Source organism: Trichoderma reesei (genome assembly GCF_000167675.1).
Source record: "Trichoderma reesei QM6a unplaced genomic scaffold TRIREscaffold_6, whole genome shotgun sequence".
Taxonomy (NCBI): domain Eukaryota; kingdom Fungi; phylum Ascomycota; class Sordariomycetes; order Hypocreales; family Hypocreaceae; genus Trichoderma; species Trichoderma reesei.
Window position 1 is genome coordinate 627,020 of NW_006711153.1, and position 104,588 is coordinate 731,607.

Below are 104,588 nucleotides of genomic sequence, written 5' to 3' on the forward strand. Positions count from 1 at the left end.
GCAGAATTTTTGTGTTCACAGACGATGGCATCTAGTAGACGATAGATTCATGGCCGCTGGCTCTACTGGTGGATTAGGTGTGATTAAATATTAGCCTCACACGCATCCAGCCCCTCGGTGTACCGCAAGCTACTTTGACAAGAGTGGGATCCCGATATGCCGTGCTACCGCCATATCGACATCACCCAGTGGATACAGTGAACGACTCGCCGTGGAGACGAGGCTCACTTTGCAATGATACGCACACACACACAGGGTCATCCAATGTAGGTGGTGGTACATGAGTAGGTATCTCCATTCAAGCAACGAGAACAATAGCATCATTGCGAGGGCTAATGAAGTCAACATATTGGCAGGTTCAATTAGCCACAGTAGGCAAATGAAGCGGCGTAGTATATCCCTGAAGTCCCCAGCTTTGTTGAATACGAGGAGCTTTTGACCAGCCGCCCCGTCTCGATCCGTAAGCTACAGGGAATTGCTTACCACATCACGGAACCGTTTGCCGACTTCGTCGAGCTCGCTTAGAGTAGCTCCGATGCTATGGCGACGTCTGATAGATGTAGTCTCTCTAGAAATTATACCAATACACCGCCAGCACTTGATGTCTACAGGCTCTGTTTGGCTAGAGGCAAGATTCTTTAAGAGAGTACTAGGTAGTTGGGGAGAAACGTGCTTCCCAACGCTTGCCATCTTCGACGGCCCACCAGCATGCGAAGAGCGACCCAGTCAAGGAGCTCTTATTGATGTAAAGGCTCTGTTCGTTCCCGAGGATAGTCGGTTACAAATCCTGAGTAATGGTTGCGTAAGTGTCAAGGAATCATCGCTTGTGCAGTTGGATGGCCCCGCCGTTCCATGAAGCCCTTGGATGAGTTCCCTCCGTACCAATGGAAGAAACTACGCGGCTGTGAATGGATTGTCTAGTACTACCAGACCACGAGAGTCTCGATCATACCGTCAGTCAGAGGCGTTGATACGACGTGTAGAGGCGATCGCTATACTTTACGGTGACTACACCTTGAGAAGCCTCACTATAAATCTCAGCATTGGCTCACTTTCACATTGATACTGAAGCTCCGTATGTCACGTTCGTATAGCTGACTGAAGCAACACCTGAAATTCTTGAGGTCGTAAATGAAACCGTTGCTGGTCTTTGCAGCTTCTCTTTACCTCCTAGCACTGCAAATCCACCTGCAAACGTGACAAATCCGCGTCGGATAACCGGTCCTTGCAGCAACCCGTCGTCAGAAACAATCACACAATTGGGCACCAGCCTAAAGGAAGAACCGGGAGACCACACGAGGCAAGGCCCAAGGGGAAGACGGGTTCAAGCAAGCTCGCATAAGGAGGTAGCAGCAAATACAAATAGGAGCCACGCGCTCCTCTGGTATCTCTCAACAACAACATATGCTACAACCAATCCAACCCCCCTCCTTGGCCGAATATCTACATCTTATATCCGTTTGCCTTAGATCTTGGCCGCTGCAATGATGGGCCCTCCAACGCCTCCCTCCGTGATGATGACCGCGGCGCCCTGATCGGGAGCCAAGGCACTTCTCGGCGTGGGAAGACTCCAAATCGCATTACCACCATACCAATCCCCAATCTTGGTCACAGACGTGACGACGTTGCGGTGGTTAATCTTCTTGCCCTTGTTGACGCCCTTGCCGACCTTGACCGTCTGGTCAGTATTGGCGTAGACAATGAGCGAAATCTCGTGGGGAGGCGCCTCCTGCTTGTCCGTGTCGACGCGGACCTCGGTATCGTTGGCGTCCAGGTAGATGTGCCAGTCGCGGGCCTTGGCAATGTCTCTGCCCTGCTGGATGATCTGCTGAATCTCCTCCTTGGTTCGACCGCTGCCATCCGCCACGCCGTTGACGACAATCTGGGGCGTGAACAAGCTCGTGCGAGCCCACCGTTTGGCATAGGCACGCTGCCGGGCGTCGTTGGCGAGGCTCGAGAAGGTGTCCTTCCAGCCCGTGTGGTCAAAGAGGGTCACGGGATACGTCAGGATAAGCACGTTGGGGTCTGCGGTGGCGGCGTGGATGCCGGGCAGGGCTGGAGGGCACGACTGGCACGACTGCGACTGGAAGAGCTCCGCAACGGCGAGAGGCTCGAAGTTGATGAAGCATGCATCCGTATGCACATGGTCCGGATGCTCGCCCACAGGGTTCCCGTCGGCATCCAGGTTGACGGCACAGACCAGCGGGGGCTGCTTCTTCCGTCGGAAGAGTTTGCGGAGAATGGAAGCCATTGGTGCAGCGTATCGCGAGGGGATATTGTGTCTTGTGTCGATGATGATGATGATGATGGCGTATAACAGACTGAGCGCTTCTTCTTCTGCGCAGAGAAATCTATGAGTTGAGATGGTTTGCAAGAGCCAGTCAGTCAATAGGAGATCTCTATGCTGTCTACGTCCCTCTTCCCGATCAAGCGGCGGAAGCGCTCCTCCTATTTATGCTCTGAATCCCAGTTTGCCGGCACCGTTTCCTTGGCGCGACTCATAGCTGAATTCGTGGACTGTTCCTTCAAGAACATATGGCAACTACTTCAACTCCTTGCAAGTCTTGATTCCAGAATATAGTGCCATGCTCCCTCAGCACAAGAACCCTGCGCCACAAACCCCCCCCGTCTGAGTTGGTTGCGAGGTGCAAGGATAAGCAGGCGGATACTCTAACATGGGTGGGCACGCCGGGAATCGCATATGATAGGAGGCATAATTGGGTTCTGATTTCAGATGCTCGCGGGTAATATCTGCAGGCCCGTGGGGCCTGCTTCAGCTGTAAGCACTTGGTGTTCCTGACTTTGGAATCATGCACACTATCTTGCTTGGTGGAGCCCGTGACGCCGAACTGAATAGTTCTCAATCTCTCATTCGCGGTAGACAACCCAAGACATCCATACTTTGATTCACGATGCATGTAATCGGCATGCTTCGTCGAGTCTGGAGGGGGTTGAGGGCCACGGGCCTGCCTGCGCTCATGCAGCCTGTCTCCCCCACAAGGCTGAATATGAATCCCGTTGAAAGCCCTAGACACAGTCAAAGATGTGTAATCAGCACAAAAGAAACAAGGGCTCGAAGAAGCCTATGCATGAGGTCCCCATATGGCCTCCTGATGCAGCCACTCAACCACTTCTCCGTCGCCAAGTTCATTGTTGCTGGTTATCAGGCCCTTTGCGGGATCTCGATCGGGGCCCTCGTCGTTGAAAACTTTGACAGTCCTCGTATTTCCCGCGCCAACCTCCAGAATCGTCCCTCCAACGTTCACGCTGTCCTCAACGCACTGCAGCATTACCTGAGCTACCTCTTGGGGAGTGACCCACGCGTCCTGGGCATCATTCACGTTGATCAGCTTTTCTGGATGCTCCATCCATAAAGGCGTGCGGACTATTCCAGGCGCGACACCGTTCACTCTCACGCCGAATCGAGGCTCCAACGGTGCCAGGCAGCGGATGAAGCCTTGGAGGCCGAATTTGGATGCTCCGTATAGAGGGGCTCTAAAGGTAGGGATCTGGGCGGCTACTGAGGTGATGTTGACCACTCTCTTGGGGTTGTCGAACGACACTTTGGCAGGAGCCTTATCGAACTTGGAACCTTGTGCCGGAGGACGGGGATATAGCCAGTGGGATATGGCTATCTGGGTTGCGCGAATGGGATGCGTCAGATTGATATCGAGAAGCGCATAGTGATTTCCGTCGACTGCGTCTCTGCTTTGGCTCGATCCAGGAGGATGCCAGAAGTTGGACCAGTTGGGCTCGTATACTCCCGCCCCTGGACAGAGGATGTCGAAGTCTCCGAAAGTTTCGAGGGCAAAATCGAACATTTTGGAAAGGTCGGACCACGAGGTCACGTCTGTGCGGATGTATGCAGCCCGACCCCCGTCTTCACTCTGATGTTTCGAAACAACATCCTTTGCCTCTGGCCGCAGCTCCAGATCGGCGAAGACGACGTTGCAATTGCGGGCGAGAAGAAGCTCCGCAAAGGCGAGATTGATGCCTGGACCAGGTCATATGTAAGTTGACTGAGCTTTTCACCACAGACTCCTCTCATAGTCAGGGATACACACCAGAGCCGGCGCCAGTTATTATGGCGGTCTTCCCGGAAACAGAAAAGGACGTGGTCGATGCCATTGATGGAATGACTTTAATATTAGCACGCAAGTATCGCTTAAACCTTGTTGTCTGATGCTATGAATCCTTCGTCTTTCTTGTAGACGACAGAATGTAAGGAAAGCCGGCCGAAGTCGTTCATGCTCGGCTGATATCGAAATCGAGTGAGGAGAAGCATCATGTGGCACCAGATGATGTGGGTTATTGTAACCCCAAACTGTCCCCCCACATATAGTTGGATGACATTATAGGTGCGGATAAACTGGCTGAAAATATCCAATGTGCAGCGGTGGGTTCATTGTCGTATCTGCAATTCAGTCGTTCGGAAATAACGGGACGAGAGGTATAGGAATTCGGCTAGCAGTTGGGAAATCCCGGCAGAGGAAATCCCGCCTCGTCCCAGACGTCCATCTCGACGGATAGGTCGAACGGATCGGTCCCAATCTGTGGGAGGATTAGTACATGCAGCATTATTAGCAAGCCTTTGGACATACATCGGGATAGCTGTTTTCAAGCCACACCGAGGTGGGAAGGACGCTTCCGTCTGAAGGAGCTGGAGCACAGGCAGCGGGAGCCTAGGATAGACGTAAAAGTAAGCTTAGATTGATCCCCGAAGGCTGTGCCAGAAGAAATAGCGTAATCCTGAACGGTTATCATAGAACTCACACTTGTTTGGTTGGCGATATCCCGAGAAATTGCCTGCTGTTGAGCGAGGTCAGAGGGGTGATGCATCCAAACACTCTTGTAGTACAGATCCAGAAATCTGCGTGCACAAGCCGCCTTGGCAGTTTGGCGAGTCTCTTTTCCGAGGTGTATTTTGATCAACATAATGGCTGTACACATCATGAAAAAGCTCCAAGGGTCGGCGAACCGCAGATATTTATCCTCAATGGCCGGGAGGCACTGCTCCAGCAGGTCGACAGTCGACAAGGCATTGACCATGATGATGCTGTTGGAACCTTCTACAAGTCAGAAGACCTCCTTAGATATACAAAAGAAGAAAGAAGAGCCCACCTTGGTGTTGCATGAGTGTAAGGCGAGTCATGTGCAGCGAAGCAATTGCAAGGTCTTCGCGGAGTTGTGTCAGACTTTGAACTCCCAAGGCTGCGAGCTGTATGTTGGAAAGCAGTATTTCTCGCGCTGTCTGGTAACAGATCGTTTCCGAGATGGGGTATTTGCCGCCTTCCCTGTCCACATATGGCCGATGGATGGCCAGGAGACACTCCTTGAGCTGAAACTCCAGCATCGAGTACGACAGGAGCACCCGTCCATCAGTTTTGCTGTCAGTCCTGTCATTGCTCCACGGAGGGAGATCGTTCAATGCTCGTGTGATCTCGTGTGTGTACCGCAAAACGTCGTCATAATCGAGAGGCCTGAAAACTCCGGAACCAAACTGACGTCGTGACAGCTCGAGACGCAACTCCCAGCTTCGGAAGCTGTGGAACTGGTACGAAGACTCCGTGTAGGAATTGGACGGCCTCGACATGGGCGTCAGCTTCGTTGTGTCGTCAAAATCTTCATCAGCAAGGTTGAGCGGCGCTGTGACATTCGACTCAATCGTATGAAGAAGAGTGGGCAAGCCGCATTCAAACGAGTTCTGAAGCTCCAGCTCTCGGACGGTGTACCACAGCCGTCGCTTCATCTCCCTGATGAAGAAGGTATCTGCCAGTGAAGGATCGCGATTTAAGCCATCCATGATTGCGTCCTGGATCATGGAGCCCGTATCTTTCCAGAACCTCTTCTTCCCTACCAGGTTCATCCGCTTGGCAATGTACATCAAGCTGGCCACCTGGTAGTGCACGAGCTTGCGGTGCTTTGTGCTTTGCAGTCGCAGCCAGTCATCGATGGCGGAAATCCACGTCTCAGCCATTTTTCGATAGCTGGCAGGGACTGGCGAAGAGCCAACAAGGTGGACGGAGGCACAGACCGACACGGAGATCATGGCGAGTATCATTGCTGCCATTGTCGGGTACCGCGGTCGGCCGGGCGTCCAGAAGTTGATATACTCCCTGTTGAAGGTCGGGATGTGGACAATGCGATGCAGTTGCTCGAAATGATCAAGGTATATCGCAATCAGAACGTCCGTGTCATGCTTTGGCGGCAAGAGGCCTTCAATCAGAGGCTGCTCGTTGGCTGCCATCTTCATCCTCCAGCTCTCATCTTTGGCGACCTTGTTCTTCTTGATGTAGATTCCATAGGGCTTCAGCCACTGGTCGGCAATCTCCTTGATGAATGGAAACAGCTGTGGAATCTGTTGCGCCGGGTTAAAACAATCAACGGTAAGCACGGTAGAGTCAGGCGCGAGATTACCTCTGAAAAGAACCTCAGCAGGGCGTGCCGTCTGTAGTATCCTCGTGGCGATTTTTCCCTGGGATCAGGCGGGCCGTCACTAAAGCTGTTGGGAATCCGGCTGATGGTCACAATGTCCTTGGATTCCATCTCACTGCTTCTTTTGGAGGAGAAGTCGCTGACGCGCGAGTCTTCCGTGAGGGAGCCTCTGCCATGGTGAGGATGTAGCTGGGGCTGGGGCTGAGGCTGAGGCTGAGGGTGACTTGGAGGCGGAGGAGGCGCCAGAGGCCGTGAGAGCAGCTCCTTGAGCTGGAAGATCTCAGCCCGCAGGCTCTGAAGTTCGGCCTGGTCGGACTTGATCTGTTCCAGCTGCGCACCCTGGTCGATGGGCAGCAGCGCTGAACGCGGGTTGGTCTCAAACTCGCATTGGTCTGCTCTGCCCGTCCTGACGCATCTGCGGCACGGCCGGCCTCTGTCGCAGGAGAGCTGGCGATGGGTTGCTGGTTAGAACACGAACTTGCCAGACGCGATCTCTCATCGGTTTGCTCTTCTCCTCTGCCGCGTTACCGTTACCTTTTTCCTGCGACACTCGCCGCAGCTCAGCTGCAGCCGCTTCTTCCTGGAGCGCGCTTCCTGAGGCTCGGCACTGGTGCCCTCAGCTAGAGCTGGAGCCGGTGTTGGAGCTGATGCCGCATTTGGAGCCGTAGTTGGAGCTGTAGGAGCTGTGGGAGCTGTAGGAGCTGTAGGAGCTGTAGGAGCTGTAGGAGCTGTAGGAGCTGTAGCTGGAGCTGTAGCTGGAGCTGGAGCTGGAACCTCGACGCCGGCCGCCTGCGTGATCGCGCTCTTCGCAACCGCGTCCTCGGCGATTGTCGGAGCCGGACACGCGCGATCCGGGTCGTCTGTCATTCTAGAAGAACTCCTCGGTCTCAGGCTCGCGTCTCGATCGTCATATCAAGGGTTGCAGAGGATCGTCCCTGGAACTGCAAGGAGATGTTCGTCTATATAATGCCGGGGTGCTATGATTGGGTGGCTTGCGAAATGACCGACCATCTCCGTCATCCGCTTCTTCTCCACCCTCTCAGCTGCGGAAAATTCTTTCCACTTTCTCCGAGACCATTCCTACCTTGGAGCAGCGTCTACTGGTATCGTCGCCCACAGCTTCAGCTCGCTCTTTTACACCAAGAATCACCGCCTGGAATCACCTCGTAGATCGAGCACGGGAGAGTGGGGGCATATCCATCAGATGGAACTATCTCTCTATATCATACTTTTCACCCAGCTCATCGTGGATTGTCGGCTCGGTGAATACGGAGATGGAAAGCTTCATGTGTAAGGCCTAACGGCCATATATAAGTTACACACCCATACAGCCAGTAGAGCATGGATAGAAATAGACGGTTGCAGAGTGATCTACATATACGCTCGGCTATCTTGATAGTGTGACAGCCCTTCTGTGATCAAGGACCCTTCATTTGTGTGCCAGGCCCCATCGTTTGCTACCATGTCGCCGGGTAGCACTACCGAGATCGAATCGGCAATTTTTCCAGGGGGTGAAGAGGCTGTGGTTGTTGAGGGATCTGACGAAGTAAAGGGCCACTCAGTTCCGCATGAGTTTCCAGAAGGAGGTCTACGGGCCTGGCTGGTTGTCTTGGGATGCTGGTGCATATTGTTCACATCGTTCGGTTACGTGAATTCCTTCGGGTTCGTACCTACTTGGCCAGTCACCACATTCTTTATAACAAGATCATCGCTAACACAAATCATGACAAATTCTCGCTTTCCAGGGTCTACGAAACATATTATCTCAAGACGTTCTTGTCCGACCACTCACCATCAGATGTGGCCTGGATCGGGGCTATCCAGTCCTTTGCCCAGTTCTCAGCAGCGTTGGTCGCCGGTCCGCTGGCAGATCGATACGGAGCAATGGTAAGATGGGCCCGAGGTTCCCCTTCTTTGGATCACTACTGACACTGAGCGATACAGGTCATTGTTAGGCCGTTTTCTCTACTCCTCGTTGTCGCCATGATGCTCACAAGCCTTTGCACAAAGCTCTACCAGTTCATTCTCTGCCAGGGCATCTTCATCGGCATCGCGTCTGGCCTCATATTCACTCCTTCAATATCCATCATAGGTCATTATTTCTTCAAAAGGCGACCCATAGCCATGGCTTTTGCCACTACTGGCTCTCCCATTGGAGGAATCATCTATCCGGTAGTCATGACCAACCTGCTCCAAGACAACAGCATCGGATTCGCCTGGGGCCAGCGGGTCTGTGGCTTCTTGACTCTGTTTCTGCTGGCAATTGCAGTCGTGACCATTCGTCCGACGTCTCTGCGGAGGACTGGCGCGTTCATTCTGCCAGAGGCATTCAAGATTCCCGCCTTCTCTCTCCAGGTTGCGGCATTTTTCATGGTCATATTGGGACTCTGGACCCCGTACTTTTACCTCGCCGACTACGGCACATTACATGGAATGTCTCCCGGCCTTGCATCCTACCTGTTCGCCTTGATCAACGCGGGTTCTTTCTTGGGCCGAGTATTTGCTGGTGCCGTTGCCAGGCGTCTCGGTCAGTTCAACGTCATTACTGTGGCCTGCTACGCATCTGGAATCCTCATGTTCTGCTGGCTCAAAATCACCTCGACAGGAGGCCTCATAGTATTGTCCATCTTGTTTGGCGCGACCAGCGGCATCATCATTGCCCTCATGTTCACCACCATTGCTCACACGGCTGATCACCCTAGCAAGGTAAGCGCCCAGTCATATCGTCAAAAAACTAAAGGGATCGCAGCCTGACCCAACTACAGATTGGAACATACCTGGGCATGTCCACATTTCTCATCGGTTTTGGCGCTCTGGGTGGCACTCCGATTACTGGTGCCCTCATCGATACGTATGGCGGCTACTCTCAGGGCATCATCTTCAGTGGTGCTGTTCTTATGGCCGGAGCTGTGCTCTTTACCGCAGCCCGATTTGCCTTTTCGAAAGATAAACTTGTCGTATAGAGCGACAAGTCCGAAGTGACTGGATTCTTAGGGCCCATGTCGAGTTTCCGATCCGTATGTTGACGTCCTAACGACCTCCCGTGAAGATGATGGATGCAAGTACTAACGAATGGCTCAGGCACAAGTGACGAGCGTTTCTGTTGGCGCCTTAGCCTACACCTTCGAAGCCTCTTGCTTAATTCATGAGTTGTCATTTGACGTTTCCTCTGCAGTGACCCCGGATAGCGGCTTCTGGCAGCATGCAAATAGCCGCCGACCCTCGACTCTCGCGGGCTACAGCGGGGCCGCGGCAGACGCATCAAGCGGTATCACCGAATCCTTCGCCGGTAGTAGCCTAAAAGGTGCTAAACACCATCTGCCGCGCTTATTGGGGGGGTATCTAGTGGCGTGTATGGAGTCGGCAGTGAAATATGGCGGAATCTTTTGGTTGAAAGCGTCCTACAGCATACGCATTAGCCCTGCATCTCATCGGCCGAAACACCACCTCGCTTCTCACTAGTACGAAACATAGATGGTCGTAAATCCCTATGATATAACGCTAGACCTACATTGTGATAGAGTATAGAGACTTAGAAAAGGTGTATATAAAGTCAGAGCATTGAGTGCCTCACCATGAAATCTATCAATCGCGAAGGCTTCTCTCAGTCTACTTTCAAAACTTCACCATGTCATTATCCATCAAGAACGAAACCGCCTCCATACCTGAGCCTCGACGAGGACCAAAGGGAGGTTCTACATACCGTATACGAGGTGTGCCCCTCGATTGGGGCAAAGATCAGTTGCAACGCCATCTCGAGCTCCATGAGCCTGACACTCAGCCAACTGTCAAGTCTCTAGCAGATGAGATAGACGGAAACTTCAAAACGGCCACAGTAAACTTTCTGAATCCTCCATCATCGGAGAAGACTGTGAGGCCATGGTATATTCCACTGCCTGAAACAGAAGAGAGTGAATTCGCCGTGTCTAGCCTCCCACTGAGGCTAGATAGTGGCTTCATCGGCATGACGACTCTATTCGCACCTCCTGTAGAAGACCATGAGATTGAGTATGCACGCCGTTCCAAAGATTTGCCCCGTACTAAGACAATGCATCAGTGTCATTGCTGTTTCTGGGCTTGGGGGACACGCTTACGGGTCCTTCAAAGATAAGAATGGAAATTACATGTGGCTTCAGGACGCTCTTTCGTCCGACCTCATCAATGTTCAAACTGGTCGTTCAATGGCACGAATCATGATATACGGCCATAAGTCGACGGTGCCTGGAAGTAGAAGCGTTCAGGATATTGATGATCTGGCGACTGCGCTTCATTCAAACCTTCTGGCTCTAGTTGAAGGCCAACGAACAAGACCAATCATTCTCATGGGCCATAGCTTGGGCGGATTGATCGTCAAGAAAGTAAGTGAGGTGTGCCACCACATGATGGACTTCAATTTGACATCATACTTCACAGACGTTGATCACGCTGTCCAAATCTCGCAGTCAAGAAGACCAGAAGCTTTTTCGGGCGATTTACGGGATCGTCTTCTTTGGTGTTCCTCACAGGGGCATGGATATTGCTTCGCTTATTCCAATGGTGGGCGATGGCCCTAACCTTCCCTTGATCAAGTCAATTGGAGAGTCGTCTCCGGCCTTGGACCTGCTTCAGGAGAACTTCCACCCTGCTCTGGGCGATCAAGGACAAGCGGAAATCATCTGCTTCTACGAAACAGCAGAATCACCTACCGCACAGCAGGTATTACGAACAATCGTCCTTTCAAATGTTGCTTGGGATGTTGACAGCCGGTTCAAACAGGATAAAGAGGGCAGATGGCGCATGAACGGTCCCCCGACAGTCCTCGTAACGAAGGCTTCAGCCGTTCATTGTCGTTCTTGGGAGCTTGACGATATCCATGTTTGCCCTATTGCGCGATCTCATTCCGAGATAGTCAAATTTAGTCCCGCCGACAGCTTGTACAACGATGTCCAGGATAGGCTCCTCGGACTCGCTCAGCGAGCGATAGGAATCCAGCAGAGGATATGAAATGACGACACAGATCAGTTCTCGGAGAAATAGCATTTCAAGCCTTGTACACAGCCTAATAATCTAGAAAGACAAACCATGTCTATACGCATGGCCATGTCTCATATCATGTAAGAAGAAAGGAACCTAATCAAAAGATAGCCGTCATGTAGAAACTCCCACCCTCAGCTTGTTCAGAGCATCCTCGTACTTTGCCGGGCTGTGATCCGTCAACATACTCGTACCAAACCGCACCTCTCCGAAGCGGCCCTCGACATCTTTAATGTACTTTAGCACAATCCTCTGCGCAGGCCGTCCAATATGCTCTTCGTCCAACAAAAGGAACGCATCTCTGCGAAGGACTCGCTGCGTCTCAATGGTAAAGACCTCGCCTGGTGGGAGCAGCTTTTTTCCCTTCATGGCCGCCCTCAGGTTCTCCAGGGCCGGTAGCATCCATCTCTCCTCATCACTGACGCCCCCGCTACTCGCAACCTTGCTCGCGCTGCGATAAGAATACCATCGCTCCGAGACATTATCTTGAAGAGCATTCCAGATCTGTTGCCGGATCTCGGATTTGGTATTGTTCTCGTCTTGTTTAAACGCAAGCGCAACGCCCTGGAAGTCATGGAGTAGGCCCAAGGACAGGTGAGGCACCAAGTCATTGCCATGAACAACTGTGGTAATGAGGCCTCGAGTAATCTTGCGGAGGGAAGACGACATGACGGCGGGTGGACCGTACGCATACACATGTATGCGGCGGCCTGACGGAGGCCGGATGTCGCTCAGCCTGACGTTGACGAGAGCCTCGTGTGGTGGAGGCCTGAGGGTATATGGCTCGGCAGAAGTGACAAATCCGGGGCCTAGAGGATTGGGTTCGGACAGCATGATCCCCAGTAGAGATGTGACACCGGCTCCCAGAGAATGCCCGCATAGAACAAGCCCATAGTCGGGAAACTCGCGCAGAGCCTCTTTGAGCGTCATCAGCACGCGACCATCGCCACCGTAAAGCAGCCTCCTGGCAGAGGCGTGGATACCCTTGTGCACTCTGTAGCCCTTGCCTCTCCAAACGAGCCTGTCGTAGTCGCAAGTCAGATCAGCCAGGACGTCTTCGAATCCTAGCGTCCCTCGGCAAGCAAGCACGACTGCTTTGGCTGCGTGATCGAGCGAGATATAATGGACAAGGGGAACACCTGACCCGGTGGCACCAGAAGAGTCACTGCCTCCATTGGGATCAACAAAGGAAGCTAGCAGTATGTTGTCGGCTTGTGACTCGGTGTGGTGAAGAAAATGCTGTATATCGTGGTGGGTGCCGTCCCAAGCGCCAACTTTAGGTATTTCGTTGGATATCCCGGTAAGTTTCAGGAAGTTGGAGCCGTAGCACGCCGATGAGAAACGCATATATCGAGTGATGTTGGGGAGCAAGTGGCCCTCGGGAAAGGTGCCGTCGACGAATCCTTCCTCGCGGAGAGCCCGGAGAGCGTCTGCTGTGTTATAGGCACTCTTTTGATAGTACGACGACAGCATCAGAGACGACTGCGAGTCGTTGGTTCCCACGCTATAGATGCTGGTGGCATACGATCGATTTCGTCGGTGGCCAACAGAAGGTGGCACCAGGTAGATGTTGTGGTGCTCGGGAGGCGAGCGTATTGCCAAGTCGCTGTTTGGAGATCCTGGTCGTCCATCTTTCGAGTCCCTATGAGAGGACTTGAGGTGAAGCTTTGACTTGTCTTTAGCGGTGACATAGTCCATCGGGCCGGACTCCTTTGTCCAGATGGATGAGATGGACGGACCGCTTCCTCGAAGGACATGCCGCAAGCCTGTCTTCTTGTCCGATGATCTGGAAGAAGCTCCTCCTTCAGTTCGGCTCCCCGAGTGAGCTTGCCTATGTGATTTATCTTGAGATTTTGCGCTGTGAACCGGCGTGCGTTGCCTCTTTTGATTGGCCAAGGCCTCCAGATCTTCGAGATATATCGGCTCTTTTGAGACAGCCGTGGATGTTCGAGAAGCAACTGCCTTGGCTGAGTCGCTATTGTTTTTGCGAGAGCTCGACTGCGTCGGCTTCGAGAAATCATGAGAATGTGACTTATGGCGCCGCTTGGTTTCGGTAGATGTAGATGGCCGTAAGTGCAACGCAAACGTCGAGGACGGCAGCAAGTTTGGCGAAACGGGGGGAGATTGGTACTCAGGAAGAGTAATCGTAGGCGTCCCTGGAGCAAGAGTTTCTTCGCTGCTGCAGCTCTGGTTGTCAGACATGATCTCGAGCGCGTCGTCTTTGATTTCTTCGTCGCCTGGAAATGACGAGGTCTCCTTCTTCTGACGGTGCAACTTATAGACGACTCGGTAGGATGTTGTGGAGGTTTGGTCTCTCTGATTCGATGATGTGTATGGTAGCTGGCTTCCGGAGGCCAGAAGAGTTTTCGTCTCAACAATTTCAGCTCCTGGCGGTGTTGGTAAGGAGAGAAGCCGGGGCCCATGGACGTCGACAGTGATTGTTTGCACTGAAGATACAGAGTTGGACACAGACACCGTTGTACCCGGGGTGAGGGAGGCCATGATCTGGCTCTTAAGGCGCGATACAACAGCCTCATCGTCTTCGGTGCCGGTCCATGAACTGCCAATGGGCGACGAAGGAATCTCGTCCTTGTCCCCGGGGCCGTAGCCGCCGCGAATCTCGCTCAACACCTTTTCATCAATATCCACTCTGTCTCCGTCTTCCAGGACCACCACATCCCAGATGACTTCTTCGCATGACTGTCTCCGGCGCTCTTCTTCGACCGTCTTACGGCATGCTCGTTGCAGATAGGCCAGCGTGCTGAGGGCAAGAGTCAGGTCAATGACACCAACTCTTTCTCCTTGCAGACCCGTTGCGGGATTCTCAAACTCGCGGCGGATAAGCGTGACAATGCTGGCAACAGCTCGGGAAGAATCGGTCGAGCCGAAGAGCTGGTCGAAGGACGACAAGAGCAGCTGCGAGCCTGCGGAAGCAGTCGATATGGTTGTCCCTGTGAGTCGAAAGCTGACAGACGTCCAGAAGACGGCCTGAGTGACGGCGTAATGCAGGCTCTCGAGGCTGCGCTCCAGGACCGTCTCTGCATCCTGAACGGCGAGATCGGTTCTCGATTGTTCAATGGTGTCTTTGGCGGCGCGGCTCATTACGCCTTCGATCAAGCCCCGGGCCAGCCCGAGGCCACCCAGGGTTGTCAGTCTGGCAGCATCGAGGCTGGCATTGCTGACCACCGACCCAATGCGTATGGCAAGCGACGTCGATCGAGCAGCAAGGCTAACGGCCTGGGCAACGGGCGACGGGAGTAGCGTTGGTCCTTGCTTCTGCTGGGCCTGCTTTGAGGCTACGACAGCATCATCTGTCGGCATGATGTTTTTTCTTTCTTTTTCTTCTATTTTTTCTTTTGTTGTTCCTTCAGAAGCGATCGCAGAGTCGACTCAGCTGGTGGGACAATGCAGAGTGCTGGACATCAGCATTTCGAGGGGCCGCAGCGGCGGAGGTCGGTCGTCAAAGAGCCTGCAGGGAGAATCGGGTCGGTTATTAGACAGCACATGAAGACCCAACATCGCCATCCATGGTGACGAGGCCAGTGTTGTTCTCCTGCTTGCTGCCCATCGAGTTTCACATGTGATTACCGGGCTCTTCAGGCCCCCTTGGCCGGTCCATATCAACCACCAATAGGAGCAACACACGTCCAATCCGACGGCTCCATCGCGAAGCTAGATCGAATCGACGGTTGCTATCCTATCGTATCAAGCAGGGGGCGACACGCCATCGAGTGTGCGTTTTCTTTGCAGTGCTGTTCATGCATGACATGCTGGCCGAGGCAGCTGGAATGGAGCGAAATGAGGTGTCGAAGAATAGCTTGCAGATGCGATAACGTCGGTGGTCGAGACGGAGGCTCGGAAAATGCAAACGATTGATGGTGAGACATAAACAAAGATGATCGTTGAATTCCAGTCGAGAGGAAGCCAAGGACAGGTAAGGTATAGATGCAGACATGACGTTTTCGCTGTAAACCATGGGTAGGAAGGCGAACTGTCAGCCTCTACTATAGGTACCTCCACATCCATACCTTGGGTGGTTGAGGCGCTCAATGGCCCGGGTCTCTCAGCGAACTGCCTCAGCGCCCAGCCTCCACTGAGGGCTCGCCTACAGAGGCTTGAGGTCAGCCGTGATGCCCCAGCTGCGCTGAAACTGCCTCTAATAGACTCCCGTCGAGTCAGCGTCCAGTACCTGAGGTAGTGGCAACATGCTGACCAAAGAGGCAATGAGCTGGAACCTCGACTTTTCGGCTTCGGCCTGTCTGTCAGCACACTAAAGAGACACGAAGATGATTTATCCACAGAGGGCGACGTAGTTGCATGGCATCTCACATAAGTACTAGGTAGTGGCCCGTAGTAGTTGAGCGTAATATTCAAAATCAATCAACTCTTGTTTGTCTTTTTGAGACTGTCGATGCTCCTAGAATACAGACTGGTGGAAGCAAAGCGTGGAGTGCTTTCTGCAGCAGACCTCCCAGAAGGAAGTCCTAAGGACACCACCCGAAAAAAAAGAATCAAAGAATCCATGATGAATCCGACTTCCTACAGTGTCGAGTCTCTCTTTCGAGTTGATGGCCTCGTTGCCGTCATTACTGGGGGAGGCTCTGGCCTGGGTAGAATCACAGCCCACGCCCTCGCCGTCAACGGGGCCAAGGCAGTCTACGTGCTCGGACGACGAGAAGATGCCCTGATAGCCACACGAGATAGCTCTCCAAAGCCAGAGGCCATACGACCTGTTGTCTGCGACGTGACGAGCAAGGACGCGCTCAAGGCAGCTGCTGACCGAGTCCAGGCAGAGCTGGGCTACTGCAATGTCGTGTTCGCAAACAGCGGCATCATCACGGCTGATAATTCGGACTTGGTCAAGAACATTGACAGCCTCGATCTCAAGGCTATCCAGGAGAGTCTCTGGACGTACAGCATGGAGGAGTTTACGCAGTCGTTTCACGTTAATGCCACGGCTGTCTTCTACACTGCCCTTGCGTTTCTGCAACTGCTCGACGAGGGAAACAAGAGAGCCGTTATTCCACAAAAGTCTCAGATTATCGTTACGGGTTCTGTCGCGACCTTTGCTCGTCTCCCTAAGGCTGGTTTTGCTCACGGCAGCAGCAAGGCAGCAGCAGTACAGTTGGCCAAGCAGCTCGCGACGCTGCTGGCACCGCACAAGATCAGAGTCAACTCGATCGCGCCTGGGCTGTATCCGAGCCAAATAACCGAGCGAGACATCAAAGCTTCCACCTCGGAAATTCGCGTGGAGGGCAGCTTGCCAGGATCCTTTATCCCTCTGGCGAGGATGGGCACCGAGGAAGAGTTCGCTGGGGCGATGCTATTCTTGACGAGCAAGGCGGGAGGATACGTGGACGGGAGTGTGCTGCTGACGGATGGAGGCCGCTTGAGCATCGCGACTTCGACATACTGAGAAGAGAGAGGTATTCTGTAGAGGTAAATAAGGTATATAGTAGTTGCTGGTTTGAGCATCATAATGAGCGTGTATGCGGAAGGCAGACGCGTTGTCTCCCTCTGGGTGCATCTTGTCGCATCATCGCGAGTGCAGGGCCATAGCTTCATGGTCCTTCTTTTCACCTCTGCAGGTTTTGGTGCTACTCAGTGATTGCTTCACTCTGTAAGGTGGTACCTGTAGTACCACAACACTACAACACCACATCAACTCTAGAGCAGCTCAGTCAAGACTCTTCTTCACTGCTTGGGCTTGCCCAAGCAACAATGAAAAGGGTCGCGTCGCCTGGAGGCAGTGTAATACCAGGGACACAGTGAGCAGGATCATGCGCAAGCGCAGAGGAAACTGCTCGAGGTGCAAAAATAAGAATAATCACGATTGGTCCCCTTGGGGACCTTTCAGAGATTAAACTGAAAAGAACAGATACTACACTTGATCTAAGCCAAAAGGCAAAGAGAGCTAAAGAAGAAAAGAAGAAGAGAAAGCTTCGCTTTTGCGGGAGCGGGCGAAGAATATATAGGGGGGTGAAAGCGGTGAGGGCCAGCGGGCCGGCAGAATCGCCCGGAAGGCGGCGAAGCTCGACTTCCGGGTGAGGGCATCGCGTTTTGTATGGGAGAACCGCGACGCGGTTCGGCGTGTGGGGAGGAGATGGAGCCAGTTGGGCGCGCTGGACGGCTGTCTGTTTGGTTTGGGAGGCGGGAAGCTGGCTCGATCTTGGGGTCGACTCGATGATGGAGGGTTTGTGGCTGTATATCTGTGTAGATGCAATAGTAACACGAGGCTGCTGAGTCTCGTGGTGAAGCCCCTGAGAGTCACATGTATCGTTATTGATATTTGGCTGTTTGCTTTTTCGTGACAAGCTCAAACTGGTGCTGCTGTGTTCCTTGATGTGCCTACGTCTAGAAAATTACAGAGAGAACCACCCCGTTGCGTCCACGATCCAGTCATGTAGCAATACAGTAGACGTCGAGGCGACGATCTCGGAATCAACGAGCGGCTCCAGAGCCAATGAAGCACAAAGATGGATAGTATTGATATAGCAGAGAGTATTACAGTAGCATCACTTCGGTCATGCTGAATCTCAAGCGTCTGTTTCGTAATTCTACTGCCGTTCCTCTCTGAACATGGCTGGTCAAAATCACAGCACCAATCCCGCCAACTCTGGCCACCATTTCCTGCCCAAGCAAATCGCCAGAGTGCCCAAAATCACCACTCTTCATCGAAAGACGCAAAGAGGTCTTCTCTAGAAGCTCTCGGAACATTTCGTACACTTAAAATCCATCGCTCGTACGGAATCCCGCTTCCCACAGGTCGTGTCCTTCTCCAGATGATCGACTGACGGCTACCCGGTAAGCCCATCATGCTAAACTTGACCCCTGCTAGCTCGCCGAAATCCGAAGAATGCGATGAGTACGAGAGCTCCAAGTGGCGCTGCCGCCTGCTCTATAGTCAAGCTGAGCTTCTTTGACGCTGTGCCCCAGCTATCATGAAACAATCGAGTATGTCCAGCCTCAGCTACGGCATGGCATACATAAAGAGCAATCCGCCTCGAAGCGGTTCATCTCCCCAACGATCAAGCTTCCTGAAGCCTTCAATAGAGAGGAGAAGAAAGAAAAAATGACCCGACTCTTCCAAATCGTCCGCCCAGCTTTCAAGTGCTCCTACCAGATAATCCCAGACGGCGAGGAGCCTCTCTACAAGGTCAAAAACTTGCCGTACCACAAGGGCGGCAAACCTGATCTCGCGCTACTCGACGGCCCCGACGAGACGGCGCCCGTCCTCATCGTGTGCCATATGCCAAAATTATCACGACACTTCAAGATTGGATTCGGCGATCCCACAGGCCCCGAGCCCATCGTATGGGAAGACTTCATCAAGCCCAAACTGGGCAGCCTCGAGCGGAAAATCTCCGTATCCTTCTCAGGCGACGGGCACATTGTCGAGACGGGCCAAGGTGAGCGAGAAGAGTTCACATGGAAGCGCACCCGTCATGTCAGCGTCCTAGGGAAGAAGTCTCGCGCCGCCAGCCTACACAACAGAAAGCTCGTCGACGAACAAGGCAACATTCTCGCAATCTTCACTCACGCGACAGCCATTGGAGTCGCGGGATGGCTCCAGATCGAAGTCGACAGAGGGCGCGACTTTGACCTCATGGTCATGATGACGGCGTTGTCCATCCATGAGTGGATGAGGCGGCAATAATGATGGTGATACCCTGGTCCAAGAACTTTTCGCTTCTCCCTCATGTTTGGAGCACTTGACTTTCTTTGTTTATGGTCTATCCTATGCTCGCGTAGCGTCTAGGCATGCAATGTCCAATTTTGCATGCAACACGGATGATTTTTGTCGGACTTTTTCTTTCTGGAGCTCATGGGGAGCTCATGGGGAGCACAATATATGGGTGGGAGAGCAGACTTCAGACCGCAGCATGGCCATTACATGTACCGAGTCTCATGATGATAGCTGGTAGCTGAGGATCGATTACTCTCCACGCAATAAGCAAACCTGGAGATGGTTAGGTGCGCGATGACATGTTGCTTCTCATCTCGCAAGGAAAGCGTATGTGAAAAGGCTCATACATGCATACTGGGGCCAGCAATTGCTGGTTCTTGAATTACCCCAAGACCTACGCGCACCCGATGTTGTTCGACCCCGGTCGTGGTTCTTTGGCCGCTACAAATGTCGTGGTTTTTTGGCCGCTACAAATGAGCTAGACCATGCTCGAGTGTTTGACTAAAGACGCTGGATATCTTGTCGATTCTTCGCGCGGGAGTCTTTTTTCATCCTGGTGTCGCAATCTCTGAGTCTATTCATGGTCAGCGTAGCTGTTGACGGCAGTAGGAAGCCAGCCGAGGCCATCCTCGAGCACACCAGGCTTGTTTGAACAGCCCCAAGACAATTCACAAAGGATTGTCCCATGGAAGACGATGTGTGTCGAGATGTGTGTCGAGATGTGTGTTGAGATGTGTGTCGAGCTGATTGGGATGTTGGCGCGGGATGATTCGTGGGAGGTGAGCAACGCAGAGTAACTTGGGATGGCTGTCGTTGTCTCAGTGTACCGGCGCTCAGTTGCGAGACGGAGGCTCAAAGAGATGAACTGATGGGTAACCAATCTTAAGTGGAAGTGTTCATTATCAGGTCTGAAATTGGTCGCTTTTGCCGTCACCTTCAGGTTGTTGGTTTGGTCGTGGGCGTTGTGTCACTTTGTGTGGTCCGCTACCACCAATTTTGAACATTGTCACAACGCCTTGCAAAACTTGAAAAAGAAAAAGAAGATTGTCAAACAAGGATCATGTCCCTGCACCCCGAAATGCACAGCTAGAGCCAGTGTTCTGAACAAAGGAAAAAAAGTAAGACGTTCACATGCCCAAAAAAAGGTTCCAGAGGGAGTCGAACCCTCGCTGGCGGAATCAGAATCCGCAGTCATAACCGTTAGACCATGGAACCGGGTTGTTGAAGTGGTTATCCACTTCCCATGGCATGCCGCCTTGCCTCGTTCAGAGCATCTAAGAACTTACTGGATTGAGAGACGTTTGTTGCCCTCTATGAAACCCGTGATGATACATTGTATTTAGCTATTTTTTGCATAGAAATGGTCACAAGATGTTCAAATATACGCAGAATCAGGCTGAGCTCTGCAGAAACCGATGCCTGGCTCATCTGCCATGTTCAGTATCCGTCTTGGCTTCAATATGACTTTTCGTGGTCTCGGAATCGATGCATACCTGTTCATCTCTCTTCTTTACCTCTGTCTCGGAGCTGTTCATCAGCGACACACTTCGCGACCTCTAGTAGGTTCAATGAGAACCTCACGGCTCTGGCTATATAGACCGTAATGTGATTCTTCTGAGCAGCGAAGAATAAGAGGATCAAATTCACATCAAGCTCTACTTTCATTCACTTCACCCTCAGACTTCCGACCAGCCCCCCAGCATGCCTCTCGGAAATCTACCCGCCGAGCTCTGGCTCATGATCATGGACAATTTGGAGAGCCAAGATCAACTCAAGTCCTTGTCGTCCCTGTCTCAAACATGCTGGTCTCTCTATGCATTGGGAAACCCCATGCTCTACAAAGCGAGCTTCAACGACGAAAGCAAGATCTGTGCTGCTCTCAATTGGGCAATTTCGAGAAACTCCACCGGTACCTCGACAAAGCTCATAGAATATGGCATGCCGGTCAACGAGTTATTTCAAGAGCTTGCTAGTAGGTGTAATCGTATGCTAACTCCCTTGGCTATGGCAGCAGAACAGGGACGCGCCGAGATTGTGCGCCAATTCCTCAATGTTCCTGGAATCGACGTCAACGTGAGATGCGCATACCAGGAGACGGCATTGCATCACGCAATCATGTCCAGGAGCCTGGAAACAATCAGCCTGCTTCTGGCTCAAGAGAGCATCCTGGCTGATGCTCGATCTGATACCGGACTGACGCCTCTCGGCCTCGCCGTCAGCGGAGGACATGCAGAAATTGTGCGGCTCCTGCTAGCCCAAGGTCCATTGGTCGACCCGGATTCTCGAACCGACCGCGGCTGGTCGCTCCTCTACATTGCGGTTGATCATCAAGTCGACGCCGAAGTCGTCAAGCTGCTCATCGATACCGGAAGAGTTAATGTCAACTTCATCGATCCCACCTCTCGTTTCACGCCCCTCATCGCTGCCGTCACGAAGAACCTCCCAAACATTGCCCGGCTCCTTGTGTCGCACCCTGACATTGATCCGAATCTTGGGGCGTACAACAACCAGATTGTGCCCATCGCCACAGCCGCCATCCGAGGACACACCGAAATCGTACGCATCTTGCTTTCTCACCCACAGACTGACCCCGACAGGGCTATACTGCCTAGATCTAGAGCTCTTCTTCAAGCTGACATATGGAGACGCGAGGAGATTGTTGAAATGCTGCTCGCTGATGGAAGAGTAGGGGAGGAGAGTCGGGCATTGCTGAAGGGGCAGCGAATCCTCACCCGAAAGCCTGCGCTTGGTTCTGAAGTTGAGACTGGCCTTTGGTGGAGCAAGATGTTCAAGAGCATTTGGTAGAAGGAGTAGATTGTCAATGATGACTTCCAGTTCACACGCATTTTGTGGACTGTGCGATACGCATGGCGGTGATGGTTGAACTTTTGTCGTATACTCGTGATGGCCTTGATTCGAGAGTGGCATAATCAGTTGCCTAACACTTTTGATTCAATGCCGTGATGAAAGCAAACGCCGACTAGCTCATGATGTTTATATTACCATCTAATTGCGCTGGGTATCTGCTCGACAAAACTTGCGTTGCGGCAGAGGCTGGCTAAACGTCCTTCTACATAAAAGCAATCACCAAAGCTTCGACAGAATGATAGGCCACTATGGGGGAGTAGATCAAGTTAGTAGAGAATCTCGGCCACTCTTCTCATTATACGAGAGAAACCCAACTCACCACTGAGGCCAGCAGAATAGCTAGTGGAAAGTGCGTGGCCGCAACGATCATTTCCATCCATCTTGCAGCAACATCACGGCCAAGCAAACCTGCTGCCTGGTGTGCTATTGGCAACGTCCACTTTGTCCCCCACCAGGCATTTCCCACCTCGGTCATCATCGTTGCCCAGATGGTTGTGCAGCCCCAGTATATCGCATGTTCCTGCCACCGGCTAAGGCTGTCAGCCAACTGAGGCCTCTGCCGAGAAGCCTTTTCGCCTGAGCTGCTGGAGCTTCCCAAGAGATCCGATTGGAGAACTAGGCCAGTGACTAGAACCATGCAGCCCTGAACGCCGAACTGAATGTGTGCTGTGAGGCCAAGGCGTGGATATGGCACCAGAGGAACGAGAAAGCCGAAGAGCATACCGCAGGCGACGAGGCCACCGCCGTGCCGAATGAGAGAGAGCGGAAGCTTACTGCGGCGGTATGGGCTTGAATCGAGCCCTTGGGAGCTGGCAGTCGGCATTTTGGAAGCTATTCTGGTGGCCAGGGAGAGACAAGAGACTCCCAAGCGATGATGCTATCAGCCAGGCGGCAGCTTTCCTATATAGCCAGTACTTCTGGCTTCCCGGTAATGGTCATTATGATTCTACATCTAGCTCATCTATAGATGGATCAACATACCGGGTATCGTTGCTGATTGCGTGGGCCCATATCACCCGATAGCCTATTGCTCGGCCTGTCGCCCGCCAGGTAAGCCGACCTAAAGTGTCATGACTGAGTTTGTCATTCTGAGCTGAGAATTGGTAATACATATTGTGAGATTTGGGTGCAGGGAGTCGCTCCCTTGACTGAGCCGATGATTGAACATTGGCTCCCATCTCATTGACTTCCTCCCTTCGTGAAGCAGTGAAAGCAGTCGTCCGAGGATCCGTGCAGATCCGAAGCCATGACTCTGGGGTTGAGGGATCTCTGTGATGCCATCTTCGTCTCAAGTTTGACACATGCCCCTCGATCGTGCCGTTCAGGAGCAAATGGCAATCAAACGGGTCATTTCACAGGCTGCAGAACAGCGTTGGTGCTGGCTGTTGTCAAGGGCAATCAAGTCTATCGGAAAACGATCACAAGCTTGGACGGAATCAGCGGTAATGACTCGCCTCACCCAGCTTTTGAGTGTCACAGACTGTGCTGACGCCTTTTGAAGAGACAGCTTTGACAGCAAAAGTACTGCTCACTTATTGTCATCCGTTTCGACACAATTGTCAAGGTGCCTATGTGACCCTGTTGGTAATGGCCAAGGAGATCTGAACGACTGGCAAATGTGAACCGATCATAATCGTCCGAGACTTTGCGGTAGCGAAACCGTTTGAGAGGACAGTCGAAGAGAAACAGGATCAAGTTGTTGCGGGGCTTCCCAGCAGCTCACCATTGGGCCCCCTGGGTATGTGCAATCGTAGACATCTTTGTTGATCATGCAGCAACGGTCGGCTGGTGATGAAACAAAGGCTCAATTTGCTCTAATCAATGTAATGTACACTGGGACGTTTGGCACCAAGCGACAGACGTCCAGATCTATGCTTCTTCGTTCACAGGCCATCGCTCACTCCCAGGAGAGGCTCACCCCGAGCTCAACCACCTGTTGTTGTTCAGCTCTCTTCCTTGAGCTCAAACATCTTCCGTATGGTTTCACCAAACCGCTTCACGGCTTCTTCAATCTTGGGTAGCGGGGCCGCCGCAAAAGTGGTTCGATAGAAGACTTCGTCATGGGCCACATCCGATGACGCGCGGAACCAGCAGCCGCGGCCAACCAAGGCTCCTGTAGAGATGCTTTCCAGCCAGATTTCCCCCTCCAGGGCGTCGGCCGTCTTATTTTTCGCATTGGGGTGTTGTCTCCAGTCGACTTTGAGCCATTACTGTGGAATGACTTGTGAGGATAATGAGGTCCAACCGTTGAAAGGGCGTAGAATTACACTTACAATCATGCCAGCCTCGGTTGGCTCCCAACTAACAACTTGCTTCGGCAAATGGCGCTCACATGCCGAGATAAGGAAATCCCTTCTCATAGTGTACTCGCTGCGCAGGTGCTTCAGCCACTTGATGTAGCCCTCGTGGCCCCAGTGCTCATCAACGAGCTTGAAGATTGCCAGCTGGCTCAGGCCTGCAGGGCTTTGGGTTGACACGTCGGTATGGTGCTTGTACCGCTCAATCAGCTGCTCTGGTGCCGTGATCCAGCCCAAGCGGGCTCCAGGGCCGATGACTTTGCTGAAGGAGTCCATGAGAATGACTCGCCCGTCGATATCCATCCGGAGATATGAAGGAATGAGCCTCTTGAGAAACTCCGTAGGTGACTGGATCTCGAAAGCAATCGGACCGTCCTGATCAGGGGAAGTGTAGGCGTCCATCTGCAGGAAATAGTAGGGGTCGTCCTCCAGTATAATCAAGTCGTGCTTTTGGGCTACTCGGTAGGTTGCCCTGCGGCGTTGAAGGCTCTGAGTGGTGCCAGTGAGTTTCTGGCCAGTCGAAATCGCGTACAGAACCGATGGCTTCCTGGCGCCCTTGTGCGCCGCAGGATCCCAGTTGTCGAGTATGTCGTCGAGGCTGTCGGGAAGCATGCCCTCATGGTCCATGTCAACCCCAACAAACTTGATTCCTATCGGCACAGCGGTCTCAATAGCGGTAGAAAAGGTGTACTTGTCGGCCAGGACGTAGTCCCCGGGCTCTGTCAGCATCCTCAGGCACATGTCCAGAGCCGATGTGTTGCCAATGGTCGTGGAACATTGCCAGTCAGCGTGAGGCGGGTCGTGGATCATTTCCGTGTGCTCCGTGATCCATCGCATGAACTGGGCCGAGCCGTAGCCCTGGCCATAACTCAACGCAACGGAGAGGTCGTAAACGCTGGTTCCATCGGCTATATCATGCTTGGTAGCATGCAGAGTTGTCCGAGAAGTCGAGGACACCTTTTGCCTTGCCGGAGGTTATCAAGAGAAGGAGGCCTCAAGATGACTTCATCAAATGGTATAGAGTCACTCAGGGGAATGCCACCTCCCAGGGAGATGACGTTTGGATTGGAGAGATGCTTCACAGAGGCTTTGAGGGATGATCCAGTTCGATTGGCCGATTCGGTGCTCATATAAGCTGTCGAAACAGAACAGCAAATGGTTAGCTTTGAGAGTAAAGAAATCTTGGGTTATGCGGGCATCTAATGGCAGTTATAAAAGCAATATGTCTCTGGGAACTCACGGTGCCATCGTCGGGTCTTTGGCTTGTACTTGACGCTCTTGGTCTTGAACTGATCGCTGCTGCTGGCTGCTGCCACTCCTCGTTGAGCAGCAGTGAGTGGCCTTCTCTTGGGGTGGAGGTTGGGTTCCTGAATGCAGTCGTCGACTTCTCTGGAGAGGCTACCCATCTTGTCGGATTCTGTCTGGAGATTCTGCCTGCTCTTCTGGAAGAACGTTGATGATGCTGCTGATTGTTGCTGTTTACGGACCGTTTAGGCTACCCAGGAGGGCTCAGCGTTTTATAACCTGCCAAGTGGCCCATGGTACTGATCAATGTGGCCACCATCGTGCTGGCTTCTGCTCCAAAAGAGCTCTGCTTGGATCAACGAGGCGTCTTGGCAAATAGCCCAACAGCGAGCGGCTACAACTATGCCGGAAACTGGTCGCAGGTCACCAACGAGGCCTGTGAATAGGACAATGCGCCTTTGCCACTCTCGCCCGCGAGTTCTAGTGCAACATCATGGAGCGGCCAACGGTTGCGAGTTGGCAGTTGGAACAAAGCACAGATGTTGGCTAGTGAGGAGAGTCTTGCTTCTCCACAGATGCTGCAGAAGAAGTGCTCGGATGCTACTGGAGTTGCTGATGATGAATCTAAAATCCAGCCAACCGCTGAGCCAGTGACAATCAAATCAAACCCGTAATGAGCCAAGTAGTGTGATATCCAGTGTCTCGAGTTGTGATGAGTTGAAAGCCTTTATCAAACAGAGATGATTAAACAAATCTCCAAATAACAAGTCGGCGTATGGTGGGGGCTCTCCGGAGAAATCGGGGCTCCGGTCTATCGGAGAGAAACGCTCCGATCCGCCCGTTCATGTATAGTAGTAGTTGTATGTCGTTCAAGGTGCCTCCTAAAGTACTACTACACGGACCGGAGTAAACTCATCCCTTCTCCCCATCTGCTTCTCTCCATCTCATGAGCCTCCTCTCCCGACCAAGTACCAAAACGCCACTACAAGCTCTCTGGATCATGAGCATCCGACACGCTGCGTGTGAACCATGTCGACGAGCCAAGCTGGCTTGCGGCCACGAACGGCCCACTTGTGCCCGATGCCGCATCCGCGACCAGATCGACCTCTGCGTCTATCGAGCTCGGCCATTTCGGAGAAGAAGCCCCAGTGATCGTTTGAGAGAGCAGAGGTGAGTAGCGTTGAAGAGTCTCTGGAGAACTGGGCTTGCCGATCTACAGCTGCTGACCAGGGCTTGCTCGGGTGCTCTGCTTCGCGGCTCCAGTGCAAGACAATCGATCCGTGTAAACGCCCTGACCACTCCCCCGTTGGAGACTTCGCCAATCGCAGAGGTTCTCGGCACTTCTTCATCTCGTCTCCGTCGATACCCCAATCCTGGCTATCTTGGCGACGTGAGTCATGCCAACATCTTCAATCAAGTGTCTTCACGGGCCCCTTCGGGGGTGGCCGCTGCCCAGCAAGACGAGTCCGTGCAGCAGCCGATTCCCAGCCCTCCAGCCGATACGTTTATCGATCAGGCAACTTTTGACAGAGCCAACCATGCCTTGAGTCTGCTTGACCAGCTGCAGGTCTCGGGGCTGGCGTCTCTGATCCGGTTCTGGCTCAAGAAGGGAGTGAACCTGGCGCTGGCAGAGCCCTTTGTCGAGACTTGTGCCGAAGCTGCCGTTGATTGGAGAGAGCTGTCAACCCCTCATGGAGCCAAAGTCCATGATGCCAGCGTTGGGATTGCCCAGAGAGCGAGGGTTTTACTGGAAAACACCCACAGACCACTTGTGGTGCATAGACACTCGACCGCATCCGAATATTTGTCGCAGATGTCTGGTAGGAACTTGCGGTGGGAGAGCTTGGGGATCTTTCTCGCTGCGGCAAGTCGGGCAGCCCTAGACACCTCTTCGTTTGCTCCGCTCTACAACAGCGACGAGGGGAGGCGAGGGCTGATCAAAGCTCTGACATACATTGGAGACTGCTGCTTGGAGACGTGCCTTGCCCTGGACTGTCTCAACGATCTGCAGCTCGTCCTGCAGTATGAGAACCTCATCGTCCACTCTCAGGTTGACGGCGACCAGAGTAAGTCGATAGCGTGTTGATCTTGGATGACTCTCGATTACATCGTTCGGACCCGCCCGCCACTGACAGTCGTATAACTCCAGGCTACCACTCATGGCGGCGCATGGGCGACGTTGCTAGCTCGCTGTTTGCCCTTGGGTATCATGAAAAGATTGATGAAGACACTTCTGACATCCCGCTGTTCGTTGCCGAGCTGCGGAGATCTTGCTTTGCCCGCATCTACGCAGCCGACAAGAGCCTGGCCATCTTCCTTGGACGACCCCCGCGTATCATGAAGGAATTTTGCTACTTCCAGCTGCCCACTAAGTTTACGAGCCTCTGGGAAAACGATGGTGGCAATGGGAAGTCGAACAACGCCCCCTTATCGTCTCCCATGGTGACAGGCGTAGACGGTGAGATGTGTAACAATGAACAGGTCTTGAACTACACTTCCGACACGTTTTGCTCTGCCCTCTTTGCGGTCATCAAGGAGGAGATACTCCAGCTATTCCGCAAGCGCCATGTTTCCAGCGAGACGAGTATCATCAGGTCAGTTGCTGCCATATTCCCCCGGAAAAGACTCCCTTGCTTGTACTAAAGCAGCCGGCGCTGCAGCGAGCTTCGTCTGAAAATCGACCGACAATGGCAAGACTTGCCTCCCCATTACCGCCTCACCACCAGCCTGAAAGATTGCCCACTCGGGCCTTTTGCACGAGACTTCCTCGCCGGAGCTCGTCTGGAATATCTTCATACGCACTTTCTCCTCGGTTTTCTATCCCAGCGCAAAGTGGCCGAACCCGATGAAGCATTGTTGAGGACTGCGAGCGAAATGCTCTCCATTGTGGTTGAGACGATCATCCTGCGGGATCGAATGGCAAATTCGGGAACGTGCCTCATCTGGAAGGTAAGAAGAACATGTATCTGTATTTGTCTGCTGTTGTAACCCAAATTTCTAACTATATAATTGTGCGTATTAGGTGGCTCAATACGGACTGCCAGCCGCGGGTATCATCTCCCTGGCCCTTCTCAACTCGACAGCCCCCGACTCACGGCAATTCTCCCGTTCCAAAATGATTCAAGCCCTCAGCGTCCTCGTTGCTGAAATCACCATCGGATCGTGGATCCAGCCTGGCGAGCCCAACTTTGCGCTCTTCTCGCAGGCAACAAGGACGATCCAGAGCTTGCTTGACTCGCTCACAGCGTTGAAGGTGCCCTCGGGGCCCAATGACTCCCAGCAGCTTCTCGGTTCCGAAGTCGCCGATAACTGGGATCCATACATCAATTCGCAGTCTTGGGAGCTTGAAATGGACTTCTGGGCTAGCTTGGCCGAGCATCCAACTCTGGCGAACTGATTACGTTCTTGGGATTATACACTGCAGTCAATTGGAACGCAGTAATCAATAGTCAACCACAACAAATCATGTTGCATTATGCATGGTATGGGGGGATTATATAGTCATTGAACTACTGTCTTTCAACCAAAGAAGCCGGGCACAATCACTCCCAACTTGCATACCCTGTGGCGATACTGGCCAGCCTCTCTTAATTCCCTCGTCAGCTCCCCTTAGACGGCCATCCTCGCCTCGTTCGCCTTGTTTTTTTCGGCGAAATAGGCTGCAAGCTTCTTGAGCAACCTTGGAGCATCAGCATAATGCATAAAGACCTCGATCAAGGTCAACCCTTTGCCCGCCTGGACATCCTTGCGCCCCCAAACACTCCGCAGCTCTCCCCAGTTCCTGGCCTGTGCTGTTATCATGGGGTACTCGGGATCATCTTCTGGCGCGCCGAAAAAGCTCGGGGCCAGAGTGTTCCTCCACGGCTGGATTTCGTTGTAGCTTTTCTTGAAGCCGTGAAGGACTCGCTCCACTGTGTAGCCGTCGTTGTTGATGACAATAATGGTGGCATCAAGCCTGTTCCTGATAATGTCGCCAATGGCCTGGACGGACATTTGCAGGCTTCCGTCCCCTATGAAGAGAATGGCCCTACCCGATGTGCGAGCGCCCTCCCTATGGCCCTCTTGACGCTGTTCTCGTTGAGCCAGAGCGGCTCCTTGCAGAGCGGGAAGCGTAAAGCCGATGGAAAGCCACAGACAGGAGTTGATCAGGATGGTATTTTCCGGGAGAATGAGCGTGTTGCCGCCCGCAAAGGGCGTCCCGGCCTCCGTCACGAGCAGGTCTCCGGGCTTGAGGTACTCGGACATCCGGAGCCAGAACTCGTCCTGCTTTATGGCATCGCCATCGGCAGCTGGCTTGAGGCTCTGCAGCTGAGTAGGCGAGAAAGAAGGACCCCTGGTGAATGGTTGAATTCTCGGCAGCTCCGTGGCCTTGAGGCGCTTGATCAGCTTCGTCATGAAGGACTGAATGTGGAGAGCACGGCCTTGGGGATCGGCCGCCTCTGTTCCAAATCTGACAGAATGACTCTCAAAGGTGACTGTAACCTCCGGCCGGGGCACAGAACTGAAGCCCATCGAATTGACGTCCGAGTACAACGGTCCGAAGCTCAGTACAAGGTCCGAGTCATCGATTTGCTGCTTGGTGGACTCGTCTCCAACGGCTCCTTCATAGCTGCCGTAATAGTTGGGCAGGTTCTCATTGACGACGCCTTTTCCGAAGGGGTGGGAAAGAGTAGGAAAGCCCGTCAAGCGTACAAACTCGTTGATTTCCTCATTGATGTGGAAGCGGGCGGTCAGTCCGTCCATGAGGATCACTGGCTTCTTGGAGCTCTGCATCTTCTCAACAAGCGTGTCCAGCACCTTGTTCTCGTACCCTTCGTCGTATGCGGGATGCGAAAGATCCATGGGTACCGTTGGAGGATGTACTTGAGCGTGGACCAGGTTGGTCGGAAGCAGGATGTAGACGGGCTGGCTGTTCAAGACACATGCCTTGAGGGCTGCGTCGACCAGGGCCGGGGCCGTCTCAGCGTCAGTGAGACTTGCCTGGGCCACAGTCAGGTACTTGTTCATCTCTGAAAAGGCCCTGTAGTCGCCGTTGCCCAGGGTGTGATGCATACACACCCTGGCCTTTTGGGCTGCCAAGGGGGGCGTTCCGACAATGTGCACGACGGGAGACCTTTCAGCAAAGGCGCCTCCAATGGCATTGATGGCAGAGAGCTCTCCCACGCCAAAGGCTGTGATGACGGCTGCTATTCCCTTGATTCTCCCATAGCCGTCGGCGGCGTATCCAGAGTTGAGCTCGTTTCCATTGCCGGCCCACGTAAGGCCCAGAGGCTTGATGTAGTCGAGGGCGGTGAGGTTGTAATCTCCAGGAACTCCGTGAATGGTCCCAACACCAAGCTGGATCAGCCGTCTGTAGATGTATTCTGCAAGGTCAATGGTGCCTTGGACTTCTAAGTCTGGATTGGCCATTCTGGTGATGATGGGAGTAATGCGCGGAGAAGTAGGTGGCGACCAAATCTAATCGAAGAAGCGGTTCAATTTCTGGATTTGTACGTAGCGATTCAAGAGTATCATATTCAACACTTCTCTGGTATCCGTCGTAGCCTTCACTTATATACTGTTTGATGCTCCTGTCATCAACGGCTGTCCGGGTCAGCCAGATCCTCCAAACTCCGCAACGTACCGACACAGGGCCATGAGACCGATCACTCCGGCGGTCCTAATTGGGCGGTTTTCAAGGGCAAAAGCTTGAAGCCGCGTGCTGATGTTTTTGGCGCAGACATCTTACACAAATTCAGGCGGAAGCTTGTTTGATTTGAGTATCAACTAAACCTCCCGTCAGATCACCGTATGCGATGACTGGCTAATGTTCCTCGGCAGAGGTAAGCCGACCTGTCAGACATGACCAAAGCGACAATCTTTCATGGATATGACAACCCCAAGCAAGATCTCATCCGAGTAAGATTACGTACCTTGGCTCCTATCTCAAAAAAGTATATCAGACGTGGCTTGTTCATATCGATTCTTCGATCCGAGGGAGCCAAGTCAGGACGACGGCATATAAGGATTCGCGTTCCACGCCGACACGATGCTTGACCTGCTTACCACCCAAAGTAGGTCTGAAACTTATAATACAGACAGCTGCTGTCAACTTTCAGCCACCCATTCAAGCCAGTGTTAAGCGATGTGCCGAATCCGGATGATTTGTTGACCAAAGCTCTTCCACGACAAAACAAGTTCAAGAAAGTGAAGCAAACGGACCGGTTGTCACGATGTAGATCATCGACACTGCTTATATCAGACATAGAGACAATTCTTCATATCAGTCTACACTTTGGCAAGATCAACACCGGTCAGCACTTGACTAGAGCTGTCCGTTCGGTGACCGGTCTTTGCCCTACTCTCCTACTCCGAAATCTCCGACATGCCATCTTCACTTCTCGTCAACAAGCACCCACACTCCAGTTGGTGTAAGACATGATCAGAATAAATGAGGCTGTTTCACTATCCGAGGAACTCGGAACCTCGCTTCATGTATTCCTGCCCATCCGCAACCACCGAGAACTCATCGCTCACGGCAAACTGGGATTTCAGCCGATTGCAAAACGTTGCCTTGTCTGGAGCCAGTCGTGCCTCATAGTCTGGATCTGCAAACGACCCGATGAGAGATTGCATATCCGGGAAGATGAACGTCGTGATGGCATCACAGTCGATGAAAGCGGCGTTTTCTCCAAAGGCAGAGCGAGTAGTTTCCTTCTCCGCCTATGTGTTGAAGTGCTAGCGAGGGAGAGTCAGCCGCCGCTCTTCACCTTCGACAACTCTACTTTGGCTCTATACGATCAATGAAAGGATTTGAACACAGAAGGCTTACAATTGAGTAAGCAAGAACTCCGTGTCGCCTGCAGACTTCAAGAGCCATGGGGGCGTGAATGTCGGTGTAATGCTGCCGAAACTCCTCGTCGCTGAGTCCCTCCTTCTTGGAGACGAGGAATGTCGCCTTGACGACGTTTCGAAATGTGCTAGCCATGATGTGTGTAAGATTCAATCAATGATGATAAGACCAGATGTATGAGCAACCGGAAACAATCTGGGTTGTATTTATACAACGCTCTGTCGGCTTGTTCAGATGATCTTTCGAAGCAGGTCAACAAGATCTATAGCACGACTCGAGCCCAAGATGTCTAGACTACCGAGATGGTCGTCATAGGGCAAGGAACTCCATATTCCTTCAGCACCTTTTCGTCAAGAAACAACTGTGTCAAACCTCTTCACCTTGCAGCGCTAACTTGTCAATCCCGCAATCGCCAAGCCAGTGCTTGATCAGATCAATCTGATGGGGAATTCCTCCACACCTTGGCTCCCGAGTCTGCGGATCTGGCTAACCTTCAAAAGGCTAGAATACCGAATCGTGACAGGGGACTCTCTGCTCCGTGGTCAGGAGGTTGAGCTCACAAAGGCTTAGACAGATCCATCAATAGGCTACCTAAGATGACCCAGGCCGGCCGCTTCCACGAGACTCGTGAGACGACACGAAATTTTCTTCGCGGCTGGATACATCTCCCGCGTTCCTGATCTCTCACGAAAACAACTTCCACACACGCTCGTTTCTAACAACCGTCGCAGAAGTCGGATTCGGAAGATTGACAGCTTGTTCAGCATCAGCATCAGCTCCCGCGCCTATCACTCTCTACTTCACTCTTTAAGAACATCACACCTAGATATCCCCCTTATACCCACAGCCGCAAATGGCCTCCATCGCCAAGACCCTCGCCGTCCTCGTCCTCGGGCTTGGCCTCGGCGCCTCCGCGACCGGCTCTCGCGGCGGAAGCCTCGACTTCTTCTCCGACGACAAGTGCCAGGACCTCATCAAGGCCGAGACGGCGCCCATCCCCCTCGACGTCTGCATGGTGGCGTCGCCGCTCGGCCGGCTGACGAGGAGCTTCCGCGTCGACCAGAAGCCGTACTGCCCCGACGGCAGCAGGCCCTCGCTGCTCTTCTACCAGGACTGCGCCTGCACCGACGGCGTCGCCAACTGGATCCCCAACGCAAACTACGGCGACTACGGCAACGGCTCGTGCCAGGCGGGCTGGGGCGGCGACTTTCTCATGTTTGTGCTGTCCTGCGGCGAGTTCAAGGAGCCCGTGCGGAGCGTCATCTCCTTTGCCGCAACGTTTCCGTCGCCGTCTACCTCGACGAAGCCCGTTGGCTGTCCTCCGCTCACCGGCGACGCTTCGGCAACAACTGCTTCCGGCTCTGCTGCTTCTGATACTGCTGCTTCTGCTACCTTTGGCAGCGCCGAGGCAACCTCCACGACGGACTCCAACTCCGATTCCAGCTCCTCTTCACGCCAAGACGGTGACGACTCTTCTTCTTCATCATATTCCATCCCCTCTACGGCGACAGGAACAAGGACAAAAGGTGCCTCGGCAACAGGCACACATTCTCAAGCGGCTGCAACGACGACGTCGGCCGCGATTGGGAGATACCACGAGATGGGGGCTCTGTACTTTATGGGCTACGCTGGAATCTTTGGTCTTGTTTCGTACTTTACACTCTAGACGCAAGGGTGTGACTGTTGATGAATGATAACTAAGAAAATATAAATGGTATAATGTCATGATAGGATTACTATAGTGTATTGAGTGATCAAGTCTAGTCGTGTCTTGGAGAGATGCTGCCTGATAACATGCATGCCCGGATTTTCCCATGTAGTCCCATAATTTCCGTTGAGGTCGTGATTTGCCCGTGTATGTCTTTCGCAGGACTCATTTGCAAAAGAGCAAGTTTATTCGTTCACAGTCGTGGTTCCGTGATTCTGCTTCTCTCCGTTGCGATGCTCCCGGCCATGCCTCCTGCTCTCGTCGAGGATGAAGAGCGTCGCTACCACCACGCCTAGGCTGCTGAGGCCAATGCCCACATAAAAGGCGCTTCTGCAGCCCCTCAGAATCTCTTGCTCCGACTTTCCGGGGCTTATCTGTGATTGCACGGTGCCTGCGATGCCGAGGCCTATGGAGATGGAGTAGTTGATGACGGTGTTGACGAGAGAGGCGGCAAGGCCTTGGTGTTCCTTCGGCAGAGCTTCGCTGAGGATGATGGTCGCGGCTGGGAAAGACATGTCCCTAAAATCATATGGTTAGCAAGGTGATATGCAGGCAGGCGTTTCGACGAAGAGGCACAAGAAAAAAACGTACATTCCCCAGGGCATGACGACGACGGATACAAACGTCTGAGCCCAGTATATCTGATGGGCAGGCACCGTCGCGACCAGGATACCCCCGACAGTGAACGCCGTCATCGCCATAAACATGACAAAACTTGGCCGCAGCTTTCCGAGAATAAGACCGGTCGTGAAAGCAGCGCAAGCCCCCGAAACTGCTGCGGCGCTGAACTGTGCGCTCCCCTGGAGAGGACTATAGCCTCTAATCTCTTCAACAATTTGCCACAGATAGAGCAGCCAGATGCCGAAGCTGGACCATCCAGCAGCTATGCAAGCAAGCACGAAGCCCAAATGGCCGCTGAATACTTTTGTCGGTAGTAGAGGATATGCCGCGCGGGTTTCGAGCCATGCAAAAAGGCCTAGGAACAGGAAGCCGATGATGAGAAGTACATAGACGTACGGAGTGCTCCAGCCAGCCACGGGGGCCTGATTCCAAGCAAAGTTGACCAGAACCAGTCCCGTGACGCCTGCAGCAGCCCCGGGGACGTCGATAATCTTCCACAGCGGTGCATGCGACCGCACGCCTGCGGCACCAGGAGTCCGTGGAATGATGATGATGCCAGCAATTGCCACAAGGGCGCAGACCATGGCCATGACAAAGTATGCCCAAGGCCACCAGACGAACTGGGCAAAGAGCGACGAGAATACGGCCCCCAGGACGAATCCTCCGGGGGCAGTGGCACCGAACAAGCTGAAGATCATGGACTTTCTCCTGCCGGGAGGGTATGTGCGGCCGATGATGGCCACCGCCGAGGGCACAGCAAAGGCAGGGCCCATGCCCTGGAAGGCTCTGCACACGTCGAAGAAGACAATGGACCTGGACCAGACGCTGACGCCGGCCACCAAGCTCCAGAGACCGTACCAGCTGAAGCCGACGACAAAGATGGTCTTGTGGCCAAAGAGGTCACCCAGCCGGCCGGCAATGAGGATAAAGGTGCCCACGGTGAGACTGTAGGCCGCGGGCATCCAGCTTAGCTGCCCTGCATCTTGCGTGCCGAAGCTGTTGCCGATGATGTGCAACGGGGCAATGCACTGGGCCAGTCCGGCCTGGGCCAGCAGCTGAGCCAGGCATAGAGTGATGATGAACGGAATCTCGACGGCCAGAGACTGGGGATGCGGGACGCTGCTGGGAGTGAGCTCGAGTGCGAGTTCGTGGGATGCGGCCGTCTGCGAGGTTGACAGCTGCGATTCCAGGTCGGGGTCTCTGCCCGTCTCCTCGTCACGCCGCGATTCTACGGAGATTTTGTCCATGTCGTCGAGCGGTCCCGGCTGATGGCGACCCGGGTCCTCGTCCTGCACATAGTCGGAGGAGGCTAGAACGCCATCATCGCCGCCGGCGCGTCTAATACCATCGGAAGCCATTCCGGCAGTCTCGTCCGTCAATGAAGCCGGGGGATGATGAGACAGGGCGAATCCGAGGCAGTTGCTGCAGTTTCAGACATTGCAAAGCAGACAGAATTGCGCTGTTCAGGGTTTTAGGAGAAGCAAAACTCACGAGTGGAGGATCCATGCAGTGTTATACCATCGGACCCTTTTCGTCATGCATGCTGAGAAATCGCTGACCAAACAGATGAAATCAGTGGAAATCCATCTGCTCTGCTGGTTTTTGGCCCACTTCATGATCGCCTCCTGAGTAATGCTTCCGCACGAACCGCACTAGCCGCAGCGCCCGCAGCAGCCGCACTACCCGTTTCGCAGGACTGCCACATGGAGGCCTTTGGCACGACGGCTTCATCGCCTTTGCCTCTGGTGACTGTCGGTTCTCTTTTGATCATTGAGTGCTTCTGGCGGATATCGGCCGTGACGAGGATGATGGAGGATGGATGGATGGATGGACTAATGAATAAATAGAGCGGGTGTCTTCGGGAGCTATTGCAAGCCATCAGTCGCATCCGAGATCTAAACTAGGAAGTTGACCGCGAGTCAGCTTATACTGGCTTTGACCTGTTTCTGAAGGGTACGGGGAGAAACCTCTTCACGAAGAACAGGTAGGGAGAGAAGCCAAGAAACCATCAAGTTCATCACGTACCTCGACCACAATGAAAGCTCTACAACTGCTCCGCGAGACCGTCAGCGAGACCCCTCGCCTGATCTTGAGCGACCTGCCAAAGCCAGCCATCATACCCAACCACGTTCTCATCAAAATCCACGCCTCAGCAATTCACCCGAGCGACGTTGGGAACGCTTCAGGTTTCTTCCCATACACGCAATATCCTCGTGTTGTCGGGAGGGACTATGCAGGAGTTGTCGAAGAAGGGCCTCGCGAGCTTGTTGGACAAGAGGTATATGGCACTAGCGGTCACTCGTACGCCTTTACCAAGGACGGTTTCCAGGCGGAATACTGCCTGATACACGAGGACGAGATTGCTTTGAAGCCGGAAACCCTGACGTTTGCCGAGGCAGCCACAGTGGGCGTTCCTTTCACGACAGCCTCGCAAATGGTCGAGAGGGCAGCAGTCACAGAGTCCGACACGGTTCTTGTTCTAGGCGCCAGCGGAGCCGTTGGATCTGCTGCCAGCCAGCTCGTCGAGAATATCGGCGCGAGAGTCATCAGGGCGACCCGAGACGAGTCGGGCCAAGTGAATACTGACAAGGACCCCGAGCTGAACACCCTGGATGCTCTGACGGATGGCAAGGGGGTGGACGTCGTCTTCGATACTGTTGGATCTCCTGCCCTGACGGTTAACGGACTGAAGAAGCTGGCCACAAGCGGCCGTCTTGTCTTTATCTCAGCGCCCAAGTCGGGCGTTCGAGATCTCAACATCGATATGCGCGACTTTTACCGCTCAGACTTGAGTCTTTTTGGTTGCAACTCGCTGAACCCTTCGGCAAAGGAAATGGCACGGCGGTTGAACGCCATCACGAAGCTGTTTGAATCTGGAAAGCTGAAGCCCGATGGCAGATGGACGCCGGTGCACCTTGACCAAGCGGTGGAGGCGTACGACAAGTTGCGGAAGAAGGCAACGAGGGAAAAGTACGTCATTGTCATGGAGTAGGAGGAGTGCTATAGTATCGATCTGGGAGGATGAGTGATGAATCACGAAGGGCGAAATTCTCTACCTGCGAGAGGCAGCAGCAGAGTACAAAGATGAATGAATGAGAGTATATCGATTAGCAAGCGAAATTTCGACCAGCACTTTTTGCCTCGAGGTGCAGGCACGTCCATGAATCACTGATGTCTTTGTCCTGCTTTCAAGAGTCTAGCCTGTGTTGAAAACTACCTTAGATTGAACAAAATCGTATGAAACGCTGCATTTGCATTCTGCATCGTCTACCCTTGTCCCAATGTTCAATGCATTGATTCAGCAGTAACTGATGTTCAAGGACCTATCACACCCCATAGCACAGGAGTGCAGGGGTGATCCACCCTAGCAGTGGTGGGATAATGCCTCCATGTCCATCAGTTTCAGCTCCGGCTGTGAACAAAGCTGTGGTTCAACTTATGTCGCCAGTCAGTGAGAATTCTTTCTGCCTCTTTGTTCCCCACGCTTGGTACCTGATCTATGGACTAGGTAGGTATATCAGAAATCATGTCTCCTTCGGGTCCATCATATACTTGTACTTTCCAGGTATCGAGGTCAAGCGGGATCGCTACGTCAGCTCCAGAGCTGCAGATTGATAAGGCTCAAGCCAATCGCTAAACCTCCGACTTCTGCGGGCGGCAATCCTACCTGAGTCAAGTCAAGCGCTGGTCGAGAAAGCCCACAGCTCCCGATACACACCCCCAAACACCATCGCGGAAACACAACCACATCCCTTTATTACCTTCTCCTTATGGTTATTGTCCGGTAGCGGCAGGCTAGCAGTGCAGTGCTGGGACGATCGGACAGCCAGCAACCCGCAAATGGCACCCAATGATAGCGAAAGGCCATCCCCCATGGCCTTCCCGATGTGAAACAGCTGAGATGAGCGGCTTTTGTCGAGGCACCAAAAGCCTCTCTCCCCCATTGGGCCGGGTCTTTTGCAATCTCAAAAGCAGGCAGGGACTTGTGTCACCATCAACATTACAGACGGAGAGCTCCGTACAGTTGCCGGCAACTACCGATTGACGGACTCCAGGCGGTTGTCGCACTTTGCGCGTTGTTGAGATACTAGTAGCAGCATGCGAGCAGTCTCTACTGTATGATAGCCCCTCTCCATCATTGCGACAAGGGAGCAAAATAAACTGGAACCCTCACGATGCCGGAATTCCGTCCACAGAGCAGACCGCCTTCCCGGCTCGGCCTATCAAGACTGTCGGTACCGAATAAGGGCACCGAGCTCAATCAAGAAGGTCCCCTGGCATCGAGGGGACGTTTGTTCCAACCAGTGAAGTCTTCACGTGGAGGGAGAGCGATGGGCTGGTCAAACGTGGCGTCGAGGCCACGGGGGCCAGTCGCCGAGCGTGATTGTGTGCCGAGAGGGTGCCGGTATGTACGTGTGGAGAGGAGCTGTGGAGGATAGCCGTGGCCGACGGGCTGCGGAGGATCGTCTTTTAGGACGAGGGGCCGTGGAGGAGCGCCCGGGAAGAGATTGAGAGCTTGGACCTGCCCAACAGGGGAAGACAAAGCTTGGGATCTGGATCTGGAGGGGTGCCGTTGTTGAAACGGAACGGGCGATCAAAGGCGAGATCGACGGATATATAAAGATGGAGACATGTCCGTGCGGTCCCTGACATATCGTGCTTCTTCGTTCTCGTCTTGTCCTACAACTTAGCCCGACCCTCGTTCTTCAGCTTCCTATTTTCCCTCCAGACTCCCCTCCCCTTTCCAAAATGGTCAGCTTCAAGGTGTGTAATGTCCCATCTCGAGAGAATCAGGGTCCAACCGTCCACACACAGCTTGCTAAACTGACTGGCTGATAACACAGTCTGTTGCCTTCGTCTTCGGCCTTGCCGCCAGCGCCTCTGCCGCGGCCATCGACAGCAGCCTGGTCGACAAGCGCGCTTCTTGCGTGTACACCTGCGGCTCCGTCTGCTACTGGCAGTCCGATATCGACGATGCCCTCGCCAAGGGATACAGCCTGTACAAGTCTGGTGACGACGAAGGTCCGTTCTACTATACCTACTCTCTTGCACAAGCCATGGGGCAGTGCCGGTGGTGCTGTGGACAGTTACCCCCGACGTAAAGTACGGTATGTGCTAATGGAAAAAAAAAACATTCAGACTCCTACCCTCACCAGTACAACGACTATGAGGGCTTCAAGTTCCCTACCGCTTCCCCCTGGTACGAGTTCCCGATTCTGTCCTCCTTCAAGGTCTACACCGGCGGCAGCCCCGGACCCGACCGAGTCATTTTCGACTCCAAGGGCAACTTTGACTCCGTCATCACCCACACCGGTGCCAGCGGCGACGACTTTGTTGCTTGCAAGAAGGATTAAGGAGACGAGTGCCTAGATCTGGGCTTGGTCCAATGTAGGAGGGAAAGAAAAGCCAAAAGGAGGAGTCACTGACACTGTGCCTCTATGTGTGTACTGGCAGAATTGTACATTTGCATTGCACAGACACACTATGTACTTATGTATGTACTGCAATTTAGCAAGCCTGCCTTGTTTCTCATCAAAATATACCATTCTTCTTTCATCTAAACATCTTCAAAACATCCTAGGGCATGGTTATGACCTTGTCTTACAGACAGAGATCTGTTCGGCTTGTTCAGATTCGTCTGCGTGTGTTCCGTCGCCCGTGTCAAAACTCAATGACTATCTTCCCGACAGCACCTCCATTTCTCATGTATTCAAAGGCTTCTAATGACTTGTCGAAGCTAAACACTCGGTCGATGCATGGCTCGAGCTTGAAATGCGGCTGTTTGACAAAGTCGAGCAAATCTTCCAGATCGCCTTTTGACCCAACCTGAATGCCCCTGTCGAGGAGAGTAGAAAATGTTAGCTTCACGTCGCAGTCAAGCAAGGAATATTGCACCGCTTTCGACTTACACAATGCTGCACTTCCTGATGATGAGCAGCTGGACCAGACGAAACATGTCTCCGTGACCGTGTCCCGATAGAAATCCGACTTGAGAAATCTGGCCCTCTCGCTTCACTGACTGTACGCTCTGCAGCAGCGTTTGAGCCCCCCCTTGTTCGACGACAATGTCGACTCCGAGGCCATATGTGAGGTCCAACACTTGCTGTTCCCAGTTGGGATTCTGCTTGTAGTTGATGACGTGGGAAGCACCGAGCTCTCGCGCGCGCTCTAGCTTGGCATCGGATGAAGATGTGGCAATAACAGTGGCACCGGCTTTGGCAGCAAGGCTGAGCGCTATGATGCTCACGCCTCCGGTCCCTGTAATCAGAGTCAGCAATCAATATACCTACTAGGTAGCTCTGTCAGGCTCACTCTACCTTGAACAAGCACCTTCTTTCCCCACAGATTGTTTGTCTTGATATTCAGGGCTGACCAAGCAGTGACACCAGAGCAGGGCAGAATGCTGGCCTGGACGCACAAGAAGTGTCAGTACAGTATTGATCTTCTCAGAGGAGACAACGAGAAGCCTACCTCAGCCCATGACAAATTGTCGGGAAACTTGACCAGTTCGACCTCTGAGAAGACAACGTAGGTAGCCAGGGTTCCGTCGACACCCTGGCCCGGGGCTGCCATGTGTCGTTAGGGAATCAGCATTCGTCCTAGCAATAGCAAGCTAAAGGTGGCTGGCTGATAGTACCCATACCTCTGGCTGTTGATTCGCGTCCAGTGATGTTATCCAAGTTGTGAATAGCAACGACTCCGTCGCCGATCTGGGTGAGCGCAGGGAGTATAAGCGGTGGTCAAGAATCGAGTATTTCCTCTAGGCCATGTACCTTGAACTTGGCAACCTTTTCTCCAACCCAAGCAACCTCGCCTGCAACATCCGCGCCCATGATGATGTTAGATGGCACTGGCCAGGGGAACTTATCATCCAGCATAGCCAAGTCCTTGTAGTTGAGCGAAACAGCGCGAACCCTGATCAACACATCGGATGAGCCCCGAGAAGGTATGGCCTCGTCGACAAACTTGGCTTCTCGGGGGCCGATTCTTCGGAGGGCTTTTCGCGTCTGTGGTATAATGAAAGCGGGCATGGTTCTTTCCATGAGAGTTGAGAGACACTACGGCAGTTGTACAGCGAAGGCTCCTGAGCAGATGGGTATATGTAGGTTGTCGAGGTTCTGGAGTGATAATCGAGTAGTTAGCAGAGAGAGAGAGATCATTCATAGAACAGGCAGACTAGATGTGTCTATACCTACATTTGGGACCTCCTCGGCAGGTAAGCATCGATGCCAACCACCAGCACCGCACCTACTCATCGTCGTTTGCCTGCTTATTCCGTAATTGGTGTGGGAGCGTTTGTCATTTGTCAAGTTATTTGCAGTCTACATAGACGTCGACTGGAGACTAAGCCCGCTGATAGAGTGAGAACTGGTCCGCAGAAACTGCACTGGACTCCAGACGACTCCGCGAGCTTGCTTTGAAATCGCCGGTGGCAGAGAGCATTACTAATGGCTTCGTCCATGTCCGGGCACCAGTGAAAGGGAACTTGACGCTTCTAATTTGTCTTTGGATCTTGTCCAACTCCCCAGAATAGCACCAGCCGGGGCCTTTAGAGTGCTCTCCACCAGCAACTCCGCCGCTGTGGAGAGGCTTGAATAGTGGCCGACGGATCTCGACAGGGGTGCGGCCGCACCCCCCACATGTCTGAATTGCCCGAATCAGAGCGCGAGGAAGGGAGCTCATGAAGCTCGATGGAGTAATTGCGAAAGGGGGCGCATGGTGGCAGCGTGCAGAAGCTTTTGGTCGAAGCGCCGGTCGATGGGATAGATGATGGGAGGTGTTGGCTATTTAGGAGTTGAATTCGCGTCCAGTTCCCATAGGTTCCATACCTAAGCCTGAGAGTGTCTGCAGCCTTATAGGGGGACCGGCAGCTGTTACAGCGGGTGCAGGTGCTATAATTCAATGAGGTGGTTGAACGCCCTGTTACCTTAGGTACCTTAGTTTTCAACGTGGTCCAACGTATGGGCAGGGCATGTAGGAAGCATCCATATCGATTCACGATGACTCCGTGTCTACCTATTTGGCATATGCCTGGTCAAGACACCAAGAACGTGAACCACTCGCAACGATTTACATCAATCAGAACCTCGATACAATCTGTTTCGACAAGTCTACACATTTCCCCCCGTGCATTTACGGCCATCCGATCAGACCCATCGTCAGCTGCGGACCACTTCCAAACTCCTTTGCCTTGTCCTTGAGCTCCTCAACGTCCCAGTTTGCCCACAGAAATCGGCCTCGAAGGCCCTCTGACTCGGAGCTGGCACACCAGACTGCAAAATTGCCAGGGAGAAAAGCTGTTGAAAGTGGTCAGTCATCCAGGTCAGCCTGTTCATTCTGCAGTGGCCGTGACACTCACCATCGTCCATTGTAGGCCTTGGGATGCCCGAATCAAACGACTTCTGCGACATGCTGCTCTGCACCACGCCGGGGTGGAACTGCAACACCCTCAGCTCCGGGTTCTCGAAATGCAGATAGTCAAAGAGCTTGACCGCAGCCAGCTTGGAGCCGTGGTAGCTGCTGGAGCCCGGAACAAAGGGGAGCTGGGCAACCGAGCTTGTCACGTTGATGAGCGTCGCGTTATTCTCGGCCAGAGGCACAAAGGCTCGGACGAGGTTGAACTGCCCTCTCACGTTGACCTCGAACCCGGACCACCACTGAGACGCATCAGATGCCAGCACCGTCCCAGCGTCAGGCAGGACACCGGCGTTGGCAACGAGAATGTCGAGCTTCTTCCCCGCGACGGACGCAAACTTCTCCAGCGCGGTTCGCACAGATGCTTCGTCGGCAACGTCAGCTTTGACGACGTACACGTCTGTTGTAGGATATGTAGCGTTCACAGCCTGCTTGCTTTTCAGCAGGGCGGCTTCTGTGCGTCCCAGGAGAGCGATGCTCGAGGCACCTGACTGGGCAAAGCTCAGAGCCATGGCGGTTCCGATTGCGCCGCCGCCACCAGTGATGACAACATTCTTCCCCTGGGTAGACAGCTCGGGACGTGTAGGGGCGATTGCCGCATAGGGCTCGTGGTGATACTGCTTGGTATAAGTGGGAAAGCCTCCGAACTCTGGCATTGTGGGCGTCTTGGAATCAAAAGATTTCTTGTAGCTGGAATATATAAGCGTAAAGGAGGTTTTGCCTACTCCTTTTCTCGTCTGACAATAAAAAAGACTATGGCATCGGGTACCATGGTGCCCTTATATACCCAGGTAGTAAGCTGCAAATCATTGAGACTGTTCTCAGCGTCCCTCCGGCCAGCTGCCTACTGCACCATTGTCCCTGCGGACAATATTAGAAATCAAAGAAGCAATACTAATCACACCGGACCCTTGCTGCATTCGAATGCTGCGTCAGTCGGCGCCCCGATGCCACAAAGCTCCCAAGAGTGGCTACAAGAAGAGCACGAAGCCGCCTAACAGTTACTGTTTCTGCACCTGATGCCGTGGACAAGCTGCAAGGGGGTCGGCCAATGGTCTACCTACCTATGCATGCATTGAAGGGAGCGGCGCAGCCTCTTCTGCACTCTGCCGTGGACAGCAGCCAATCCGCAGTGGCCACTCCTCCTACATCAGGCATAGTCGTACAGCAGACAAGCAGGGGGGGGGGGGGGGGGGGGGGGGCAGCCGCAGCTTCTCAACTCCAAGTCAGTTGAAGCTGAGCAATCGGGGAAGAACGATCTGAGGCTTCTCGTCGTTCCTACCTTACCGTACGCCATCCGACATAGGGCAGAAACCCTCTCCTTCCAAATTACAAACCCATTCCTCGTCGCCCACATACCTACCTCTACCTACCTTACCTTACCTACCTACTAACCTACTTACCTGCTCACACACTAGACATGCAGACGGCCTCAACATTACCAACCATTCACTGAACCTACTCCGCACTGCAAGAACCATCCAAGATGCCGCCAGAGGCATCCCCCGAGCCCAAGGCGTCCAGGGCTTGCCGCCACTGTCGTCTTTACAAGCGGGAGTGCGACCAGAAATTGCCCGGTTGCTCGACATGCTCCTCGTAAGTGCCCAACAAAGTGAATCATGGACAGGCCATCGTCGTGTTCGTGTATATGCAGGGGAGTAGATGGGATGCTGATTCTTGGTTTGTGTGATCCATCAAAGCAAATGGACCATTTGCGAATATGACGACGACTACGTCCCCATCGAGACGGGCGAGGCTGACACGGAGCTCCTGTGGAGCGAGCCCCTTGCCGTCGAGCGCTCTTTGTGCGGCCTCGAACTCACTCCGGCAGGCGAGGAGCAGCTTGTGTGGTCTGTGACTGCTGCCACAGGGCCATTCGAACCTGCGCCCGATTCCAACTTTTTGATGGAAATCGTCAAGGACATCTTCTCCTACGGCGGAACTTCCGTGGATCAGGTCATCGCTGATTACTTTACCAATGTACACGAATGGATGCCCATTGTTGACAAGCCAATGGTCGTCTCCGCGCTGCAGTCCATTCGTTCCACGGGCCGCACGGGAACCAAGGACGACGCCATGGCATTGCTTCTCTTGTGCATGGACATGATGAACCATCACTGCCACCACTCGGAGCATGGCGCGAACAGTATGCTCTATCGGGCAACGAGGCGGCTGTTTTCTCTCGTGGAGACTTTGGGCCGTTCAGGCCTGCTCGCAAAACTTCATGCTGGCCTGCTGCTGACGGCGTATGAGTGTGGACACGGGATGGCTGCCGAGGCTTGTTTGACTTTGGCAACGTGCGTTGGCCTCGTGCGGCAGCTGGACATGTCTGCTTCGCGGAACCCTAGCACGGGCGTGGTTTCTTTCGATGCCAGACGAAACATGTGCTGGGCCGCTATTGTCTATTTAGATCGGTTGGTTCCCCTCCCCCCTTTGCATCATGTTCATTCTCTACTTCTTGATCACTTGTCAAGTGCTCTGCTAATACGATGGTAGAGCCATCGCCCTCTCCTGCCCGAACGGCACTGCGACCCTGCTCATTCCGACGAGGGCATCCCTGCCGAAAGATGTCGTTCCCTACGTGGCCGAAGTGCATCATGCTGCCGGTAACGACATCGAGATCAAGTTCAAGGCAAGAGTTTCAGCAGCGCTCTGCATCGGCGAAGCTATAGCATCCAACCATGTTGTTCCCGATGCTCGAGACTGCGCGATACTCGAGAGGCTCATCCACGATTTCGTTCTTCGACATGGACCGAGCTCTGACAACAAGGACGACGAGGACGACAAGGACCTGTATCCGGTGTCCGAAGTCATAGCCATGGGATTGAGGTGTGTCTTCATGCGTCTTCAACGTCTTCCGACGAGAGTCATCCTACTAACGAAGATCCAGCGCTGTCGTGTCACTGTACAAGAGAATGGTCCAAAAGCTTGGGTCGACTCCCGACGCGAAGCTCAGCGTCGACTTCAAGTTCGCCTATGACATAGTGTTCGAGATGTGTCGAGTCGAAGGCGCCCTCATCCAGACGAGGAAGGAGACGCACGGCCGCCGGCTGTGCTTCTCTGGACTCAGCTGCCTGTACCGTGCAGCCATAGGCCTGGATGAGATTTCTCCTGATGGGGCCTTGCCCCAGGATGCCAGGCAGTTGCGAGATAACCTCAAGTGGTTTTCTCAGCACTGGTCCATTGCTAGTAAGTCTGAACCTCACCTCTGTGCGAACTCAACGAGTTGTTGGAGAGACAATGCTGATCTATAACGATGGCAGACCAGTTGCTTTGGCAACACACTTGCAACATGCGACAGAGGGCTCCCTATCATCCCTTCTAAGAGGGGTCCCAGTGTCGGGTTCCTGTCATTATCGGGGCCGTTTATTCTTTTTGGGAGAAATGAGAAAGAAACAAGGCTTTCGAAGCCGTTAATGAATCAGCCATTGTTGGACCATGTTTGTCACGAGCGGGAAAACGCCAGGCTTCTTACGACCAAGTCGTGCCCGAGAATGTACCAGCAGAAGCTGTCTTCCCCCCGTCACTTGCGAACGAAGTATGTCCAAATGTCTATTACAGATGTACCTTATGGTATGTAGGTAGCTTTCAATAGACTTGGACTTGAGATCCTAGAAGATGCTGCAAATCATCCAAGTGCATCATGCTGCTGTAGTCCTCGGTACCTTATCTTCTCACTCGGCCGTCTGCAAAACAAAGGCCTGACGGCGCCATCTACCACCCTCCAGTCACCATATAGGACAGCCCAGGCCTCGCATCAAAAATCACCCAGTCGGTTTCTCCCACCAGAGCCACCCATACAGGTCCATAACCTACTAGTATTCAACAGCATTTGCGCCTCTCCTCGTCATGCTGCTTCTGTGCACATTCCACGCCTCTTGCTTCACCGTCACTTCGCTACAAATCAAAGGCAGGCATGAGCAGCTTCTTTCCCTTCTTTCACCGCCGCGCCACAGCAATCAATTCCGATTCGCCCTCGTCACTGCCGCAACTGCCAGAAGTCTTTCCTTCCCCAAAGCTAACGACGAGAAAAGTGGGGTGATGCGCTGTGGCAGGAGCTGTCAAAGCTGAAAAGGTCCCTGGAAAGACTGGCAGGAGCAGCCCAGCGGCAGTGACTTGCTGACGAAGGAATCCTGAGCTGCCCCCCCGACCTCATTCTCCTTTATCCCGTTTCTCGGACCTCTCAGGATTCCCTCACTCTGCCCCAAACCCTCTGCAGTTGATGGGGCTTCTCGTCAGCATCCTCATTGCCCTATCAGCACATTCATCCATGGTGTATCTTTCTAGCACTGCCCTAGTTCCCTAGCCCTTTTCTCAGCATCCTCAGCATTCGCCGCCATGGCGCAACTCCAAGATCCTGACCAGGACCAGGACCAAGACTCGCTGACCCCGGCTCCTGAGTCTCAGCCGGCGGCCCAGCCTCAGCAAGCGCAGCCGCAGGCGCAGAAAGGTCGCATACGTGCCAAGAAAGCGTGCATAGAATGCCGCAGACGCAAGCGCAAGTGTGACGGCGTCTTCCCTTGCTCCATGTGCACCCACTATCAATACAACTGCGGATTTGACGGCGAAATCGTCACCAGTGGCCTGCAGCAGAAGAGACCCCATGATGCGCTCCTCGAGCCTGGTGAGGGTTCCCAAAACGCCTCGGAGACGCCCGAGGAGACCGGCCGCCCATCCCCCCTCGTCCGCGGCATCATTGAGCCGGCCAAGCGGCGTTATATGAACCAGAACTCAGCAGTGGCCTTTCCAAACCAACTCGGCGTCGAGCTTGAGTCGGCTCATCCCCCACGACTTCATTCATTTGCCTGGAACTGCGGCATTCGTCCGGAGGAGCCTGGCTCGATTCATGCCCCCCTGACGGACTACGTTACCTGGGAGGAGTGCAGACACTACACGGACATCTACTTCGCGACGGTGGGTGTGCCCTTTCACCTGTTCGACAAGGACGAGTTTCTGCAGCAATGCGACACCTACTTCAACAGGCGCAATCAGGATCTGATTCTCGGTGCCTTGATCGGAGCCGTTGTGTCTCTTGGCTCTCTTTTTGCCTTTCGTGACGGCCATCATCTGGAGCCCCAGATCGTCAAGCATGTCAAGGACGTCCTGGAAGACTCGACTTTTAGTCGTCGCCCCTCCATTGACCAGGTCAACGCGTGGATCTTGCGGACTCTCTATCTCCGCTCGACAACCCGACCTCATCTCACCTGGCTTGCATCCTGCACCGTCATGCACCTGGTAGAGGCTGTTGGTCTTCACCGGGACCTTGAGTCCGACCTTGTCACCCAAAGCGGCGAGACGCGGGCCCGGGAGGACGAAGGGAGCAAGAGGACCTTTTGGCTTGCTTGGTGCATCAATACCATTATCGCGTACGAGTACGGCCGTACAAAGATTCATTTTGATGGCGAAGACTCTAGGCCAACCCCCTTCAACGACACGAGCGAGACTGGCCTCCAGATACGCATGGCCAGAATCTTGCCTAGTGAGAACGCCAACGCCGACGCCATGGCTGTCAGCAAGTCACTTGAGGGTGCCATTCAGAAGCTTGTTGACTTGGGAGACGTCAGGGGCTTTCCCGCTCTTACCCGAGGAGATCTCTGCTTCTGCCTCTACCGTCGCCTGCGCCTCCTCAAAATCAGCATCAGCAAAGACACCTTGTCCCACATTCTCCAGATAGGACAACACGCTGTCGATGCAGCCTACGATCTGGCACAGCGAGGCGTCCCGTGGTGGAATGTCTTGGGCACCACTTTCCAGTTCTTCTGCGTTCTGCTCGCCATCGACAACCGTGACAGCCTCACCCAGGTCTCGTGGGTCCTCTCCAGACTTGACGGCATCGTGCAGATACTCAACACACACATGGCCTTTGAAGCATTCGAGACGGCCAAGACGCTGATGAGAGACTTGCTCGTCAAGAAGAGGCAAGAGGTTGCCTTGCTAGAGATGTCGGAAGGTAGTGACATACCGTTCTCTAACAGGGAGCTCACGCCTGACTGGGACATGATGTTGAATCCGTTTTACACGACTGGGGGCTTCAACTTTAAGGATTTCGGAGTCTGACCTTGAGCCGGACGTCATGTACAGTGTGAGTCAAGTATGGCGGCCTGAAGTGCGAAATTTGTTGGTTGTGATACGGACTATGAGGCAGGTATGAAGCATGGATTATGAAATTCTTCGGTGGAAGCATGGAATATGAAGCAGGTATGAAGCATGGGGCACGAAATCTGTGGACATGAAGAAAGCAATCATCATCAAAGACTGCATTTGGGGCGAATCGGAATATGGAGTACGAGAATTTGCTGCGATTTTACTCCACGGGTCATGTTTGTAACGAGGTTAATGGTGCACAAGAAGAGCAGAGATTAAATTGACACGAGCGTTATAACTTTCCATGTATGGTCTCTCCGCTGCTTTCTCCAGGCAGACAGGTGTCGATGCAGAAAACTTTGGTCTCGTACTTCCAGCCTTCTTACCCAGCTCCGATGGTCGCCTAAGCTTGACAGGCAACATCGAGGCCGCATGCTTCTTCAACGGCGCTTTGTTACGAGTTCAGTCCATGCTGCATCTTCAAGGTCAGCAGCATCAGGCAAGCCACATTATAGCAAGCTTTGATGATTGAGGGAGACGGACCTCCCGATCTGTCAGTCAGCAGCGTAGGCTCCAATCCTCCCCAACAGCATACCTTGCTAAAAGATCCAGACCAGGTTCCAAGTCAGCGAGCCCTCTTCTACGAACTCAAGTTACTCGGTGACTATTCGACGATACGCTCTCTTTTCGATCGGAAGCGGCGAATGCCGGCTCAATGTCCTCAGCGAAACAAGCATTCTCCTCGCAGGACCCTCTTTACGGTCCTCGCCCGTATGCCGTCTATCGAAGGAGTCATCGATTATGACTATTACCTATTACTACGGATTAGTTGAAGAAGAAAAGAGGAATGTGGCAGCATGCAAGACGCTCGAAGCAGTCTCTAGGCTTCCATCCCCAGGAGCCTTTTGACGAGATACGTGTAGGACTGCCGTCTAACCAACGACCATCCTCGTCCGAGACGCTCCATCTACACTTTACTATCCAGACCATACCATTGTGGCAGTTGTCAAGCGGCTACAAAAGGGAAATTGCAAAACAACAGGTCTGTCAACACAACCCTTCTAAGCCATCAACCACTCTGTGTGCTTACGGTGACAGGGGTCCTGACTGCCGATGCCATCCATGCCCACACAGAAGATTGAGGCTCTGTCGACTGCCTGCCACTAGCCCCAATTCCCACCCCCCCGGCACAATCCTGCTGGTTTTACGATCCGATTGATTACACGATCTGGTTGGTTGCAATCGAGTCAACACCATTACCTTTTAAGTATCCGAAATGCATCCAAACCCGACAAGTCTTCAACCTTCCCATGATACCCACCGCAATCCATTGGCCAGTCTCGGATCGTCGTTCTTATACCCCCCCTCCCTCCCCCCACGGCAGGCCATTTGTTATCGTCACCCCTTGACCAGACCAAACAAAGAGAAAAGATTGAGAGAACGAAACCTCCTGATTCGTCCTTCAGGACACAGGCGAATCTCTCAAGCGGCTTCTCGGTTCAGGCAAGCATCTACCTGTGAGTAATATCGCCCAATTGGGGTCACCGGCCTCGGGTCATGTGTAGCCTAAACCCTCGGGGAGTGATATACCTACCGTGAACAGTCTCACAATTCAACGAGTCAAATCTGCCTAGAACGATTTCCTCACCTCTAGCGTTACGCACACGACCGTGTTACTCATGCAAGGCAACGAACCACTCTTGGCCGTTTTTGCCTGGTAGGGCGTCCAATGGTTGTTTAAGGATATCTATCTGGTTGTCACATGTCGAGAGAATGAAGCATGGGTCATGTGTGAATCTATTCAGTCTGTAGAAGTGTCTGTAGTAATTGGTCTGAAGAAAGACAAAGAAAGACAAGGAAATAAGAGTGTAGTGCGTTGACTCAAAGCCAGTGAAGCCGCCAGTCTAATGGTCTAAGTGGTGCTGATTCTAATGCTGACAATGCGAAACGAGATGCAAAGGGAAGGTTCTCACTATCCAACGCATGCTTAGCCAAAATGCGACAAATCCCAAAACTCCTCCCATGCTCTGTATCATAGTGGTGGAATGTGAATTCCGCTCAAGTGTTGGTCTAGGTGGCCTAGATAGGCAATTCAAAAAGGCCGCGAATGCAAGTCGTAGTACAGCAACGGGTTTGCCAGCACAGTACCGTGATGGCTAGCCGCTACATTCGAAGACGATGGAGGTCGTGGGCGAAATCTAGCTCATGGAGTATTCGCAGTTGGGGCAACGCCACGCCTGGCACATGGGGCAAGAGTCGTTGATCTGGTAGCTGTACCAGCCGCCAGAGCACTTGCACTGCAACCCAAGCAATGTCAGTTTCTATCACGGTAGACAACGGAGAGGAGGGCGAAGATGTAAATCGGAAGTGTTTCACGTACGCATCGCCAGTAGTTGGGCCTCTGTGATCCATTAGAGGTAGGTCTGGATGAAGAGGCATATGAGCTTCGTCCAGAACCTGAGGAGCGACTGCCGGAGCAGTAGTTGGAAACATCGACGCTGGAAACACCAAGTCAGCTCGGGTCTTCAGACGTGGGGAACCATTTCGGCAAGCTTTACCATTGACCGCAAGCCATGGTGATAAAATGTAGTTTTCGAGGATGGAACTGTATATGTGTGTGGGAAAGGTGGGTAGAAGAGACTTTTCTTCAGAGTATGTGTAGGTGCTTGTGAAGCGTTGAGTTGACAAGTGAAGATGATAGTTTCAACTTACATCAAACTCGCCGGTTTCATGTCCAACATATATACCTGAGGAATCTCTCCCGGGGCCTCCTCCCATGACGCAGGCGAGCGATGCCACAGACCGAAACCCCAAAACATAGCATGGCTTTGAGTCACAGGTCCTAGGGGGAGTGGACTTGGCGCCTCATGTCGAAAGATGCCTGGGGAAACAGCCTGCCGAAGGCTGCCCACCAGCAACGGCCCCAGGCCCTTGGCTAACAGAGGTGAGGATGGCCCCGTTTTCCAACGGCGGCCATGATGTCTTTTTGGTCGAAAGACAAATATGACGCGCAGCGTTGATTCACAGAGCCAGACGGCAAGGTGACCGGCCCGCTGATAGGGCCAACGCCATGACAAGAAAGCCTTCAAGGTGACCCATCGGTAGGGCGAGCAAGCGTCGAGGGCCTGCAAGGCATAGACAAAGGGCGCCAGGGCTCCAGGCAAGCATTCCTGCGAGCTTCCACAAAGCTTCGATGCTAAGCCTGATGGGCTGTCAGCAGACCGGAACGGTGCTGCGGCGCACACTACATGTGTTGGCTGCGAACTCACGATTCTCTGCCTGTTGGCAATATTCACCAGCTCGCTGAACGACTCCGAGCAAGGCTGCACCTCTTCATTTTGCTTTTTTCCTCCCTCAGGTCATCTTCTCCTACGTCTGCATCCCACACCCGGGGGAGTCGGTCGGTGCGATCCCGCCGCACTCAGGGAAGCCCAGAACCATCTTCGAATCCTGTATTGCATCCTCCGGAGTCCATCCCCGGTAGTCCTCCTGTAGAGCGAGCGTCGGCAGGCAGCCGGGCGAGCATCGGCAAGCGGGCTTGGTCGTTGGTTGTGGCGAGTTGTTCGAATTGCCTGTCACAGGGTCTCCCGTATTGTTGATCGTCAAGAGCCCGGCGACGAAACTGGAACGACTAGACGGACCCCTGTAGGATCAGGTCCCATGTTGCCATATTAGCGTTCAAGGGCCTCGCTGACTTTGAGCCGCAAAGAAATGCTCCATCTTATCGTCAGGGTCAAGGAAGTTGGGAGACGGGCAAAAACCAACAAAGGGGGGCTCGGCAGCCGAAACCCTCTCTATGTCCAACAAGCAGAGCAAATCAAAGAGATCTCAACTCACGTCACGAGTTTGAAGCGCGGCGGAGATGGCAGTGCATCGCCCAAAACATGGACCCAGCATCAGACCGAGGCCAGGCTCCCAAAAGGCAGCAGCCTAGAATGAGGCAAAGTGTGGACCCAGGGCGGAGGTGGCCGTCATTGTCAGAAGGAAGACTGGGAAAAGAAAGGGAAGAATAATGATCGTGAAGTGGGAGAAATGAGGCTGTTCCTCCTAGTCGACGCTACAATGGATTCCAGCCTCAATTTTTTTTTCGGGCTCTTATTCTGTTCCCTCCCATCCTTTCTTCCACTTGTGCGTTGCCGCCCCTGCAAAGTCCTACCTTGAACAGGGTGAGAAAAACATCAAAGAGGTCGATGGGACAAGGCAGATCGCGGCAATAGTCTCGTTAGTTTTGGCGTTTTGACGTAGTGCGGGCAGCTTCGAGACCAGGCGAAGCAAAATCGAGTTTAGAGAGACAATCTACTAGAAGAAGCAACAGCAGCTGAGGGATGGATCAGACCAGAGGCATCACGTGCAACGGCCTGCCAATACCGGCCTGGGCACTTGGGTTGGCATTCCAAGATTTGTTTACTGTTTACTTGACGTCATCATCTGCCCCTGGATATGATGCGAATGTAACTATACAGACGATGGATAGGCTTGAACCGTGAGGTGTGATGTAGCTTTCGGTTGGTAGAAAAAACAGGGAGCAGCTGTACCTGCACCATCGTGAGCCTAAAAAAGAGGCGATCAGGATGCTGCAGAGCAAGAGAGAGATTATTTCTCTTTCCTTCCTGCTCCCTCTTTCTCTCTTCTTTCCTCTCTCTCGCCATCGTCAAGTGCCCTAGACTGAGGCTGAGAACAAGGGATAGAAAGCCGCCATTTCGCCCTCTGATTCCTGACCGACCCAAGCCCGTTGAGGCTGCGAACAATAATCAATCGCCCTGATATTCTCTACTGCAATCACTGACTTTTACCCCTCGTCGCCTCTGACCTCGGTATCGGAGCTGAACACACGGCTGAATCTCGCCCTTTTCTGCTCACCCGGAAGGATTTCGTCTCGCTCCCAGTTCAGCTGAATCCAGCGACCGAGCGGCTCAAGATAGGCGCGCAAACAGACCGAAAACAAGAGCAGCCAAAATGGCAAGGTCCAGCCTCTCCATCAGCTACTACGCCTTCACGGCGCTTCACTTCGCCTGCTTTGCCCTCGCCATCACCGTCTGCGGTCTTTACGGCGCCGACTTGCAGCGGACGAAGAACTTTGACAATTACACAAAGTCCAAATGGGTAAGATACCGATACTTGATTCTCGTGTCGCACGGAGATGGAGTCATCGAGTGGTGGTCTGATGATGATGGGGTGATGGAGCAAAACAACATGTACTGTGTGCTACATGTACTCTCATCACGCTCATTAGGAGTGCTCCAACAGTCACTCGGCATACTTGCCTTGTCTCCTTCTTTAAGGAATAGCTCAAAAAGAAACTGGCCCCAGCTGACACTACTCTCGCCCAGGTCTATGCCGTCGTGGTAGGCGCTTTGACAGCGGCTACGTGCGCTCTCTACTTCATCCCATTCATCATCGAAGCGGGCGGCATCTTCATCGCCTCCTGGGATACCATTCTGTTTGTCCTCTGGATCGCCCTTTTTGGCGTCTTCGGCAAGGTACGTTGCCTCTCGATCACACTCGCGTTGCACGACACAGCCAGGGGAAGAGGGAATGGATTGAGGGGGTTTGGGAGGCTGGGATGCAATGCAGAAGCAACCCGAACCGTGCTGTGATTGCTGTTGTTACTGTCGATGTGCTATACTCGTGGACCGCGACCATCACGTCGGATACTGACTCGTCAACTCGCACCAGTTGTACATCCACGAAAACGCCCATGGCAACGGAGATGTTGAGCGCATGAAGCACGCCGTATGGGTAGACTTGACCAGCGCACTGCTCTGGCTGATTGCAAGTGTTGCCGCCTTTGCATACTGGTGGAAGCATCGAAACACCCGCACACGCTTTACTGGTCGAGCAAAGGTCTAGCTAGTTAGTATGCTGTGCTCACTGCACTTCTCATTATCATGCTTCTCAAGCGAGAGTGAGAAATGAAGAAGCGAGGATGGGGGGAAAGGTGACGATCGGTGATTGGGGTAATACAGCCAAGAAACAAAGACAGGACAGGCGAATATGCAGCGTCAGGCGCGTCTAAGCGAGCATGAGATGGGAGGACGACGTGCCTATTCCACATACGGCATGAGCGGCGTCCATCTGCGGCAATTTGGCCTCTGGCTGAGATATCTGATGGGTGCTGGGAGACTGGTGCGGGTAAATGGGAGGGACGGGGACTGAGGCGGAGTTGGATGATATGTACTGCTAATGATATGATACCCCTCTGGTTCGTTCGAATACTGTGTAGGTAGCTTGCGTGGGGACAATGGCTCACAACGGTTCACTTATTATCCATGGCTTTCGCCATGACAGCGAGAGGAGGCCTGGCTTTGTATTCAAGTTCAATCTCTGTTTTTGGCTCTTTGCTCCGTTGATGGCTAGTAGGTGAAGCCTGTCATCATGGTCATCAATTGGCAGTGACGCCCAACATGTGTCCCCCATGTCTGTGTGATATGCTCCGTCCTGTGCTTTGGGTGTTCCGTAGTGGGTACATGAGGAGGTTGGAGAGAGACGCAAGGCACGTAGGTATGGACATATGGAATACTCCAGAGCCGTATGTAAGAGTCCATTCGCGAGTGGATTGTGTAATACGTGGACACATACGACACGCCGCCAAGACTCAAGTCGGCAAGGAGATGCCATGCCAGGCTGAGTCCTCTTTGGCCCGGTCGTCGGTGGCCCATGGACACGGCTGCCGGAACATCTTGTCTGTTCTCTTCCCCAGACAAATGAGGGGAAACAATCTCTCGCCTTTCCACCCAGCACGAGGGCCGGTATTGGCGTTGCACCCAAAGTGGTGCCCGACGATATCCCTCAGATTAACATTGCATTATGCAAGCCGAGGGGGGCCAACAGAGGACAAGAGGGGAAAGCAGGAGGGATGAGGGCAGAGCTGATCGGCGCGGAGAGGAAGCGTGGGAAAGAGATGGATGGCAGTAGATGAAGCCATGGTAAGAGGTATTAGAGAGAGATGCTTCGTTGACCGGGGGGCTTATTCCCCTTTGGGCTTTGATGATAGCCGCCGATCGGCAATGGCACAGCACTGTTGCGGCGGTTGAACAGAAGAGCGTGGGAGGAAAAGGAACGGACAAGGCGGACTCCAGGACTCCAAGCCAATATTCGGTGGCCGTGTGACGTCAAGTTTGAGTGCCCATTATTCGACCAGAATCTCTCGGGGGCGCACGTGTTGACAGAGCACAGAGCAGCCCGTTTAAAATCAACATCTCCATCTCATGTCTTGTTGTATATGTATATCCCAAAAGGTTGCAATCTTCCCTCCAATCCCGCACCCTCCCGACTCGCAGCAGATGGAAAATCAGAATTCACAAACAGGGGTTGGGGGAAGAGTCGCCATCAGTCTCAGGAAACCCGAGTCTTCATAGACGTCTAGCCGTCACCACGCTTTTCATGTGGCATGACGTGGTTGGCGTCACTGGTGCAGCTGCTGGCGTCCTTCACAGCATTTGATCCGTTCAGAGCCTCGCGCTTTTCACTCGTGCAGAGGCGTCCAGTTTCGCATCCTCTGGGGCCAGAATTCGAGGTACGGAGCCCAACAACTGCCAGGGCCCGACCCCCGTTTCGTCGGTCTTGAGGCGAGGCGAAAGATACGAGTATGTACAGTGATACGGGTGTTCCTGTGTGGAAAAGTGTAGGGCATGATGTAGGACAGACAAGGGCCTGAGGGGGGCGTAAAATCGACCTCTAGCATCCATGATCCTTGCAATTGCCCTGGGGGTAGACGCGCGAAAGCCCGTCAAATCCACTGCTGGACAAGGGGGAGATACCACTGGAATATCTGCCCCGAATAACATGGGTGGCATGATGCAGCAGTCCTAGTACTCTCAAGGTGTTCAACGCCTCGCTCTCGGATTGTCAGCAGGCTGTGATGGGTGAGGTGTTGCATCTCGTCTTTGTCACGCCACCCATGAGGAGAGACAAACACGGCCAAAATGTGCATCTTCTCGTATTCTTCATCGGCAGTCTGGAACAGAGAAAGGAAATGGCAAAGATGAGCGCGACTAAAGAGGAGAATGGGATGCTTGGGGGGCAGAAAAGACGCGGATGCACACCTGAGACATGGAGCTTATCACTTCCTCATAGCAATCCTTCTTTCCCATCTCTTCTTCTTGAACGCAAATGGTGTTGCAATGGCTGCAATGTCTCATCCTACATATCTCTGACCTACCGGATCTCTCAGACTTGTGTGCGTCCCCCATGGCTAAATGCCATCCACATCAGTTGATCAACGACCGAGACGCTCGCGTCTGCTTCAGACAGAAGCACACCACCTCACTGCCCGCATGGCACACACTCTCCCTCACGTTGACACACGCCATTGGCCCGAGCCAGTACATCAGACTCAACAAGAGGAAGGTCAGATAGGGGAATGGGACGGCAACATGCAGAGGCAATAAAGAAGGCAACGACAGAGACAAGATCCCAAGCCGGCAGCCGGAAAGTCGCATAGACCGTCTGTCTTGGCACCATCACCACCTCAAGCTCCCAGGACAACCACTCTCTGGTTACGCTGCCTACGGGCCCGGCTTTCAGCAAGGGCCTCGAGTGGGAAACATAACGTGCATGAGCCCGCGTTTGTATGTGCTTGGCCCTCCGTGCTCCGTGCTCCGAACGTGGGCCTTGGGATTTAGGTAGTGCGCCGTAATTCTGCATGCAACAGGTCCCCTTTTCAACGGGCGGGACGATGGCACAGCTTGCAGCCAGGCCGCAGCAGGCCATGCCGTCGTGTCGCCACTAGCAATCGACCACGAGATGAGATGCAATCCGGCCCTCGATGCGATATTGTGGGGAGCAGGGGGGGAGGTTGATGCGAAGACGGGAAGAGACGAAGCCTAACCATGAGTGCGAGTTTCCTCAGGGAGGTACTGTGCTTTGTTGCAGTCGTTTGTTTGTCACGAGGACCCCCAGTGGAAAAGCAGTGGGCAGACAGCAACGTGTCTGCAGTGGTGAGGCGAGAAATGAAAAGGGGGAATAAGGACGGGCAGATGGCTCGACGGGCGTGCAAGCCCGTAGGGTATCATATCAACATCAAGTGTTACCTTGAGTACGGAGTGGTTGGTACATCCTGGTCTGTCTGCACGACGAGTAAGCTGATGGCTGGTACGCACGAGTAGATACGTTGGTTATGGAAGAGTAGCAAACAACCAACGTGTGTGAACCCGCTGACGAATGCTACAACATCAGATAAAGGTCCAACGACAGTGATAGAAGCAGAGAGACTTGAACCAAAGTCAGGCATGGTATTGTACTTCGTACGTTCACTGACTTAGCAGCAGGATATGCAGATAAGCCGAAGAACAACATAATCATGGCCTCATCTTGCTGCCGTGCTCTCAGCATTTCTTCGCAGCTCCAACTCCACACCAGACGCGGGATTGTGCCCCGAAGCAAACAGCCACTCGCCAGGTTGACCCTTGCTCCTAGGTACTAGGCAGGGCTTCGGTACCGCTCGCTCGCCCATATCCATGTGTATCCCCCATGTTTCAATCTAGGATTTCTGCAGCGCCCTGACCTCCTCAGCCAAACAGCCTCAATCCTGCCCACAGGGCCTCGTCCCTACAGCCCAAGGCAGGGCATGGCGATTCGCTTCACTCGAAGAAAGAATGGGATCTGAATTTTCATCGTTTGGACTTCGAGATAGGCAACTTGCCTAGGTATTTGCTTCGCCTGGGTACCTTGTCTACATCTACCCACTGGTCGGTGGTGCGATAAGGCTGTTGGTACAGGCACGGCTTGCAAGCACCAGGATGGTACAGAAGGCGTAATACGGAGCCTACAGGCACAGGGGCATCACCACCATGCATGGCGCATGTATGTACATGCCATGTAATGTATAACACTGATCCAATCCTTCTCAGGAGACAGACCGTCCCTTGGCGCCTCGTCCATCCTCTGACGGGAACTCAATCCGATTGACTTTTTTTTCCCCTCTGATCGCGTTCGGGGGCCTCGTCCCCCGATTGCTCGGCCTGCTTCATCGCCCCGTAGAACGAGGGACGCCGCCCCTTGTTGGCAAGCTTTTGCTTAGGCCGTCAGCTCAAGGGTCCAAAGTCTCCGGCGTCATCTAGCCCTGCCGCCCTAACGATGTTTGCAACTACTACGAGTTCTGCATTTTATCACACGTCAATGGCTGTTGGTAAACAGGCAAGGTAGAGTAGAAACAAGGGCAAGTAAACTTTTCGGTCTGCAGCGCTCTAGTAAAGAGCCTGAACAAAGAAAGACCAGACAGCAAATCAAGAAGCAATGATGGGCTGGACGGGGAATCTTATATTACATCGGCTCTGGCCGCGCCCAATGACGACGAGGCCAAGCCACGCCCATCAGAGGCGGAAACAAGGTGAACTTGCACTGTACGCTACGAGTGCAAACGGTACTTTCTGCAGCAGACACGAGAGAGAAGACGAGTGAGAACCTAAGGTTCCTTACTGTGCCCCGGAGTTTCATGCAAACCCGTACCTACGCAGTAAGCACCTGCTGGTACGTGGACACAAACAGCTCGTTGTCCGTCAGTCAGGTCACTTCATGCAGAGAGGAGAGTTGGGAGCAATATCAACAGATGCGGGGCCCGGCTTTGCTTGACGATCCCCAGCACCCGCGCTCCCTCTCCCCCCGGTTCGGCATGAGTCCTCCGGCCATCCGCACTGCAAGCAGAGCAAACAAACAAGGCCCCTGGACTCGCCAAAACAAGTCCCCCCCAAGGGTCAGCATCTTGTGGTAACCCATAGAACTTCCAAGATGCCACAGACGAGATCCAAGTCGAACTGCCCTCCCTTTCCACATCCACCAAAAGCTTGCACCGTCCAGCTCCCCAGCCAGCACCATGGAAGAGGCCTTGGAGCCACCTACGGCTAGCTCTTTAGCCACCGACATGTGCATATCAACCTTTGGACACGCTAATAAGGTACTGCTGGGCGAACTCTGTAATCTGCCCACCATGGCAAGACGCCAAGCGGAAGTCAAAGACCCAGCGCGAAGCCCAAAAGTACTCCCCCCCAAAGCCCAAGAGCAAGCAAACGCAAAAAGCTAAAACCCTCTTTTTTCTCTTCCCGAGCTCCCTACCTGATCGGCGCCGGTGCGATAGGCTCATGGCCCACGTCTGAAGCTGCAACAGAGTCCAATGGCTCCACGCAAACCTGGCGAGGAACGTCTGTTAGTGGTCCATCTCACGCATCGAATGGTACCTTGAGGGAGCCATTTGTGTGTTTCACAACAGCAAGCCCCCTGTCAAGGTCTTTTCTCGCTCTCTCGCTCTCTCTCAGTATGTGTGTGTCTCTCTCTCTCTCTCTCTTGTGGCTACCCGAAAAGCTAGGTACCTTCACATCAGAGATGCGTACGAAGTACAAGGCCTGCTATGTACCGTACAGTGCCGGAGGAGGAGGAGGAGGGGGGCTGCCGTTGGAAACTCAGCAGAAGCAATAAGCGCTGCCCACCCACCTATTGTACGAAAGCCGCGGGGGGGAAAGAGGCGTCGTTGTGCTTGTACTTTGCTGCCTTTTGTCTGCGTCCCAGTACGGGTGTGAGTGTGTGGCTGTATGTCGTGCTGGCTGCTCGCTCAATGCTGTTCAAAGTCGATTCTACCTACACACGAAAGTTCTCTCTGTGTCGTTTACCATGAGCGGTGGGCTCACTTATTTACGCCTGGTCGAGTGTCCCTACCGTGCCTTATTCTTCCCCTTCCCTGTGGCTTTTCGATTTCCTCTATTTATCCCCGGCCCCAGAACCTTTTTCTTCCCTTTTGGTGTGCAGCAAACAAACCCGGGATCCCTTTTTTCTTAACTCAAAGCAATCTTAGCCCAGGGCCTTCTCGTCGTCTCCTGCGTATACAAAGGCACAAAAACCCCCCCGTATCCCAAAAGCTCACTTGATACCTGCGTCTTGTCGCTTGTGCCTTAGCCTTTGTCCTCGCCACTTGTCACCACACGAAGGCGCTTTCAAGCTCTTTCCAGCCTCAAACTCTCTTCCAGCCAAACACTCACCCCTTCTTGTTCACATCAGATACCCTTCCCTTTAAAGAATAAAAACTTCCCTTCTTCTCTCTTCCTATTCTTCTTCTTCGACATTGCCTGCGTTCAATTCAATTCTTCGTTCTTGTTCAACTGCATCGCCGCCTCAAAGCAGAACGAACAGCCGATTGCCAGAGCCATCCGTCGCACGTCAAGCCGGCTTTTCCTCCTACGTCTTGCCGGCAACTCATCCATTCGCGCGCGCCATCATTCAAAACCTGAATGGGCAGTCTCGACAACTGGAGTTTCGACGAGGGAGACGGCATCATGGATAGATCTTCCCGCTCTCGCAGATCCAGGGGCAAGTCGCCGTCTCGCACCCTGGGTCGTTCAGTGTCCATCCTGTCCAACCTTTCTGAAATGCCCGAGTCCGTCGTTTTCGGTACTCGCTGGCATCTCGATGAACGCGCAACCAGGCACGGCTTCTCGTCTCGACACATTGACGACGACTGGTTTGACGAGCCGTCCGACGATTTCGGGGCCTCTGCCAGGTCCTCGCCCAAATCGTCGACCGTCGGCGGAAGCAGAGCGTCCGGGTCTGACGAGAGCGAGCGGCCTCCGCGGCGACGATCCATTAGTAAGTTACCAACTTTGCGTTCCTGTTCAATGGCTTCAATGGTTCAAAGACTTTCCATATGATCCGACTTTCTCACTATCGTCCCCTTTACCCTGTTTCTCCGCAGTCACCGATTCTTCCGTCCCATGCGTCAATCTTCGTCTCTGCATCTTCATCCCACTCTGTACTCCTAGTCTGCATTCGGTTTCCCCCCCTTTCCCGCATCGTCTGGCCGTCTTCCTCCATTTTCCTCCTGTGTTGCCGTACAGTACGACGGACGGGTCGGAGATTTTCTTGCCTCTTCCCTAGTCATGTCTCGGCCTGTCGAACCCGCCAGCAACCAGCACCTTTGAAGATGACGCCAGCTCCCCAAATCCACAAAAATCCCATACCATGGTAGGTCGCCAGCCGCCTAGGCCCGGCTATCGAAACCCCACAGGCGAGGAGAGCCATCGCGGGGTATCCGGAGCACCGAGTCCATCATCTTGCATGAGGGCTCCAGCAAAATAGTGTCCAGGCACGCGACCGGCGGGATGTGGATTCTGCTTGCCGCCATACCCTTCATCAAGGCAGATCATCTCTTCTCTTCTGTCAACTTCTCCCAACTATCCATGTTTTCATGAGGACAGTTCTCCGCCAGTCGATCAAGTGTCGATCCCTATTCCTCGCCCTCTTCTTCTACTTTAAAACTCCCCCCATTTCCCGACTCCGACTTTTGTCCCTGTCATCATTCCCAGCGTTTTCGTTCCGGCTTCGGACTCGTTTCTTTCTTTTATATTCTCCTCTTGCCTCCCATATTCTAAAGCTGATTCAACAGGAGCCGACGCAGATACAGGGGCTGGATCTAGCTCTTCCGCATCGACTGGCAGCCGTCCCATTGCCATCCCCCGATCGAGACAAAACAGCGCTGCATCTGCCAGCACGCTTCCAGAGGCTCTGTCCGCCAGGGGCGAAAGACAAGGGTGAGGCCGCAAACATATTCAACGCCATCTATCGCTTCATACTGATCCTCTGGCTGCAGTGGTTACTTTCCCCTTCACGAAGACCCCAAGACTCGCGTGCGCCACACGCACCCCTTTTATCGTGAGATGAAGAGTTACGACATGGATCACTCAGTCGAGGAGGTGGACACCGGCGCTGATGCCGACGTCGATATGCCCAAGCCCCGGTCCCAGTACCACCTGTCAAACTCCACGAGGGACAGCGATGCTTACTGGATCCCGAGCGATGATGATGAAGACAGCGAGCCCTTTCGCTCCGCCTCCATGGGCAAGTATTATCCCGGGGTCTACGAACGGCGGCAGGCCCAGAAACGGAGCGGCCGGCCCGTTGATCCCATACCAAGCAGCAGCAGGACTACCGCCACCCAGTCCAGGACTCCAAGGACCCCGAAATACCGGCCAAGGCCCAGGACTCCCGTCATTGTTCCACGGTCAACAGCGACAACGGAGCCTATTCCACCACTGAAGCTGTCCGCTGTGGAATAGGATGCAGCCATGACATGGGAGCCGGTTGGATGGTAGACAATCCGTGGAGTCTGCTTCACCATTCAGCACCCGCCAATAACGGATATAGATTTCTTTTCTTCCTTTTGTCCTTTTGTTTAACGAATTAGAACACAACTGGGTCGTGGAATGATATACGACAACGGGATTTGGGCATTTGGGCATTTGGCTATTAGCGAGAGCATGGCCATGATCAATACGGCCGCTCATTACACTTGGGATTCGGAATATTGGGATTACAGCGGAAGGCAACATGCCGAGCGATGACGGCTTTTCTTGCGAGACCTTTGGAAAAGGGAAAAAGCCACAAAAAAAAATGCAGACTTGGGAATACAGCCCCGGGCAGTTTGCCTAGCTATGATAGTATCGGCGACAATGCATCCGGTGTTGTCCAATGGAACAAACATTCAATCACGTACAGGACTCTTCCTTGGCTTCTACCGTAAATATTCAATAACCGAAACTATGCCACTTCCTGCGGCGCTCTAGACTATGTGCTTGGTGTTTCCAGATGGTCATGTTTCCCTTGCTTCTCATGGATGAGGCTACAATGACGTGTGAGCTGAAGACGGTCAACTCCCACCCACCCACTCGCTCATGGCCTCACCTCACCTTACCCAGTAGTTCTTCGTACACCTCGAGCCATCATTTGTGTAGGTAGGTAGGTTAGATGGCATGTACAGGTCCGTCTACTTCGATCTCACAGAGCAACAATAATTCAATCAGGCTGTGTTCCCCCAACTTGGGTAACCTTGGTGTTCAATTTGGCGGTTACTTTTCTTTCCACCTTCTGCTGCTCATCTCACGAGTCGGTGTTCTCACACTGTGTATTCTTTGGTCCGCCCAATCAATTTCCCACTCTTCCTTCCTCGAGCTACCAACTACTACGTCTGTACTCACCTACCTACTACCTACCTACTAGGTAGTAGTACTCTATCGATGTGATGCCAAGCCCCATTGAGTGGATGGACGGCTCTTTCTTCAAGAGGCCGGTGTGGAGTTTCTCCTGTTTTGAGTTTAAGCGAAGCTTCGACAGCACCTTCCTCATGAAATTCAAACTCAAGCTCCAGTCTTCTACAAAGCACATCGCGGTGGCACGTGATTTGGCGTCGCGTCATTTGCTGGGCTTTTTCGCTTACTCGTCACTCTCGCCCAAGTCGCGTCTCGCTACTATTGACCACCTCGTCTTTTATCCTGCCTTTCCTTATTGGGCCTTGATGAGAAAGGCATCTGCAGCTTTCTTTACATGTCAGCATGTCAGCCCTTCTTTTCAATCACAAACAGCCTTGAGCCTTCTGTTTAAGATCATATCATTACTTCCAGGCACCTCCCTGTGTGAACCATCTTATGTGTGCACCTTGGAGAGGACGACACATTCGCATGTCGTTCGCCGGGTTACTCTATGACCTCAAACCTCCATTCACATCCGTCTACACTTCTCTGGCTACATGTGTATCCACCTCTTCATCGCTTCCAGAATTCAGCCTCTTTACCAAAATTACGGAGCGGTCTTGAAAGCTCTTTTTCCAGCTCCCGACTTACGTTTTCTCACCACCGTCAGACCCTGAGAACTCACCAACCGCCGTGTACAATACATCGCTCTTGACCATCCCCCATTTCAAAGAGTGCCGCCTCGACGTATCAAAACACCCTGCCGACCATGTTTCGTCCTGCGAGGGATGCCGGCCCATCTACCGCCACTCCCGCCACCTCAAGCTCTCGGTCTGAACACCCCCCGGTGCCAGAACCTGGGTGTCAAACAACGAGCAATGCCTTCGCAAGCCACACGTCTGCTGCGCCGACATATCAGAGGCCTCGGCGTTTCCTATTGTTAGCGAGAGAGAAACTTGAGCCAGCAACCACTCCTACCACACCGGCAGCTCATGCTCCTTCTCGCCCCAGGCTTAGACTCGTTGATAGCATTGAATCAGATTCTACGCCTCCTGAATCAAGATCCCGCGATACCCAGCAAGTGGTGCCACAGTCTAGGAAGAATTCGAACCCTGGTCTTGACAATCGACCCGTTGCACCAGCATCATCTTCATTTTCCTCCTCCTCCTCCTCCTCCTCCTCCTCCTCCTCCCGTATCGTCCAGCGACCCAATCCACAGCCTCAGCGAGATCCACATGTCGCCGCGTCGTTCTCTTCTAGACTCGCTCAGCGGACCATAATTCAACCCGAGAGAACTGCCGGCCTATCAGATGTGGTATCTAGTGGTATTCCCTTCGCGTCGGCGAACCGCGGCTTTAGGCCTGTTCCTTTGCCAGGGGTGCGAAATACTGGATCAACCACGACCTCAACGATACCATCATCCTATGCTGCCCATCAATCCGTACCTCAACCTGCAAGACACACTGGGCCAACTCGCACGTCAGTTGCGTTAGTTCCTCAAGTAGCTCAGCAATCCATGCATCAACCGACGACAGATGCTTTACCAAATCATACGTCCACTTCTTCAGCGCCAAGGATAGCTCAACGTCCAACAACTCAACCTCTCAGGACGCTACCAAGTTACGGCCCCCCTCTCTCTTTGTCTCGCACTACTCAGCAATCTACATCCCGCTCTGTGAAAGGTTCCGCAGCGCCGTTGAATGCTCCCAGTTCATTAGCATCAGCGTCTATTCTCGAGTTCATTTGCCTATATACGCATGACCTGCGCCGCAAGAAAAAGAGATGGCAAGACGGCAAGCTCAAGTTCCACACCTTTAACAAGAAATACATGGTATATGATGACGGCGGAGGCTTCGTCGGCGACGGGCACTGGCAGGGAGACGAGAGCGAGGTTGCAGAGGGCCTCGAAATGAACCTTGACCGGGGCATGGCTATTGTACAACTATTGGAGTGCACGGGATCCAGGGAGCAGGACCTCGGGGAGGTTCTGGGCAAGCGGGTGAGGGAGGTGGAGGAGAGGCGTGTCAGTGCTGCCGCCAAGGTCTCGTCATCAGCAGCTCCGTCGAATCCAGCAAAGAGGAGCAGAGGGGTCGAATCGGTGGTCGAAACACCGCCGGCTACGACTCCAGCTAATGCTCTCCCCCTGCCTCCAAGAAACGAGGGATCAGGGGTCGCAGCAGTGGTCGAAACATCGCCGCCTACGGGTGTGACCACTGCGGCCACTCTACCTTCGAGAAATGAGGGACCAGCGGCCTCAGTCGTGGTCGAAACACGGCCGCCTACGACTGTGACCACTCTACCTCCCAGAAAGGCAAGGCCAGGGAACACAATTATGGCTAAGAAACCGCCGCCTACAACGGGCACCACTACGATCCTTCTGCCTCCCAGGAATGGAGGTGCATGGAGCACGCATGCCATGGACCTGTTGGGGATGACCCGACCAAGGCGCGGGTGACTCTGTGGCCTATCTTTCTTGAGATTGTTGAATCTCATATTGTATATAGAGATCATGACCCAGGCTGGTTTGATATTAGTTTTCTGCATGATGCAGTGATCCACTGTACTCAACGAGACAATGAGATATGAACGAATGTTACGCGAACCGAAGAGATACAGCATGAAGCCCGTAGCTCCTGTCCCTATTCCAAGGTGACTGATTCGGCATATCACTCAGTAGACTGATACTGCAACGATTGTCGGCATTTTGAGAGAGGCTTCACCCACCTAATGGCCGTCACTCAGACGTGGATCGTAGCTTCAATCTGTAGATCGCCAAAAATCGAATGCTCGTTGAAATGATCGACCGACTGTTCTGCTGGCGGGCAGCAAAGCAGCTTCGGGAGAGCCCCGCACAAACCTCTGTTCGGGCCAGCTGGATGTGAAGTTGATGGCTCCGCCAGGCTATTGCCGGCCCGTGGGTTTTCGTGCTTAAGATTTCGGTCATTGAAGCGCAAGAGCATTGTCTCGGTAGCGTTATGGTAACAGAGCTGCCTGATGTTGCTGCAAAGATCGGCCAATGCTGCCAAACATCTCTTAGAACTCGTCATTTGGCTTCCATTCGACTACACTCAAAGATCAACGTCCCAGCCTCTCGATCCATCTCGTCTCGTCCGGCCACGGGCTTCGGTCTCGGCTTCGGAGTGCTGCAGATGCGCTACTAGGTAGTATCGAGATGCCTGGTTCAGCCCAGGATCGTCAGTGGGGGTGACCTAAGCCTTCTCGAGCTCGCCGAAAAGCTCGAACCACGCTTGAGCCGGTTTGATTGCGGCGGCTTGCTAGGGCGATATTGACGAGCCGGACATGGCTGCTGACTGTCCGAGATGCACGGGGGGGGGGGGGGGGGGGGGGGGGGGGCGTATACAGTAATGCTTTGTGCGGCTATCAGTTTTGGCAGCGAATAGCGATGAGGTCAATCGATCCGGCATATTGCTCCAGGAGACGATATTCTTCCCTTTGGTTGTTGTCAGACTGTCTCCTGCGCCAGGGCTGTGTAGCGATTGGGCTCCGACACCGCGACACCGTGGTGGCCCTCAATACCACCGTTGCTGACATTGGCGTGGACGGAAGGATTCGTACAGCTCGTATTGACTATATGTGACGAAGCAGTGAGGAGGACGATCGTCGGAACCATGCTCGGATAGCCTTGGATGGCGAAAAGACTGTTGGGAGCGCCGCTGAGCTATCGAGTCCAGTTCGTTAACGGTGAGACTTTCAACAATCGATGTTGCCTACATACTAGGTAGCCGTGAAGGGCTCGACTGGCTGCAGGGTAGGAACAACAGAGACGACGGCGTCAGCAACCCATCATAGGATTTCGCGACACAAGTTCGAGCGGGATCACTGCCCGACTCGGCATAAATCCCTGAGGCCTTCGGCACGTGTCCCACCACAAGAGCCGCTTGTTGATAAGTTTACAAAGAGCCATCAAGCAGAAAAGCTTTAAAGAGCAAAGACGGGTTTAGACGAGGGGCAGCACATGAAGCTTATGTAGTCACTCGAGTGGTTGGTTGGTAATATGTTCCGATAGCCATCTCTCGCTTCATCCTTTGGCCTTTGAATCTACAGACTAGTATTCTTCGTCCAGATCTTGGTACTAGATGGGAACATATCTGATAGGCCCTGCTCCCGTCAATTCGTCCTCGCTTGGAGATTCTGGGGTATGTTCGCCTCACTAACACGCATGGAGGAGCGGGTGAGCTGACGAGGAGGGAAATGGCACTACTAGGTCTCATCAATTTACGCCCAGTACCTGCACGTCTTGCGCACTTCAGGTATTGGCATCGTCACGAATACCGTCCTGAAGCGCCGAGACAGCCGCAATCTAGCACGTATCTGCAGTTCCATCTGTACCTGTACAAGCGTGCCGTTGCCCGTACTCGTCCCTGTGCCTGAGCGGACACCCCCCCAATAACCTCAAGCAGAAGCTCTCCAGAAAAGGGAACTTTTTCACCAGCCCAAGGTTGAGTCACTCGCATGTGGCCCGAGCGCAGACGGTGCCATTGGCCAATCATCTGCGCTAAGCTCTCGCCGAAGGCCCACTCAAGGCGGCGCATCAGGTGGGGGATTTGGACCAATCAGCGCTCATGCAAGCGGGGCTCGGGATCGCACAGCACAGCCCTATTGGCCGGCTGAGCCCCCGAGGGAGCCTCGCGCTAGTCCTTTCTCAGCACGCCGAAAGAGTCAGGATTGCGACTATCCCGCAAGGGCCTCCTTCCCCAGGGCCGCTCCTTCTCAACGCCTGGCCGGACAGTGAAATACCGTCATGACTCCCAACCGGCGGCGCCTGAGGAACTCGGTTTCTCCTGCTCTCCATTTTCCGTCTTTGCTCGCGACTCTCCTGGTCGACCAGTGATACCTTCTCTGTCTATTCGTTCGATACCCTGTCGAATAGCCTCCTCCCTCCTCCCTCAAGGCTTGATACTCAAGTTCAGCCAGCAGCCTACAAGCTACCTATCGTTGAGCTTGTCTGGTGCTTTGTTCTTGTTTCTCTTGCTTCCAGCGCGCCAAGATCCCCCCCCCTCTTCGCTCACACACTTGGCGCTGCTGCGAATATCATACCTACTCATACTCTTCTACCTACCAAACAATTTCTCTATTAATTCATTCGTTGATTTTAATTGGGATCCAAAGTATAAAAAAAAAAAAAGAGAAAAAGAAAAAGAAAAGAAGGAAAAAAGTTGAACCCTGAAGAATCGGATCAGTACTAAAGTTTCAATTGTGTAAGTATCCCGATGAAGTTGAAGCCTGGGCTCAAGCGTATTGTGGGCTTACACTCCTATGGCCGGCCCAACAACGCCGAATCCTCGCGAAATAATACCAGCCCGGCCATCTTCGATTCGACCTTGCTGAGACTCCGTATCTCATGATTTCTTACCCTTCGACTTTATCGAATCAGCATCTTTCCACCTCAGCAATGGCTTCTCAGTACTCTTCCACTGCCCCTCTCCCTCAGGGCTTCTCAGTCTATCAGCCTCAGCTCGGCGCTCAGCTTCAGTTCTTCCCTGCGCTCGGCACGCAAGAACTCGATGACATGATCAACGCCTACATCCCCGGCTCGGCTCCTCTCAAGGAGAAGCGGGCGACCATCTCGCTCGACTTCTTGGAGCACTCACAGCTCACTGGCCAGACATTCAAGTTCTACCCGGTCTACTACTCTTCTAGCCCGGTGGCAGCCTCGCCAGTCAACTCAATCGCCGCCTCCTCCTCCTTCAGCAACGCTTCTCCAGCCAACTCGGCCTTGGACTGGAGCCAGGCGTCTGCATCGCCATCAGTGTCCTCTCGCTCTTCCGTTTCCAAGAGCCGCAAGGCCTCCAAGTCCGGCAGCCTCGTCGCACGCTATCCCGCTGTCGATCTTTCACACCTGCCAGGCATGAAGATCATGACCAAGGATGGCCAAGACATCACAGACTCTGCCTCTCGAGGCTCCAAGACAAAGGAGCAACGAGACCACGCACATCTGATGCGCATCATCAAGGCCTGCGATAGCTGCCGGCGGAAGAAGATTCGCTGCGACCCCGACCACAAGAAGCGCCCGGCCTCTCAAGCCCAGCCTCAATCTGCTGCGAAGTCGGCAAAGAAGGCGCGCACAACACCACCGGCAGCGGCGTCGCCAGCACCAGCAGCCTCATCAACGCCGCCGCCTCAAAAGACGGCGCCTGCTTCTGTGGCGATCTCGACTTTAGACGATAATCCCCCTATACCAACGTCGCTGTTGGGTCTTGATCCCACCTTTACCTTTACCGGCTTGGACGGCCTTCAATCCAATGACCAGATGTTCGAGTCCTGGGAGGAATTTGTCCAGTACCCCCCTGCGGATGTCGACGACAGCTACGACTTCTTCCTCGACCCCGAGGGATACTTTTCTTCCCAATCCTCCGCCACCTCCTCGTCTGCCTCTCCCCCCAAGGCGCTTACGCCGGCATCACAGCAAGATGTTCAGGCCGCCGCTGGCCCTGAGGAGCGTGAGGGACTCTCATCACAATCCGCCTCACCCCAGCTACCGTTCATGCAAGACAAATCCACCACCGCGAGCGGCAGCTACACCGACTTCAACCTGTTCTCCCCCTCATCAAGCTTCTCCGAGGATGACCGCATGGTCCCGATCTCATCCACGCGGCTGCTCAGTCCGGCTCAAACATCCGCCTCCGGATCCGACCCCTTCGCCTTCGATGGTTTCGCTGCCGATGGCAACATGCTCAACTCTCCCTGGGATGGCACAACTGCGTCGGTATCTCCTCTGGACACTGCTAGCCTCGTTGCGGCTGCCCACACGGACCTGTCGTGGTATGATCCGGGTCACAATGGAACCGAGTCTGGTGAACCAGGAGACTTGCGGGGTGGCATAAGTAGGACGCCATCCACGGACTGGGCAAGCGAAGTTCGCATAGCCTATCCATCGGGTGGCTCCGTCCTTGTTACTGCGGCCTCTGGAAGCGGCGATGTGGAAGTGATTGCGAATAGCGTATGTCTTTTGTTTCTCCCCATCCTATTCCTGCATATCGTCTGCCGTTGGATGAACAATGACTGACCTCCTTGGAAGGCACCACCTGGACGCTCAGATGCTTCTGGATCTGGATCTGGATCTGGATCCGTCTCAGTTTCAATCCTGGGAAGTGTACGTGTCAACGCCCGTCAGCTTTTTTGCAGAACCGCGACTGACTTTTCAAAAAAGGGCCCATCAGCTGAGCTTGTTTCGAGCGCATCGACCGGCACCGCGCTTCAGTTCTACTCCGTACGTTCTTTGTCTTCTTGCGTGCGGCTAGTTTGCTCAACGGCGACTAACTTTGAAAAAAGGACATACAAGATGAAGCCCCATCACGCGAATCATCGCCCACCGAGCGTGGCAGATTCCCAAGTGTACGTTTCCCTTGCTGGATGGACCGTCAACTATCTTGCAAGACAGCGACTGACTTTTTAAAAAAGGAACCACCAGTTGATCATTCGTCTTGGTTGTCCTCGGGCCAAGTCGACTCTCCAACTGTATGTCATGCCGAACCCACAGCTGCTTCCGCCCTGTCGACGACTAACACGCGGAAACAGGACATCACGAGCCAATTCACGAGCCAACGCAGGACCACGTCCGTTACGCTGGCGACCACCGCGGACGATCCAATCCAGCTCTCAAGGAGCCCGGAAAAGCCACCGTCAAGGGTATGCGATGCCACAGCACCTGCACAGCATCACCGAGTCAGACTAACTCGTCTCAAGGTCCAAACCCAGCTTGCCGCCAACCGCAACGTAACCTCCGAGGACTTTACTGGCGGCTTACAAGCTTCATACGGCGATGCGCTCCACGCTGTACCTGGTTCGACCGCACACGCAACTGCCGGCGAGGATACTTTGAGCCCACACACCTCGTCTGGCCCTACCGCTCTCGTCTGGTCTGACAGGGCTGGCGTCGAGGCTTTCCTGAACCTCACCGGCCTACCTGCCCAGCAACTCAACGGCGGCCTCGATGTGCACCAGCAGGCAATTGACCCTATGGTTGACAGTGGTCTGCAGACCCTGTCACCGCCCCTCCTGCAAGCGACGTCGCCCAAGGAGGGCTTGCCCGCTGCTGGTGGATCTGCGTACTTTGGCGCTGGCCAAAGGTCGAGCCAGTTGGTTGTCCGCCAAGTCCTCTCTATGCAAGCCATCGTGGCGATTCTCGCCGCTACATTGCTCGGCGCCGCGTTTGCAAGCATGGCTGGAGCCCCTCTCGTGCCTTCTCTCCTCTCAGTGGCTCTTGCTACGACGGCCATCTTCCGACGATTGGGAGAAGCCAAGGCTTTCTTTGAGACGACACCATCGACAATGTCAAGTTCAAGATTCAAGCAGGGCACTCAGCCGTGGGCAAAGAAACCCCACGGACAGAAAGCCCAGCAACCTTCGGTACTACGACATGAGGTATCTCGTCTATCCTCTCGTTTCTCTTCTTTCCTCGAGGAAACCAGGCCGTTGGCCTTGATTGCTCCCTTGATGGGCTAGAACCTACCTCGCATACATGGGTATGCAGTGGTGTTCTTAGTGGGCAACGGGCATTTAGACCACGCTCTGTTATTTCGGGCCTATTGGCCAATGATACCCCTTTGCGTGGCTTGTGTTGGCATCTGGTACGAGGCTTTGTGGGATTTGGTTTCTCGTCTGCCCATCTGGAGTTTTATAGAACATTATAGCGTGGGAATAGAATTCGCCATTTGGCGACTTTGTGTGAATTAAATCTTATGAAGACTGGGCTGATGGCTCAAAATTTCTCCCTTGACTCCTTGTCCCTCCTTGCTACTTTACCTAAATCTGTATACGAATCCATCCAAGCTGTCGTTCCTCCCTAACACAATTTTTCGCAGGTCTTCGGCTTTGTATTGTGATTGTAAGTCAATGACACTCAAATGCTAGGTGTAGAGATGACAAGGAACACCTGTGTACATGGCTGGAGATATCTTTGAATCACAGCAAAGGGGACATTCTCGCTGTGATAAGCAGCATTTAGGCGGCGGAGGAGGAGGAGCGGATGGAGCGAATGCTGACTCATCCAATCTGTTAGGCGTAAGCCGTTTTTCAGTGAAAACGTGTGACAGAATTTCAAACGCCATTTAAAAGGTTGGCTAATCCTCTCCAATCTCACCGCGAAGGAAGGTCGAAAAATCACAAACAAAACGCACAACCAAAGACCTTTATTCTTTCTTTAACAGAGTCTCGCCCAAAGCAACCCCCGCGCCTATTCTCGAGGCCATATCCTATCGCTTTCGGCATTTCAGCAGGCATCCGGCCTACTGTCCGGCCGCTACTAGGCAAGCCTCCAGAGAGGCCTGCTCTCCCACACTCACTTTTTCCTTCTCGAAAGTTTCCCTTTGCAGGGCTAAACTGCGGAAAGAAACTTGATAGCTGTTGTGTGCATCCTGATGCATGCTTTGAACGGTCAACACAAGGTGTGAAGAAATCCCCTTTGCAGCTACCTGCCCTGTTTCTCTCTGTTATTGAGCAATGAACATGGCAGAAGCACTGGCTGACATGCGCAAAAGGCATTTCTCTCCTCCATGATAGGCCTGTAGGAGCATTCACCTCTCCTTCAACAGGCTCATCTGGCCTTCCCCAAGCCTACCTAGCCAGGGAGGATACACATCGCGCCTGGCCTCAATCTCCATCTCGAGGCTCTCTTTCCGCAGAAAGACGGCGAGCACCTGTCGTCATACTCACGCCAGGGCCATCTCGAGGAAGACAGCTCCTTCCGTGGCCTGAGAAGGCAAGTGGCCGTCATCGTGAGGGGCTACAGGCCTGTGAGGAAGGAGCAGCGGTCGAGCCCCCCCCTCGCCAAAGGCAAATCAGGCACACAAATCTTTTAACCCCAATATATTTCCTCCCACACCTGGACAACTCAATCCTAAACCCAACACACGCTCGAATTCACCCTCAACGAGAGCCGAGAGAGGCTGAAGCGCAACTCCGGAGCCTGCAGCCGCCATTCACCCAGGAGCACCGCCCCCCCACGGCCCAATCATGGCGGCCGCTGCAATCAGGTTAATCACCCTGGCAGGTGCCAGACGGGCCATGCGCAGATGGTTCCGTCGCGGCTCCCCACCTGGCGGCAGCTCGGACGACGAGGCCGATGGCGCCGACGACGGAGCGGCAGTTCCTCCGTGCCCCCCCAACACTCCTGCTGAAACCTCGCTGGTCGAAGAGGAGAGCGACGAGGACTCTGGTCGTGACGACGAAGCCCCGGACATCAGCGACTCGGACCCCAGCCTGGGCCACGACGACAGCTACGACCAGGACTTCTACAACGACGACTCCACCATGAGCCTCAATCTGTTTGTGCCCACGGTCAACGGCATGCACCAGCTGACCTCTGCCGACGCCGCTGCGGCTGTGGCTGCGGCTACGGCTGCGGCTACGGGCGACCAAGAGCAGCACCAGGACGATGAGATGCAACAGCAGGATGAGAGCGCGAACCTTGCCTCTACCTCTGCCACCACCGTTGCCTCTGCCTCTGCCCCTGGTGATGGCAACGATGTTCGTACCCTCACCGAGAAGCTCAGCAACGTCGACCTCGCTGGCTCTGGCGCTGGCTCTGGCTCTGGCACTGGCACTGCGGCCTCTGTCGACAACGTCACTGCCGCGGTCAAGCAGCAGCTTTCTGCTCCGGGCGACATCAACGCCAACGTTGTCCGCTTGGATGACCCCGCCGTGGTTGCTGAGCGTGCTGTGCACCTCAGGTTCATCAACGAGGCCTTGGACATGGTGAGTGTGCCCTTCCCTGCCGTCTAGTATCTCTTTGCTCAATCATCTCGCTAACTTTTTGCATGATGCAGGCCAAACTCGCCCTTCGCACCAATGAGACTCCTGTCGGATGCGTCATCGTCCACAATGGCGAGATCATTGCTCGTGGCATGAACGCGACCAACGTCACTCGCAATGGCACCCGTCACGCTGAGTTCATGGCCATCTCTGCCCTGCTCTCTGTCGCCCGCAAGGACGGCCCCAAGACCACCTCTCTCAAGCCCACTGTGCCACCCAAGAGGCCCATCAAGGGAGACAGCTCGTCCGATATCTCTTCCGTGGAGTGGCGTTCTCCCGATGAGGGCAATGAAGATGGCAGCAAGAGCCACCTGTACCCCTATGGTCAAAAGATGATCCCCAAGGAGCGTGTCAACGGTGCCATCTTCCGTGAGTGCACTCTTTATGTCACCGTCGAACCCTGCGTCATGTGCGCTTCGCTCCTTCGCCAGGTTGGCATCAAGAAGGTCTATTTTGGTGCTGTCAACGACAAGTTTGGAGGCACCGGCGGAGTCTTTAGCATCCATGCCAACTCCAACCCCATCCGCGAGGATGGCCAAACGGCCAGCGCTCATCCTCAGCCCGTCCCCGTCCAGCATCCTGATGGAGGAGGCAGCCTTGGTGTCTCGTACCCCCCCGGTGGCGGCGATGGTGGCAACATTGAGCCAGGCTACGAGATTGAGGGAGGCTGGGGCCGTGACGAGGCCGTGGCTCTTCTCCGTCGCTTTTACGTTCAGGAAAACGGCAGAGGTAAATATGATCCTCCCCTGTTATTATACATGACTGCAGTATCCTGTATTCTATGATGGCTTGCTAACGTCGATGTGCTTCAGCTCCTGTTCCACGCAAGAAGGAAGGCCGAGCCGCACGCTTGGCTGCCATGATGGAGCAGGATGGACTCTCGCTGCCCGGCCCGGATGGCGCTGGCAAACCTGCTGTGGCGTCCGCTGTTGCTGATGACAAGAAGGAGAATGTTGAGCCGCCAAAGGCTCAAGAATCTCTCAAAGGCAAGGAAGTCATGACCGAAGCGGCTGCCGAAGAGGTGTCCAACGAGGCTACCGAAGCGGCCACCGACTAGAGCAGACAGCTCTGCCCGACACGAACCACTTGTTGAAGGCTGCTCTTGATTGAGCTGGCCTGGCACAGGGTCTTCGTCTTTCATTTCTTATGTCAACATTATCGAAAGCATTCCGACGCCCATACCCATTCACCACGATGATTCCTAATCCGCAGCAATGCAACCTTGCTTCACGTGCGTTGATTGGGAAAGGGGTCGAGCCTTGGCGTTTTATCATTACAATCACGGCAGCGATGCCGCTGAAGGAGGGAGGTACTTGACATTGTTTGTTTTTTTTTTTTTTTTTTGGCGCCGCGAGTTAGAAAACTGCGAGCATAGTGGGACTATTTTTACTGTCCATCTGAGGATTCTACCATCGTCATTATTTGCTATTCCGCGGGCTTCATGCAGAGAGTATGTGGCCTCGCTCGTTCGTAGCCTTGCATCTCATTTAGCCTCGCACCCTACTTAGAAGGTAGACATAAGAGACGAATTAGCATTACCTGCTTCAAGCGACATTGTGACTGCACGTAATGACGGGGAAAAGGATGAAGAAGGCCGGTTGATTCTAGATGGCCATCACGTATGATGAGAAGCAAAATAAAAAGTATAGAAAAAGGCAAAAAGAAAATCTAATGCGTAATCTGGGAATCGAACCCAGGGCTCCCCGACGTTGCTCGGATGGCAACGGAGAATTTTACCACTAAACCAATTACGCTTGTGATTCATGTTCGAAGGCTTCCCATTTTGGCATCATGATTGTTTCGACGCAGATGAGATCGTGATGATGATTTCATGGCCTCTAGGAGGCTCGACGAGAAGATGGTTACCGGCAGATGGCATGGTATGCTCTGAATCCCATTGGGATGGCATTAGGGGTTGACGAAGCCATTCGGCTGACGGTGCTTGCTTGCATACCTAAGAAACGCACCCCAATGCCTAGTATTCCACTTGTGAGTGTCGAAGTCGATCTTCAGCTCTGGCAATCATACTGAGCGAACACGACTGATTCAACACGCTGGGCCTACGCACATGCATTGTCAAGAATCTGAATCTTCTTCCCACCTGTCTACTACGCGTTAGAGGCGGTTCTCAAGGTCAGTCACTCACCCACGCGTCTCTTATGCCGAGGAACCATTTCTGTTCTGATTTCAGCCGTAGGGCGCTAATGACACGCCGGGCTCCTCTCGACTCGAGATGGGCTCCAGTTTCTCTCGGCGCTCAAGGCGTTTTCGTCGTGTAGCTGAACTGCTATCAGCCTCGGCTGCTATCTTGCTCCATTGAAACGACGGTCTTGCGAGGCGACAGGGAGGCGGAATCAAGCACGAGCTGAAGGGGCTACCCTTCTTTCGTTTGTTGAAGCGGCAGTATAAAGACGTTGAACGAGGACGCGTGAGGAGGATGCATTCTCTCTATTCAGAATTCATCAGCTTTGCTTCATTCCTTCTTCATTCGGACTATATTCCCGTTGTTTGGCGTCCTTTAAAGAAGATAGACATAGAGAAGCCAGTAATTGACATAGACGCTATGAGTCGGCTCCCTCCCATCGAGAAGTTCTCGCTCGCAGTCCGCAAGAACAGTAACTTCTCCCCCAAGCAGCCTTTTGAGCTTCTCCTGTTTAATCAGCATCATCAACTCAACGGAGTGCTGACTATTGATCATCTTAGTCCGTGACGAGTGGGAGAAAAAAAAGTCTGACTATGAGCAGAGACTCTCCGAAGTGCTCGGCGAGCCATGGAAGATCGACATTGACCTCCGCCAAGTCTGCGCATATGCCCAAGACGGATATGCCGCTGAATCACCTGGCTCGATGACTTCTGCGTATGCTGATACCCCACGCCTTTATCAAGATGACGAACCAAACAGAAAAGCTGATCGTCCTCGGGTTGACATTGAGTTCAGGTACATTGACGGCGTGTTGTACCAGCTAAACCGCTTCATCGAAAAACATGGAGCAGCGGGCAAGTCAGAGCTCAACACCATCGCCTCGGCCCGGACCATCACCATGGACCTAGACCAAGACAAGAAATTCACCTATTGCGGCTGCACAATCTCTCCCGACGGACAGCTGGTCATTCTCTTCAGAGAGGGCTATCTGGGCGTCAACATCGACTACGCATGCTCCCTCGAGAATCTCGAAGCCGCTCTCAACGAAGCTCCGAAATCCGCTTCGACTGGCGGCCTGCCCATGAGCTTTGCCGCCCGCGCAGCCGTCAAATCTGACTGGGACAGCGAGGTGCAAGCCATCGAGGCAAAACTGAAGGACATCCTGAAGAAGGACATTGCCGTGGTGCCGCAGTTTGAGCAAGTCTTTGACAAGCTGAGCGCCGCAAAGGACGCACCGGAAAGCTGGCAGCAGAACCTGGGTCTCTTTCTCAAATTGTATTTCGAGGGCCTTGTGCACTACCTCGAGCACCAGAAGTTTGGCGAGGACGACATGCTGTACGAGGCTTTCAACGAGACGATTGACAAGGCGACTGTCGCCTTTCGCATCGTTGACAAGGGCCAACTGAAGCACTCCACCTATAACGAGTGTGTCATAGAGGACGGCACCCTGATTCTCCAGGTATTTGTTCTCTCCCTCTTGCCCTCTCTATGCATCATGTTTGGTATGGATGCTCTGCTTCGACGCATGCTAACCAGGAGAACACGGGCTAGACGATCCCCGAGTATTTCGGCACCAACGTCGACCAAGTCGCCAGCAACCTGATGGATTTGCTGTAAGTCTGAGCGCTGGATGGGTTTGTGGGGTCAAACATTGCCTGTACGAAATCGCAGCATCTGCATACATGATGCAACATAGATACCAAATAACACCCAGTAAGAGTCATACATCGTACCTTGTTCCAAGTACACACGGAGGAGAGGCTCCCCCCCCTCGAAAGCCCCGTAACAGCACGGCAATCCGCTGGCAAAGAGACCAAGTGGAGGCGTTTGGGCGAGGATTCTCTTCACCTACAGCTTCGTTACACGTGTTGATGCAGGGTGAAGGGGAAGCCTGGCGCCTCTGGTTGGCTGGTGCCGGGACAGGCTTGCAGGCATTGGGAGTGCGTGCGGCCCACCCATGGAGGCATGAGATGCGTGACCGGCTGCATGTAGGGAGTTTGCATGCATGTATAAAGACGATGGGGACTTGGTAAAGAGAGTGAGGCGACAAAGGCCCAGTCGCTTGGACGAGCAGCAGTTTCCAGTCATCCATCAACGAACCAGATATATTGATCAATTTCTTCTGCAGGCCAAAGCCCAATCGGTGCCGGACTTGTCTTGTGTGACCCTGGAACGACCAGAAAAGCAGCACTCCAGAGGGTGAAATCATTCTGGCGGTGGGCAGTAATACCCCGCGGAACGGAAGCGATTCGACGCGGCATCTTCTCTCTATTTTCATCCGTGTCTCTGGAGAGGTTGCAGCATTCTCTCATTCAGTTTGATTGATATTCCTCCGAAGATTCTCTTCTCTGTCTTTCTTCTTTTCCTGGCAAAGTACACAATGTATGGCGAGGCATTATCTCATGCATCATCTTGTGGCCTTGCTGACCTCTCTCACCAGAGCCAGTGATGCCAGTACCTAATCCGACGACGCCTCTGGCCGAAAATAGGGCCGCTGCAAAGCGCCAGGCCGTCACTACTGTGTCTATCGTGGCCCTCATCCTCATCCTGTGGCCAGAACGCTTCATCATACTGAGAAACCTTTGTCTGGTCCCCGTGGTGGCCTGGGCGACGGCACTGGTGTTTGATCTGAAGCATGGAGCGCTGGATGCGTGGGACGGAGTGCCAGCATGGCTGAAGAGAATCATCGGTGCAGACGACAATAACAGCGGCAGCAACAACAACAACTACAGCAACAACTACAGCAGAAGAAATGAGTCTATTCACATGAGAAACCGACAGCATGCATCGCCGATGAAACTGTCTGACTATGTGTTGACGCATCTCGGTAACTCGGTTTCTCTCATCATGAGCGAGGCGGTGAGGCTCTGGGAGCTCGCTCGCCCGATCCTGGCGGAATGGGCGCGTCAAGCCATCCAATGGCTCAACTCTCAAAGTTTGTGAACCTTGCACCATCTCCCATCCATTCCTCCACGGTGTATGCAGGATCAGGCCGTTAATTGCAATCATCTCACTCAGCATCGATAAGCCAGGCTTCGTCATCTGCCTCGTCTAAGAAGCCGGCTCCCAAGTTCACTCAGTACTATGGCATCTTGGTCAAAGCACCCCGGGGCCCCGACATTCCTCCTCCTTTCGCGCCTCTCTTTCAGATGCGAGACGTCCCGGGCAGTTTCGACTCGAGGGAAAGCAAGCATGGGGCAACTGTTCCCTCAGTGCTGAGCTCTTGGGACGCCGAATGTCGGTTGTCTCTGGTCCTAGTGGAAAAGACAGTATGGGACGATGGGCACCTAACGCTGCGCCGCAAACTGTCGACCGGGACGAATTGGAGCCTGTCGCCGCCAGGACGTGGGAAATTCGACAAGCAGATGGAGAAGCCAGAGTTTGGCCAGATCAAAGGCATCGACGTGGTTGGGCTCGGCGACGGAGAGTACGATGCTCTGCATAAATGTCGCCAATGTAAGTCATGGACATCTCAACCGGCAAACCACTTGGTAATAGGTAGCGAGTGGCTAATCCATCCCAGGTTTCCAGCTCCTGTCTCAGGACTGGAAGTACACGAGGATGCTCTGGGACGACGTCGACTTTGCCGTCATCCTCGGCCTGTTAGTCCTTGGACCAGCTGCGGCCGCCAAATGCGTCGAGCTCTACCGATCGCTTTGCCAGCTCAGAGAGAAGCAGGCTGGCGCCGGGACGCGAGGCGCTCCTGGGCTGAGTCCCTTGCTCGTCGCGGCAGCAACGGGAAGCCTGGCGGCACCTTTTGCGTTGCCATTGATGGCTGCTGCCGCGGCTGCGGCTGCGATGAAGAAGGGCGGCAAGAACGGTATGCCGGAGCAGAGAAGAAAGGCATATCGAAGCCTGACGGTTCAGTTCCCAGAGCTAAAGGTGCTGTTTGAGGAGGAGGAGGGGGAGCAGAGGGAGGAGGAGGAGTGGAAGGAGGAGGAGGAAGATTACTACAACGAGGCCTTTAGCCCGTTTGACTGGTGAAGCAAATATCTTGTGAAGAAGAAGACACAGCACGCCATAAGACTGAGGCTATACAGATAGTACCAGCAAATAGATCTTATCAGACCCCCCTTTCAAAGGGATCTTCAAGTTTAAATGAGGGCGCTCCTCGGCATCTCCCAGCAGGCTCCAAGCCATCACTCGTATCGCCCCATTGAATCCCGGTTGTGATAAATGCAAGATCCAGTTGCGTGTTTCCAAGAATAAACACGAGGCGCCACACCATCTCTCGGTCGTCTTGCTAGTGCTGCCCGGGCAGTAGTAAACAGCTTGGCCCAGCCCTAGCCAATGCCCTGGAACATGCGCCAGTCGCCCGCTTCTAGTGGCTGCGGGACCTTGCTGCTGAGGCGGAGGCGCAGCAGCAGAAGACGGGAAGAAGAAAATAATGCTCCGTAGGACGAAAGGGTCTATGGGCATTGTTGACGAAGGGTTAATACATATGATGCCTGTTCAGTGAGGCAAATGCTCGATACCCAATTTGTATACACTCCGATGACACTCCTCATAGACATCCCCCTGATACAAGTCCATGATTGTGCCAGGGCATCACGATCTTTGAATCATCCACCATACAGCGTCAAACCCACAGTGCCGGTAATAGCACCCGACTCAACTGCTGTTGGAAAGCCCCCCCAATAGTGACCCAAGCTTCAGCTCAGGGGCACCACCAGGGACTCGGCAGCCCCTGGAGCTCGTAGCAACCAGGCACCAGGACCATGTGCATGTGGTCATCGTACTACCATGCCCACGCAAATGGATGAGATGGTCTCCACATCCAAAAAAGGGTGCATAAGATCCTCATGTCTCAATCGAAGGGATGCATCAGCCACAGGCCCAGAGCACAAATCCCCTCCGTCTGACTGCTATTTGCAGCGTCAGTTTGACTTTATTCGCACTCCCCCCCTCTCCGGATGCGGCGTCCGTGTCAGCCTCTCAAGACTGGAGCGACTACCTCGTGCTTAGCATTTCGACCGGGGCCTTTGCGGTGCCTTTTAAATGTTTCCAAACTTCCCATTCTTTTGACACTTCCAACAGGCCGTCCTTTGTCAACCCACCTCGCGTCCTCCTTCTTCTACGTCTTCTCGTCCGTCTCGCTTGTTGTCCCCTTTGTGGCGTCATTCCATACTCCATTCGTTCCTCGCGTCTCGCACCTCGACGTCGCTTATCCTGAACGACCCCCCGATTTGATTAATACGCTTCCTTCGATTGGCGGATTGCGTTGATTGATTCCAATTGGAAAAGCCCCCCCAACCACGGTTGACAGCTACGCGCAAAGCTACCAACAATCGCTATCCTCTCTTTCCGAACGAGCCATCGAACTCATCGCTTCCTCCCCTCCTTCAATTTCCCATCGATTTCTCGACCGCTCGCTTTCGAACTTCTCGACATCCAAAGACACACACACACACACACACAATCAACGCAAAATGTCACCCTCCACGATCCCTCCCATCACCGTCACGGCCGCGCAGGATGGCCTCTTCTCCGAGGACCTCATCTCTCCAGACGTCTCCGCCTCCCTGCCCCAGGGCTACCAACTGCGAGCCCTTCGCCGCTCCGACTACGACTCCGGCTTCCTCGAGTGCCTCCGGGTGCTGACGACGGTCGGCGACATTAGCGAGGAAAAGTTCCAGAAGCAGTACGACAACATGGTGGCTCGCGAGGACTATTACATCATTGTTATTGAAGACACGGCGCGGGAGAAGAACTCTGTCGTGGCTACTGGCGCCCTGATAGTCGAGCACAAGTTGTAAGTTGCTACAATCATCTCTCTCCTTGTCTTCTGGAGGAGAAGAGTCTTCCCCCCCCCCAAGCCCGGAAGTGGCCCAGTGTCCAGCTAACTTTTCCTCCTCCTCTCCAGCATCCACAGCCTGGGCAAGGTCGGCCACATCGAGGACATCGCCGTCGCCAAGGATCAGCAGGGCAAGAAGCTCGGCCTCCGACTCATCCAGGCCCTCGACTTTGTCGCCGAGAAGATTGGCTGCTACAAGAGCATCCTCGACTGCAGCGACGCCAACGAGGGCTTCTACGTCAAGTGCGGCTTCCGACGAGCAGGCCTGCAAATGGCTCACTACTACGAGGGCGGCAAAAGTAAATCACACTAAAAGCCCTCCCCTTTCCTCTCCCCCTACCACTCACGGATATACAACTCGAAAAAAGACACCTCGGACACACCTTTCCTCCCCCCCCTTAATGACGCATCCTCTTTCATAGTCTCCCGTGGCTTGATTTGATGCATAGCAGCTGATGATGATTCTGTGATTTCTTTCTATGGCGCAGGCAGTAAAATCTAGAAGGGATCTAGATGAATAATAGACGGCAAACCAGCATCACAAGAGACGGACGGGAAGAAGTAGCTGAAGACATAATAGAATTTTCTATCTTTGTTTATTTTCGAACCAAAGAATTGCCATGCGTCGGTCACAGCGATTACTCCAGATGGGTATTGCTCATTAACTGGAATGCCATAGATCACGAATATAGCCAACAATGAATAACCCCCAACCCATCTGCTCTCTACCGTCCCATCCATCCTCCATCCACGACCAGGATATGCCCGCTCACATACGCACTCGCCTTGCTCGCAAGGTACACGGCCGTTCCCTTAAAGTCCTCGGGCGATCCCCATCTGCCCGCCGGGATTCTGGAGCTGATGCTCGCTAGCCTCTCCGGGTTGTTGAGTAGCGCCGTGTTCATCTCCGTTTCGATGTAGCCCGGCGCAATGGCGTTGACCGTGATGCCCTTGGCCGTCCACTCGTTGGCAAACGATTTTGTGACCTGGCCGACGGCCCCCTTGGAGGCTGCGTACGCCGGAACCGTGAAGCCGCCTTGGAAGGTCAGGAGAGAGGCGAAGTTGATGATGCTGCCGCGGCGGCCGGTGGCGGGAGAGGGGGGCAGCGAGAGCATCTCGCGGCCAAAGTCGCGGCAGAGGGTGAAGACGGTGTTGAGGTTGACTTGGAGGACCTGATTTCTGGGTGTAAGTGTCCCGATATCTCGACCCAATGTTAGTTTGGACAGCAGCACGTACATCGTTCCAGTCACTGTCGGGAAATTCCTCGCAGGGATGCCTCCTCTGGATTCCGGCACAGTTGACCAGAATGTCAACCTTGTGGCCCGCGGCCTTGACGTCCTTGGCTATGTTGGCGACCTGCTCCTGGACGGCGAGATCAGCCGTAAAGACCCATGCCTTGCGGCCAGTCTTCTCGACGGCCTCCTTTGTCGCCGTCGATGTGGTGTCTCTCTGTCGACCCCCAGATCTGTCAGTTCCTAGACAACATCTTTTCGCACTGCTCGCTCTCACTACCCGCCTGACTCAGAGTGCGGCGTACCTGGATCAGGATTATGTCTGCGCCGGCTTCGGCGAGCCCAATGGCAACAGCTTGTCCAATGCCCCTTGTAGCACCGGTGATGAGAGCTGTAGAGCCCTCGAGCGAGAACATGGAGGCCATCTTGACGTCGAAACCAGCTGGAAGATTAAATCAAGACTGGTGGGCACCGAGGAAAAAGTGCTGTGAAAGGAGAAGAAATCAAATCCTGACGCCTGCTTGCAACGTTCCGGGGGAGCATCGCCTCGACCGGACGAATCATATAAGCCATCACCCGCCAGACCATTAGAGCTGAAATGTTCCCCCAACATGCATTTTACGCATGGATGGAGGGGCAGGATTCGGGAGCTGCCCCGCGATTTCGCCAACAAGAACCAATACAGGCTCGCACCTGTTCCGGCAACCCCTGCCGGCATGGAGACGTGGAACCACTTGATGTACAGCAAAAAAGCCATTTCTCCACGTTGCCGCTGCTTTGCCCCCAACTTGCTTCGGCTAGAGATGGCTTGTTATCCTATGATCCCCTGGGTCTTCCGGCACCGATTTACTTGATTCGAGGGGTGTGGATTCCTTAGCTTGCCGGTGGCTTGAGGGGAGGGGGGAAAGGGCCGGGACGAGCTACCTGGAACGGAGAATTCTTCGCCTGCTCCGTTCGATATCGGAGCCTTGTGTGTGGTTTCCGTTATGTCATTCCGGGATTGGGCGTCTTGGTTGGCTTGATTGCTCGGGATTGTCTCCTGATTCATAGACGGGATATTCGTGGGGATGGTGTAGCAGTGATCATGTGGACCGGCTTAGGTGTGGTAGGCAATTTATTCTCTCCATTCATATATACCTTGGGTGAGAGCTTCTGGAGTTCAGCCTTCTGCTGGCTTGTTAGGCATGAAGCTTGAGGCCCTGTGTCTGTACTCTGTCTCGATACAGCTTCGCTTCCATTGCGTCAGAAAGAGCCCGAACTCATTCAACAGAGTCTCTAGATTGACAGCTTTCCAACTTCCACCATGTGTGCTGCCAAAATCAAAGCTTCCGTCTTGTACGGCCCAAAAGATCTCCGCCTGGTATGTAAAGCAGTGGATGACTTGCTGTCCGAAGAAAATGGCAGCAGGTCAACAGACGACCAAGCCAAGACGCATTCCATCGAGCAGCTCAGCCTCGCTGACCCCTTAGCATCACAGGAAGAACGCCGCCTCCCAGCTCCTGAAGAAGACGAAGTTCAAGTCGCTATCCAATCCACCGGCCTCTGCGGCTCTGACGTGCACTACTTCCACCACTTTCGCAATGGCGACCTTCTTGTGCGCCAGCCGCTGACGCTGGGCCACGAGTCCAGCGGCACCGTTGTCGCTGTTGGTGAGGAAGTCATCGACCTCAAGCCGGGCGACCGGGTCGCGCTCGAGGTCGGCTTGCCGTGCGAGCACTGCGAGTACTGCGAAGGCGGCAGATACAACATCTGCAAGGACATGAGGTTTCGGAGCTCGGCCAAGTCCTATCCTCATGCGCAGGGGACGCTGCAGGAGAGGATCAACCATCCTGCGCGATGGACTCACAAGTATGTTTCCCACGTGAAGCGTCCATCTTGAAATTGGACGATGAAAGGAGATGGGCTGACACTGGTGATCATCCGTCGCACACAGGCTCCCGGAATCCATGTCTCTTGATCTGGGAGCTCTCGTCGAGCCTCTCTCCGTCGCCATGCACGCCAACCGCCGCGCCAACCTCCCCCCTGGGTCCGCCGTCGTCGTCTTCGGCGCCGGAAGCGTTGGTCTCCTGACCGCGGCCATGAGCAAAATCAACGGCGCCTCTGCCGTCGTCATCGCGGACATTCAAAAGGACCGCGTCGATTTCGCCATCGACAACGGCTTCGCAGACACGGGCTTCGTCGTGCCATTGGTGAGGCCGCAGTCAATCGACGAGAAGCTCAAGTTTGCACAGGAGGTCGCGAGGATGGCCCGGGCTGCTCGAGTGAATGGCGAGTCAGTTGACGAGTTTGGAGCTGCGTTTGAGTGCACGGGCGTGGAGGCTTGTTTGCAGAGCGGAATCTACGTGAGTGGTTCTTCCTGGCAACCCAAAGATCCGAATAAGAGTGAGTAATGCTAATGGGAAGCCATATATAGGCAACCAAACCCGGAGGAAAAGTAATGATCATTGGCATGGGTACGCCGATCGTTGTATTGCCCATAGCTTCGGCCTCCCTTCGAGAAGTCGACCTCGTGGGCGTCTTTCGATATGCCAGCACGTATGCTGCAGCCATCGAGATGCTGGCCAACAAGCCGCCAGGGTTGCCCGACTTGGAGAAGCTCGTCACTCATCGCTTCAAGGGCATGGACGAGATCAAGCACGCGTTTGAAATGGCGGGCAACATCAAGGACGAAGAGGGCAATCTGGTCATCAAGGTTGTGGTAGACATGTCTTAGCAGCACCTCGCAGGATCACGGGACCACATGAATGAAGTTACGATTTTGATGACAAGCATGCTATACGAGACTGAAAGACGTGTCTTCTGCACGAGTAATCTAGCCGTACAGGCTGCGTACATGCTAACTGAAAATACCGCTCTGACCAATGCAAGGCTATGATTTATCAGGGAAGCCAAAATCGATGCCGAACGGAGGGTAGACGTAGCGCTTCAGCTCGCCCTTGCTCGCCAGGTCGTTTGAGTAATCATTCAGCAGCTTCATGTCCTCGTCGTCCAGGTCGACAATCTCCAGGTTGGCCTTGATGCGAGCGGGCGTAACCGACTTTGCCAGCACGGTGCTGCCACGGTTCACTATTCAAAACAGAATGTAAGTATGTGTAGTCCGATGAGAGGCATGCTCAAGTAGAGGAACAAGAAGCGTACCGTGATAGCTCAACAGGACAGTGGTGGGTGAAATCCCCTTCTTCTCGGCAATCTTGACCACGGGATCGGCGCTCATCAGCGGGCTGCCCGTGCTGCCCAGGGGGCTGTAGGCCATGATGTGGATGCCCTTTTCCTTGCAGAAATCGACAATCTCCTGCTGGGGCAGGCTGGGGTGGTTCTCAATCTGGTTGACGGCGGGGATAACGGTGGCGTGAGGGAGAAGCTGCTCGAGATACTTCTTGCTGTACTACACCATGTCATTATGTTAGAGGCTGTCGGACAGCAGTATGAGATGCTCCAAGACATACGTTGCTGACGCCAATGGACTTGGTCTTGCCCGTCGCGAGAACAGCCTCCATCTGCTTCCAGCCGTCGACGTGATTGTAGTCCCAGATGACGTCTCGCTTGCCGTCGGGCAGGGTAGGGAACTTGTCGTGATTGCCTGTGAGTAAGGAGTTAGACGATCTGATTGAAGGCGTCTCGTCGATAAAAAACATGTCATATCTCTTACCTTCAGGGTTCAGCAGAACTGGCCAATGCTGCAGTTGTCAATAACTCGTCAGCATGCTGCTCACGAATATGTAGGCAACCCAGGTGCCAGGTCCAGGTCCGTACTCACCACCAGCAGCAAGTCGACATAGTCCAGCCCCAGGCTTCTCAAGCTCTTATCCAGGCCCAGCACAACCCGCGTGTTGTACGTAGCCCAGATCTTGGTCACGACGAAAATGTCCTCGCGCTTCACCCCCGCAGCAAAAGCCTCCTTGAGGCCCTCGCCCACCTCGTCCTCGTTGCCGTAGCAGTAAGCTCCGTCGATGAGCTTGTAGCCGATCTGAAGCGCGTAGGAGACGGCCGCCTTGACCTCGCCGGCTTTGGACTGCCATGTTCCTGCAAAAGTTCAAAATCAGTCATGTTGATCGATGGCACTTTTTGATTTTCTTTGCTTTGATTTTCTTTGCTTTGATTTCCTTTGCTTTGATTTCCTTTGCTTTGCTTTGCTTTGCTTGCTTTGCGCGCACATCGAAATTGCCCCTCCCCCGCCATTGGCAACTCTGCCTCCCCCCTCACAGGAGGGAGACTGATTGAGACATACCGAGACCAACAGCTGGAATCTCCAGGCCATTGTTGAGCTTGAACGAAGTAGCGACCATTTTGGCAATTTTGCTTTCTTTCTTCTGGGGGGGGGGGGGGGGGGGGGGGAAGACTGAACAGCTTTTGAAAAGACGCAGTTGTTTGAGCAACCTACTAACCTCGCATCTAGCATGCACCGGTCAAGCAGACGTGGGATCCCGCGGCCCTCTTATATTTTATTTACCTACCACATACCGCTTTGACCAACTAAATGCAACAAGCAAACACACATGAAACGAACAGATGCTACCCCAGTAATACCCCGACCTCGCTACCCCAAGACAAAGTCCCTTGTTCGGCGGTCAACCCGCCAAGCAGCTGCTGGACCGCAGGACGACCAAGGCATCACGAAATGGCTCAATAACAAGAGGGCGAGCTTCTTGGCTGCGTGGGGGTGCGCCTGTGGCCCAGATTCTAGCCAAGGAGAATTCAGTCCGTGTTGCTCAAGGGGCTCCATCACGACATTCGGCCTGTTTTGAGCCGAGAGGCGGGATAAACTGGTGGATATTCCCGGGCCTTGCTTTGACGGCTAGTATTAGGGATCCTCATTGAGCCAACAAAAAGGCCGTCGTCATGCACGCTCTTAAAGCTGCGGCGTGTATGCACATGTATGTGAATCGAATGCGAGACACAAGCAGAGATACCCATGTAGCGACAGGTACAGTCTGTGGTTATTATTGTCACATGCAAAGCCGGGATGCGTATTGCTATTACACACACATCTTACGGTCTCCAAGACGTTAAAGGCCATATATTTGGTGACGACAAAAGCAAAGGATGTCCTGATCCCCCCAAAACGCCGGTTGATTCTCGAGCACCTCCTTGATGCTGCCGCTTTCGCCTCTAATTCTACAATAGAGCCTGCGATGCCTTGAGAGAAGAACGACACAAGACGAAAATAAATGGAATAGACAGAGAGAGAAAAAAAAAAAAAAAAACACAGAAGAAATGGTACGCAACGACAGCAACCGGAATGGCGTGGGAAGCATGAAAAAAAATCCTTTCACATCACGACGTGATACATGCCGGAGGATGAGAAAAAGATGTCCGCAAAGAGTAAAATGGAAAAATAACCGTCCCTTGGTATCCGTACAGCTGCATCTGCATCGCCTCTATTAACCCCAGTGGCATTCTTTACCCCGAGACCAAAACCCATAGTCTGATCGCGTATACCAGTTAGCCATTTGGTTCGTAGAAAGAAGAAGAGCGATGCAACGCCTCGGAAGAAGCACTTACAAGAAGAAAATCATCAGAACTCCAAACATCTTTGCTATCAGCCATCGGTTGCTGGAGACTCTCGACCAATACTTCATCAGCTCGCGCTGTGCCCCCTCCACATTGTCCACAATATCTTCCGTGTTGGCGTCGATCCGCTCAATCATCTCGCTCTGCTCGGATACCATGGTGGCCAGCTGGCTGAAGATGCCTCCCAGCTCGTTGATTGTCCGCTCAATGGCCTCAATGGCCTCGCCTCTCTGCTGGATATACGTGTTGGTGGGGTTCGCCTCCTCCATCATTAACAGCTGCTGGTCCCCTATCGGGCCTGGATTCAGCGAGAGAGTGTCGTTGCCAGGCGCAGGAGACGCGCGATTGGGGGTGCCGTACAGGGGCGAGGCGGATTGGTGCAGCGACGGCTGCGCATGCTGGGACACGGTGGATATAAAGTTCTCGGTTCGCGACCTCGAGGCTTGGATGTTCTTTGTCCGGGCTTCCAGCACGTCTTTGAAATTGACAGAGACATCCGTCAACTTGCCCTGCAGCAGATACACTACGTTCTTGTTGTGCTCGCCCTCCTGGTCAGCCTTGGGGTGCTGCTGCTTGGACATTGCCTGCAGGGCGCCAATCTGTTGGTTGAGCGACGACAAGTCCTGCTTGATGACGAAGGTGAGCTCGTTGATTTCCACCGGCCGGTCATCGAAGAGTGTGCGACGCTTTGCGACTGTGGCCAGAGTGTCAGTCTGATATTCTTCGTAACGCTTTCTAACCCATCAGCATATCCATGTGCACGCAGAGAGACTCACGTTGCGCCAACTTCTCCAGCTTGCCCATGGTGGCCGCGATGCCTCTGCCAATCTCGGCGGCCTTCCGGGCAAAGTCTGATCTCCTCGCTCGAGCATCTCCGTTCGCGGCAGACTTTTGCGCATCGTTGAGCAGCGATCTCCGCTGCGAGCCCACCTTGTTCGCATTCTGGCGACGCTGGGCCTGGGCAAGGACCGACTTGAACTCCGCGGTTCGGTCCTGGATCGAGGCGACAGCCATTCTGTAGCACAACAAGGCCAATAGCTTCTCCTGTTTGAATTTTGGGTTCGCCTGCCGGGTGCTGTTGTGTCCGGACTGCGACCAGCGCGTCTGGCGATCGAACGACTAGGAAGGCAACCGATGGTGTGAGGCGTGATTCGAGGCGAGGTTCAGCCCTGAGATCGAGATCAGGTCGCGAGCCGGGGTGGAGGATGAGGGAGCAATCTCGGCAAGATTCGCTTCCTCTTGCTGATTAGTCGTCGAGCAGAGTCAAAGATGGAGTAGTTCGTTATAATAATATCGGAAATCGAGTTTGAATAGCTCTGGGCTAAAAGGGACCAGCAACAGCAAGCAAATCGGTCGCTTCGGAATGGGACGATTCAGGCGGCTGATGGCGGCAAGGATGAATTGATTAATTAAAAGAGGTTCTGGGCAGAGTAAGACGTAGACTCGAAGAAGGTATAAGGAGCGAAGCCGGCAAATGAACAAATGATGGGGTTGTGAGGTTCGAATGGTTTCGTCGCCGGCTAGCAGCGTCAGGGAGATGAGAGATGGATTTGATGAATCCACGTTGCTTCGACGGCTCTAAGGCGCCACACGTGCGGCCTGGGGGCGAGACAGCGGCCACAAGTAGCTGCGCAGGGCTGGCGGCATGGGGAGATACTTCGTATTGGCCTCGGCGAGGGTACCTTGGCCATGGTTAAGTGGACCAACGGATAAAGGAGCATAGCCACAGTCTACCTCCATCTCGTACCTTCGAGTACAGGCAGATGTACTACTTGGAACACTAGGTAGTAAGAACTGGAAGAAAGACCAACATAGTAGTGCCTTACCTTGCCTTACCTACTGCTGTACCAGAAGGTACCTTGACGAAGATGCCGCTGTTGACGTAGTCTCTTGCTACCCTTGTTCAGCACCTTGAAGCATGCGGCTCTCTCCATCCCTTCAAGTCTGTATTATTATTACTTCGGCTTCGCACTTCATGCCTGTCCCCTGCCTCGACGGCTCCCGATGCACCAGCCACACCGTTCGGACGCGCCAGCCTTTTTTGTTTTCCACTTTCAAGGCTCCTCCTTCCTGCCTTCCCTTTCCCCAAGTGTGCCGCTGCACTTGCTGCAGTTGAACGACAGGAAAGTACGAGGCACTTTGTACCATCTATATCACCTGCCTCCTGGTATTTCGTACTAGGTAGGTAGGAGCATTGGCCTCAACCTGCCACGACGATCGCCGCGCTTCCTCTCTCCTCCTCCTCCTCCTCCTCATCCTCCTCACCGAAACCCTGTAACTTCTTCTTCTCTTATTCGGATTCGCAGCGTTTATTTGTCTGTCATCGTGACAAGTTAGTCTGCACTCGCCAGCGTCGTCTCTCGGATTGTTGATCCTCTCTGTTGGTCCTCCGTTGCGCCATTCATCTTTGCCGACCAGCTTCTCCGCTCCAGACCACCACGTAATTTTTTGGCAATCGCAAAGTCCGCCCCGTCTCCAATTCTCCCTCTGTGCCATCACTTGCACTTCGCAGAGGGAGAGGCAACAGCCGTCGCTTGCACCAGCTATCCGCCTGGACGCGGGGGAAACCAGGCATTTCGGCTGCCTCCTGTCGCCTTCTCCGCCTGTGGAAGCATGCTCTGAGATAGAACAAATCAAGAGGTTTCGCATAGTCACGACGGCACAATGGAGGACTCGTACAATCACCCAGTGAAACGTGCCCAAACGTCTCTGTACGGCTGCTCCGCTCGCTCCCGCGTCCCTCCCTCCCTCGGCATCGCATTGTTTTGAGATCGCTGACAGACTTTCTTTTCGATTTTGCAGAAGCGCGCAGGCCCAGCCGACGACGACCTATCAAGTCAACGTGAGCCGGAAGAAGACGAGAAAATGGGTCGAGGCCAAGGTCCAGAACTATGACGGCGACGACTGGGGAGCTGACGAGTTCGACGAAGAGTCTGACCAGGAGCCTGTGCCGCCTCCGCCAATCAACCCTTCGCTGCGCACGTTCTCCGGCACCGACCTGCTACACTCTCGGCACAATACCCCCAGCCCAGCATCGAGTCTGAGTGCGCTGCCGTCGCTGCGAACACAGGCCCAGCAGTCGCAGCAGCAGCCTGCCGCAGTACCACCGCCAGCCGGCCAGCCACCGCGGATAGGAGTCTCTTCTCCCGACGTATCAGACGTCTCGATTCGCAGCGCCTCCGAGTCCATTGCCAGTGGCCATGCTGTATCACCGCAGTCCGTGACCGCCTCCCACGGACGTGACGGCGATAGCAACCTGTCGCTAGCCGGTATCGCCCAGCTACCTTCGCACACGCAGCTACAAGATCAGCAACAACAAGGTCCCGGCGGCTATGATGTGTCACGGTCTTCCAGCTTTGAGCGCTCTATAAAGCCCACGCCCACGCCCACGCCTCCTGTTGGCAATCGCTCTTTGTCGCCCCATATCTCCGCACCGTCGGCACCACCTGCAGATCAACCTCCCCCCATCATCTACTCGCCCGATAACTACAGCCGTCTCAACGATGACAACGAGCATCAACCTTTAGCACCGGCTCCTGTTATACCCTCAACCAGTGGAGGTTGGTCCGGATCTGCCCCCCAACCACTGTCTGGCGCGGATAGGCGTGACACTTGGGAAAGAGACGACGGTTCCCTTCATGCTGGCCAGTCGGACAATCAAACAGCTCGTCTGGATATTGAGTCTCAAGCTGGGATTGATCGCGGACGCATGTCCGTTAGCCCCAAGCTGCCAGACCTTGCTCGCATGTCCGCCTTTGGCGCTGACCTATTCTCTTCTTCGGCAAGCCAAAACGCGCCAAATATTCCTCCGGTGATTGAATCTAGCCCCGACATCCCCAGTGCCAACCAGTCGCGCTGGAAGCCCCCTGCGGTGCCGGCCGAGGAAGAGGATCACTCCGAAGCGCCAGGAGGCGCTCCTCTTTCTCAACCAAACAATCTGTTTCCTGGCAGGAATCTTCCGGACATTCCCCCTTTGCGAACCCCTAGCCCCCATGAGACGCACGCTGCAGATGCCTTGTTTGATTCTCAAGGTACCAAAATTACCCCTACGGAGCCTCTTCAGCCTGGCAGGGGAGAAACTCTGCCTGATTTGGATGGACCTCAGTCGTTCCACAGAGTGCAGACTTACAGCACGGCCGAATCATCTCCTCTGAAGGACAGTCCGGTGAAGGAGAGCGACGTCCTCAGTGATGAGATTATGCGGACGCTCAGCCCCTCTGGCGCGACTCCTGCCGAAGTCAAGCTTAGTGACGGCCCCCAGCTGCACCCTCCGGGGGACCGCAGTGCCGTCAGAGAGAGCAGCTATACACTGATGGACTATGACAGCTACTGGGCAGACACCGGGGACGATCCGAGTCTAGGCCATGAACATCTGCCAGTGCCGCCGCCCGAGGATCTCCAGAGCACACCGTCGGCTCCGGAGACGGAGCCTGCTCATTCGGCCCAGCCAGGACTGCAGTTGGCCACGAATTCCACGCCTCCGCCTCCGGCAGCGACTACGGTTACCTTTGATTCGATTTTGTCTCCTCAGCAGTCTCAGCAATTGCTCAAAGAACAGCCAGAACAGCAGAATGAACAGCAACCGCCGTCGACTCTTAGACGCAGATTCTCCTGGGAGGCCGAAGAGGAACAGCGCACTCCTACTCCCACGACTCCGGCTCAGGCAACGGGCGATGGCTCATCTGCTCCCGCGCTTCACCTGAGACCGTTTGAGCCGTCCGTGACGAACGTGGGTAACGAATCTCGTAGCCATAGCCCTGTTTCTCAGCTGTCGCAGGCACCACCAGCAGCGACGGGATCCGGCTCGGGAGGCCTGGCGCTGCAGACTTCAGGTGCTCTGCCAGGACATGATCCATCGCTTCCTGAGCCTCCGTCTCCCGTATCTGTGTCGGTGAAGAGCGACAGGCCGTCCACCACGGCTCGCGACCAGGCGCGGTTGTCCATCGCCGAAGAAAAGCTGCTCGCAGAACAGGGTGCCATCAGTTTGGTGACAGGAACTCCACCTCCGCCCCCGGAATCTCACCCGGCCGTGTCTTCACCGACTTCTGCAGCATCCGTGCCGGCTCCACAAGCCCCTGCCCCTAATCCAAACCCGCATGCACAGACCAAAGCCATGAGCTTCCGAGAGATCATGGGGCTGTCGACGCCCGCAGAGAGGATCGCAAAATACAATGAGGCTCGCCAGGCTCTGGCTGCAAGAGACTCTGGCCTGCAGAGCTGGCTACTGTATATGACCACTGAGCATCCCGACCTTTCGGCATCCATCTCTGCTCCGGGCGGCCACTTGATATCTCAAGCGACCAACGACGCCTCCTTGCCGGCCGGGTCTCAAATCTCAAGCCAGCAACAGCCCTATTACCAGCAATATCTTAACGCTAGCTCGCCCAGCACGTCTGTGCCACAAGTCGGAGGGGGTGGAGGTGGCGGTAGCGGAGGCGGTGGTGGCCGCTCGAGGTTGGGTGGACTGTCGATGCCATCCCAGATGTCTGGCAGTGCCTTTGGCCATTCGGGCAACCAGATCGGCACCAAGAGCAAGGAATTCATGCATTCGGCTGGAAAGATGGGCAAGGGACTGTTGAGCAAGGGCAAAAGCAAACTGCGCGGAAGCGGGGACAAGGTATTTCATTGATTGATTTTTCTCTCCAGACCCTACTCGCAGTGAGTGGGCCCTTCTCTTTCCTCTTCATTCCCTCGACAGAATAATACTTTTTCTTCTTCTTCTTCTCTCAACCTCTTCTTCTTGTCCTCTCCTCCTTTCCTTTTTGGATACTCTTACTCATCTTCCTGATACGATTCGGTTGTCTTGAACGATGCTCCCGAGAATGGAGACATCCTGTGTACCCGCCCTTCCCTTATTCAGGACTAGAAATTGGGGCACCATGATGTGAACGGTGGCATGTCTATGAAGATAGGATTTACACGGCAAACACGAACCACGCCCTCTCTCACCCATTGTTCCCTCACGCACCCCCTTTTCCCTGATGTACACCCTCTTCAGCCCAGCCCACCAAACTATATACATACACACATATCTACATACACATACACCCATTCACATGCACACACACACCCCTCTCCGATATCACTGTCCAAGGGGAATTTCTTTTTCTTCTCTTTCGAAACTCACCACGATGTGATGAATGCGTGTTAACTTCCCTCTTTTCTCAAACAACTAGGTTGATATCATCACTCCGGACCATCCGACCCCGAACAAAGCACAGCGACGATCGACCTGGCGCTTTAGCCTCGAACCAAGACCCCGAGAAGACGATCCTGCCCCACATTCCAGCGATGACATCTCCACGACACCGCCACAGCTGCCCGACCCGTCCCCGGTCTCCCCCTTGGATGCTGCATCTGGCCCCGGATCCGCCTTTCCGTGGAGTGTCTCGAATGACAACACGCCAGACCTCGACCCGTCAGCCGTGAAGCAGCCTGGCGAGGAACACGTCAGACCGGGCCAATTATCAACCGCCAGCAATTTCTTCCACGGGCCTCATGCGTCAGCCGATGAAGGAGAGAACCTGTTCTCTACTGGCCAAAGAATCTCCGACTCGACTCCGGATACAGTGACGCCGGATGATTGGGTCATGGTTCAGCATCAGGGTGAACGGAGCCGGGCCAACAGAATGTCTTCGTCCTTCAGAGCAATGGTGAATACCAGTTCCGCTCCCGCAATTGGCCCTGGAGCCGACCATGACGCGGCCCAGCCACAAACTCAAATTCAAGGCCAACCCCCCATTCAGAACCTGCCCCTGGACGGATCGGGTGCGCCAAAGCGCAACTCGTCTTTCATCGGCTTGCCGCCCATCAGGAGGGGCTCGACGTTTGGCACAAAATCAAAGGCACGGAGGGCTTCTGAACGCTTTGCCCTAGACGATGACGAGGATGTCGGCGGCTTGGGAGGTGATGGTGCTGACCTTAACGCCTCTCTCTTCTCCCCTGTCGGCGCCGTCGATGCGTCGAAGCAGGATATAGAGGCAGTGACAGGTGCAGACCCGAGATTTGGCCCGGAACAAACTACCAACGCAGGCCATCTCCATTATCCCCATCACCCTCATCCACAGCAGCCTCAACAACCTCACCATGCAGGGCAACAGCAGCAACAGAGGGAGCATTTTCCTGGTGAGCATGGACCTCAGTTTGTCCCGGCCGCGCCTATGCTAGGTAGCCTAGTTCAGAAACTGCCCCCCGCCGGCCCGTGGAAGCTCGAAGAGAGTCACCTGGCCGAGCCACTTCATCTCACCAAAAAGCGCTCTGGCACAGACTTTGCTCAGCAGAATGCCTACTATGGCTACGACAAGGAACTTGGATTGGAATTCCCGGCCGCCCCGGTGCCTGCTCCCCAGGGCCCGCCTGCTCGATTCAGAAGCGATGTGCCTCCATCGTCTGCTCGACGCTATCCCGAGCTGTTTCAGCTATCTCACGGCCAGGATCCGCGGCAACATAACCGCGGTCAAGGATTCCCGCCCCAAATGCAGAACCGCCCGCCTAGAGAGGGAGCAGCCGCTCCACGACAGCAACAAGGAGGGCCGGAGTCCGACGATCGTGGACGCAGGAGGAACTCGGGCATATTCAAGGAAATTGGAACCCGGCTTGCGAGGGCTACTTCGCGAGAACGCCGAGGCTCTGTCACCGAAGCCAGACCCCCCTCCTTGCAGCTTCGAGGGGATGAGGTTTCGGAAACTAGTGTGGCCACGGAGGATACCGCTGATCGCAGGAAGAAGCGGGCCAGCTTCCTTGGCTTCTCTGGTCGTCCTTCGTCAACCGAACAGGCGATTCGGAGGGAAGAGGACACGACCCACCAAGCGCGTCAGCGAGATACACGGTCGGCTGGCGGCGAGCCGCCCGCTGATCCTCGTGAGGAGCGTAAGCGCGCCTTCTTTGGTGCTGGACAGTTCAGGATAGGCCCGGGGAACTTCTCTCGCTCATCCACTTCGAACGCCGCCTTTGAGTCTGCTGGTGATGGCCGAGACGGCGGGGCTGCGCATAAGAGACGGATATCCGATATTGCCAAAGTGTCAGGAATCACAGGCCTATTCTCTCGCTCTCGCCAAGATCGTGCTTCACTGGGCGCGATACCCAGGCAGCACACTGATGACCACAGGCAAACTTCCCAGACACAGGACCAGGCGGCCGCTGTTTTTCGGCCGTCCATTCAACTACCCTCTTTGGATTTTGCTTCAGATCGACTAGGTTCCATGTCGAGCCTAGGGTTTGAAGAGTCTTTTCAGAACTACGGCCGCGAGGAGGAGGAGGAGGAGGGGGAGGAGAGTAAGCAGCAGCGGCAGCAGCAACATGCGCTCGAACAGCCTACGCAGATACCATTTGGTAATTCTAAAGCCTCCCCTGCAGCTAATGGCCAGGAGAAATCATCTGCCTCGCTAGGGTTTGCCTTGCCTCAAATCACGCCGCTGTCACAGATCATGGCTCTGGATTCCGGACGACAGACAGCTCAAAACAACCACCAGCCCCCGCTCTCCACCACTACCCCAGTGGCTCGTGCCGTCATCCCACAGACAGGTCCGCAGGTTGGGAACTTGGCTGCTGCAGAGGGCCGGCGGGTTTCTGGAGACGTGGCTCTGGAGACTCTGGAGACCTCGCCCACGTCTCAAGTGGGGTCTACGACGGGGGAAAAGACTCCAAGGGCCCAAGAGTTTGCGTTTCAGGAGAAAATGCCGCCCCTCTCTGTTAAGAGGGATGATGTTAGCGAAGAAGATGTGCTGAGATCACAGACAGTATCCCCGGATATATCCATTGTATCCACGTCCAAAACCGAAGAGCAAGCCATCGTTCAACCACAAAGCCGTACTTCGGAGCACGACGAGATTGTCGAGGGCGTTCTGATTACTCCTCCTCCCGAGGCACCTCCTCTGGCCTCGGACTCTGACCTTGCTGCTGGCCGTTCTGTCATTCACCACACTGTTTCTCACAACATACCTCCACCATCGGTCCACTCTTTCCCATCTGTTTCTTCTCTCCGCGAGAGATCCGATGTCAAGTCTGTTCTGCAGGGAGAAAGCTCTGTGCATCAAGCCGAAGGTAGTGTGGCTCTATCTCCGGAGCCTTCGCCGCAAGTTGCAAAGTCTCAGGTGTCGAGCAAAGCCGCAACGCCGGTATCTCGACATGAACAGCTTCATTCGCCAGCCTCGGCGGCCGTCAACCCGCCGGATACGCAAAACACTGAGCCTCCAGCCACTCCTCGGTCTCACACCAGATCCGAGCCTCAGCAGCATCTTGTTGACACAGCAGAGCAGCGGAACTTCCCTACTTCGGCATCCCCCCTGCTTGCAGGTACGCAGGCACCACAGCAGCTGCGGCCTCAATACCCACCTTCGGCGAGCCTGTCCAATGCATCTGTCGCTTCAGATATGTCGACAACAATGCACCCAGTTCGATCTGTGCCGCAACACTTGACCCCAGGACTTCCTGGGCCACTCGGGCGAGCGTCTACCCAACCCCAAGAGGCTGCAACACAACAGAAAGACGGCCAAGCATCACGTTGGAAAGGACTTAGAAACCGAATGACGGAGCAAATCTCCCAAAGGACTCAGCAGCCGCAGCAACAGCAGCAGCAGCAGCAGCAGCAGCATCCACAGCAACAGAGCCTGAACCCCGGCCAGAACAAGACTGCTGTGGCGGACAAGATCAGGGGCAACAAGTTGCTTGGCGCCCTCAGGCGAACGCCCAAACAGGTAGAGAGCACGCAGACTCAGGGCAGCGTGCAGCCACCTCCCGGGCAGTCACAAAACCCGGGCTCCCATACTTACACTCAAGGATATCAGCTGCAGCCAGGACAAATACAGGGGCCGCGCCCTGATGCTATGCCGGCCAACAATGGCCAATATCTGCAGGCATCTGGACAGCCCCCCAATCTTCCTAGAGCCAAGACGATGTCTCCTGTGCCTCCACAGCAGAGTGCGCCGCCTCGAATTCAGACTCGCTCATCAGAGCCGCGTTATGAGACGGTACCTATTCCCAGGGGATATGCGGCGGTGCATGGCGAGGGCACTACAATACCGTCGCCATACCACCAGAACCTTCGACGTCAAATGCCGCCCGGTCAGTTTGCTCCCCAGCCACAGCAACTGCACCCATTGCAGCAACACCCTCGTCCCTATCCACATGTACAACCACAGCAGGGATGGCAGGCTGGCCATCCTCCTCTCATGTCCAATTACCAGCTTCAGACCTTGCAATCGCCATCCCTCCGGACGGCTCAAGGCCCAGTATCAGCACCTGTGCCGAATGAGAGGTCTTCTCATATGAGGGTTTTCTCTGATTCACGGGCCGACTATTATGATGCCCGTAGCACGGGTTCATTCAACACGCAGTTGAGTCAGCACAACAGGCACAGCTCTCAGGGGAGTTACGCCAGCAAACTTGAGCCGCGGCCCACCACCGGTTCGGGCAGCAACCTTGGAGTGTCGCATCCAGGAAGCCCACAGCCGTCCGAGAAAGGGAATCCGTCTGTTGTGGACGGCACTCGATCTGCTCCACGAAGCCCAGCTGTGTCGGTAGGAGCCGATCAGAAGCCTGGCATCAAGCCCGAGCCCAATTCGGAAGTGACAGCTGAGCCAACTCCGGCTTTGAACCTTGACATAGATGTCGAGAAAGCTCGGCAATTGGTGGAGGAGAATCTCTACGATGCTACGCCCAAGGTAGTGCCCGGCGCTGCAGATAAGTCGTCTGGCAGCTCTGAGGCAGTGCCAAAGGAAGAGGCAGAAACCTCGAAAGCGGCGGAGGTCAAGCCAGATCTGCCGCCGGCAAGCACCGGTGTGGTGGCTGAGCTGGAAGATACTGAAGAAGCACGAAAGCGAGCCATTAGACTGGCATCCCAAGAGGAGAAGATTTACTACGAGCCAGAGGATTTTGAGCCCAAGATGAGCGCAACGAGCTATCCCGGACAAGAATGGAATCCGTTCGGCGAGCCGGAATTTGCAGATTGGAAGGAAGATTGATGAAGGGGGCTCCTGGGTCGCTCGTGGATACGATATGAGCACAGGTATATATGATTAGACGTGGAAGAGTGGTCTTTTCGTTGTTCCTTTGTTCATCTCGATACTTGTCTTGTCGAAACGGAGCACACGTGTCATTTCAGATACCCCATGCACTTTCATTTGTTCATATGCATTGCTGCGGAAGCAAGCGAGCGAGCGAGCGATGTCGCAAGGATCATCCATCAGTGCTACATACAAGACGGCCATTCACGTCGAATTTTTTTATGTTGAGTTGCAACCATTTAGATGACACACGGGGGATTTGTTCATAGCAGACTGCGATAATAATAGTATCCGACGTGGTTTCTTCCATCGATCCGCGTTGTCTCTATTGGCCATTTTGGCCTAGTGAGCAAACAGTGTCACAGCCACCTGCGCATTGCCGTCGGGTTCCTGTGAAATGTGTGAATTGGACACTCGATGGCATCGTACAGCAGATATGCTAGAGGTGGTAGGTACTTCCTAGGTCCGATTGTAAGGTACATATTGTATGTATCCCGGTGATGACGCCCTCGTCCCGGCTAGTAGCTGAGATAGTGATGTGATACGATACGAGACGGGGCGCGAACTGAGCCTGGCGACCCTCGTCAGGTTTCAGGTAGCGGGTTCATGCTCATCGATGTCGCTGGGAGAGACGAAACCAGGTAGCCTGATGGAATTGGGGTGTTGGTAGCGAACAAATACTGGTAAGTCGTCCTAGGGCCTTATTGATACTACATACCTACCTTAGGGAGGCACCTAGGTAGTATGTATGTACACACATGCAAGGGACCACGAACGAGCAAAAGCACTTCATATGCTACTTCGCCATCACCTGCTCTTCTGGTGGACGATGCTGGCAGCTGGGATGGAAGATAGCTCTGTTTATTGATGGATATGCCTTGGCTCGGAGACAATAAGGTAAGCTGTACGAAGGAAGCAGGTGGGTGGCGGTTCGGGCGGTTGGGTCGTAGCGGGGGGAGGGGAAGGGGCCTTTTGCTGATTGATGCTGTGAGGCTTTGATGCCGAGGGTCGCTTTGAATGGAGGATTTGCTGGATCAAAGGGTTCGTCAAGCGGCCAGTCCAGCTGTGCGTTGGGCGACGATGGGATGCGTGTCTGATGCGTTGTTCAAGGCAAGGAAGGATTGAGGCAACAGAGACAGACAAGACGGCACAAGACATGAAGCAGAACAACTTACCTTCGTATCTATCTAGTAGTATTATGTATAGTAGTTGGTTCTGGAAAGCAAGAGAGGCTTGACACAAAGAGACACTGTGCGCCGTTGACCCTGCGGTTGAAGCCTCAACAAGCTCAACAACTTGTACGATACTGGTAGTACTTGTATGGATTCAGCCGGCTAAAAGGACTCGAAGCTTCTGTGATCCTTTTTCTTGAGCAGCATCAGAAGCGCGAGAGAGGCAATGGAGAACCAAGGAGTGGAAGATTGCTGGAACTGGAGGCTACTGGATTCCAGTTGCAGCAGGCTGGAAGCGGGCAAAGGCGGGTCAGGCTGGGGACCCCCTGTAGCTGAGCACCTGACGCGCTTCTCCAGGGCCTGGATGCGCTGTGTCTGTACTTACTATTACAGTAGGCACTGCAGGGAGCAGCGAGGCTGCACATGTACTCGTATGTAGGTGCTGTGTCCTGATGGAGCCCCAGGTAAGGTACTCGTACCTGCTGGAAGTACATGTGATGTGCTGCATGCGCGAGACGCTTCCACTATTAGATGACTGCAGCTCGAATGTGCAGGTACTTGTATGTATACCCAACGAGAGCTAATCCATGTACAGTAATACCAGTGGTATTTTCCGGCATATTTGCACCCAAGACTTGGCCTCTGTGATCGCCCGCCAGGCTACTTCAAGGCTCTTGCAAGTACCAGTGATGAGTGATATAAAAGAACCAAGTTTGAGAGATTCAAGACCACAACGAGGGAGGAAAGAGGAAAACGGATCATGACCTACCGCCAAGACTTGCGCCTCCGGCTGTGTACAGGATACATGTGCGAATACGGAGCGCTAGCTGCAGAGCGTCTTGCGGGTAAAGTACAGGTACGAATTGGAGATACGGGAGCGGGGCGTTAGCGTCAGCCGTTCGTCATTAGTGTCCAGCTTGTTCAGCTCGTGATTCAAGAGGGAGAAGAAGAAAAAAAAGGGAAGAGCATCAACTGATGTGACAGAAAATTCGCAACAGATGACGAGCCAAGACATGTCAAAAGATTGATTGATGCATACAAGATCGAAAGTCGAATAATAAGGAGTACTATGTACATGCTGTTTAGTTAGGAGAGATGCGACAAGACCTTTGATTCCCGCCTCGGCGACATGGTACGGAACGGCATGCTGCATTGGGAAAGTACTTCCTGATCTGGGTTAGGGTTATCGGGGAGCGTCGCAGCAAAAGTGCAGTTGCAAGAAAAGCAAGTAGTTCGTACCTTGCCGAGCACTCTCGCATCTGCAGTAGCGAAAGCATATCACACTTTCTCCTCCTTCTTCTTCCTTCGCCTCAAGAAAGAATTATATCCACGGGGCCCCCCCGATAGCCTCATTTTGAGCTTGACCTGTACACTACCTAGGTAGGTATCTGTGTACCTTTGGCTCTGTGAGATATGTACACAGCATCTGGCAGTACCACACAGCTGCCAAAACATGCAGCTACTGTAATACACAAACAACATGCTGGGGGACCCTGCCAGCCTGCCTGCAAACGCGCGATCCCTTGACTCGCCTCTCCCCTGATCCACCATTTCCTCCCCCGGTTATCTCGAATGTACATGCCTACATACAGTACATACATGTACGCAGTACCTACAAAGACATCCATGTGCCTCGTGCATCGGATTCTCCACCAGCTAGGCCAAACCCGCCCTTTGACCCAGCCAGAGGCCAACCAAAGGACCCAGTTGGGAGTGAGGAGAAGAAGGCGCCCAAACCTGGAAAACAGCTCCAGATCGCCTTGGTCCCCTTTCGATTGACGTATGTGTGTTATGTATGTGGTGCTGTGATGTGCGTGCGTGCATTTGGGCATCACGTCAACATACCAATTCGTCCATAGCATGGTCATCATACATGGCATGGTCATCAAGGGCAGCCGTCCAGGTCCCGTATATAGTCTTGTATACATATACCTAGGTACAATACATGCAGACGGATAGATCATCTCGAAAAGCACACATTTGGCTTCTTGGAAACGCCATCCTATTACAGGCACTACATGAATCAAGTCCACATTCATCTCACATCATCGGCATCCCAGCTCCGTTCCATCCGCTGTTCCCATCATCATCATCATCGTCGTCGTCGTCTGCTTCTCCTCACTTTCGGCACGGCCAGAGAGTGCTTGCTTGTGCCTCCCCGTATGTGCATGCAGCTGGACCGGGGCATCGAATTCTGCCGAGTGACACTCCGCCACCGGCCGTGTCCAGAAAGCCCACGCCATTGGGCGGAAACGGATGCTTGAAGCGTGGCGCTGCCGTCGTTCCAGGCCGTTTCTTCCAGTAGTACCCGTTAGGTAGCCCCCAAGGAAACAAGTTCTGGGGGGGGAAGCGCCTTTTCTCGCCTCCCGCGCACAGGAAACGACGCCATTCGAGGCCAGGCTGGGCAGAGCGGCAGCGCAAGGCTATTCGCCCGTTCCCTCCTCACTCCCCGTTCCTCCCATCTGTCCCCGTCTCGCTCATCTTATACGCTTCTCGACCTCTGGGACCTGCGGCTCAGCAACTCCAATATCAAAGTCTCGATCTCCTGCGAGAGAATCCCGTGAATTCGAGACCCGGCCCAGACGCCTGCAAGGATCCAAGAAACGCAGCGCCGTACTCGTATACGCGCGCCCTAGACCCTTTTTTTCGGCACCCAGCAAGCACCCTTTCCACGCCCGGCCTTTTATTGCACATCCTTGGCTTGTGCGCAGCCAAATCTTGCCTCGCTGCCAGTACCTTACCGTGTGCCGCGCTTCCTTTTTCCGACCGACCTCCTTTATTATTTCTCTCTCCTCCGTAATCCGGCT

At 53.9% G+C, this 104,588-nt stretch overlaps 33 protein-coding genes across 33 annotated transcripts; 18 read left to right on the forward strand and 15 right to left on the reverse strand.

Moving 5' to 3' along the window:
- Positions 1-1,465: 1,465 nt before the first annotated feature.
- On the reverse strand, positions 1,466-2,251 carry TRIREDRAFT_105969 (uncharacterized protein; the record flags this gene model as incomplete). The annotated part of the gene is made up of 1 exon (XM_006964233.1): positions 1,466-2,251. The coding sequence occupies one exon, from the start codon at positions 2,249-2,251 to the stop codon at positions 1,466-1,468; it is 786 nt and encodes a 261-aa protein (XP_006964295.1).
- Positions 2,252-3,083: 832 nt separating this feature from the next.
- TRIREDRAFT_105970 (uncharacterized protein) lies at positions 3,084-4,128 on the reverse strand (the record flags this gene model as incomplete). The annotated part of the gene is made up of 2 exons (XM_006964234.1): positions 3,084-3,994; positions 4,065-4,128. 2 exons carry the CDS (start codon positions 4,126-4,128, stop codon positions 3,084-3,086), a joined length of 975 nt encoding a protein of 324 aa, XP_006964296.1.
- Positions 4,129-4,848: 720 nt separating this feature from the next.
- Positions 4,849-7,032, reverse strand: TRIREDRAFT_59234 (uncharacterized protein; the record flags this gene model as incomplete). Its single annotated transcript, XM_006964235.1, has 4 exons — positions 4,849-5,069; positions 5,122-6,430; positions 6,529-6,882; positions 6,970-7,032. Coding segments are annotated over 4 exons (1,947 nt in total), but the record flags the coding sequence as incomplete, so codon positions are not given.
- An 865-nt stretch (positions 7,033-7,897) lies between these two features.
- Positions 7,898-9,398, forward strand: TRIREDRAFT_3330 (uncharacterized protein; the record flags this gene model as incomplete). The annotated part of the gene is made up of 4 exons (XM_006963946.1): positions 7,898-8,097; positions 8,181-8,322; positions 8,380-9,141; positions 9,201-9,398. 4 exons carry the CDS (start codon positions 7,898-7,900, stop codon positions 9,396-9,398), a joined length of 1,302 nt encoding a protein of 433 aa, XP_006964008.1.
- A 2,164-nt stretch (positions 9,399-11,562) lies between these two features.
- On the reverse strand, positions 11,563-14,769 carry TRIREDRAFT_76771 (uncharacterized protein; the record flags this gene model as incomplete). The annotated part of the gene is made up of 1 exon (XM_006964236.1): positions 11,563-14,769. One exon carries the CDS (start codon positions 14,767-14,769, stop codon positions 11,563-11,565), a length of 3,207 nt encoding a protein of 1,068 aa, XP_006964298.1.
- Positions 14,770-15,973: 1,204 nt separating this feature from the next.
- Positions 15,974-16,864, forward strand: TRIREDRAFT_59624 (uncharacterized protein; the record flags this gene model as incomplete). The annotated part of the gene is made up of 1 exon (XM_006964076.1): positions 15,974-16,864. The coding sequence occupies one exon, from the start codon at positions 15,974-15,976 to the stop codon at positions 16,862-16,864; it is 891 nt and encodes a 296-aa protein (XP_006964138.1).
- A 1,399-nt stretch (positions 16,865-18,263) lies between these two features.
- On the forward strand, positions 18,264-19,105 carry TRIREDRAFT_105975 (uncharacterized protein; the record flags this gene model as incomplete). Its single annotated transcript, XM_006964077.1, has 2 exons — positions 18,264-18,313; positions 18,385-19,105. 2 exons carry the CDS (start codon positions 18,264-18,266, stop codon positions 19,103-19,105), a joined length of 771 nt encoding a protein of 256 aa, XP_006964139.1.
- A 3,114-nt stretch (positions 19,106-22,219) lies between these two features.
- Positions 22,220-22,826, reverse strand: TRIREDRAFT_105977 (uncharacterized protein; the record flags this gene model as incomplete). Its single annotated transcript, XM_006964237.1, has 2 exons — positions 22,220-22,249; positions 22,323-22,826. 2 exons carry the CDS (start codon positions 22,824-22,826, stop codon positions 22,220-22,222), a joined length of 534 nt encoding a protein of 177 aa, XP_006964299.1.
- Positions 22,827-23,946: 1,120 nt separating this feature from the next.
- TRIREDRAFT_105978 (amino transferase) lies at positions 23,947-25,706 on the reverse strand (the record flags this gene model as incomplete). The annotated part of the gene is made up of 3 exons (XM_006964238.1): positions 23,947-24,165; positions 24,277-25,208; positions 25,541-25,706. 3 exons carry the CDS (start codon positions 25,704-25,706, stop codon positions 23,947-23,949), a joined length of 1,317 nt encoding a protein of 438 aa, XP_006964300.1.
- A 785-nt stretch (positions 25,707-26,491) lies between these two features.
- TRIREDRAFT_105979 (uncharacterized protein) lies at positions 26,492-27,247 on the forward strand (the record flags this gene model as incomplete). The annotated part of the gene is made up of 2 exons (XM_006964078.1): positions 26,492-26,715; positions 26,809-27,247. Coding segments are annotated over 2 exons (663 nt in total), but the record flags the coding sequence as incomplete, so codon positions are not given.
- Positions 27,248-27,358: 111 nt separating this feature from the next.
- On the forward strand, positions 27,359-28,942 carry TRIREDRAFT_105980 (fungal specific transcription factor domain-containing protein; the record flags this gene model as incomplete). Its single annotated transcript, XM_006964079.2, has 4 exons — positions 27,359-27,611; positions 27,695-28,139; positions 28,194-28,494; positions 28,568-28,942. 4 exons carry the CDS (start codon positions 27,359-27,361, stop codon positions 28,940-28,942), a joined length of 1,374 nt encoding a protein of 457 aa, XP_006964141.1.
- Positions 28,943-29,154: 212 nt separating this feature from the next.
- TRIREDRAFT_59267 (pyruvate decarboxylase) lies at positions 29,155-30,954 on the reverse strand (the record flags this gene model as incomplete). The annotated part of the gene is made up of 1 exon (XM_006964239.1): positions 29,155-30,954. The coding sequence occupies one exon, from the start codon at positions 30,952-30,954 to the stop codon at positions 29,155-29,157; it is 1,800 nt and encodes a 599-aa protein (XP_006964301.1).
- Positions 30,955-31,989: 1,035 nt separating this feature from the next.
- On the reverse strand, positions 31,990-32,512 carry TRIREDRAFT_105983 (uncharacterized protein; the record flags this gene model as incomplete). The annotated part of the gene is made up of 2 exons (XM_006964240.1): positions 31,990-32,247; positions 32,357-32,512. The coding sequence occupies 2 exons, from the start codon at positions 32,510-32,512 to the stop codon at positions 31,990-31,992; spliced, it is 414 nt and encodes a 137-aa protein (XP_006964302.1).
- A 718-nt stretch (positions 32,513-33,230) lies between these two features.
- On the forward strand, positions 33,231-34,043 carry TRIREDRAFT_105984 (uncharacterized protein; the record flags this gene model as incomplete). Its single annotated transcript, XM_006964080.1, has 1 exon — positions 33,231-34,043. The coding sequence occupies one exon, from the start codon at positions 33,231-33,233 to the stop codon at positions 34,041-34,043; it is 813 nt and encodes a 270-aa protein (XP_006964142.1).
- Positions 34,044-34,158: 115 nt separating this feature from the next.
- Positions 34,159-35,953, reverse strand: TRIREDRAFT_76775 (uncharacterized protein; the record flags this gene model as incomplete). Its single annotated transcript, XM_006964241.1, has 2 exons — positions 34,159-34,604; positions 34,677-35,953. The coding sequence occupies 2 exons, from the start codon at positions 35,951-35,953 to the stop codon at positions 34,271-34,273; spliced, it is 1,611 nt and encodes a 536-aa protein (XP_006964303.1). The 3' UTR covers positions 34,159-34,270.
- A 788-nt stretch (positions 35,954-36,741) lies between these two features.
- On the forward strand, positions 36,742-40,076 carry TRIREDRAFT_3333 (uncharacterized protein; the record flags this gene model as incomplete). Its single annotated transcript, XM_006963947.1, has 2 exons — positions 36,742-37,676; positions 40,052-40,076. 2 exons carry the CDS (start codon positions 36,742-36,744, stop codon positions 40,074-40,076), a joined length of 960 nt encoding a protein of 319 aa, XP_006964009.1.
- A 291-nt stretch (positions 40,077-40,367) lies between these two features.
- On the reverse strand, positions 40,368-41,737 carry TRIREDRAFT_59649 (uncharacterized protein; the record flags this gene model as incomplete). The annotated part of the gene is made up of 6 exons (XM_006964242.1): positions 40,368-40,542; positions 40,616-40,964; positions 41,024-41,114; positions 41,178-41,272; positions 41,350-41,416; positions 41,480-41,737. The coding sequence occupies 6 exons, from the start codon at positions 41,735-41,737 to the stop codon at positions 40,368-40,370; spliced, it is 1,035 nt and encodes a 344-aa protein (XP_006964304.1).
- A 1,102-nt stretch (positions 41,738-42,839) lies between these two features.
- On the reverse strand, positions 42,840-43,777 carry TRIREDRAFT_59763 (uncharacterized protein; the record flags this gene model as incomplete). Its single annotated transcript, XM_006964243.1, has 2 exons — positions 42,840-43,003; positions 43,066-43,777. 2 exons carry the CDS (start codon positions 43,775-43,777, stop codon positions 42,840-42,842), a joined length of 876 nt encoding a protein of 291 aa, XP_006964305.1.
- Positions 43,778-44,607: 830 nt separating this feature from the next.
- TRIREDRAFT_105989 (uncharacterized protein) lies at positions 44,608-46,446 on the forward strand (the record flags this gene model as incomplete). Its single annotated transcript, XM_006964081.1, has 5 exons — positions 44,608-44,717; positions 44,822-45,418; positions 45,618-45,950; positions 46,012-46,310; positions 46,385-46,446. The coding sequence occupies 5 exons, from the start codon at positions 44,608-44,610 to the stop codon at positions 46,444-46,446; spliced, it is 1,401 nt and encodes a 466-aa protein (XP_006964143.1).
- A 1,013-nt stretch (positions 46,447-47,459) lies between these two features.
- On the forward strand, positions 47,460-49,178 carry TRIREDRAFT_59353 (N-terminal binuclear Zn cluster-containing protein; the record flags this gene model as incomplete). The annotated part of the gene is made up of 1 exon (XM_006964082.1): positions 47,460-49,178. One exon carries the CDS (start codon positions 47,460-47,462, stop codon positions 49,176-49,178), a length of 1,719 nt encoding a protein of 572 aa, XP_006964144.1.
- Positions 49,179-51,018: 1,840 nt separating this feature from the next.
- TRIREDRAFT_121185 (uncharacterized protein) lies at positions 51,019-51,780 on the reverse strand (the record flags this gene model as incomplete). The annotated part of the gene is made up of 3 exons (XM_006964244.1): positions 51,019-51,502; positions 51,586-51,703; positions 51,764-51,780. 3 exons carry the CDS (start codon positions 51,778-51,780, stop codon positions 51,404-51,406), a joined length of 234 nt encoding a protein of 77 aa, XP_006964306.1. The 3' UTR covers positions 51,019-51,403.
- A 2,187-nt stretch (positions 51,781-53,967) lies between these two features.
- TRIREDRAFT_22000 (uncharacterized protein) lies at positions 53,968-55,055 on the forward strand (the record flags this gene model as incomplete). Its single annotated transcript, XM_006963966.1, has 3 exons — positions 53,968-54,308; positions 54,536-54,685; positions 54,882-55,055. The coding sequence occupies exons 1-3, from the start codon at positions 54,162-54,164 to the stop codon at positions 55,053-55,055; spliced, it is 471 nt and encodes a 156-aa protein (XP_006964028.1). The 5' UTR covers positions 53,968-54,161.
- A 6,413-nt stretch (positions 55,056-61,468) lies between these two features.
- TRIREDRAFT_121187 (uncharacterized protein) lies at positions 61,469-63,244 on the forward strand (the record flags this gene model as incomplete). Its single annotated transcript, XM_006964083.1, has 3 exons — positions 61,469-61,778; positions 62,563-62,719; positions 62,779-63,244. The coding sequence occupies 3 exons, from the start codon at positions 61,469-61,471 to the stop codon at positions 63,242-63,244; spliced, it is 933 nt and encodes a 310-aa protein (XP_006964145.1).
- A 6,322-nt stretch (positions 63,245-69,566) lies between these two features.
- Positions 69,567-72,619, forward strand: TRIREDRAFT_105994 (uncharacterized protein; the record flags this gene model as incomplete). The annotated part of the gene is made up of 5 exons (XM_006964084.1): positions 69,567-71,114; positions 71,325-71,384; positions 71,447-71,509; positions 71,576-71,632; positions 71,693-72,619. 5 exons carry the CDS (start codon positions 69,567-69,569, stop codon positions 72,617-72,619), a joined length of 2,655 nt encoding a protein of 884 aa, XP_006964146.1.
- A 1,509-nt stretch (positions 72,620-74,128) lies between these two features.
- On the forward strand, positions 74,129-75,983 carry TRIREDRAFT_124320 (Hypothetical protein; the record flags this gene model as incomplete). The annotated part of the gene is made up of 3 exons (XM_006964085.1): positions 74,129-74,869; positions 74,941-75,655; positions 75,739-75,983. 3 exons carry the CDS (start codon positions 74,129-74,131, stop codon positions 75,981-75,983), a joined length of 1,701 nt encoding a protein of 566 aa, XP_006964147.1.
- A 1,506-nt stretch (positions 75,984-77,489) lies between these two features.
- On the forward strand, positions 77,490-78,686 carry TRIREDRAFT_59197 (uncharacterized protein; the record flags this gene model as incomplete). Its single annotated transcript, XM_006964086.1, has 4 exons — positions 77,490-77,541; positions 77,630-77,783; positions 77,865-78,528; positions 78,621-78,686. 4 exons carry the CDS (start codon positions 77,490-77,492, stop codon positions 78,684-78,686), a joined length of 936 nt encoding a protein of 311 aa, XP_006964148.1.
- Positions 78,687-79,417: 731 nt separating this feature from the next.
- TRIREDRAFT_121189 (uncharacterized protein) lies at positions 79,418-81,053 on the forward strand (the record flags this gene model as incomplete). The annotated part of the gene is made up of 4 exons (XM_006964087.1): positions 79,418-79,451; positions 79,510-80,004; positions 80,088-80,525; positions 80,593-81,053. The coding sequence occupies exons 2-4, from the start codon at positions 79,518-79,520 to the stop codon at positions 81,051-81,053; spliced, it is 1,386 nt and encodes a 461-aa protein (XP_006964149.1). The 5' UTR covers positions 79,418-79,451; positions 79,510-79,517.
- Positions 81,054-82,498: 1,445 nt separating this feature from the next.
- On the forward strand, positions 82,499-83,176 carry TRIREDRAFT_121191 (acetyltransferase; the record flags this gene model as incomplete). Its single annotated transcript, XM_006964088.1, has 2 exons — positions 82,499-82,821; positions 82,933-83,176. The coding sequence occupies 2 exons, from the start codon at positions 82,499-82,501 to the stop codon at positions 83,174-83,176; spliced, it is 567 nt and encodes a 188-aa protein (XP_006964150.1).
- A 364-nt stretch (positions 83,177-83,540) lies between these two features.
- TRIREDRAFT_46936 (uncharacterized protein) lies at positions 83,541-84,550 on the reverse strand. The gene is made up of 3 exons (XM_006963993.1): positions 84,401-84,550; positions 84,100-84,312; positions 83,541-84,035 (listed from the first exon to the last, which is right to left on the reverse strand). The coding sequence occupies exons 1-3, from the start codon at positions 84,518-84,520 to the stop codon at positions 83,589-83,591; spliced, it is 780 nt and encodes a 259-aa protein (XP_006964055.1). The 5' UTR covers positions 84,521-84,550; the 3' UTR covers positions 83,541-83,588.
- Positions 84,551-85,337: 787 nt separating this feature from the next.
- Positions 85,338-86,808, forward strand: TRIREDRAFT_76784 (uncharacterized protein; the record flags this gene model as incomplete). Its single annotated transcript, XM_006964089.1, has 4 exons — positions 85,338-85,455; positions 85,573-85,943; positions 86,029-86,437; positions 86,509-86,808. Exons 1-4 carry the CDS (start codon positions 85,399-85,401, stop codon positions 86,806-86,808), a joined length of 1,137 nt encoding a protein of 378 aa, XP_006964151.1. The 5' UTR covers positions 85,338-85,398.
- Positions 86,809-86,872: 64 nt separating this feature from the next.
- Positions 86,873-88,381, reverse strand: gar1 (D-galacturonic acid reductase; the record flags this gene model as incomplete). Its single annotated transcript, XM_006963967.1, has 6 exons — positions 86,873-87,161; positions 87,234-87,480; positions 87,542-87,675; positions 87,745-87,772; positions 87,853-88,118; positions 88,324-88,381. The coding sequence occupies 6 exons, from the start codon at positions 88,379-88,381 to the stop codon at positions 86,965-86,967; spliced, it is 930 nt and encodes a 309-aa protein (XP_006964029.1). The 3' UTR covers positions 86,873-86,964.
- A 1,114-nt stretch (positions 88,382-89,495) lies between these two features.
- TRIREDRAFT_3340 (t-SNARE syntaxin) lies at positions 89,496-90,620 on the reverse strand (the record flags this gene model as incomplete). Its single annotated transcript, XM_006963948.1, has 3 exons — positions 89,496-89,520; positions 89,598-90,300; positions 90,383-90,620. 3 exons carry the CDS (start codon positions 90,618-90,620, stop codon positions 89,496-89,498), a joined length of 966 nt encoding a protein of 321 aa, XP_006964010.1.
- Positions 90,621-92,270: 1,650 nt separating this feature from the next.
- Positions 92,271-100,774, forward strand: TRIREDRAFT_121196 (uncharacterized protein; the record flags this gene model as incomplete). The annotated part of the gene is made up of 3 exons (XM_006964090.1): positions 92,271-92,368; positions 92,409-95,223; positions 95,783-100,774. 3 exons carry the CDS (start codon positions 92,271-92,273, stop codon positions 100,565-100,567), a joined length of 7,698 nt encoding a protein of 2,565 aa, XP_006964152.1. The 3' UTR covers positions 100,568-100,774.
- Between the last annotated feature and the right edge of the window lie 3,814 nt (positions 100,775-104,588).

Coding starts and splice junctions, on each gene's coding strand:
- TRIREDRAFT_46936 (XM_006963993.1), bottom strand. CDS start 84,520: ATGGCCTCCATGTTCTCGCTCGAGGGCTCTACAGCTCTCATCACCGGT. Junction 84,313..84,400: donor CAGACATAATCCTGATCCAG/GTACGCCGCACT, acceptor GGGGGTCGACAG/AGAGACACCACATCGACGGC. Junction 84,036..84,099: donor CCGACAGTGACTGGAACGAT/GTACGTGCTGCT, acceptor CCCAGAAATCAG/GTCCTCCAAGTCAACCTCAA.